Source organism: Chiloscyllium plagiosum, unplaced genomic scaffold (genome assembly GCF_037043375.1).
Source record: "Chiloscyllium plagiosum isolate Xiang-an unplaced genomic scaffold, Cpla_swu_hap1 HiC_scaffold_11, whole genome shotgun sequence".
NCBI classification, from domain to species: domain Eukaryota; kingdom Metazoa; phylum Chordata; class Chondrichthyes; order Orectolobiformes; family Hemiscylliidae; genus Chiloscyllium; species Chiloscyllium plagiosum.
In genome coordinates, this window is record NW_028270149.1 from 40490575 (window position 1) to 40620522 (window position 129948).

At 41.1% G+C, this 129948-nt stretch overlaps 1 protein-coding gene across 7 annotated transcripts; it reads left to right on the forward strand.

Moving 5' to 3' along the window:
* The first annotated feature begins 283 nt into the window (after window positions 1-283).
* Window positions 284-118384, forward strand: LOC122557280 (uncharacterized). 7 transcript variants are annotated; one of them, XM_087991992.1, is made up of 22 exons: window positions 338-431; window positions 33070-33246; window positions 35984-36475; window positions 47680-47831; window positions 60027-60117; window positions 62175-62262; window positions 66299-66380; window positions 71441-71719; window positions 75672-75941; window positions 79826-80071; window positions 80797-82467; window positions 83821-83916; window positions 87361-87408; window positions 102394-102485; window positions 104193-104294; window positions 105978-106147; window positions 106893-106995; window positions 108089-108250; window positions 109530-109608; window positions 111192-111291; window positions 113428-113633; window positions 115560-118384. In XM_087991992.1, exons 3-22 carry the CDS (start codon window positions 36354-36356, stop codon window positions 115703-115705), a joined length of 4305 nt encoding a protein of 1434 aa, XP_087848118.1. In that variant the 5' UTR covers window positions 338-431; window positions 33070-33246; window positions 35984-36353; the 3' UTR covers window positions 115706-118384. The 7 variants fall into 7 exon arrangements, with proteins under 7 accessions (XP_043560741.2, XP_043560746.2, XP_087848118.1 ...); XM_043704808.2 differs by lacking the exon at window positions 33070-33246 and adding an exon at window positions 548-670 and having other exon boundaries at window positions 353-431; XM_043704806.2 differs by lacking the exon at window positions 33070-33246 and having other exon boundaries at window positions 284-431.
* The last annotated feature ends 11564 nt before the right edge of the window (window positions 118385-129948 follow it).

Below are 129948 nucleotides of genomic sequence, written 5' to 3' on the forward strand. Positions count from 1 at the left end.
AATAAACCTGTTGGACTATAAACTGGTGTTGTGTGATTTTTTTTACTTTATAACAAAAATATACTTTGAAACATGCTAAACAATGTTTAAAAAGTTTGCAAAGCACTTTGCAATGCCATTGTTTACTTTAATTGTGAGCAAATTCTTCTATATATATTATTCAGATTGTTTAATTCCAATGGAAATATAACTATTTTGATCACCTGAGACTCAAACAGAAAGCTGTATCATGACGTGGATTTTGTTGTCAGAATCCATTCCAGGTTTTCCCTGTGTTGGTGACTGGTTATTGAGCAGGGTGTGCACAGCTACTTGTAAAGAGATCCTGTCAGGGTGGGTGTGAGGACAAATTGTACAGTTTTCCTGCTTAGACGAATACTGTTTTAGTTTGGTAACCTCCTCTTGACACCTGATGCAATTAATGATTGAAGGTAAATGTTTCTTTGTTTTTTATTTTGATGGCTGCTATACGTATTGCTGGATGTTTAAACTGAATTTTTCTAGTTATGGGAATCCATGTTCTGGAACTTTTGTTTTCACTTTAAAGGAAGCCAATAAGCCGCCTTACTCTAAAACCAAATACTTGGGTGTTAGCTGGAGTGGTTTTAGTTGCAGTAGCCGGTGAGGTTTCTTTAGAACACCTCTGATTGTTCTCAGTTTTCTTCATCAGGTGAGTGGTATATAGATTTCTGTACATTGTGACTCCGTGTACATTAGCTATCGTCAGCACTGATCGCCAAATCTATCTGCCTCTGGTTAAGTATCGTTATCTTCCCCAGCCCTTTGCCTGCGGTACTGTTTGCACATTTCTTTGCGTTGTTATCCTTTGAGTTTGAAGAGATAGTTTCGTTGATGAAATGTGAAGAAGTGGCGTTGGATTGGATGAGGTCAATCAGTCCCTGGAACCTGTGCATTCAGGTGGATCACGGCTGATCCGACTCTTCAGCTCCAGCATTCTTCCGCATCCAACTACCCACCTACACATCAAAAATATATAGCTATTTCTGATCTCAGCTTTCAATTTCAATTAACTGAGCATGTACAGCCTTTTAGGGGAGCGATTCCAGTTTTTCACGACACATTTGTTTGGGGATGGTGATGTGTTTTCTGATTCCATATCTGACTCTTAAGTTTAAGATTATGCTGTATTGTCCTGGATTCTTCAACCCGAGGAAGTCGCATATCTATATCCATTCCACAGAATCTCTTCATAATTTCAAATACCCTCATTAGACCATCCTGTAAATCTGAGAGAACAGAAACTGAGTTTTGTAAACTGTCCTGGTAATTTGATCCTTTGAAGATCTAGTATAAATCCCATGAAACTGCACTTCTTCCAAGATCATTATATCTTTCCTGAGGTTAGAAGGCCATAAACAAATGTAGCAGTTTGGGTGGGATTTGGCCAAGGCTCTTAGCATCAGCAATATAAAAATATTACTGTCCAGAAGGCATCAGTTGTAACTTGTTCCAACACGGAGATGGTTTGAATGAAAACCCAACATGTTCCCAAAAAGAAGAAAAATGGATGCCCAAAAATAGAGTTTCCGGAATGACAAAAGAACGAAAGATTAAAATGACACCAAAAAGAAGATTTATAATAAGCAGATTGGCATCACTCCTGATTCCCAACGACGGGCCTTTGCCTGAAATATCAACTCTCCTGCACCTCTGATACTGTCTGACCTGCTGTGCTTTTCCAGCACCACACTCTCAACTCTAATCTCCAGCACCTGCAGTCCTCACGTTCGCCTGGCATCACTCAATGTCAACAAGTAAATGCCAGATATGATAGTTTCTAAGGGACTGCTGAGGGAAGTTAGGCTGCATTTAGAAGCTTTGATGCTTCAATCCTTCATCAGTATTTGAATAGTGCCAGAGAACTAGAGGATTGTAAGTGTTATACCCTTGTTCAAAAAGGGGAGATAGCTAATCAGCCTAATGTCAGTAGCATGAAAATTGCAACTGATTACTTTTAAGAGAAAAAGTAACTTTCAAGTGCAGGTTAATAAGAGACACCCATTAAGGATTTGTTAAAGCCAAATTGTGCCTGTGAAATCTGATGAGTTCCTGTTGAAATAGCAGTGTTGATAAAGATTGCCATAGTTTTAGATGTTTAACATATTGGGTTTTGAAAGGTATTTGATAAAGTTCTTCATGCATTTTGGGAAAGCAAATCTTAGCAGGTCTTATACACTTAATGGGAAGGTCCTCGGGAGTGTTGCTGAACAAGGAGACCTTGTAGTGCAGGTTCATAGCTCCTTGAAAGTGGAGTCGCAGGTAGATAGGATAGTGAAGAAGGTAGTTTGGTATGCTTTCCTTTTTTGGTCAGAGTATTGAGTACAGGAGTTGGGAGGTCATGTTGCGGCTGTACAGGACATTGGTTAGGCCACTGTTGGAATATTGCACGCAATTCTGGTCTCCTTCCTATCAGAAAGATGTTGTGAAACTTCAAAAGGTTCAGAAAAGATTTACAAGGATGTTGCCTGGGTTGGAGAATTTAAGCTTTAGGGAGAAGATGAATAGGCTCGGGCTGTTTTCCCTGGAGCATCGGAGGCTGAGGGGTGACGTTATGGAGGTTTACAAAATCATGAGGGGCATGGATAGGATAAATAGACAAAGTCTTTTCCCTGTGGTGAGGGAGTCCAGAACTAGAGGGCATAGGTTTAGGGTGAGATGGGAAAGATATAAAAGAGACCTAAGGGGCAACTTTTTCACACAGAGGGTGGTACGTGTATGGAATGAGCTGCCAAAGGAAGTGGTGGAGGCTAGTACAATTGCAACAATTAAAAGGCATCTGGATGGGTATATGAATAGGAAGGGTTTGGAGGGATGTGGGCCAGGTGCTGGCAGGTGGGACTAGATTGGGTGGGATATCTGATCAGCATGGACGAGTTGGACCAAAGGGTCTGTTTCCATGCTGTACATCTCTATGACTCTATGACTATGACAGCAGACATATTCGGAAACACATATGCCATTAAAAGTACCCATAAGTCGACCAAAGAACTGGCAAAAGGATATGAGGCTTGACTTGAAAGAATCTAGGTAGGGTTTGCCGAGGAATCAGTATTAACATCTTTGCACTGACTAAACATCAAACAAATTCCACTGAGTCTCTGATTTATTGGGGATTAATTTATTTGATTTGGCAGATGACCGTTTGGATCATCATCCTGTTTCTGGGGAAATAACCTGGGCAATACACCCCTACCCCTTGCCATGTGATTCAAAATTCAGCCCCTTGGGCTTTGGGATAGGAAGTACAATTTTGAAGCTTCCTTACCAACCTCTGTTCAGGAGTTCCTCAGAGTAGTGTCTTAAACTTAGTCATCATTAACTATTTCATTAACCACCTTCCCTCCATCATAAGATCAGAAGTGGGGATGTTCACTAATTGCACAATGGTCAGCACCATTTGCAACATCTCAGATATTGAAGCAGTCCATGTCCAAATGCTTCTTGTCCTGGACAATATCCATGATTGAGCTTAAGAGTGGCAAGTAACATTCATGCCACACAATTGCCTGGCAATGACCTTATCCAATGAGAGAAAATCTAATTATTGTCCTTGACAATCAATCGTGTTATCGTCACTGAATCCCTACTATCAGGATCCTGGAGGTTAACTGAGGTGGACTAGCCACATGAATAGGAGGGTACAAGAGCAGGTCAGAGGCAAGGAATGCAGAGGCAAGTTCCTCACTTCTTGCATCCCCAAAATGTGTTGGCCATCTGCAAGGCACAAGTCATGAGTATGATGGAATACTCACTATTTGCCTGGATGGGTGCAGCTCCAGTAACACTCAAGAAGCTTGACAAATTGAGGACAAAGCAGCTCATTTGATTAGTACCATATGCACAAACATCCATGCGCTCCACCACCGACATTTAGTAGCAGCAGAGTATATCACCTGTAATGTGATCTGCATAATTCATTGAGATTCCTTAGACAGCATCTTTCAGACCCATGACAACTTCCATCTAGAAGGACAAGGGCAGCAGATACACGGAAACGCCAACAAGTTAGAGTTGTAGAGTTGTACAGCAGAGAAGAGACTCTTCGGCCTATCAAATCTGTGCCTTTTTATCTGCACTACCTACACCACTTCCAGCACTTGGCCCATGAATTTGAATGTTTTGACATTTCAAGTGCTCATCTGTTTACTTTTTAAAGGTTGTGAAGTTTCCCATTCCAACTACCCAACCAGGACATGTATCATGGATTCCCACCAGCCTCTGGGTGAAAAAGTTTTCCTCAAATCCCCTGTAAACCTCCCGCCTTCACCTTAAAATACCCTTCCCTTACTGACCCTTCAAAGAAGGGAAACAGTTGCAGCCTATTCACCCTGCCCATGCCCCTCATAATCTTATACACTGCAGTCAGGTCCCCCAAAACCTCTGCAAAACAACCCAAGCCCCTCTTCATAGCTAAAATGTCTCAACCTAGGGAACATCTTGGTGAATCTCCTCTGCACCACCTCCAGTGCAATAACATCCTACCTACAATGACCAGAACCCCACAAAGTACTCCAGCTGTGGCCTAATCAATGTTTTGCACAGCTCCCATGTTGTCTCCCTGCTCTTATAATCTGTTGATCTGTGAACAAAGTCGCACAAGCTGTTAGCAGTAGCACTTCTCCTTTTATTAGCTGTGGCTGACAGAATTCACTTTTCTGGAAACAGTAGGGTAGACTTTGAATTCTCTCTTTAAGAATCCACCACTTGTAGTGAAAAAACTTTCCAGTACGTTTTTCACTCACATCCTTTGATAAAAAGCATTTCAGTTCTAAAGAGAGAAAGGGAAAAAGGTGTTGCTCCAGTCATTTATCTGCCTGTTCAAATCCAATAGTTTTATTACACACAAATATTAGGTCATGTGACTTCTCTCTGACTGCAGTTGAGCAGCTTGTGCACTTTGCAAATGCAGCATTTTTCCTGCCACAGGCAATCTTCTTTGCTTTGCAAAGTGTTCTTTTTTGCAAAGTGTTCTTTCCAAAAAACAATGATGATATGTTTCCAGTAAATTGCATTCTGGTTCATATTTCAGACAATGCATCTTCACAAGTCTTAATGTCCCAAAATGTATGGTGACTGTCAGTAGACTATTTGAGCATAGAGAGGATCAGAGCTCAGCTTGATTTTGTTTAGCCATTGAACTTTACCAGTAGGGAGATATTGCAAGCAAAGAATAGCTGGAATTCTGGCTGATTTTTAATTGTGATTTGTATTCTCTCTGTTAGATGAGGGAAAGGTGTGTAACTTAGGCTAGTTGCAACATTTCCACATCTGCTAAGATCTAATAATTGAGCACAGGTCAAAGAGACAGAAGTTATTTGGACATTTATGATATGTGCCACGTTTGTGCTCTTTTGGATCATAACCTGAAAATTATTTCGTGCTGTAAGGGTTTAGAAAACTGTTTCAAAACAGTACGCTTAAAACAGCAAATAAGTCTCCACACAGAACATTTGAAACATGTTTTCATATTAGCAATGCCTTGTAATTTTATCCCCTGTCTATGTGTAAAAATGGTCATCAATCCAGCATCGAAAAGTACATTCAACACTAATTGGGTCACCATAGCATCCCAGAAGATTTTGGCTTCATTGCTTTCACTAGAAATCCATTCAAAACATACTTGATTCTTTATACAGAAACTGTTGATGTCAGTCCTAAATTTTCCATTCTCCATGTTCCAATCATCTAGCTTTAATTTGAAATACTGCTTAGGATCTGCCTTTGACTTCTCCCTTTAGACGTTTATTTGTAGTCATGAGGTGGAATTTCTTTCAGGCCTGTCATTAGCTCTGAATTAAACATTGCATGGGGAGTGTGGGCTGAAATGAGTGGCTCAATGCTGAAATTGGGCCTCAGGTCTCATTGACACTATTTGTATCCCTATAAAGATGAATATCATGCTATTCACCTCACTATCCCAGTTTAAATGTCAGAGTCAAGCTGGAGAGGAAGCAGAAGGTTTTATTATGAGTAGGGGCTGGAGCACTTCTGAAAATTTCTTAGATCTCTTTCAACTTCAGTCATAGCAATTTGGAATTATTCACAGAAATCATCCTTCTTTTTCTGTATATGTTATGTTTTACATTCATCTATCTCCTTTTATTCCACTCACTTAATTTGCTTATTTTATCTAGTTTTTAGCTTTGTTTTCTGGGCTGGATGCAAAATATGGCTATTGCACACTTTATGAAAGAACAGATGCACTGATGGATGGTGAATGAATTTGTTCAAATTCTATTTTTAACCGCACAACCATGTTTTGAAATACTATCAAATTATCGATGAGAACTGCAAATGATTGTTGATGTCCTAATGGAAATGTTCTATATGGAGTGCAGTGATGGTATTAGAAACTTTTTAGATACTGTGCTTGAGGAGAAACATTTGCAACAGTTATCCCTTCATTTAAGTTAAATAGTCACTCATTTTTTTACAAAGACATTTGATCAAGGAGGAAGACATTCTCAGAACATATATATTTCAAATTAAAGTTAAATACAAAAGACATTATCAATATTTGAAGAGAAGAAATAAGATTTCAATAAACAAAGTGACTAATGATTTGACTGATACCAACTTAAATTTTTAAACATCTGGAAATTGAGGGATAATAGTCTGAAGGAGGTAAGATGTTCATTAGAACTCCAAACAGGGCAGGGTAAACAAATTGTAGGATAATTAATCTCAGATTTGGAACAATGGCCCAAATCTTCCAGTGTCAGAGCACCTCCATCTGATTCCAACCAGACAAAAAGTTACTAATTTATCTTCTTCTGATTTTCTGACCAATCATATTCTTCAAAATTCCCTCAATGTAGGAATCTTCAGAAAGTATCTGCACAGTAGCCAGATCCCCCTTTTTTTTAATGGCATTAGCTATATTTGGTATCAACAGTATAAATATACCACTAATGTAAAGGTCACTGAATGGGTGAATATGTAGATGTACAAGTGGGTAGAATGAATGAGATAAGTGGTAAAGGGTGCAGGATGAGACAGATAAGTGAGGGACAGGTTAAATGGGTGAGATGTGAACAAAGGCTAAAGGCAATGAGGTACATAGGTAAAAGGAGGTAAGGTGGGTGAGGAAAGTCGGTTAGAGGTATGTGGGAGTACGGTGTGGGTCGGGCTTAGGGTGAGAGGAGTAAGTAGGTAAAGTAACATGTAGATCAGATGGTTGCTGGTTGATGTGGTAGATCAGTGCAGTGTAAGGTGTGTAGGGTGGCCACGTGGCAGGTGGGTATGGTGAAAGTGATCGGCCTTTAGGAGGCAGTATGGTAGGGTAGTGGAATGGCAGAGAGTATGATAACAAATGGGTAGAATGGCAGAGTGGTTGTAGGTGGATGGGATTGAGCTGGAGTTGGAGGTCAGATGGTCGGGTGGTTTGGGAGAAGGTGGGCTCAGAGGCTAGTCAAAGGCTAGTCAGAGGGAGAGTCTCTTGGGGCTAATTTATGCGTTGAGGGCAGTCACATCATATTAGGGAGCTAGCCAGAGCACAGCAGGAGTTGGATGGTTGGAGAATTTGGTGGGTGTTAATTGCATACTTATCCAGGAGTTAGACATGGTTTTCATCTTTCTTATATCCTAAATAACTATCCGAAGTGAGTAAGATTAAACTTCCTGCTCAATTCCTGCAGAATGAGTGCAGTGGCATTTCTGGAGGATCCTAAAGTGTATCAATGGGAGAATGTCATCTGGTCTTGAGTTATTCAGAGTAAAGTGTCATATAATAGACATTTTAAAGGCAATGGGATTAAACATGCTGCATTAGTTTGCAATTGGTTAAGGAACAGAATTCAGAGTTAATGGTGAACTGCTCTCTTTAAAGACTGGAGAGAAATATGCAATTGTCTCTCACAGACAATATTAGTACATAGGGTATAATTTTAAGCTTTCAGATGACACAAAACTTGGAAATATTATAAACAGGAAAATATTAACAGACTTTATGAAGACTCATACAGGCTGTTGGAATGGCGGGTGCCTGGGATAAGCAACTTCAGTTATAGAGATTTTAAAAAATGAAAGAAATTGGCAGTGTTCTCCTTACAGCAGGGAAGGTGAAAAGTGTTCATGAAGGATTTTGATGCTGCAAATAATGAGAAAATGATTCCAATGGCAGGAGAATCAGTAACCAAAGGACCCAATTTTGAGGTCATTGACAAGTTAACCGGAAGCACCAGAAGAAAGAAGTATTTTGTGTAGCGTATTGCTATGATCTGAAATGTATGGCATTAGTTGGTGTTGGAGACAAATTAAACAGTAACTTTCAAAAATAAATGTATAAATTAATGGATTGGAGAAATTTGCAAGGCTATGATAAAGAGGAGGGAAATGGGACTAATTGGTCAGCTTGTTTAAACAGCCATCATAGGGAAAATAACCTCTTTTTGTGTTGTATCATTCTGTAATTTTACATTATATAGAGATTACTAGGAACAAGAAAAAAAGTACAGAGAAGTAATGATGAACTATACTTCAATAAAAAAAGTGACTGGTGATTTGAGGGGCTCAGTTTGATCAAATTAAGGTGAACACATTGAAATGAACTCTACCTCTGCCGCTGAATGTGACTGCATGCCTGTGTAATGTGCATTAAATGTTTTTGGCTTGCAACCTGTTAACTATTATTCGGATATGATTTCTACCATTCTGTCTGCTGTCCAAAGGAATGGCTATCACATACTGTATAGAGACATGTTTGATTGTAGAATTATACACTGAAATGATTAGTTCAGTTTTGTGGGTTGGAGATTTACAAGGTCATGTTAAGATCAATGGTGGAATCATGAACTATAAAGGCTATGTTTATCACTTGGGTCCGTTATTGAATTGCTGAATTTAACTCATTCCAACATGTTGAACCTATAACCTGACAAAAGTTAAAAGCTCTTTAGCCCTAACGTCACTGTGGTAATTTTCTTTTCTGATCTGGACAGACATCAAGTATCGCATGTTTTACACTTCTGGGAAAACTGACTCTGTAATTTACCCTAAGAGCTAGATTTGTTTATGCAAACTCTCTAAAGACTGAAGAGAGATAAAAATCAAATGCCAACAATGTTTTTGAGGGACATTCTACACACCCTTGCTTTTCAGAGCTGCAGCTTTAAACCAAGAATAAGGTAATTGTGAAAGGCACAAGACTGCTGTTGTGAGATTACCTCAGCCTGAGAAAAAATTGAAGTGGGCTATTTTGTATACACTTTTCTGAGAATTGTTAAACTAGTTTGTCTTACTAATGTTATTAAAGATAGAAATATTAACTCCTTTCTCTGATTGTAAAACATGCTCACTCTTACTCTCGTTTAGGTCATAAAATGTTACTACATTTTGAAGACTTCCAAAAGGATTGAGAAAATTACTGTAACACTCAGCTGGATAAGATGGCTAGTTTACAATGTAAACATGAAATGTCTGCACAGGGGATTGGAAACCTAAATTGTCTTTTCAAGCTGCTAGTTCTAATTTGAATGATGGTTATAGTACACTGTACATAATCTCATCTCTAGTGCTAATCTCACATAAATATTTTTTGATCAACCTGTTCTGTAGTGTTATTACACAGATACGGAACAGATGGGGCTTGAACCTTGGCCAGCTCAGAGATAGAGACACTGCCATTGTGTTGCAAGAGCCCTGTACTGGGTATACCCATTTAATCTTTATCCAAACATGGCATTAGCATTTATACCTAAAGATCTATTTGTTTTTTCTTTGACTTTGTGAGTTGCCAATTTTATTTTGAATACAATTTGAATATTTTGGAGCTTAAATGTTTTGATTTAAATCTATTTTATATTGAAATTATTGAATATTCAACCAGAATCCGACTGGAGTAGTTGTAGTCTCTTTATTGGGTTATGGGTGAGGATCTGATTGGTTTCTCTTGTATTTTACTTTTAAGTTAGATTTTTATGTAGTTTTCCACAATCTTTGCATCATCTACTGATAACATTAACTTCTGCTAATGTGTGAACACCGAGTTCAAATGACCAACCTTTATGTATGAAGGTAGACAATAAGTGTTGGCACGATATTCAACAACAGACTGTTTCAGTTGAATTTGGCTCGAACTTGGAATATTATTTTCCATTCTGGTCTCTTCATTATAAGAAGAATGTGGAAGCTTTAGCAAGGGTGCAGAGGAGATTCACCAGGATGCTGCCTGACTGGAAGGCATGTCTTATGAAGAAAGTTTGGGGGAGCTAGGGCTTTTCTGATTGGATTGAAGAAGGATGAGAAGCGACTTCATAGCGATGTACAAGATGACGGATTGCTAGAGACTTTTTCCCACGGCAGAAATGGCTATCACAAGTGGGCATAATTTTAAGGTGATTAGAGGAAGGTTTAGTGGAGATGTCAGAGGTAGGTTCTGTACGGGTGTGTGGAATGCACTGCCAGCAGTGGTAATAGAATTAGATACATTAGGGACATTTATACAACTCTTGGATAGACACATGGATGATAGTAAAATGATGGGCATGTAGGTTAGTTTGATGTTAGAGTAGGATAAAACATTGGCACAACATCGAGAGCCAAACGGCCTATACTGTGCTATGCTGTTCTTTGTTCAATGTTCTCTGTTCTTGGTGTCATCCCATCTGAGAATCCTGTCTAAGGAAGTGCTATTCTTTTCCCAATGCCCAGCTTCGAATAGCATCTTCTCATTGTTCAATCTGGGACCATAATTTATTGGAGAGCCTTCAAATGGTTGGAGACAGTCACTTCTGTTCAGCAAAAGTGAAGAAAAAACAAACAAAAGTTGCATTTGCTTCTGGGAGCTGACAGGGACCACTTACCTTCTGAGCAACAGCAGATTTACAGTCAACAGCTGATCACTGCATCCAACTAATGTCTATTGGAAGCAGCCATCCATTTGTCAAATTGGGCCTGATACTGTGGTGCTCCATCATGGTGAAGGAGATGTTCCTTCTTATCAATGGTCATTTTGTAGAGCATTGCATGCAAGGAATATTTGGTACACCCTGTCTGGGGTGTACAGCAGGGTCCCTGCAGACTAACACAAGCATCAGAGCCACATCATTAGGAGGCCTGTCTTCTGCTCCATCATAGCTCTGTTCAAAGAATGAGCTGCATTATATCTACACTCAGCCTAAGTACAGAGATTGTTTAACAGAATCATCAGGAACTTGAGAGTTCTCAAGGATGTAGGCATCCCGGCAGCTCCCAGGCTACCTGGTGTAGACCTCTAGGATGTGGCACTGACGATCACAGGTAACTTGCACTTGATGGATTGGAATGCTTTTCTTTTGATAAAGACAGTTGCATTATGAAATGGCCCTCTCACTGCAATGTGTGTACAGTCAACAGTGCACTGCACCTGGGGAAACCAGCTATGTTGGCAAAGTTTACTGCTTGGCAGCAGCACTGATCTCATCACAAGGAGACAAGATGAACTGGTGTGATCTGGCACAAATTGCATCTGTCTTAAATGAATATTTCTCATCAGGCAATAACAAACCAGTTAGTCTGAAGTTAGTGATAGGGAAATTATTGGAAAAAATTCTGAGGAATAGTATTAATCAATGAGATTTTGGAGAGGATTTGTAGCTCAGGTTGTGGATCAGGTTGTAAATTTGTGAGCTGAACTGGGTAACACCTAGCATGGTGACCAAACGTCTAAGAACAAATCTACCAGCTCAGCGAGCAAATTTACAACTGGGATTAATCAATACTTAAAAAGGCAGGGATTAATCAGGGAAGGTAGGGATTAATGAGGGATCGTCAGCATGATTTGTTAGAAGGAGATCTGGTCTGACTAATTCAGTTGAGTTTTTGCAAAGGTGAATAAATATATTGATGAGGGTAGTGCAATTGACAGGCTTTAAATTAGATTAGATTAGATACTTTACAGTATGGAAACAGGCCCTTTGGCTCAACATGTCCAAACCGACCCTCCGAAGAGTAACCCACCCAGACCCATTCCCCTACATTTACCCTTGACTAATGTACCTATCACTATGGGCAATTTAGCATGGCCAATTCACCTGACCTGCACATATTTTGCATTGTGAGAGGAAACTAGAACACCCGGAGGAATACCGTTACCTCTAATTCTGTCTTTTCCCTCTCAAATTACATAGTAAATTCAATCATATTATGATCACTGCCTCCTAAGGCTTCCTTTACCTAAAGCTCCCTTATCAAGTCTGCCTCATTGCACATCATTAAATGCAGTATTGCTTGTTCCCTGGTGGGCCCCGCCACAAGCTGCTCCAAAATGCCATTTCGTAGACATTCCACAAATTTCTTTTCTTGCAATCCACTACCAACCTGATTTTCCTAGTCTATCTGCATATTGAAATCACCCATGATCACTGTAACTTTGCCTTTCCTACACATCTTTTCTATCTCCTGGTGTATCTTGCACTCCAGCTCCTGACTACTATTGGGAAACCTGTACATAATTCTGACTATGGTTTTTTCACCTTTGCAGTTCCTCAATTCTATCCACATAGATTCTGTACCATCTGACCCTACTTAGTTTCTTACTATTGATTTAATTTCATTTCTTACTAATAAGGCAACCCCACCCCATCTGCCTATCTTTTCGATAGGATGTCTCTCCTTGAATATTCACTCCCAATTCTGATCCCCTTTCAGCTGTGATTCCCACGATGTCATACCAGCTAATTTAGTTTAAAGCCCTGTCTACAGCCTTAGTTATGCGATTTGCTAGGACTCTGGTCCCAGCACGGTTCAGATGAAGATTGTCCCGTCAAAACAGGCCCGTTCTTCCCCAGTACTGGTGCCAATACCCCATGAATTCAGATCCATTTCTCCCACACCAATCTTTGAGTCACGCATTTACCTGCTTAATCTTATTGACCCTGTGCCAATTAGCTCGTGGCTTAGGTAGTGATCCAGAGATTATTACCTTTTTGGTTCTGCTTTTTAATTTAGCTCCTAGCTGTTCAACCTCTGCCCTAGTTTTATCTTTATTGTTATCTACACAACCACTGGATCTTTCCCCTCCCACTCCAAGTTCTCAGGCCTTTGACAAGGAGCCACGTGGAACATTAATCCAAAAGGTAAAGGCTCATGGAATCCAAAGCAGGTTGGCAAACTGGGTCTAAAATTGGCTTATGAATACGAGGCAAAGGATGATGGTAGAGGATTGTTTTTATGACTAAAAGCCTTTGACCAGCAATGTACCATAGGGTTCAATGCTGAGACCCTTGTGATTTATTATGTACATTAATGACTTAGATATGAAATATGGAAGGTATATTTATTAAATTTGCATACAACATGAACGTGGTGGTGTTGTTGACAATGAAGAAGATAATCTAAGGCTACAGTCTGATATTGATCAGCTGATAAATTGGGTGGGGTAGTGGTGGCTTTGTGGTTAGCACTGCTGTCTCACAGCGCCAGGGACCTGGGTTCAATTCCAGCTTTGGGTGACTTTGTGGAGTTTGCAAAGGTTTCCTCCAGGTGCGTTGTTTTCCTCCCACAGTCCAAAGATATGCGAGGTTGATGGATTGGCCATGCTAACTTGCTCCATACTGTCTAGGGATACACAGACTAGATTGGATGAGCCAAGGTAAATGTGGGGCTGTGGGAATAGAATAGGCAGCTGGGTCTGGGTGGGATGCTTTTCGGAGGGTCAGTATAGACTCAAAGACTGAATGGCCTCTTTCTACAGTGTGGGAATTTTGTGATTCTATGCAATGGCAGATGGAACTTATTCCTGAAAAGAGTGAGGTGCTTCCCTTCATTAGCTGGGGGATAGAATGTAGGAGCAAGATACAACTTTCTCAACTACAGGTTAGGCTGCAAATAGACTACAGTTTTGGTCACCACACTATCAGAAGGATGTGATTGCACTGGAGTGGGTGCAGAGGAGATTCACCAAGATGTTGCCGGGGATGGAAGGTCTCAGTTATGAGAAGAGACTGGATAGGCTGGGTTTGTTGCGGAGAAGGCTGAGGGGGATCTGATTGAGGTATACAAAATTATGGGAGGCGTAGATGTGGTAGATCGTGAGAATCTTTTCTCCATGGCAGGCGTGTCTAAGACCAGTGGGTCTAAGTTTGATGTGAGGAGTAAATGGGTTAGAAGAGATCTGAGGATTTTTTTTAATCCAGAGAAAGGTAACAATATTGAGGGTGCTGTCTGAGAGGGTAATGAATGCGGGTATTCTTGCAACGTTTACAAAGCGTCTGGATGAGTCATGGATATGCCAGGATATGGTAGCCTTTGAAAAAAGTACAGGTAAATGGGATTAATGTAGTTTGGTGTTTGTTGGTTGGCACAGACATGGTGGGCTGGAAGGCCTGTTTCTCTGCCATATGACTCTAATAGCATTAATGCATTTGTCGATCAAGGTTTGAGAGGTCCCACATTGGCATGCAGCCATTTCAAGATTCCATGCACAGTGATCAGCTAAGAGGATTTCACTCAATATAGACCAGAGAGTGAGATGTTAAGGGGTTAATTTGCTCTGATGACTTTGAAGAAATTGGATGCTCCAGAGGTAAGGTGGTATGTTTTTCTGTCTTGCAGATGTATCGTAAAAAAACTTACATTGCCATCTCCTACTATTCAGAATAAATTTACATTATCATCTCCTATTCAGAATCAATAAGAACATTGCACTTAAAATTCTGACTATACCCTGCAATTTAAAAAAACTATTTACACCAGGTCTTGCCATTAAGGAATGATCTAAATGATATTGTTTCTGGGGATAATCAGGTCACTATGTTGTGACTTGAGTGGCATGTGACTGTGGAGGAATGGCTGGGGGTTGTCTTATGGGCATTACTGACTGTGATGTAAAGAATTTGTATAAAGGAAGAACTGGTCCCTTTGATCAGAGAGATCTCTTTTCATGGCTCCGAAAACCTTGCAAAGAGTATTACGGATTCCTCCAAAGCTTGTACTTGCTTAATAAATTTTGGCTGTTCACAGAAGTTGGCATATTGCAGTTGCATCAAATGTGTAAGAATCTTAAGAAAAAGAACTTCTGCAATCATGGCTCAATATCAAAGCAGACCTTTGAGTCCAGAGGAACTTAGTTTTAAGAGGCATTCTTTGAGCAGAATTGGAATTGGCAAAAAGTGGAAGCAGTATGAAAACTATGATTTGTCTGGTTAGCACACAGTACGTTTGACAATAATAAATCAAATCAAATCAAGTCAAAAAGTAGATGTATGGCATTCTGCCACAAAAAAATTCACAATTTAAAACAAGCATTCATAACTTGTTCCAGCTATGAGAACATGATAGCAGCATCCGGAACCAAAAGTCAGTACTGCGATCGGTGTATGGTGTGCAGAATCTCACAGCGTGAGGAAACATTGGAGTATTGTACCACAAGGTGAGGTGATGACAGCTGAAATGCAGGATTTGTTCTTTATTTCTTCCCTGCTGCCATTCTGCATCATCATTAACGTGTTGTGTCTCAAAGCTTGATGGATAAATTGATTTTGTTTTGAACAATTGGTAGCAAGCTGCTCCCAATCATTAATGTCAATGTTGCTGCATGTCAAGGAGAGCTTCAGAATATCTTTGTTAAGTTTTCTTTATCATGTCTGGAACACATTTGCAAGTTGCAAAAACAGGACCAGGTGATTTTTAACCATTTGGGGAAATGTCTGGTCCATTGTAGTTGATTTTACAGGAGTGTTGCCTGAATGGCCATGGAGCTGGCTTCAGGAAGGATACTAATGTCTGTTTGATGGTTCTTCTTTTGAATCAATGGATTAGTTGGGTGGCTAGAGAGTGGCAAATGAAGTTCAGTTTGAATATGTGTGGGTTGTGCATTTGAGGAATTATGTTCTAAATATATTTTATGTTCCTCTCATTAAGTCCAAATTTGCTTCTGCAACAATGCCACTTTGGACCTTGACCTTGGGAACGTGCTGAATCCTTTATATTCACTGGCATTATCTCAAGGCTCTTGCTGGTCCAATTCTATCCTTGCTGGAATCATTAGCTATACCTTATAATGTTACCTGCATATTTGCACATCATTCATGTTATTCTGCTCTTCTAGGTGTTATTAGTGTGCTAGTTTTTTTTTAATTCTTACTGATAAACTCCTTGAGCTCTGTTTGAATTGTCTCAGGATTTACAGCGGTAATAATGGTGAAAATGTCACAGTCACTGTTCCACCGAAAAATGAGTGTAACTTTGGGAGTCTGCACATCTGCAGAACAATATGGAAATCCAATTATACTTTTGAGGTAGCATCATTGATAGGCAATCAATTGAAGAGATGACGACTTCTACTGTTACACAGAGTCTCACTGTAAAAGGCCTTGAGAAAATTACACCTTGTTGCGTGAGGTCCCAATGGGATTTTGTTGTACTTGCTACTAAATAATGGCACAGGTTCTGAAGGTGCAATTTCATAAAGCTTGATTGTTAAATTTCTCAATTTTTAAACAGTGACTATTTATTTTGTTATTTAAATATGCAGAGATTAGAAGTGTAGGAATTCAGTTCTTCAGTTTTACCACAGACCATAAAACTGGTGATATGATTCTGTGTTGGAGCAGAATTGCATGTTTCTTTAAATTGCTCAACGTTTATCATTCAAATTGTTTGATTAACAATTTCCTGGGTCTTCAGCCTGAAACATGCAAGTTCTCTCTCATAGCCAAATTAAATACAAAGTTGGGAGATCCTGGAGCAAATAATTATTGTTGTACAGAATAGCTTCCAAAGTGGAAACTAAGGCAGAATCTGAACAACTAAATGCACTTCTGTACATGTAGCAAATGCTGTTATTGCTTGCCAAGGAATAAGTGAAACATGGTGCCGGAAGACTAGAGGTTGCCAAATGTGGTGCCACTGTTTCAGAAGGGTGGTAAGGACAAGCCAGGGAACTATAGACCGATGAGCCTGACGTCGGTGGTGGGCAAGTTGTTGGAGGGAATCCTGAGGGACAGTATGTACATGTATTTGGAAAGACAAGGACTGATTAGAGATAGTCAACATGGCTTTGTGCATGGGAAATCATGTCTCACAAACTTGATTGAGTTTTTTGAAGAAGTAACAAAGAGGATTGATAAGGGCAGAGCAGTAGATGTGATCTATATGGACTTCAGTAAGGTGTTCGACAAGGTTCCCCATGGGAGACTGATTAGCAAGGTTAGATCTCATGGAATACAGGGAGAACTAGCCATTTGGATACAGAACTGGCTCAAAGGTAGAAGACAGGGGGTGGTGGTGGAGAGTTGTTTTTCAGACTGGAGGCCTGTGACCAGTGGAGTGCCACAAGGATCGGTGCTGGATCCTTTACTTTTTGTCATTTACATAAATGACTTGGATGCAAGCATAAAAGGTACAGTTAGTAAGTTTGCAGATGACACCAAAATTGGAGGTGTAGTGGACAGGAAGAGGGTTACCTCAGATTACAACAGGATCTTGACCAGATGGGCCAATGGGCAGAGAAGTGGCAGATGGAGTTTAATTCAGATAAATGCGAGGTGCTGCATTTTGGGAAAGCAAATCTTAGCAGGACTTATACACTTAATGGTAAGGTCCTAGAGAGTGTTGCTGAACAAAGAGACCTTGGAGTGCAGGTTCATAGCTCCTTGAAAGTGGAGTCACAGGTAGATAGGATAGTGAAGAAGGCGTTTGGTTTGCTTTCTTTTATTGGTCAGAGTATTGAGTACAGGAGTTGGGAGGTCATGTTGCGCTTGTACAGGACATTGGTTAGGCCACTGTTGGAATATTGTGTGCAATTCTGGTCTCCTTCCTATCAGAAAGATGTTGTGAAACTTGAAAGGGTTCAAAAAAGATTTACAAGAATGTTACCAAGGTTGAAGGATTTGAGCTATAGAGAGAGGCTGAACAGGCTGGGGCTGTTTTCCCTGGAGTGTCGGAGGCTGAGGGGTGACGTTATAGAGGTTTACAAAATTATGAGGGGCATGGATAGGATAAATAGGCAAAGTCTTTTCCCTGGGGTGAGGGAGTCCAGAACTGGAGGGCGTAGGTTTAGAGTGAGAGGAGAAAGATATAAAAGAGACCTAAGGGGCAACTGTTGCAGACAAAGAGTGGTACGGTTATGAAATGAGCTGCCAGAGGAAGTGGTGGAGGCTGATACAATTGCAACATTTAAGAGGCATTTGGATGTGTATATGAATAGGAAGGGTTTGGAGGGATATGGGCTGGGTGCTGGCAGGTGGGACTAGATTGGGTTGGGATATCTGGTCGGCATGGACGGATTGGACTGAAGGGTCTGTTTCCATGCTGTACATCTCTATGAAAAATTCAAAGCAGTATTAGAAGCTTATGACAATTACTACAACCTCAAAATTAATAAACTGTATGGGAGTCTAATGTAGATTCCACTAGCACCCCCGCAGAAGACAAAAGACTGAATGCATTGTGAATAAGAGGTAGAAGTTCTGGCATGTGAAGAATAAATTCACATTGACAACCTGCTGTGCTTTTCCAGCACCACACTCTTGACCCTCCTCTATACCATCCCATCTACCAAGGACCCACTGGTCCCTGTCCCCAAACCAGGGCTCTAATATTCTTTTGTTTTTCACATCTGAGAAAAATGTCAGGAACTATGCTGGGCAGCACTGGACTATCTTTTAAATATGGATCAGGTGCCAGGGGTCGCAGGGTATCCCTGTAGTAGTGAGTATTTCCATCAAGGATGAATGGGAAAATACAAAACAAGGGCATGTGCCTCAGTGTTGAGGTGAGTTTGGTAAGATAGCATGAGAAAATCTGTTTGGTCTAGTAGAGAGATACCTCCATGGAACTCACGAAATTTGTCACTTAAGATTCAGCCCTGAGACTATTCTCTCCTCCGTCCGCCTTTTCCCTGACACTGTCTTCAGGTTGGAAGACTCTTCAGCTTTCTCAATCCTGATCACTGAAACTCTTTTCTCTCTTTATCTTCAAACGTTTCCAAAACCTATTTTCATGCAGTGTCGATCTCCTAACTTTTAATGAGGAGATGTTACATAAGTAATACAAATTTGTTTTTAGATTAGATTCCCTACAGTGTGGGAACAGGTCCTTCGGCCCAACAAGTCCACACCAATGTTTTAAAGTTGTCTCAATCTTTTCAGTGTCATGCTAATATTTCTGCTTCTTCATCCAATTACGTTCAGTGGGAGATACTTGATACAAGTTAATCTTATTAGGTTCTTATTGAGTTGCCATCTGTTGTCTAAGTACATTATTTGTGAGGTTCCTTGAAATTCTTAATCATTGCTGGGTGACAACATTGTAAATATCTTCGCCCATTGTATAAGCAGAGTTTTCAAATACTTACCCGATATAATATATTTATAATGCAATAAATCTCTGTGAGGTGTATCCCTCTAACTAAAGCATTCATCAAACAAAGTAAGAATAGTTCTTTAATCTAGAACTCATTGTGATATTTTGAAAAATTGAGATGTTACTTCTCTAGTGCTTAAGTCAGAATGTTTTACACAATATATGTGTTCTTTACAGGAGCAGTTAACTGATGCACGGTTCTCTATTTGCTGACCATGCTCTAAGTGAATAAATGATGGAATCTGCAGGGAATTGAAAAGCAGCAAAGGCAGCCTTAAAAAAATTCTGCCTGAGATCTGCTGTAGGTTTAACCACACTGTTCCTCAAAAATGAATTCTACACAGATTCCACATGTTTGCAGCTTGAGTCTAGTGTTACAGTAGGGCCCAGCACCTGTTACTGAATGAAAAAGGAGCCAAGCACTGCGCAAAAATCATTCTTGGCCAGGAGAAAACAAAGGGCTTTCCTATGTGCAACAGATGGCAACTCAATATTCAGTGCAAGTGAGTTATGGTTTCTTCATTGCAAATCAATCCCAAACGTAATAATGTTCTAAAAATATCACCCATTGTTTTTAATCAAGGTTCCTTCTGTTTTATGTGAAGGTGCAAACCTATGAAAAAATAATAATGTTAGGACTCAGCTCAGAGTGATATTTGTAACATGTCTAGTTGTTAATTCTATTTGAAGAAACAATAGGATATGTGATACCAAGAAATATAGAAGAAAGGTTTTTCATATTCTAATGCTAAGGGTGCTGTTAAAGATCCCGAACTAATGTCTGGGAAGGTGCATTACAAATGTGTTGGCTGAACGTCCCCGCCTTTATGCATCATTGCAACTTATGTCTGTTGCTGAATGTGTGCAATGCTGTAAGGAAAAGAAGGTTGAAAGTAAATGCATTTATTCCTTGATTGTGCAATACTTCACCAGAAAAGTCAGTTGAAGATGAAGAAGAGAAATAAGAATATGTGTATTTATATTGTGTTTGTTTAATCAACATGTTAAATGGAAAATATTCCTTCGCACCTTCCTCCCTAGGCAGCACCTTCCAAACCTGTGTCTTTCACCACCTAAATAGAGTCATAGAGTATACCACGGAAACAGACAGTTAGGTCCAACTAGTCCGTGTTGAACAGATATCCTAACCTAATCTAGTCTCATTTGCCAGCAGTTGGCCCATTTCCCGCTAAACCCTTCCTATTCGTATACCCAGATACCTTTTAAATGCTGTAATTGTACCAGCCTCCACCATTTTCTCTGGCAGCTCATCCCATACATGCACCACCCTCTGTGTGAAAACGTTGCCCCTTAGGTCTCTTTTATATCTTTTCCCTCTCGCCCTAGACCTTTTCACTCTAGTTCTGGACTCCCTCACCTCAGGAAAAAGGTCTTGTCTATTCACCTTGTGATTTAATAAACCTCTATAAGGTTACCCCTCAGCCTCTGATGCGCCAGGGAAAAAAGCCCCAGCCTATTTAGCCTTTCCCAATAGCTCAAATCCTCCAACCATGGCAACATCCTTGTAAACCTTTCTGAACCTTTTCAAGTTTCACAACATCCTTCCAATAGGAAGGAGACCAGAATTACACACAATATTCCAAAAGTAGTCTAACCAATGTCCTGTACAGCTGCAACATGATCTCCCAATGCCTATACTCAATGCTCTGACCAATAAAGGAAAGCATACCAAATGCCTTCTCCACTGTCTGATCTACTTGCATCATTACTTTCAAGGAACTATGAAGCTACACTCCAGTAGATACACCACCTGCAATTTCTCCTCCAAACCACTCACCATCCTGACTTGGAAATATATCACTGTTCCTTCATTGTTACTGTGCCAAAATCCTGGAATTCCCTCCCTACCAGCATTATACCTACACCCCAAAGACTGCAGCAGTTCAATAGGCAGCTCACCACCACCTTCTCAATGTCAAACATGCATGGGTAATAAATGCCAGCATTGACTGAATAAATGAAATATTTAAGTACTTAATTAGCAAATGGAACGAGTGGCTGACTGGTAGCATTACAGGTATTGCCTGAATGTCACAGTGTGGAGGGGAGAGAGGTCAGATTCAAACTCTGGAGTTCCAGTTCTGAATTGTTTTGATATCCAGTGGGTTCCCTCGTTTCCAAGTGGCTTTAGTGAGGGAATTCTCAAGGATTAAAGACCACCTTCTGATTATTACACATTTTCATAAATTATATAATTACTTTGAAGTATATTTGTTATTGTATAGAAATCGGCTGAATTGCCTTTCAGCCCTACAACAGTCAAATTGAAGTGGTGCAAATAACTTTACAGAAGGGGATGACTTCCAGACAGGGGTAACTTCTATGCTCTAAAGAAATGCTGTCTATCGCTTGGATCTCAAAGGTCCTGCCAGAGTCTGAGGATCCACGCCTTTGCATTTGAGAGAGTCAACACTTTAATATATGGGATAAGTAGAGTCTATATGTCTGCTTTTGTAGAAAGTGCACTTACAATTTGACTTGTTGCAGCAATGGGAGTAAGAACTGTTAAGAAGTTACCCTGTACAGAGTTGATGTACACCGAGGTAATGATTTGACTGAGTGAAATTTATAGTTTCACCCCCAATCAAAAAAAGTCTGAGTGAGGTTAAAGAGACAGAACAGTCACAGGAACATGTTCCAGGTATTTCCATCTTTTTGGTGACCAGAGCAATGACTAAACAATGTCCATCACTAGAGATAAAATTAATACCACAGGCAGATGTTAGAGTTATCAAAACTTTCTTTCATGATGGGAGTAACTCGAAAGAAGTGTTTAATATGTCTTCTTTAATTGACATTCAGAAAGTGGATTTGGAAATAAGCAAAGATTTACAACGACGTTGCCAGGATTGAAGGTTTGAGCTGTAGTGAGAGGCTGAATTTGCTTGGGTTATTTTCCCTGGAACGTTGGAGGCTGAGGGGTGACATTATAGAGGTTTATAAAATCATGAGGGGCATGGATAGGCTAAATAGGCCAGGTCTTTTCCCTAGGATGGGGGAGTCCAAAACTTGAGGGCATAGGTTTAGGGTGAGAGGGGAAGGATATGAAAGGGACCTAAGGGACAATGTTCTCATGCAGAGGTGGAGCATGTATGGAATGAGCTGCCAGAGGAAATGGTGGCGGCTGACACAATTACAACATTTAAAAGTTAGAAATCATGCAACACCAGGTTATAGTCCAACAGGTTGATTTGGAAGCACTAGCTTTCAGAGCGCTGCTCCTTCATCAGGTGGTTGTGGAGAACAAGATTGTAAGACACAGAATTTGTAGCAAAATTTTACAGTGTGATGTAACTGAAATTATATATTGGCCTTTTTCAATATATCACACTGTAATCTTTTGCTATAAATTCTGTGTCTTATAATCTTATCCTCCACAACCACCTGATGAAGGAGCTGCGCTCTGAAAGCTAGTGCTTCCAAATAAACCTGTTGGACTATGACCTAGTGTTGTGTGATTTTTAACTTTGTCCACCCCAGTCCAACACTAGTGTCTCCAAATTGTAATGTTTAAAAGGCATCTGGATGGATATATGAATAGGAAGGGTTTAGAGAGATATGGGCCAAATGCTGGTAAATGGGACTGAATTTATATTTATTTTGAGAAGATTTAAATATAAAAGCAGGGATGTACTTCTGAGGCTCTGTAAGGCTGCGGTCTGACCCTGGATGTACTGGCCCTGGAGCGTGTTCAGAGGAGGTTTACGAGAATGGTCCCAGGAATGAAAAACGTAACATGTGAGAAACATTTGAGGACTCTGGGTTTATATTCGATGGAGTTTAGAAGGATGAGAGCGAATCTAATTGAAACCTACAGAATACTGAATAGCCTGGACAGGGTGGATGTTGGGAAGATGTTTCCATTGGTGGGAGAGACTAGGATCTGAGAGCATAGCCTTAGAATAAAGGGAATACCTTTTAGAATGGAGATAAAGAGAAGCTTTTTCAGTAAGAGAGTGGTGAATCTTTGGAATTCATTGCCGCATAAGGCCAGGTTATTAAGCATTTTTAAGACTGAGGTAGATAGGTTCTTGATTGTCAAGAGGATCAAGGGTTATGGGGAGAAAGCAGGAGCATATGGTTGAGAAACTGATCAGCCATGATTGAATGGTGGAGCAGACTCGATGGGCTGAATGGCCTAATATTTGCTCCTATGTCTTATGGTCTTATGCGGTCTGGTCGACATGGTCGAGTTGGACTGTTTCTGTGCTGTATATCTCTGACTCTATGACTCTAAGTTAACACACAATCAGCCCATATTGAATCTGAGGCTGACTGAGTTCTATAGTGTTATTATATGAAAAATGAAGTTCTGATGAGGAAGTGGAGACATTCTCACAGATCTGCAGACAAGTAATGGACAGTTGTTCATTAGATAATGTTCTGGGGCCCTGGGTTTGAATCCCACCACAGCAGATGATAGAATTTGAATTCAATAAATTCTGGAATTAAGAATCTAATGATCAGTGATTATCAGAAAAACCCATCTGGTTCACGAATGTGTTTTGGGGAAGGAAACTGCCATCCTTACCTGATCTGGCCTACAAGTGACTCAAGACCCACAGGAATGTGATTGACTCTTAACTGCCCCCCACGCAATTTGGGATGGGCAATAAATGTTGGCCTAGCCAGTGATGCCCTCATCCCATGAATGACCAAAAAATAGTTAGTGGTAATGCCAGATAGCTTAAGGAGATATTGCAGAGGAGCACATGAAATATCTGTGGTAGGACACCTAGGAAAATGGAGATCTTAAGTATCGATAAACAGGTATTTTACTTGTCAAGAGTGTGGTGCTGGAAAAGCACAGTGAGTCAGGCAGCATCCGAGGAGCAGGAGAATCGACGTTTTGGGCATAAGCCCTTTATCAGGAATTATGCCTGAAACGTCGATTTTCCTGCTCCTCGGATGCTGCCTGACCTGCTGTGCTTTCCAGCACCACACTCTTGACTCTGATCTCCAGTGTCTGCAGTCCTCACTTTCTCCAGGTGTTTTACTTGGGCAAGGCATAATAAGGATGTGCAGTTCTGTAAAATATGTCATTTCTGTTAGATAATAGCAAGCCTCTGCATGTAAATAACACCTGTAAGACCTACACCCATCTTTGAAGTGTCATTCAATGTGTTGCACCTTTGCTAAAAATGAAAACAGAACACCATTATGTCCTTCTAGTTAAGGAGAGGAAAAACCTATTTCCAGAAGCTATTCTTTTGAGGATCGATGCTGTTGAAGTAGTAGTGGAAAACCTAACTCAGTTTTTTATTCAGCATGGACTACCAAATGAAATTCAGACTCAAGTTCCAAAATTACATCTAATTTTTTTCACATTGTAAGTAATTTTGGTATGAATGAGTATGAGTGAAGGAATATGATATTTTGTGTGTTTTATTGTATACATGTAATGTTTGTCTTGGGATAAAATACATTTAAAAATGGCATTTAATCTTTCCAAGATTTGAGTTATATAAGAATGACGTGTTTTGTTTGAATTATAAACTTAAAAATAGAAGTTTGAAATGCTTGACTGCGATAGGGTTAGGGTAGAGAAATAACTCGTTTTTTTGATATTTGCAACTTGAAGGAATATTGGAATAATGGTTACTTACAAGTTACACAAAGACTTTTTTTTAAGAAGCTGGATGCGATAAATTTGAGAGCCATGCTGACATAAGATTTTTTTTTTGTTTTTGAGAAAAAAGAAGTTGACAAGCAACAGGAGTTGGATTGGTTTAAAGCTGCAGTTTGACTCAGAACTGAGAGCAGACAGAGCACTTAACTCACACCTTCACAAGTCTGCCACATTATGATCACTCTTTCCCCATCAGTGAGTGGAAAATAAATAGCCATCAAAAACTCTGCAAAGAAAGAATGTTTCTAACTCAAGCCAAGACTTAGTTCAACAGACCAGCTACCAAATGGAGGATCACCACAGCCAACAACATAATATGATCATGAAAAACCAAAAGAAATTGTGAAAGTCACCTCATTTTCCCTTGTGCTTTGGATTCTTGATCCACAGAATTTGTCATTTTTTGCCTAGATGTTTTCCACCTACCATATATCTGACAGACTGTCTCATCTGTCCTGTCCATCTTATTTGTGAACTAATGTGTGCTTCATTTAGATGGGCTATAATTTACGTTTAAAATCAGCTAGCTATAAACAATGACTGCAGATGCTGGAAACCAGATAAGCTCCTCTAGCTTATCTCTCCATGCTTCAGGCTCTCTGCCTTTATTCCTGATGAAGGGCTTTTGCCCGAAACGTCGATTTTGCTGCTCCTCGGATGCTGCCTGAATTGCTGTGCTCTTCCAGCACCACTAATCCAAAATATAATTTAAGTTTCCATATTATTAATTAATAATCAATTGTCCCATATATAAGAGCATGTTCATTATAGTAAACAGGTTTTTGGTTTTTTGCTCATTGCTGACACTTGATGTGAGTTTCTTTTATCCTAGATAGTGTTCACAGACAGAAATGAACTATCCCAATATTTAAGTTAATCACTTTTCACATTGGCGGTGACTCATGAAGTAGTGGGGCTTGATTTCCAGATCAATTTTCCCATCAGGGTCATGATGACAGTGAGGGAGTAGGAGGTACGGAGAGTAGGAAGCATTATTTGTTTGGGTGGAGAGTAAGAGTCATTCTATATCCAATTCTGAGAGTCGTCCATGAATCTGGATGACTTGCATGTGCAGTGACAAAGTTAGAGTGAGTGGTAGCCCTGTGAGCGTGAGGTAGCAGAGGGAAGATTCTGGTATTTACCCTTGCAGAGTACAGAAAGTCGTCGTCCTTCTTGCACTGCTATGCATTGCTTTTAACTCCAAACACAGGACTGACCTAATCCTCCACTCCACCATTCCTTCTGCAGCGCTTCCTACAGCAAAGTGGGGGTGTGAGCTCTCCTTACATTCTCAGTGATAATGGTTGAACACTGCAGAATGAGAGGCAGTTCCTGGCTTGTGGTGTCTGATTAGGTTTGCAGCTGGGCTTTAAATATGTCATCAGTAGAGTGCATCCCAGGCCGTGCCAGCAGTGGTGAGCATCTGTGTCTCTCTGCCAGTAGAAAGGCACCAAATAGCCCATATGCATAATTAGTGAGGGGAGGGGCAAAAGATTTCATGAGGAAAGCTGCTGAGAGCCATAGTGGACTGGGGACAATGAAATCTCACTCAGCAAAAGCCTTGAACTAAAAATGGGAAAATTCCACCCAGTGATTTAAATCAATGGTCCCAGAGGCTAGACTCAGAGGGAGAAATAGGCAAAAGTGAGGACTGCAGATGCTGGAAACCAGAGTTTAGATCAGAGTGGTGCTGGAAAAGCACAGCAGGTCAGGCAGCATCTGAGGAGCAGGAAAATCGACGTTTCGGGCAAAAGCCATTCATCAGGAATCAGGAATGCTCAGAGGGAGAAATGACTATGAAATACAATGGGGAATATTGAGGGAAGTAACATATCTTACTCTACCATGTTCTTTTTAACCTGACCCAGGCACCTAGTTTAATGCTTCCAATAAGCAGTATTTTGCAAGAACTTGGCCTTGAATGAACAAACACTTGGATCTTCACTGAAGATCAAGCACAGAAGATGGAACTAAATAAATTACATGATCTGTACATCTGTTACCTTGGAATCCAAACTTCAAGAATTATTTAGTAATTTAGAGTTATTCCATACATTTGTCCTTGTTTTGAGATAAGTGAGATGGTAATCTCGAATTGCTAAGATTTGTTGAATTACGAAAAGTCAAAACAGCAATTTTAAAAGGGAAAGGAACAAACAAAGTAAGCACATGGTGAGGTCAGTGCAGGAGAGAAACAGAGGAAAATAAACCCACACTGCAAACTGACACAGCAGTGAGCCTGCACAGTTACTGCCTTTGCTGTTTGAATTCATGTATCGCTGGACATTGGCGTGCGCCAGGGAAAATGAACAAGCAGTGAAATTCACAACTAATCTTGGAGGATCCTGTTTGGGAGAGATCACAGCACAGAAACAGATAAGTGAATACTTTTGCGTGGTCTTACAGTAAGTCTGCAGTAGTGAGTAGAGTGGGTTCTTTCTTGATTATATGTTTTATTGAGATAGGTCTCTTGATTAAACTTAAAAGTATAAACCGTAAGTATTAATTTAACCTGGAACAATGTTTTATAGAGGAATAAGATAGTGCTATCTTCTGGGTCTGTAGATTGAAAGAAGCAAAAATGGCCTTTAGTGGAGTGATATGCTGTTCTTGTCGGATGTGGGAGTTTAAGAAGAGTTTACATGTTACTGAGGATTATATCTGCAATAAATGCTGTTCGTTGCGAATCCTATCCGATTGAATGGATTGGTTGGAGAAACAGTTGGAGGCAATGAGGAATTTACAAGAGCAAGGGGATGTGATGAATGGCAGTTATTGGAAGGGAGAAAAGTCACAGATACAGTCATATAGATGAGTTAACTCCAGGAAAGGTAAGAGAGGGAGGCAGGTAGTGCAGGAGTCTTCTGTGGCTATCCCCATTTCAAACAAGTGTGCTGTTTTGGAAAATGTATGGGGTGATGGATTCTTAGGGGAACGTAGCACAAACAGTCAAGTTTCTGGTATTGAGACTGGCTTTAATGCAATGAGGGGTACATCGGGGTTCCAAGAGATCAATTGTGTCAGGGGACTCTCTAGTCAGAGGTACAGTCAGATGTTTCTGTGGCCAGCAGTGAAAAATCAGAATGGTGTGTTGCTTCCCTAGTGTCAGGATCAAGGATGTCTCTGCAAGGGTGCAGAATGTTCCCAAGGGAGAGAGGGGCCAGCAAGAGGTCATTGTATACATTGGAACTAACGACATAGGAAGGGAAAAGGTTGAGATTCTGAAGGGAGATTACAGAGAGTTAGGCAAGAATTTAAAAGGAGGTCCTTGAGTAATAATATATGGATTACTATAGTGCTACAAGCTAGCGAGGGCAGGAATAGGAGGTTAGAGCAGATGAATGCATGGCTGAGGAGCTGCTGTATGGGAGAAGGATTCACATTTTTGGATCATTGGAAGCTGTTTTGGGGTAGAAGTGACCTGTACAAGAAGGACAGATTGTACTTAAATAGGAAGAAGACTAATATACTGGCAGGGAGATTTGCTGGAGCAGCTCAGGAGAATTTAAACTAGTAAGGTGAGGGTGGGACCCAGGGAGATAGTGAGGAAAGATTTCAATCTGAGACTGGTACAGTTGAGAACAAAGACGAGTCAAGCAGTCAGGGCAGGCAGGGACAAAGCAGAGAACAAGGTAGGACTGATAAATTAAACTGCATTTATTTCAATGCAAGGGGCCTAACAGGGAAGGCAGATGAACTCGGCATGGTTAGGAACATGGGACTGGGATATCATAGCAATTAGAGTCATGGCTCAGGGATGGACAGGACTGGCAACTTAATGTTCCAGGATACAAATGCTACAGGAAGGACAGAAAGAGAGGCAAGAGAGGAGGGGGAGTGGCGTTTTTATGGGAGGATATTCCTGGAAATACATCCAGGGAAGTTATTTGGGTGGAACTGAGAAATAAGAAAGGGATGATCATCTCATTGGGATTGTATTATAGATCCCCAAATAGTCAGAGGGAAATTGAGAAACAAATTTGTAAGGAGATCTCCGTTATCTGTAAGAATAATAGGATGGTTATGGTAGGGGATTTTAACTTTCCAAACATAGACTAGGACTGCCGTAGTGTTAAGGGTTTGGATGGTGAGGAATTTAAGTGCATGCATCAAAATTCTCTGATTCAGTATATTGATGTACCTACTAAAGAAGTTGCAAAACTTGATCTACTCTTGGGAAATAAGGCGAGGCAGGTGACAGAGGTGTCAGTGGGAAAGCACTTTGGGGCCAGCGACCATAATTCTGTTCGTTTTAAAATAGTGTGGAATAAGATAGATCAGATCTAAAAGTTGAAGTTCTAAACTGGAGAAAGGCCAATTTTGACGCTATTAGGCAAGAACTTTCAAAAGCTGATTGGGTGCAGATATACGCAATAAAGGGACAGCTGGAAAATGGGAAGGCTTCAGAAATGCGATAACGATAGTCCAGAGACAGCATATTCCGGGTTAGGGTGAAAGGAAAGGCTGGTAGCTGTAGAGAATACTGGATGACTAAAGAAATTGAGGGTTTGGTTAAGAAAAAGAAGGAACATATGTCAGATATAGACAGGATAAATCGAGTGAATCCTTGGAAGAGTATAAAGGCAGTAGGAGTATATTTAGGGAAGGAAATCAGGAGGGCAAAAAGGGGACATGAGATAGCTCTGGCAAATAGAGTTAATGAGAGTCCAAAGGGTTTTTACAAATGCATTAAGAACAAAAGGGTAAGCAAGGAGAGAATAGGGCCCCTCAAAGATCAGCAAGGGGACCTTTGTGTGGAGCCGTAGGAGATGGAGGTGGTACTAAACGAGTATTTTGTATTAGTGTTTACTGTGAAAAAGGGCATGGAAGATATAGAATGTGGGGAAATAGATGGTGACATCTTAAAAAATGTCTATATTACAGAGGAGGAAGTGCTGAATGCCTTGAAACGCATAAAAGTGGATAAATCCCCACAACCTGATCGGGTGTACCCGAGGATTCTGTGGGAACCGAGGGAAGTGATTGCTGGGCCTCTTGCTGAGATATTTGTATCATCGATAGTCACAGGTGAGGTGCCGGAAGACTGGAGAATGGCTAATGTGGTGCCACTATTTAAGAAAGGTGGTAAGAAAAAGCCAGTGAACTATAGACCTGTGAACCTGATGTTGGTGCTAGGCAAGTTGTTGGAGAATCAAGAAGGACAGAATTTACATGTATTTGGAATGGAAGGGACTGATTAGTGGTAGTCATCGTGGCTTTGTGCATGGGAAATCATGTCTCACAAACTTGATTGCATTTTTTTTGAAGAAGTAACAGAAAGGATTGATGAAGGCAGAGTGGTAGATGTGATCTATATGGACTTCAGTAAGGCGTTTGACAAGGTTCCCCATGGAAGACTGGTTAGCAAGGTTTGATCTCATGGAATACAGGAGAATTAGCCATTTGGACATGGAACTGGCTCATAGAAGTCAGAGGGTGGTGGTGGAGGGTTGTTTTTCAGACTGGAGGCCTGTGACCAGTGGAGTACCACAAGGATCAGGACTGGGTCTACTACTTTTCATCATTTATATAAATGATTTGAATGTGAGCTTAAGAGGTTTAGTTAGTAAGCTTGCAGATGACACCAAAATTGGAGGTGTAGTGGGCATCAAAGAAGGCTACCTCAGATTACAACGGGATCTTGATCAGATGGGCCAATGGGCTGAGAAGTGGCAGATGGAGTTTAATTTAGATAAATGCTGCATTTTGAGAAAGCAAATCTTATCAGGTCTTATACATTTAATGGTAAGGTCTTAGGGAGTGTTGCTAAACAGGGAGACCTTGGAGTGCTGGTTCATAGCTTCCTGAAAGAGGAGTTGCAGGTAGATAGGACAATGAAGAAGGTGTTTGGTATGCTTTCCTTTATTGGTCAGCGTATTGAGTACAGGAGTTGGGAGGGCGTGTTGTGGCTGTACAGGACATTGGTTAGGCCACTGTTGGAATATTGCATGCAGTTCTGGTCTCCTTCCAATCGGAAAGATGTTGTGAAACTTGAAAGGGTTCAGAAAAGATTTACAAGGATGTTGCCAGGGTTGGAGGATTTAAACTATAGGGAGAGTTTGAATAGGCCAGGAGGCTGAGGGGTGACCTGATAGAGGTTTATAAAATCATGAGGGGCATGGATAGGATAAACAGACAAAGTCTTTTCCCTGGGGTTGGGGAGTCCAGAACTAGAGGGGATAGGTTTAGGGTGAAAGGGGCAATGTTTTCAAGCAGAGGGTGGTACATGTATGGAATGAGCTGCCAGAGGAAGTGGTGTAGGCTAATACCATTGCAACATTTAAAAAGCATCTGGATGGGTATATGAATAGGAAGGGTTTGGAGGGATATGGGCCGGGTGCTGGCAGGTGGGACTAGATTGGGTTGGGATATCTGGTCAGCATGGATAACATGGACCGAAGAGTCTTTTTAATGTGCTGTACATCTCTATGACTCTATGACTCTCTATAACATTGCTGCATTAAGCAGATCTGTTTTCAGGGGCCTTTCCTTCTCATGCATTTTTCTTTATTCACCCGTGAGACATTGGTGGCACTAGCTGGGTCAGCATTTATTACCCATCACTAGTTACCCTTGAGAAGGTGATGGTGAACTGCTTTGTTGAACTGCTGCAGTTGACATGTTGTAGATAGTCCCACAATGCCATTAGGGAGAGAATTCCTGGATTTTAACCCAACAACATAACAATGTATCTCCAAGTCAGGATAGTGAGTGGCGTGGGGGAACTTACAGATGGTAGTGTTCCCATGTACCTGCTACCCTGGTTCTTTCAGATGGGAGCAGCCATGAAATTTGGAAGGTGCTGTAAAGAATCGTTGAATTTTAATTTCCATCATTAAGTAAAAATATATTTCTTACTTCTAAATAGCTTTAGTGGAAGTGTCAGTTTAGATCTTAATCAAAGAATTTGTTGTAACTGCAATAGTAATATGAGTTTCAACATCTGTGATAACTATAGACACTTTGATGTACATTTGTCTAGCTTTACCTCTACTTTTATTAAGAATTGATGTGGTTCTTTCCTTCTAGTCTTAACAGTGAATAGGAGAATGAGAATCTAATTCTTTATTTCCTTAGCAGAAACTGAGATATACTTCCTCTGCACTGCCATCCTTTTAGAGCTTAAAATGATGAAATATGCAATCTGAAGATGGAGATAGTTGCTGAGCATATTCTGTAGATGGAGTATGACTTAATCATAAATGGCAGGGGAAGCAATACTTTCCTCTTACTGTGCAGTCTTGATCAGAGTTTAAAGAAAAAATTTTAGAACCAACACTTTGGTTTAAAATTGGTAACTTTGGTGGGGAAAAGTCTCTAAGTTAAGTTTAAAACTCCTTTCAAGGTGGATTTCACAGCTGACTAGTCTGTTACTTTGGGCTGGTTCAAACCCTATTGAACTATTTCATCTCAACGTAAAGAGAAAGGAAGGAATACAGAATCTCCTTAATCTTTGGACAACACAGGGATTCCTTCTGAAGGTGTGATAATTCAAGTTTCTGGGAGAACAAGAGACTGAAAAGGACTTCAATTAATATCTTTGCCTGGTGGAACATTGGCTGATTTCAACTTACCAAAACAGCCATTTTGCTTTGGTTGTGATAAAGACAGATTGCAAAAGTTATTTTTGCAGAACCCCCAGGAAGAACTCCAAGATACATCATCAGTTTTCAGTCAGAAGGGAGTACAAGACAGAAAATGTTCAGAAATAAACTACTGTTGTGCTAAAAGAGTCCAGGCAACCCCTATAATTGCACAGGATCAAGAAACCTCTCTTTGTCTTTCATATTTTCTTAACCTGCTGCGTCCACCTGTATAGGCAAACATTAACTATTTGACTACAGGTGCCATCACAAGCTACCAAATCTCCCTTCAAGTTTCAACCTCTTCCCTTCAAAAAGAGAAATCTAATAAGTAACAGGCCTGTAACAACCTTAGGGATTGATCTTGCTCACCCCCCAACCCAGACAGACAGACAGACACACACACACAAAGACCCACATGCACACATATACATATACGTTTGTGGGGTGAATTTGTACTTGCAGAGTTGCATTTTGCTTTGCTCAAAAACTGCATGAATTCATGTAAAACTCTGTTATCTCACTTTTTAGATTAGAATCAATCTAAACATCATGACATAGACAGAGAACACAGGGGGCTAACACCTTCAACTTATTGTCGAGCTAACACCAATTGTCACAGTTAAAAAAAAGTTTTGTGATTTACACATGAAAGAAGTGAAACTACCATGGTATTCAAACAGATGAAAGACTCAGCAGACAAACAAGGTATTTTTCAATGTATAATTTCAGTTACATCACACTGTAAACTTTTGCTATAAATTCTGTGCCTTACTATTGTGTCCTCCACAACCACCTGATGAAGGAGCGGTGCTCTGAAAGCTAGTGCTTCCAATTAAACCTGTTGGACTATAACCTGGTGTTGTGTGATTTTTAACTTTTGTAGTTAATTGCAGTCAGTTTGGAATGCATTTTAGGAGGGAGAATGCACACAGAATCAGGGAGGCAGTCTTGGAAAGGAGAGGTGGCTCAGAGGAATGAGGCCACAATTGTCTTTGGTTCCTTTTGGGCCTTTAGGTGTGACTCCTTCCATCCTCCCACTTTTTGGATAATGATAGCTTTGTTTGCTTAGTATGTTAACTGATGCCTACAGTCTTAAGAAAAATAACTTTCCATTAATAAAAACTACCTCAGAAAATACTCAACCTTGAAGTCATTTTTTAAAAAAACAATTACACAACATTTTAAAAATATTGTTTGGTTAGAAATTTTCTCATTTTCATATTATCAAGTTCAGGCATGCAGATGAAATTACAAAATGCAGAGCCAATCCCTCATGCGCATAGAGACATTTATTTGTGATGCAACACATGGATTTACCTACAACTGGTAAGGACAAGATTAACTTTTGTTTCAGGAACCAACCAAACTCTTTATGTCTGGAACTTTTCCTTAACAATTGTATTTGTTCTTGCATGCACACTGTCATCACAATGAGAAATTAATATTTCTTTCGAAAGGCTGGTTGAAAACAGAAAGCTGTTTTGTAAGCACTGTTTGCTGCTTTCTGGTCACCCTGCCCTACTTGGTTTACTAAAAGCTGCATTCAAACAAAGGAAAAGTGTAGAAATGATCAATCATGCTGATGTTTTCAACTTCAATTTGGGATCACATTAACATCGATCAGAATGCTGATTTATCATGTTTTAAAGGAATTACAGAAACTTATATACAGTGAAGTATTCCTCTGAATTTGTAATCTAAGCAGCTAATCATGAGCAACCTTGTCATAGAGAATTTGGTGTTTCAATAGCAAGTAATTAGTTTTAGGAACTGATTGGATATCAGATAAACTGAGGATTTTAAATAACATTGGCTGGAATTTTACCAGCCTCCTGGTATAGGGAAGGAGGTAGGAAGGTTGGCAAGATGGCATGGGGAGGTATACCTGGCATCTTCCTACCATCATGCCATTTTGATTAGTGACGGGAAAGAAGGCACACAGGAATGGGGAGGCCATCTAATGAAACCTTTCAGCAGTCTTCAGGGAGGGAGCCCTCCTTTTTTGGACAATTTGTGACCCATAAAGCTTTGACTATCCCTATGGCAATTCCCTGGGGAACCTATCTACCTAGTCCTGGAATCCATAAACCCCACTTATCTCTGAGGATTTTTTTTAAAATTCAAAAATATGCTTTATCCATGAAATATCTCTATATACATACATTGTCACTAGAGCAGTTTGATTCTCAGGATCATTCTACTGGCGGTGCCTTTGATCAGCTGCTGGTGTCCTGACTGGATCAATAGCTGTTGGATGTGGGCCACTGCCATAATAGACCCTGACAGCTTTGGGTGCAGCCACTTAACTGGTCAGGTCTGGATATATGTCTCCCTGAGAGCCACTGTGAGGTCGTCTTCCACTTTCAGATCTGGTGGCAGAACTTCAGTTTCCTTCATAAATGCAGCCTATTGTGTTAGTTTAAACTCAATTTGAAACTGAGTTCTAGAAATGGCTGAAGGGGCAAAATTTCCTGGATCAAGTAGACAATTCAGGAGTAGAATGGTCCTGTTACTGCTGTTGGTGTTCTAACATTGGAGTACCATGATCAGCTGTATTATATGTTGGGAGCAGGACATAGCTATTTTGTCAGCTGTAACCCCACTCTTTCTCTGCTCCTCCTCCATGATGGAGGGTGAACCTTGTGCAACAAAACTTTGTACCCAGTGGACTTTGCACAGCATCAGTATGACAAGAGGATTGATAGCTTGCCAATTTCGCAAGCAAAACAGATTCAGGTAGAGAATAAAAATTCAAATGAATCTTCAAACAAAAATCTAATAATTGTCTTGTACTCTCTGTGTATTTGAATAGCATGTATTTCAAATTTAATTTGATGTCTGAACATGTTTTCTGTATGTCCCCTCCCCCCAATGCATGTGTAAGCTCTTGTTTTCTTTGACAACCATGCTTGGAATTAAGTGCCTGTCACATTGTTTGTCTTCTTGTCTTCAGTGCCAACTAATTGGTAATCACGGTTGTGTTGCAGTTGAACCCTCATCTATTTCAACATATTATATAAACCCAGATAGTTTAAGATCATTGAGGTCTGATCGTATATTTTCAGCCTCTGAATTGTTATGTACCTGGAGTTTTTACTGGGTAATTTAACATTTTTTTATGAGCAGTGGGACTTCCATCTAGTCCAAAATATCATGCCTGATTTTAAATGTTGTAGACTTGTGAAATATTTCTCCATTCTGCTCATTATCCTACTGGGACGAAAGTTGATTTATTCAGGAAACCTAGCAGGAAATAACAAATGTGTCAAGCATTACTTGCTTTTAAATTCTGTTAGATTCTGTTGCCTGGTGAAAGTTATAATGTTTTATAACCCTAAAGCTGATATATAAATATAAACTGTTGTTGAGAAGATCTGTTGAGCACAATGTATGTTTTAATGTATAAATACTGAGACAGTAATCTGTATTTTCCTTGCTTTAGGTGCATTTGGATACTTGAAGCTGTGAATGAGCATTACCTTTTGTGCACAATTTAGCAATTCATACAGACTCATATGAAATTTGCTGAGGCTTTTATCAAAGTCCTTTAAAATTTGATCTCTCCTGGATGTGGACACATTGATACAATCTGCCAATCAAAAGGCCAAAAGCTATTAAGGAAACCTGATATTGACTGGAAAAGAATTGCTGGGATTAAGTACCTAACTGCATGTACAATTAAGTCTGATCATGCAGCATTGGTTTGAATATTAATATTCTCAGTGAATCCAGCAGTAGCATTAGGAATTCTGCACTGCTTTGTATTTACTATAACACCAACCCCACCTCACCCTGTGTTATGCAATAACGGAATGAAGGGAGTGATGGATAATCACTTGGACCTCAGTTTCTTGACAGAGGATGAGTATCAGGCACTCTTGAAAGTTATTCAGAGAGATTCCGAGCTCAAGAAAAAAGACAGTGAACGAATCAGGTGAGACCCTGTTTAAAAACCTTCAAAAAAGTTATAATCCAGTTTGTATTGATAATTGTTCTGTGTTGCAATGTAGCTTCCACACCTACATACATGTGTAGGCTTGCTGCTTTTGAGACATTACGAATGACTCCATGTGAATGTATATCTGAAAGTACTTCCTTTGAAGCATAGAATTGATGCAGACCAAAGTCTTTTCGTTAGTTGTCATCTTAATTCATAAACTTTCCTACATTTTTCATGCTCAGAAGTAATCTTAAATATAGAAGTCAAAAATGTTGACAGTGTTTTGAAATGCATCAAAAAATCTTTTGTAACTGAAACCTTTTATCTAATATTAGGTATGTGTGTTTCAGGGCCATTTGTTCAGTTTGGTCAGTATAGCCTCATGCAGTGACTTTCCTAATCTGTTACTGGGTTGTCATACTTTTTGGAAGCAGTCCAGCTCATAAACATTTCAGCACAGGAAAAAGTCATGTTGGCACATTGTACTAATTTTTCTGACAGGGACCACTCCCAAAAACAGCCTGATTTCAAAGCTCAATAACTTCATTTGATGGAGTGGCGAACTCTGTCCAAAATATCGGCCCCCAGGCAGACTTTTATTCTTGTTCTTTAAAGTATAAAACAATAGGTCATTGAGGCAATGATTAAAACTTTTTTTATAACTTAAGGCAAAATGGGAATTTAGATTTCTATGCTTATTGTTTCCCAGCGCTGAGCAATTACAATGCAAATGATTTGGGTATAAATAATTAAGATGAGTCTCTCATAGCTCAGTGCTGGGAAAGACAACCCTGGTCACCTTACAACTGGTCCCAAGAAAGTGTTATCTCTGTGTTCCAACTATGACCTAAGATGAATGTTCTTTTAAAAAGTTAATATGCCACAATGATGTTATATGTAATTTAAGGCACTTGCCATATTTGACTGAGCATAGAACACACATACTTGTTTCAAGTTTAGATTGGAACTGTTATATTCATAAACAGTACACAATACACACATTGCTCTCAGAGAAATCGCATATTGTTAGATTTCTTATAATTTGGCTTGCTGAAAAAACACAAATTTTGTTGAACGTTTTTATCTTGCACTCAGTGGGACAATTCACGAAAATAGCAATTGAGAATCTTACTTGTATCGCTGTTGCTGTGGAGAATATACTAATTGTTCATAGTTAATGTACACTTAACTGCTCAGACTTTGTTTAAATTTTAAACCAGGCAGGTTGACTTGAACTGATAAGGTTCTGGATCAGTGGTGCTGGAAGAGCACAGCAATTCAGGCAGCATCCGAGGACAGGTAAAATCGACGTTTCGGGCAAAAGCCCTTCATCAGGAATAAAGGCAGAGAGCCTGAAGCGTGGAGAGATAAGCTAGAGGAGGGTGGGGGTGGGGAGAGAGTGGCATAGAGTACAATAGGTCAGTGGGGAAGGAGATGAAGGTGATAGGTCAGGGAGGAGAGGGTGGACTGGATAGGTGGAAAAGGAGCTGGGCAGGTTGGACAAGTCCGGACAGGTCAGGGGATCGAGTTTCTGGAGGTTAGAAGCTAGGATGAGGTGGGGGAAGGGGAAATGAGGAAACTGTTGAAATCCACATTGATGCCCTGGGGTTGAAGTGTTCCGAGGCGGAAGATGAGGCGTTCTTCCTCCAGGCGTCTGGTGGTGAGGGAGCGGCGGTGGAGGAGGCCCAGCACCTCCATATCCTCGGCAGAGTGGGAGGGGGAGTTGAAATGTTGAGCCACTGGGCGATTTGGTTGATTGGTGCGGGTGTCTCGGAGATGTTCCCTAAAGCGCTCTGCTAGGAGGTGCCCAGTCTCCTCAATGTAGAGGAGACCGCATTGGGAGCAACGGATACAATAGATGGTATTGGTGGATGTGCAGGTAAAACTTTGATGGATGTGGAAAGCTCCTTTGGGGCCTTGGATAGAGGTGAGGGAGGAGGTGTGGGCACAGGTTTTACAGTTCCTGCGGTGGCAGGGGAAAGTGCCAGGATGGGAGGGTGGGTCGTAGGGAGGCGTGGACCTGACCAGGTAGTCACGGAGGGAACGGTCTTTGCGGAAGGCGGTGAGGGGTGGGGAGGGAAATATATCCCTGGTGGTGGGGTCTGTTTGGAGGTGGCGGAAATGTCTCTCTACAGTCTGCCCTGCCTCAGCTGAGGGCCACACTCTCTCAGAATTGCAAAGGACCCACTCTGTACTACATCCTCAGGAGAATTCATACTCTCAACAAACAGTATTTCAATTCCATCTCAAACATCAAAAACTGTAAGTACAACAAACTTTTATCTACCCAGCTCCATACCCAGCGCTCCTCGAACATTCCAGAAGATTCCCCTGGCCTCGGAAACACCATTAGCCATGCGGCTGATGCAGCTACCACCCCCACGCTGATTGATGATGTCACTTCTGCCCCCATCATGGCCACTCCCACAGCCACTTCCGGCCCTCACATCATCGCCGATGCCACACGCTCAGTGACTTCCGCCACCCCTACTGCCGTGTCTGCCACCACTTCCGACCCCACCAGCGCCACTCACCTGCATTCTGCTGACACGCCCCCCACAGACCCCACTGTCACTATCCCCACCCCCCAGAACCCCGAGGGGAACACTACCCCTGCTCATAACTCTACCCCCATTCCCCCCACCCTCACACCCACTCCAGGTACTGGCTCCGACCCCACTCCCAGCTCTACACCCACACCAGCTCCCAGCTCCCAGCCCTGCCGAGTTTTCACCATCCCCCCAAACCTCCCCCTCACTGAGGACGAACGATCAGTCCTCAGCAAAGGACTCACCTTCGTCCCCCTCCGTCCACGCATCAATGAATTTAATACACGCCATGACATCGAACAATTCTTCTGTCGCCTCCGAGCTTACTTTCATAATCAGGACTCCCGCCCACCTTCCGAGGACCCCTTCACCCACCTCCAACACACTGCATCCACCTGGACACCCCGCGCTGGCCTATTACCTGCCCTCGACCTCTTCATTTCCAACTGCCGCCGGGACATTAACCGCCTCAACCTGTCGACCCCCCTCCCCCACTCCAACCTCTCACCCTCACAACGCGCAGCCCTCCAATCCCTCTGCTCCAATCCTGACCTCACCATCAAGCCAGCAGACAAAGGGGGTGCAGTGGTAGTCTGGCGCACTGACCTCTACATCGCTGAAGCCAAACGCCAACTCGAGGACACCTCTTCCTACCGCCCCCTTGACCATGACCCCACCCCCCATCACCAAACCATCATCTCCCAGACCATACAGAACCTCATCACCTCAGGAGATCTCCCACCCACAGCTTCCAACCTCGTAGTCCGGGAACCCCGCACTGCCCGGTTCTACCTCCTTCCCAAGATCCACAAGCCTGACCACCCTGGCCGACCCATTGTCTCAGCATGCTCCTGCCCCACTGAACTCATCTCTACCTACCTCGACACTGTCCTATCCCCCCTAGTCCAGGAACTCCCCACATACGTTCGAGACACCACCCACGCCCTCCACCTCCTCCAAGACTTCCGTTTCCCCGGCCCCCAACGCCTCATCTTCACCATGGATATCCAATCCCTCTACACCTCCATCCGCCATGACCAGGGCCTCCAAGCCCTCCGTTTTTTCCTCTCCAGACGTTCCCAACAGTACCCCTCCACCGACACTCTCATTCGTTTGGCCGAACTGGTCCTCACCCTTAACATTTTCTCCTTTGAATCCTCCCACTTCCTCCAGACCAAAGGGGTAGCCATGGGCACACGTATGGGCCCCAGCTATGCCTGTCTCTTTGTTGGCTACGTAGAGCAGTTGATCTTCCGTAATTACACCGGCACCACTCCCCACCTCTTCCTCTGCTACATTGATGACTGCATTGGCGCCACCTCGTGCTCCCGCGAGGAGGTTGAGCAATTCATCAACTTCACCAACACATTCCACCCTGACCTTAAATTTACCTGGACCATCTCTGACACCTCCCTCCCCTTCCTGGACCTCTCCATCTCCATCAGTGACGACCGACTTGACACTGACATCTTCTACAAACCCACCGACTCCCACAGCTACCTGGATTACACCTCTTCCCACCCTACCTCTTGCAAAAATGCCATCCCGTATTCCCAATTCCTCCGCCTCCGCCGTATCTGCTCCCAGGAGGAGCGGTTCCACCATAGAACACACCAGATGGCTTCCTTCTTTAGAGACCGCAATTTCCCTTCCCACGTGGTTAAAGATGCCCTCCAACGCATCTCATCCACATCCCTCACCTCCGCCCTCAGACCCAACCCCTCCAACCGCAACAAGGACAGAACGCCCCTGGTGCTCACCTTCCACCCTACCAACCTTCGCATAAACGAAATCATCCGCCGACATTTCCGCCACCTCCAAACAGACCCCACCACCAGGGATATATTTCCCTCCCCACCCCTCTCCGCCTTCCGCAAAGACCGTTCCCTCCGTGACTACCTGGTCAGGTCCACGCCTCCCTACGACCCACCCTCCCATCCTGGCACTTTCCCCTGCCACCGCAGGAACTGTAAAACCTGCGCCCACACCTCCTCCCTCACCTCTATCCAAGGCCCCAAAGGAGCTTTCCACATCCATCAAAGTTTTACCTGCACATCCACCAATACCATCTATTGTATCCGTTGCTCCCGATGCGGTCTCCTCTACATTGGGGAGACTGGGCGCCTCCTAGCAGAGCGCTTTAGGGAACATCTCCGAGACACCCGCACCAATCAACCAAATCGCCCAGTGGCTCAACATTTCAACTCCCCCTCCCACTCTGCCGAGGATATGGAGGTGCTGGGCCTCCTCCACCGCCGCTCCCTCACCACCAGACGCCTGGAGGAAGAACGCCTCATCTTCCGCCTCGGAACACTTCAACCCCAGGGCATCAATGTGGATTTCAACAGTTTCCTCATTTCCCCTTCCCCCACCTCATCCTAGCTTCTAACCTCCAGAAACTCGATCCCCTGACCTGTCCGGACTTGTCCAACCTGCCCAGCTCCTTTTCCACCTATCCACTCCACCCTCTCCTCCCTGACCTATCACCTTCATCTCCTTCCCCACTGACCTATTGTACTCTATGCCACTCTCTCCCCACCCCCACCCTCCTCTAGCTTATCTCTCCACGCTTCAGGCTCTCTGCCTTTATTCCTGATGAAGGGCTTTTGCCCGAAACGTCGATTTTACCTGTCCTCGGATGCTGCCTGAATTGCTGTGCTCTTCCAGCACCACTGATCCAGAATCTGGTTTCCAGCATCTGCAGTCATTGTTTTTACCTCGTTGAACTGATAAGGGCATTGCTCTGAGAAATAAACCACTGAGTGGCTGTCATATTTTGTTGAGTTGAAACAGATGCAGTGCATGTTCTATGTATCTAAAAAATACATGACCCTGCTTTATTTTATATTCAGTCATGGTTGGGCCAGCATATATTGCTGAAACTTTATTGCTGGAACAGCACAGCAGGTCAGGCAGCATCCAGGGAACAGGAGATTCGACGTTTCGGGCACAGGCCCTTCTTCAGCCCGAAACGTCGAATCTCCTGTTCCCTGGATGCTGCCTGACCTGCTGTGCTGTTCCAGCAATAAAGTTTCAACTTTGATCTCCAGCATCTGCAGACTCACTTTCTCCTCCCAGCATATATTGCCCATACCTAGTTGCCCTTGAGAAAGTAGTGGTGAACTGTCTTCTTGAACTGTACAGTTCTCGTTCTGTAGGAACACCTACAACAATGCTAGAGAGGGAATTCCAAGGAACAGCGAAATATTTCAGAATAGTGAGTAGCTTGAAAAGGAACTTGTAGCTTGTGGTATTCCCATACGTTAGATGCCCTTGTGTTCTAGATGGTAACAGTTATTGGTTTAGAAGATACTGTGAAAGGGTCTTTGGGGAATTTCTGTAGTGCATCTTGTATTAGTACATATTGAGGCTACTAAGCATTAGTGGTGCAGTGACTGAAGATTTGTGGTTTTAGTGGCAATCAAGTAGCCTGCTTTGTCCTGGATGGTATCAAGCTTATTGAATGGTGTTGTACTGCATTTATCCAAGCAAGTAGCAGTATAACTGTTGGTTTTTCCCCTTTGATTTATATTCTTGTGAATTGTCCTGATGAGTGCAAAACAAAAGGACACAATGTGACTTTTTCATCAATAATCAAGTTCTGTGTCGCCAATCAATGATTTGTTAGAAACTATTAGGGTGATTGCAGATGCCACCCTATTAGAGGTGGAAGAAGGTCTTAATATATTAGTGCATCTGAACATGAATTTGACGAGCACATTGCTCCTGATCTCCTAGGCTCTAGGTTGTTGGAGATTGGACACATAAGTAAGGATGTGCTTTAGAATGCCACTAAAATCCTGACTTGCTGACCTCAAGTTTAACTTCCAGAGGCAATTTCCGTGCATCCTGGAGACCTGAGGTAGAGACAGAACCTTTAGACAGTTAATTACCTACATAGTAAGCCAGGAAATGTTGGGCATAAAACTCCCAGTCTAATGTCCATGTAACCATTCCACTAATCATCCTATCATTTACTCAGAACCTCTGAGATCCACAGACATTTCTGTGCAAAAAATGCTTTGACTAGCTCTGACATAGAGTCACAGGGTGATAGAGATGTACAACATGGAAATAGACCCTTCGGTCCAACCCGTCCATGCTGACCAGATATCCCAACCCAATCTAGTCCCACCTGCCAGCACCCGGCCCATATCCCTCCAAACCCTTCCTGTTCATATACCCATCCAAATGTCTCTTAAATGTTGCAGTTGTATCAGCTTCCACGATTTCCTCTGGCAGCTCATTTCATACCCGTACAGCCCTCTGTGTGAAAACGTTGTCCCTTAGATCTCTTTTATATCTTTCCCCTCTCACCCTAAACCTATGCCCTCTAGTTCTGGACTCCCTGACCCTAGGGAAAAGACTTTGCCTATTTATCCTATCCATGCCCCTCTCCCTATAGCTCAAATCCTCCAACCCTGGCAACATCCTTGTAAATCTTTTCTGAACCCTTTCAAATTTCACAACATCTTTCCGATAGGAAGGAGACCAGAATTGCATGCAATATTTCAACAGTGGCCTAACCAATGTCCTGTACAGTCGCAGCATGACCTCCCAACTCCTGTACTCAATACTCTGACCAATAAAGGAAAGCATACCAAACACCACCTTCACTATCCTATCTACCACTTTCAAGGAGCTATGAACCTTCACTCCAAGGTCCCTTTGTTCAGCAACATTCCCTAGGACCTTACCATTAAATGTATATGTCCTGCTAAGATTTGCTTTCCCTAAATACAGCACCTCGCATTTATCTGAATTAAACTCCACCTGCCACTTCTCTGCCCATCTGGTCAAGATCCTGTTGTAATCTGAGGTAACTCTCTTCGCTGTCCACTACACCTCCAATTTTGGTGTCATCTGCAAACTTACCAACTGTACCTCTTATGCTCGCATCCAAATCATTTATGTAAATGACAAAAAGTAGAGTACCCAGCACCGATCCTTGTGGCACTCCACTGGTCACAGGCCTCCAGTCTGAAAAAAAACCCTACACCACCACCCCCTGTCTTCTACCTTTGAGCCAGTTCTGTATCCAAATGGCTAGTTCTCCCTGTATTCCATGAGATCTAACCTTGCTAATCAGTCTCCCATGGGGAACCTTGTCGAACACTTACTGAAGTCCATATAGATCACATCTACTGCTCTGCCCTCATCAATCCTCTTTGTTACTTCTTCAAAAAACTCAATCAAGTTTATGAGACATGATTTCCCACGCACAAAGCCATGTTGACTATCCCTAATTAGTCCTTGCCTTTCCAAATACATGTACATCCTGTCCCTCAGGATTCCCTCCAACAACTTGCCCAGCACTGATGTCAGGCTCACCAGACTATAGTTCCCTGGCTTGTCCTTAGCACCCTTCTTAAACAGTGGCACCACATTTGCCAACCTCCAGTCTTTCGGCACCTCACCTGTGAATATCGATGATACAAATATCTCAGCAAGAGTCCCAGCAATCACTTCTCTAGCTTCCCACAGAGTTCTCAGGTATACCTGATCAGGTCCTGGCGATTTATCCACCTTTAACCGTTTCAAGACATCTATTTCCCTACAGTCTATATCTTCCATATCCTTTTCCACAGTAAAAACTGATGCAAAATACTCGTTTAGTATCTCTCCCATTTTCTGTGGCTCCACACAAAGGCCGCCTTGCTGATCTTTGAGGGGCTCTATTCTCTCCCTAGTCCTTAATGTATTTGTAAAAACCCTTTGGGTTCTCCTTAATTCTATTTGCCAGAGCTATCTCATGTCCCTTTTTTGCCCTCCTGATTTCCCTCTTAAGTGTACTCCTACTGCCTTTGTATTCTTCTAAGGATTCACATGATCTATCCTATCTATACCTTACATATGCTTCCTTCTTTTTGTTAACCAAACCCCCCCGACGTGGTTGACGGTGCCCTCCACCGCATCTCCTCCACTTCCCGCTCCTCCGCCCTTGAGCCCCGCCCCTCCAACCGCCACCAGGACAGAACCCCACTGGTCCTCACCTACCACCCCACCAATCTCCATGTACAGCGCATCATCCGCCGTCACTTCCGCCACCTCCAAACAGACCCCAGCACCAAGGATATATTTCCCTCCCCTCCCCTATCAGCTTTCCGTAGAGACCACTCCCTCCGCGACTCCCTTGTCAGATCCACACCCCCCACCGACCCAACCACCACTCCCGGCACCTTCCCTTGCAACCGCAGGAGGTGCAACACTTGCGCCCACACCTCCCCCCTCACTTCTCTCCAAGGCCCCAAAGGAAACTTCCATATCCGCCACAGATTCACCTGCACCTCCACCCACATCATCTACTGCATCCGCTGCAGCCGGTGTGGCCTCCTCTATATTGGGGAGACAGGCCGCCTACTTGCGGAGCGATTCAGGGAGCACCTCTGGGCCACCCGGACGAACCAACCCAACCAACCTGTGGCACAGCATTTCAACTCCCCCTCCCACTCCACCGAGGATATGCAGGTCATTGGACTCATCCACCGCCAAACCACAACAACCCGACGGTCGGAGGAGGAGCGTCTTATCTTCCGACTGGGAACCCTCCAACCGCAGGGGATGAACTTGGACTTCACCAGTTTCTTCATCCCCCCTCCCCCCACCTTGTCTCAGCCGGATCCTTCCAGCCCGGCACCGCCTTCCTGACCTGCAGTCTTCTTCTTGACCTCTCCGCCTCCACCCTACTCCGACCTATCACCCTCACCTTGACCTCTTTCCACCTATCACATTTCCAACTCCCCTCCTCCAAGTCCCTCCTCCCTACCTTTTATCTTCTCCTGCTGAACACTCTCTGCTCATTCCTGAAGAAGGGCCTGTGCCCGAAACGTCGAATCTCCTGTTCCCTGGATGCTGCCTGACCTGCTGTGCTGTTCCAGCAATAAAGTTTCAACCTCAATTTCTTTAGTCATCCAGCATTCCCTATACCTCCCAGCCTTTCCTTTCACCCTGACAGGAATATACTTTTTTCTGGATTCTCGTTATCTCATTTCTGAAAGCTTCCCATTTTCCAGCCATCCCTTTACCTGCGAACATCTGCCCCCAATCAGCTTTCGAAAGTTCTTGCCTAATACTGTCAAAATTGGCCTTTCTCCAATTTAGAACTTCAACTTTTAGATCTGGTCTATCCTTTTCCATCACTATTTTAAATGTAATAGAATTATGGTCACTGGCCCCAAAGTGTTCCCCCACTGACACCTCATTTGTAAAAACCCTGTGGATTCTCCTTAATCTTATTTGCCAAAGCTATCTCATGTCCCCTTTTTGCCCTCCTGACATCTTGAATACTGCGCTGACCTGACTTTATTCTTTCATGGTGGTGGTTGCTGGCAAGGCCAGTATTTGATAAATGGGTGTGGAGGCTAGTGCAAATTGATGAGTTTAAGTTGTCAATAAGGAAGAACTAAAGCAGCTTGCACAAGCTCAGGACTTCCCAGAATGGGATAATCGTCACTGAGGTCTGGTTGAAGCATCAATGCAAATGCTTTGACTCTTCAGAATAAGCAAGCTGCTTTAGTTCTTCCTTATTTGCAATTTTACATCAAAAATGGACCCCCACTTGTCACCATCCCTGACCATGCTACCCCTGCATCCACCAGCCCCCTTATTCAACTGCCACCCTACCAACCAACAGTCCAACGAAGCACCACTCTATTCTTCCTAACCACTTTATTCACGGACCCACTTAACTATCCACTTTACCATTCCATCCGTTTATTCATTTATCCAGTCACAAGCATTCATCCATCACTAACATTCACATTGGTAATTTAAAATAACTTATAGCAGCCAATGCTGTAAAAATGGGGCGTGTTCTGCACCTGATTCTCTTCACTGCTCTCTGCTTGGATCCCTGCACTGAGGGAAGCCTTCTGGCTATTGTACTGGAAGTCTAGCCTTTTGAAATATATCACATAATTGCTCAGTTTTCAGTCTGATCAGTGTTAGACGGTGGTTCCAATGCTGATCAGTAGATTCGAGCTATTATATTGCAGAAACCTTGCTGACCAAACTGATTTGGAGAAGCTTTGAGCCTATTTTGATGATTAGGTTTACAACTTCAGGCTAATCTACCTCATGAAAGACAATTTGAACATTGAAGCATAATAATATGATGCACTATGTTGTAATGATACACTGGTGGAAGTATTGTCCAATTTATTGTGTGCACTACAAAGTTAACATTAAATTTAACATATTAGTTCATAATTTGTTAAAATGGAGCAATGTTTTAACCACCAGTGAAGTTTTAATTGTGTGGTTGTGTCTCCCAATTAGCTGTCGCTTTCAATTGCATACTGGAATTTGAAGGAGCAGGCTCAAGATAATCCTGTTGCATGTGGCCCTGAAACATTCTCTTAATTAATAATGTGTGCATACCATGACATTGATCAACTAAATATATATGCTATTGACTCTTTTTCAAATCTTTAAATTCTGAAATCAAATTATGAAGATTCACTTGTGAATTTTGATTTGTGATTGACTATTGTACTGATTACGGCAACGCACTTTCAAACTTACAGAAGAGTTGTCCTGCTTCCTCCTCCACACTGGACTTCTTGTAAATCTCCCTGATTAACTGGGAGATTTTATGACACTGGAATGTAACCTTTGAATGTGAGGAAACTGAATCCTGTCTTGTTTCAGGACAGCACAAAAATCCATTCAAGATGAAAAGAGAAGGAAGCTGGTTACTGGAGTTTGGTTTGAGGAAGTTAAAGCAAAGCGTTACCGAAATTCTTTACTTGGAGTGGACCTGATCAAGGCCTCAATAGGGAAGAAAAAGCCCATAATACACGGTAACTTATTACAATGACATCAATCAAGTAAAACACTTTGTAGAATGCATGCAGATTCAAATGAATTATGTGGATGTTGGTGTAAGTTAGGTATTTTCTATAAGCCATATGAAGTTTTCCTTTATAGAACAATTATTTGAAAGTTAATATTAAAAATATATCTTTGTAACAAATCAAAGAAACAAAAGCATATAGTGTTTTTTATGACACTGGAAATCTCATGAAGTGCTGGATAAATAATTAGTCCATGAATTATAGTTGTGGTTCTGATCTTGGAAATACAGAAGCTAATTTGCATTCAACAAGATTCTACCATAAGCAATGAGCTATGACCAGACAATTTGTTTCAGCCTTGTTAGTTGAAGGATAAATGTTGGCTGGATGCCATGCTCCTCAAATAGTGCTGTGGGATCTTTCATAGCACAAATAGAAATAAATAAAGGTTGGAGGATTGGAGCTATAGGGAGAGATTGAATAGGCTGGGGCTGTTTTCCCTGGAGCATTGGAGGCTGAGGGGTGACTTTATAGAGGTTTATAAAATCATGAGGGGCATGGATAGGATAAATAGACAAAGTCTTTTCCCTGGGGTCGGGGAGTCCAGAACTAGAGGGCATAGGTTTAGGGGAAAGATATAAAAGAGACCTAAGGGACAACTTTTTCACACAGAGGGTGGTACGTGTATGGAATGAGCTGCCAGAGGAAGTGGTGGAGGCTAGTACAATTGCAACATTTAAAAAGCATCTGAATGGGTATATGAATAGGAAGGGTTTGGAGGGATATTGGCCAGGTGCTGGCAGATGGGACTAGATTGGGTTAGGATATTTGGTTGGCATGGACGGATCTGTTTCTGTGCTGCACATCTCTATGACTCTGTAACTCTAAGTTGATGATTATTTTCATAATTTTAAGCACTTCTTTCATTTTATCTGTAATCTCTTTTTTTAACAAGGGAAAATTCAATATGGTTTTTCAAGGTGATCTCCGTATTTGTAATTCCTCAAATAAAGCAATGTCCAAATGACTCTGCATTGAGATCTTTCTAAAGCTTAAACATCTTTCCTATGCTGTGGAGCACAGTACTGCATGCAATGCTCCAGTTTTGGTACAGCAAGCTTTTAGTAGGGTCAATATTATCTCTTGACTTTTAATTTTATGCCTGTTGTGGCAAATTCTGTGGACTGAATCTTATGTGTTTTGGCTAAGTAGAAGTTATGTCGAGTTGTGTAGATTGATTCTCACTGCGAGACTCAGTGAGTTTTCTTTTCATACCTTACAAACTTGCCTTATTAATTACCTATCGTCTCCCTGTAGCATCTGATCTCCACCTTATCTTACCATGTGCCACTCCTACAACAACTCGGCACTCAGCAATATCCTGGAATTCACTGACATCCTTTACATCTGTATCATCTATAAAAGCCCTTTGTGAACCCAGACAAGCGCTATCAGTTCAGAGCTGCCCTGCACAGTTCCTGACATGGTGAATGGGTGAAATTGTGCCCCCAGTTTAAGGCAAGGAACTGGAGGACCTGCTGGATGGGATGGTGCTGACATAGGACTTTTTCCTGCCCCCAGGACCAGCAATGGAGACCATGACAACAGATCATTGCCAGTCTAGTCTGAAGTTGCCAGTTGGGTTGAAGCCATCTCAGCCTTCTGCAGGAATGTCCAGCACTATAGGAAGAAGGTGAAAGTGAGGACTGCAGATGCTGGAGATCAGAGTCGGGAGTGTGGTGCTGGAAAAGCACAGCAGGTTGGGAAGCGTCCGAGGAGCAGGGGAATCAACGTTTCGGGCAAAAGCTCTTCAAATCATTAGTGGTGAAGGGCTTTTGCCTGAAACATTGATTCTCGTGCTCCTCAGATGCTTCCCGACCTGCTTTGCTTTTCCAGCACCACACTCTCGACTGTAGGAAGAAGGTCAATTCCTTTGGCACTCCATCTCTGTACCCACCTCCCACCAAGGCTCTTGCGCTACCATTCTCACTATTACCTGCAACATCTTCCCGACTTGCTCTCACTTGCCCCAAACCCTGACATCACTAACCCTGCATTCCCTCTGCACTGCCTACTCTTTCGATAAGAACACCTACCCACCTGAGCCAATAGTAATAGCACTGCCACCCAATTTCATCTCCTTTAATGTCTGCCTCTGTCTTGTTCCAGGAGGAAAACAGCATACACTAGGGCAGAAAGACTTAGGGTGGGTGATGTGCTGCCTGTCATTTGACTCCTCACCCCTTTGAGGAGAGCATCCTAAATCTGACTGCCCTAAATGTGCCTGAACTGATGTCAGAGGCTGTTGTTGAGTTACTACGCTGGAACCTCCTGACCTAAGGCAATCCCTAGCATCCTAGTTTTGTGCCTGTGCTAAATGGCATGATAAGACAGCAGTAATATTAGCCAGGACTCCCTGGCTGAGGGAGTAAATTGTGATGCAGTAGGGCAATGCAAGGCCGGGATACTGTGAGCATCCAGGTAGCCTCAGGGTGAGTGTGCACTATGATAGCACTCCGAGATGCAGTGTGGTCTGGTCCATGAGGTGGGTGTGTCCCCCTGAGCACACAATATCCTTGCTGCAACATTACAACGATTGTTGCTCGATTGTTGCAATCTGAGGTGCAGCATTGAAGGACAGAAATGACCTCTAGGAAAATCAGAAATGTGACATGAAGGTCTTAGTAGCTGGCACATATCAGAGGCCAATGTCCTTGGACGTGAGGTAAGTGTGACCAGTACTCCAGGAGCATGATATGAAATGTTCGTGCCTGTTGTCCAACATGGAAGCCATTTTGAGCAAGTGGCAACCTGAATCCTCCAGGCATGTGCTCTGATTTCTGTGTTGAGTTTTTCCAATGTCTAGTTTGTTGTATGAGTTGGATAAGTCTGGATCCTGAACATTTGTGAGGCACGCTGGGCCATCAACAAAGAGCTGAACAAATGTTAATCCCTGTTAATTGGCAACTGTCTGGTGAAAATCTCACATGGGCTTCACTGCCTCACGCAACTCACTAAAGCTCAAATTGCTCAGAACCCTCCAGAAACACCCTATAATTCCATAATCTTTCTTTTGTTTTACAGCTATTTCTGTCAATGGCCTGTGAACCTGTGGTTAGAACAAAGAACAAAGAACCTTACAGCATAGGAACAAGCCCTTCAGCCCTCTAAGCCTGTGCCAATTCAGATCCTCCATCTATTTTCAAAGGAACTGTATCCCTTTGCTCCCTGTCCATTCATGTATCTGTCCAGATATAACTTAAATGATGCTATCGTTCCCACCCCTACCACCTCCGCTGGCAACGTATTCCAGGCATCCACCACACTCTACGTGAAGAAATTTCCACGTATATCTCCCCTAAGCTTTTCCCATCTCACTTTGAGCTCGTAATCCCTAGTAATTGAGTGCTCCCCTCACCCATTTTCCACTCTGGGAAAAAATTTCTTGCTACCCACTCTGTCTACACCTCTCATGATTTTGTAGGCCTCAGTCAGATCCCCCCTCAACCTCCTTCTTTCCAATGAAAATAATCCTAATCTACTCAACCTCTCATCATAGCTAGCAGCTTCCATATCAGGCAACATCCTCTGCACTCTCTCCAAAGCATCCACATCCTTTTGGTAATGTGGTGACCAGAACTGTACACAGTATTCCAAATGTGGCTGAACCAAAGTCTTATACAACTGTAATATGACCTGTCAACTCTTGTACTAAATACCCCGTCCAGTGAAGGAAAACCTGCTGTATGCCTTCTTGACCACTCTACTGATCTGCATTGCCACCTTCAGAGAACAATTGACCTGAACACCCAGATCTCTCTATACATCAATTTTCCCCAGGACGTGATCAATTATCCACGCATATAAGTGGATAAATCCCCAGAACCTGATCAGATGTACCCTAGAACTCTGTGGGAAGCTAGGGAAGTGATTGCTGGGTCTCTTACTGAGATATTTGTAGCATCGATAGTCACAGGTGAGGTGCCGGAAGACTGGAAGTTAGCTAACGTGGTGCCACTGTTTAAGAAAAGTGGTAACAACAAGCCAGGGAACAATAGACCAGTGAGTCTGACGTCGGTAGTGGGCAAGTTGTTGGAGGGAATCCTGAGGGACAGCATGTACATGTATTTGGAAAGGCAAGGACTGTTTAGGGATAGTCAACATGGCTTTGTGCGTGGGAAATCATGTCTCACAAACTTGATTGAGTTTTTTGAAGAAGTAACAAAGAGGATTGATGAGGGCAGAGCGGTAGATGTGATCCATATGGACTTCAGTAAGGTGTTCGACAAAGTTCCCCATGGGAAACTGGTGAGCAAGGTTATATCTCATGGAATACAGGGAGAACTAGCCATTTGGATACAGAACTGGCTCAAAGGTAGAAGACAGAGGGTGGTAGTGGAGGGTTGTTTTTCAGACTGGAGGCCTGTGACCAGTGGAGTGCTGAAGGATCAGTTCTGGGTCCACTATTTTTCATCTTTTATATAAATGATTTGGATGTGAGCATAAGAGGTATAATTAGTAAGTTTGCAGATGACACCAAAATTGGAGGTGTAGTTGGACAGTGAAGAAGGTTACCTCAGATTTCAACGGGATCATGATCAGATGGGCCAATGGGCTGGGAAGCGGCAGATGGAGTTTAATTCAGATAAATGTGAGTTGCTGCATTTTGGGAAAGCAAATCTTAGCAGGATTTATACACTTAATGGTAAGATCCTAGGGAGTGTTGCTGAACAAAGAGATCTTGGAATCAGGTTCATAGCTCCTTGAAAGTGGAGTCGCAGGTAGATAGGATAGTGAAGGTATTTGGTATGCTCTCCTTTATTGGTCAAGAGTATTGAGTCCAGGAGATGGGAGGTCATGTTGCGGCTGTACAGGACATTCGTTGGAAAGATTATGTGAAACGTGAAACAGTTCAGAAAAGATTTACAAGGATGTTGTTAGGGTTGAAGGATTTGAGCTACAGGGAGAAGTTGAATAGGCTGGGGCTGTTTTCCCTGGAGCATCGGAGGCTGAAGGGTGACCTTATAGAGGTTTATAAAATCATGAGGGGCATGGATAGGATAAGTAGAAAAAATCCTTTCCCTGGGATGGAGAAGTCCAGAACTAGAAGGCATAGGTTTAAGGTGAGAAGGGAAAGATATAAAAGAGACCTAAGGGGCAACTTTTTCATACAGAGGGTGGTACGTGTATGGAATGAACTGCCAGAGGAAGTGGTGGAGGCTGGTACAATTGCAGCATTTAAAAGGCATTTGGATGGGTATATGAATAAGGAGGGTTTGGAGGGATATGGGCCGGGTGCTGGCAGGTAGGACTAGATTGGGTTGCGATATTTGGTCGGCATGGACGGGTTGGACCGAGGGGTCTGTTTCTGTGCTGTACATCTCTATGACTCTATGACTCCTTTATTCTGAGACTATGCCCTCTGATCCTATACTCTGCCAAGAAGGGAACCCTTCCAAGCCTCGTAAAAATCTTATGTTTCAGTGAGATCACCCTCATTCTTCTAAATTCCAATGAGTCGAGGCCCACCCTATTTAACGCTTGCTTATATGGCAATCTTTCCATACCAGGGACCATCCTAGTGAATCTTTTCTGAACTGCCTCCATTGAAATAATGTCTTTCCTTTAATAAGGGAACCAAAACTGCACACAGTACTCTAGACATGGTCTCACCAGCACCTTGTACAGTTGCTGTAAGGCTCCCCTATTCTTATGCTTTAAACCTCTTGAAATGAGGGCCAACATACCATTAGCCTTTCTGATTATCTGCTGCACGTGTGTGCCAGCTTTCTGTGTGTGTCAAGTACAAGTACTCCCAGGTTCCTTTGTGTTGCAGTTTTCTGCAGTTTTCTCCATTTAAATAATAATCTTATTTTAATCTGTCTTCCACATGAACAACTTCATATTTTCCCACATTAAACTCCATTGCCAACTTTTGCCCACATCTTAATCTATTAATATTTCTCTGTTAGCTGTTTGCATCACTCTTGCGACTTGCCTTTCCACCTGTTTTTGTGAAGTCTGCAGATTTGGCAACTATATTCACTTCCTTCCTCCAAGTTATTAATATATATTGTAAATAATTACGGTTCCAGCACTGATCCCTGCAGAACCCAATTGGTTACAGATTGTCAACCTTAAACAGAACCACTTATACCCACTTGCTGTTTACTGCCTCTTAACCATTTCTCTATCCATGCCTGTATCCTACCTCCAATACCATGGACTCATCTTATGATTTTGTGAGTTACCTTGTCAAATGCCTTCTGGAAATCCACAAACAACATATCTATTGGTTGCCCTCTATTCACTCTGATTGAGGCATCCTTGATAACCTCTAATCAGTTAGTCAGCTGCAATTTCCGTTTCATGAAGCCATGTGGTACTTTGATCAGATTATGATTTTCCAAATGTATAGCTGTTACTTTCTTAATAATTGATTCCAAAATTTTTTCTACAATTGATGTTAGGCTAATTGGCCTATAATTGCCCATATTTTGCTTCCTTTCCTTTTTGAGTAGGGATGTCACATTTAGCAATTTCCCAATCCTTTGGTTCTTCACCACAGTCCAAGGATTTTTGGACAATGCAGGGGCACAGTCCTGAATTCTTGAATTCTTCCTAACATCTAGGTTCTGGTAACATTTAGCCCATAATTTCCAGGGATCGGACTGCCTTCTTCATCTCTTTCAGGATCCAATCATGGAATCTTAATGCTTCATCATTTGTTAACTTAATTGGCAGCTAAATGTTTTCTCCATCAAAATATACCTCAGCTTGCTCTTAATCAATTCAGGATATGTTTTTTTTTCTGTGGTATCCTTTTTCTTCTTTAATACAAACCAGCACAGTGTAGTTATTAAATGGCTTTGCTATTTTTTGAGACTCATCTTGAAATAGGCAATCCTCTGAGGAGTTTCACCTCTGGTTGACCTGAAGTAATGAACACAATTATTTCAAATAATCAGCCTTCGAAGGGAGTGTGGGGAAGGTGGTCTTTAAACATATTTCCAGGGGATGTGATAAATTGCATGTAAAAGTAAAATGTATTGGATTAGTAGCAGAAAGAAGTCAGACATGGAGCTTTTAATTAATTATCAATCACATTTTGACAGAACTGCATAATTCCCCTCTGTTAGAGGATGCATAACAATGTGACAGGCCAAACCAGTTGGACGGCATTTTGCAAACAGGCAAAGCCACAGCATTGCTTCACTATAATTCCATGTGAGTCACAGCCTTTGGCAATCACAACTTTAATGGTTTAGGCACTTGTCTGAAGCCAGAGGACAGGAAATAAACCCATCACTGATCCCTACGTGCTCATTACTACAGGATATAAAATGTATGTAATCCCAGGATTGTTGAATGGGCACATATATTACAGAGAAGATCCTCAGCTCTGATATTTGGAATATACTGAATGGGTAAATTCTGAGCCAATATGTCCCAGATGGAAGTAGGGGGAGAAAAAAGATCGCAAGTTTAGTGCCTCTATTACAGTATGTCTGTTTTCCAGTGGAGCTCCATTTTAAAATTTGAAAATTACTGCAGTTCCAGATGTCAACAATAGCAAATCAGCATTACAGCAGCACAGTAGCATACATAATATAATTATTAAAGTTTGCATATAAGGTTAACATATAATGAATGCATCACATAAGAATGAAATCACCCTTGAAACACACACACACACAATTACCCAACCAGTTACCCAACATCCCACACACACACAATGTATTCAACCTGCTCAACTAATGTTAAACATAGACAGCTAATATTCAACTTCCATCAGCTGATTTTAGTACCTGAGACCTTCATAGACAAAAAAATGTTTTCTTTAAAAAATAAATGCTGACCTCAAATTGTTGCTGTAATCATCTGAGCATAGAATGAAGCACATCCATGGAACTCACATGGAAGAAAAGAAGCCTGTCTGCACTGAGATTTTCATGTTATCTAAAGACTGAGACCACCAACAGAACCAGTGTCAAGAAAATGTCAAGAGAATCTCCTGTTCAAATTATAGCAGTACGATTGCACATACTGGGCACCAGGAATTGCTACAACTATCAACTTGGAAGAACGATGGAGCTGACTCAGGAATGTACAGTACAAATAGACATATAACAACAAATGGTCTGAGCAACAAAAGAAAGAGAAAAGTATAAACTGATAACAGCAAGGACCTTGCAAGCCTCCCTCTCCCTATCTCTTTAACCTCAAAGCCAGTTCCTGGTGAGAAAGCTACTGTTTTCTCTACTGCTATTTCACTACTGCTGCAGAATATGAGACAACAATTAAACAACTTCCTTCACATTTAAAGTATAATACCTCAAAGACTTTAAGGACTTCAAAAAAAACTGTGCAGCCAATTCTTGCCATCCATAGCAAACACTTTATTTTTAAACCTATCATCTGTTTGTGTGTGTGTGTGTGTGTTGATGTGTTCTTTTTATTTTTCTCAGGGTTAAGGAGGTAATAATAGTCCTCTTTCTTATACACAAGAAAACCTTGTAATTTGCTCTCTTCATTTTGATATGTTTCATAAGTTTTAACTAAAGTGACATCTGTGTGCTAAGAAGTAAATTAAAATGTTTGTTAGACTGACAGAGAAGTTTAAAAAGAGGGAGCCAGTCATTCCTCTGTAACAAGTTCCTCTACAGCCCTCCACCCCCCCCCCCCCCCCCCCACACACACACACACACACACACACACAGTCATCTTCCCATCTCCCACCCCCACCTCCCCTTATCTTCATATAGGTCAGCCTGATGATAGCAGACAGCATGCAGGCTCAGCAGCTCTGACAAGCTGGGCCTGACCCTTGCTGCTGCTGTTCCAAAGGATGAATGGTTTTTGTCTACTATCCATTTATTTCACTCAAATAATGCATTAAACAGTACAAGTTATAAAGATATGACTCAGGGAGAGAAACCGAAAGATGAACAGAGCAAGGGCAGGGCCAGATATTATTTGGGACCTGGTGTCATTATGAGGTTTAGTCTCAGAGCAGGTGAAACTTGCAGCTCCCTTGCTGATTCTGTGACACTTAACAGGGGGCATCACCCACTGCTTGGGAAGCACTGCCCTGTTGCATTTTTCCTGGGTTACTTGCAACAGTGTCCAGGAGGTTAACCTGTAATTCCTGGAGTTCTGAGGAAACCTCTGGAACACTGGTAAACCTCTCCAGCATGAGTTCTCACTTTCAGAGAGAGTAAATCATATTTTATTCATTCATTTTCATTTTTATTTATGTTAGAACAGAGATAAGATCTAATGAATGTTTTCTTTAACTGTTGTATGGATTATACAATGAATAAAGGCACATGTCTCTCACTTCCAAACTGATAATTCTATCAATTTCCACAGTTTCACAGGATTCAAGAATGTGTAGCTTTCCTTCTTCTCTCCTTTCATTTCCTTTCACTTATCTCATTTCTTGTATCTCTTTTACCTCACTCATTTTCACTCGCTGTTACTATTATGTTTTCTCTTATTCTCTTATTCTTTCATTCACACTTGGTGTCATTGACTGGTTCTCACTCTCATTCTCACTCCTTCTTGCTCACTTCTTGTTTTCTCACTACCACTCTCTCACTGTCTTTCCCTTTTTCTCTTTCTTTCTCTCACTCTTTCATCACTTATTTTTCTGTGAAATTATGACTTTACACTCAAAGTTCTCTGCCCTGGAACAATTTTATCCAGTCCTAGTCAGCCTGATTGCTCAGAACAGTACTGATAAATGATCATTACATTCAGACCAGAAAAGGAAAATCACACTAAGTAGGAATGTCACGCTACTACTTAAGCGATTGTTATTCTGAAGTTTTACATCTGGTAGATTTGGCTGATATTTACATCTTTATTTTGATGTTCTGACCTGGGAGGCCTTCATTGATCCCTGTAGGTTTAGTTGATACCTAACACACTCCATGAAGTTACTTGGGTCGGATGCATATACCAGATATAATGGTATTCCATTTCCCCAGCAAAGAGCTCTTTGATATAGTTTACCCATTACAGCTAAAACTAACCTTTGCGTTAGTACAAGACATACCAAGGACATTTAGGAAGAATCTTTCAATTTGCTTAGGTGTATACTAGCAGGCTAAACAATAGGGATACTATTTTTATTTTCTCTCCTTGACGATCATCAACTGGAAAGTTTATTTGAGTTTGTAACCATGCCAACACAAATATTAACTAATTTCCCATAATTTGATTGGCCTATACCTCTGTGGGAATCAGATGACCTCTCCTAAATTGCAGTGGAGGAACTGAAATCCTGGGATGGAATTTTTCCACAGGATTGATTTTGAAAGAACACATGGTTCACAATTCAACCTTTGCTGTTATAACACTAATTAAACTTTCCATTGGAATTAAGTGAAGAAGGGGTGGAAATTAAAATATGATGGTAGATTCAAGAGGCTGTCCATGTTGTATTTCAGGAATCATATGCAAAATTAAACTAAATAAGATATTGCTAATTTAGGAGACTCAAAAAGAAGAAACTTAAATTAATAACATGAATTTGAACCTGACAGAAAACTTGATTTCATTAGCTGAATGGGAAGAAAACGTAAGAGGGAAAGGGTTAGGATGAGATCTAACTACACAATTTGTTCACAATTTCTAGGAATCAAATTGAGACCACTGGAAACTCATTTCATATACAACAATTGCATCTAGCGAGATGAGATGGTTTTTATCCATGATTAGACTAGATGTGAACTCAGAGTTGAAAAGAGTAGTATATTACCCCATGTCATATATAGTTCCAGTGGAGGTTTTAATTCAGGACTGGTTGACTTTAACTTAATCAACAAAGTTTTACCTTGTGAACACTATAAATATTTAGTGTTATGAATTATTTAAATTTAGTACACTGGATTAGTCTAGATATTAAATTTGTGGATTGAGAGAAGAATTAAATTTTATCAAAAGGAAAGGTGTGACAGATAGGTTGGCAGAGAGGAAATAGAGCTTAGGAATAAATGGATCTTCTGTGAATGTCAACCAGTGACTGGGATGGGTACTGCAGGCATCAGTGCTTGGATTCCAGCCACTAACAATGTAAATGATTTAGATGAGGGAACTAAATGTCAGTTTTCAAAGTTTGCAGATGGCACAAAGTTGGCTGGGAGGATGATGAGGGGGATGTACAGATACTTCAGTGTGATTAGGGCAAGTTGAATAGTTGGGCAAAGGCAGGACTGATGAAATATAATGTGGATAAATGTGAGGCTATCCACTTTAGTAGCAAAAACAGGAAGACAGATTATTAACTGCATGGTGATAGGTTGGAAAATGGGGAGGTGCAACAAGATCTGGGTGTCCTTATACACCAGTCTCTGAAAGTCAACCTCCAGGTGCAGCAGGCGGTGTAGGGTATGTTGGCCTTCATAGCAAGGGGATTCAAGTACAGGATCAGGGATGTCTTGCTGCAATTGTACAGAACATTGGTGAGAACATATCTGGAGTATTATATGCAGTTTTGATCTCCTTATCCATAGAAGGATGGTCTGATTATGGAGGGAGTGCAAAGGAAGTTTACTAGACTGATTCCTCATGAAATGAGGAGAAATCTTTCATCCAGAGATTGGTGACCCTGTGGAATTCTGTGCCATAGTAGGCGATTGAGGCCAAACCTTTGAATGTTTTCAGGAAGGAGTTAAATATAGATCTTAGGGCTAAAAAGAAAGCAGGAGCATGGGACGGAGTTAAATGATCGGCCATGATCATATTGAATGGCAGAGCAGGCTCAAAGGGCTGAATGGCCTATCTCCGCTCTTATTTTCTAAATGACTAGTTACCTTTCAGTTTAAATTGCTAAATGCACAATATTAGTATAATATGCAATAAAATGTGATTTATTGAAAATGTATATTTTTGGCTGTATTTAAAACTGCAATATTTGATATTTATAAAATAATCGCAATTATTGATATTTTGTGTAAGATTAAAGTGTTCATAGATTTACATTGCATGTTAGCAGATTATTTTGGTATTAGAACTGAGCCCAATCCCTTACTTCCTTACTCTGCAGCTATGACTAATGCATGATATTGCTCACTCACCCTTTTATTTTTCCAAAAAAGCAGGAGATGTAAAGTGTTATATGAAATCAGCAAGTAAATTTTTCGAGTCATACATCCTTTTGGACACTTGTGACCTTTAATTTTGTTCTGTTTACAGATGCTGCTCAGAAGACTGAATCACAACAAGCTCAGCTTTCATCATACCTCATCCCAACCTCATCTCAAACTGCCAGATATGAAGAATCAAGGTTACTACGTGCAAATTTGTCATTACAGCAAATTTTTCCAATCACTGTACCTGCTTCTGATAGAAGAGAAAATCACTGTGGGGCAGGGATTTACAAATTTCATAATAAGAAAAATTTTAAAAAATTTTTTAAAAAGGCTTTCTGCTAAAAGATATAATCCTGTTACACAAATACCAGAAAAAAGCTAAAAGATAAAGGGACAGATTCACAATTCAACATTTTAAAGCATTTTGCAAAAGATTTATTAACAAAAGATATTTTCTCACAAGCACAATATTAAATGAACTTTCTTTAAACAAAAACAGAACACACCATTAACAATATAATCGGTCTGATTGGTCAAGGTTCTAAGTTGCGCATGAATCCGTAAAGTGTAGTGTAGCTCCAGAGCCATAGATTGCAGACCCCTGCTTTAAGGAATGATGTGTAAGGTCAAGGAATGCGCTCAGTGGTTAGTGTAGATGTTTAATTTTATAACACTTGCTATCTGGACCATGAAGTGAAAATAGACATTTAACTGTGATACCGTGGTGCTGTTGTAGATAAAGCTCTACCCCCATGTTAATTAGGACTCTGGGAGAGGATATTGAAAACTGGATCTTTTTTATGTTTAAAACTATTTTGTCTCTGTGTTTCATGATTCTCTTTTATCACCAGCACCCAACCACCTTGTACCATCAAATTTTGAACTGTTTTCTTTGAGATTGTGAGCCATTTGCATTGACTTTCTTTCTAGTTCTCCCTCTTTGTTGTAGGATAGTGCTGCTCCCTTTCAATTGATCTATTGGCATCAGAACATTGTTAGATGGGGAACTGTAAGTTTGAATTTCTATCCTTTCGGCCTGTGGTGAATTAAGTGGTTTTGTTTTAACTTGTGCTGAGATTAATTTTTGCTCGTTATTTGTTATTAAGTGGTTTGTGTGATCTGCACACCAGATAATGTGTATACTTAGCCAAGACCTCAATTTTTTTGTCCTTCATGGGGAAACCATGTACTCTGATCATTATGTGCAATTTTATCTCAATCACATGTAATGTGTGAAAAATTAACATGATCATTAAATATCAATTAAGAACACTGCTATAATGAAATTTCATGTTAGCCAAGGAAATAACTGTAGCTGTGGCACTTTAAAACAGCATTGCATTGACAAGACTCGATTTTGTACAACAAAAGGTTCACTGTGCTACTGAGTAATTTCATAAAAATGCAACAATCTGCTTGCATAGTTAACTGCCCTGATAAGGATTGTGCCTAGCTATCCTGCTTTCGAAAATATTTTCAAAGTGGGATTGCCCCTGTATTGTTAGCGATTTGCTCGAATGTGACCGTTTTGGCTTATAGCCACATTGCTACACCCCTAAAACCATTAATTAGTCAGTAATTTCTGTATATTTTACTAGAATCTTCATTGTTAACTGTTTGCACAATGTACCTTCGCATTCATCACTTGAGTGGTTCAGTTTTGCCAAGGTAAATGGAACAAAGGTAATCAACCCACTACGGGCTGTTCATGGGACACGTTGATACAACTGCACACCCTTGTTAACACAGGCTTTTGTCAATATTTATGTATGGCTGTCACAAGATGTATTTTTATGATGTGTCCGCAGACAAGCTTAAATTATCCTTCAGCCAAGTGCCAGATATTTGACTTCACGCATGCATTGATCATTATATTGACCTTGTGCAGCAGCACTACTGGGGTTTCCATGACATTAATGAATTTTGAGTAATCATTTAATTTTTTTTTATAATAATGCCCTTCATTTAGAAAAGTAAAGATAGAGGGAGTATGGAACTCTGGAAAATGGCAGTTTTTCAGAATAAGAAAATTTCAAATTGTTAAGCATGCAGGGCATAGTAATGGAAATCAAAATAGTGTATAGAATTATAAATGAAGCAAACAACTAATACTGACTTTACTACAGAATATTACCTCTTACTAACTTTCACAACTTAATTAATTAATGACTTGGGAAGTGACACTTCAGTAACTTGGTTGACCCCCTGACCTCTCCATGTACATTTCGTGATCTTACTGTGTTTATTTTAGTGATTCAACTGATGGAGCCAGTGAAGAGTCTCCAGATGAGGATGAAGCAATCACAGCAAAGCGAAAGACTAAAGTGAAAGATATTCAGGTAGAAAAAAAAGTGTTGAATAGTGTAGATGGTGAACCAGTCAAATTTGAAAATGGTTTGCCTTCTTTATTGAAAACAGTCTTATACATTTCTCATTATTACTTACATTTATTTTTAAAAGGTTGATCTCCCCTAGTTTGTTTTTCAACTTCTAGCCTCCTCTTAAGTCATATACTAACTCTCTAGATGCTAGAAACGTTCTGGTATCTTGTCACAAAGGCTGCTTTCTATACAAACCGTGCTTTTAAATGATATGTGGGACTGAGGAAAGGGGAAGCATTCCAAGTACAATGATCCTATCCTGGCTCAGCAACATTTTTCTTTCACCACTGTGTAGGGTTGTTGTATACTGATGATTAGGAAACCATGGTTGGTTTCCTTAATTACTCTCCTCACCCACTGTCCCTGGTCAGACGTTCAAGATCAATTATTATTCCCAGAGCACTGGGGAAATAGGAGCTGTGTAGCAGGCCATTCAGCCCCTTACACCTGCTCAGCCATTCTATTGCATTGCAGTCAATTTTCTATCTCAACACAATATTTTCCTCCAGTATCACCTTGTGCCTTTATAGCTTCAATATCTAGAAATCTATTGATCACTCTTGAATATACTCACCTCCATTTGAGAGAAAAATGCCTCCTCATCTCATGAATGGTCTCCCCTTATTCGGAGACTGATTCAAGATGCCTCAGAAAGGGGAAGCATCCTTTCCGCAACAATCCTGTTGAACCATGTAAAATCATCTCACGTATGTGTAGAGAATAAAGACTCTTTCTCCTCATCTGTCTTTATAGGATAGTCCTACCGTCCCAGAGATAAACCTGGTAAACCTTCACTGCACTCCTTCTAAGGCAAGTGCATCCTTCCTTTGGTAAGAACATCAAAACTGTACACAAAATAGTCCAGAAATGGTCTAACCAAGGCTTTATGCTGTTTCAGCAATTCTTCTTTATTCCTGTCCTGAAATCCTTCTGCATTAAAGCACATTGGCATTAAGTGAGTAAGGAATAAGTCTCTTTGCGCAGAAACAATCTCACATTATTTAAGAAGCACACTGCATTTCTGTTTTTCCTACAAAGTGGAGAATCTCATATGCTTCTGCATTATACTCCATCTGCCATTTTCTTACCTACTTAGTTAGCCTGTCTAAATCCCATTGAAAGCCACTTTGCATTCTCGTCACAAATCATAGTCCCAAATAGTTTTGAATGATCAGAAAACTGGGAAATATTACATTTGGTCCCCAGATCCAAATAATTGATATAAATTATGAATGCTGGCGCCCAAGCACTAATCTTTGCAATACCCTAATAGGAGAAACCCAATGTAGACTCCTCTACATCAGGGAGACAGAAATCCTTCTTGTGGATCATTTCAGAGAACATCTCTGGGACACCTGCACCCCACCAACCCCACCACCTTGTGACTGAACTCTTCAACTTCCCCACCCACTCCATCAAGGACATGCAGGTCCTGGGCCTCTTCCACTGCCAAACTGTTATCACCTGACATCTGGAGGAAGAACGCCTCATATTCCACCTTGGGACCCCGCAACCACAACGGATAAATGTGGCTTTCAACAGTTTCCTCATTTCCCCTCCCCTCACATTATCCCGGTCCTAAGCTTCCAACTCGGCACTGCCCTCCTGATCTGCCGTCAACTTTCTCATCTATCTGCTCCACACCCCTCCCTCCTGACCTATCACCTTCTCCCTCATCTTCATCTACCTATCACTTTCTCAGTTACCTCCCCCCCCAATCCCACCGCCCTCCCATTTATCTGTCAGCCCTCTGGCCCTCAAGTCTCATTCCTGATGAAGGGCTTGTGCCTGAAATATCGTTTTTCTTTCTCCTTGGATGCTACCTAACCTGCTGTGCCTTCCCAGCACCACACTCTCAATACCCTACTCGTCAAGAATTTGAATCATTCATTTTTTTTCTACTGTCTGTTTCCTGTCATTAACCAGTTCTCAATTGTTCCTGTATATTATCTCCAATCTCATGTGCATTAAATGTTTGCTAACCTCATGTGTAGGACATATTGAAAGTCTTATGAAAATTGAAATACACCACATTCATTAGTTCCATTTATCTATTGTGCTAGATACATCTATAAAAACTCTAGCCTGTTTGTCAAACATGTTCTCCCTTTCATAAATCCGTGCTGACTCTGTGTAATCATATCATTAATTTGTAAGTGTCCAGTTATCATGTCCTTCATCAGATTCTAGCAATTCCCCAAAAGGCTAGCACGCCTGTATTCTCCCAGTTTCTCCTTCCCTCCCTCCTTCCTTAAACAATGGAGTTATATTTGCTACTTTCCAATCTAAAGGAATCATTGCAGAATCTGTAGACATTCCTCAGTGCGAACAGTTTCTCTCCACCTATTCTGTCCAACCTCCTCGTGATTTTGAATTTCTCTTTCAAATCTTCTCTCAATTTCTCTAAGCAGAGCAACCCTATCTTCTCAGACATATAGGTAATTGAAGGTCCTCATCCCTGGAACCATTTTCCTGAGTCTTCATGCCGTAACTGAGTTGTTCTGTCTTGAATTGGACACAATACTCCAGCTGAGGCAGAACCTTTATGTTTCATTTCCAGGGTCTAGGCCATCATTTATTGCCCAAAGGGCAGAATAAGAGTGGCAGATGGAGTTTAATTTAGCTAAATGTGGGCTGCTGCATTTTGGAAATGTAAATCAGAACAGGACTTAGACACTTAATGGTAAGGTCCTAGGGAATATAGGGTGGCACAGTGGCTTAGTAGTTAGCACTGCTGCCTCACAGCACCAGGGACCCAGGTTCGATTCCAGCCTTGGGCGACTGTCTGTGTGGAGTTTGCACATTCTCCCTGTGTCTGTGTGGGTTTCCTCCAAGTGCTCTGGTTTCCTCCCACAGTCCAAAGATGTGCGGGTCAGGTGAATTGGCCATGCTAAATTGCCCACAGTGTTATGTGCATTAGTCAGAGGGAAATGGGTCTGGGTGAGTTACTCTTCGGAGTGTCGGTGTGGACTTGTTGGACCGAAGGGCCTGTTTCCACACTGTAGGGAATCTAAAAAAAAGAGAACTTGGAGTGCAGGTTCATATTCCTTGAAAATAGGTTGCAGGTAGATAGGATAGTGAAGAAGGCATTTGGTATGCTTTCCTTTATTGGTAAGAGCATTGAGTATAGGAGTTGGGAGGTCATGTCACGGCTGTCTGGACATTGGTTAGGCCACTATTGGAATATTGCATGCAATTCTGGTCTCCTTCCTATCGAAAGGATGTTGCAAAACTTGAAAGAGTTCAGGAAAGATGTACAAGGATTTTGCCATGGTTGGAGAATTTGAGCTATAGGGAGAGGCTGAGTAGGCTGGGGCTATGTTCCCTGGAGCGTCGGAGGCTGAGGGGTGACATTTATAGAGATTTATAAAATCATGAGGGGTATGAATAGGGTAAAGATTCATGGTCTTTTCCCTGGGGTGGGGAATCCAGAACTAGAGGGCATAGGTTTAGGGTGAGAAGGGAAAGATATAAAAGGGATTTAAGGGGCAACTTTTTCATGCAGAGGGTAGTGCGTGTATGGAATGAGCTCCCAGAGGAAGTGGTGGAGGCGATTATAATTACCAAATTTAAAAGGCATTTGATTGAGCATATGAATAGGAATAGTTTAGAAGGATATGGGTCAGGTGCTGGCAAATGGAACTGGATCAGGTTAGGATATCTGGTCGGCATGGACGAGTCGGACCTATGGGTCTGTTTCCGTGCTGTACATCTCTATGACTCCATTTTCCAGCTATTGCTTTTTTGCTTTCTGCTTTAAAGGCATTAGTGGAGGAGGAGGTAAAGAAGGTTGCAAACAAGGCACTTGAATACTTTCCTTCATTTGGCAAGGTATTGAATGCTAAAGCAGGAATGGAAGGCTATGGGTTTTAACGGTAACGTTTTACAGTTGGTAAAACTGTTTTTGGCAGTTTTACAGTTGGTAATACCCGAGTGTGATGTTAAGTCATATTTAATGTGTAGATTTAACTCTGTTCCTCTTCCTGTACTACAGAAGAAGTCATTGTATGATCCTTGGCCAATCGGCAATGAAGAAGCAAGCTGTACCGGATTTGCTGTACAAACACAAGAAAAAGGTAACTGCTAATACCTGAACGAGATTGAGTTATACTTTGTCGTAATTATTGATCTGTTTTCATTGTCCCATTTACACAAGCTATCACATGAAATTGCACAGAATTTATAGCACAAAAATAGGCCAACTGATCCACAGCAGTTTTTATGCTCCACAACAACCTCCTTCCCTCCCCTTCTCCCCTTCTACCCTTCTACTCCTTTCTCCCTCAGCTTCCTATTTAATCCATTATTAATACAGAGAAAATTTGAATCCATTGGTTGGATTGCTTCACTTAGCATTGGGAGATGAGTATTGCACTACAAGAAAATTCTGGCTGCATTTAAATGTATTGTAATGCGCTTATCCAGGCTTTTGAGGATAAGATTCCTTTCAGAGCCAAGTTTTGTGGGGATTTATTTAATTTTTGCTTAACTGAAAACTTTGGCAATACGCTCTCAGGTGATTAATGGAACCATTTGTGTCACTGTCTTGATCCATATAATTATAGTCTTCATTGAAAGCACAAGTATTTTTTCATGGCAAGACTGCCTTCTCATGCACATGTGTTTGGTCAGCCAGTGATGTCAATCGGAGCTTTAACTTCAAGCTAGTGCTTTTCTCATCCACAGTTTTCAAGGAATTGCACTTTTCTACAAAGTTCAGGATCATGATTTTAAGCCCATTTCCAAAACCTGAGGCAAAACGTGGCCTCAGCGCTTCCACCAGGGTGTATTTATGTGAGGTGGCTTCCCTCTTGACTACCTCCACATTTGCCTTTAATTTAAGAGTGACGGGGTACCATGGAAACAGGAGGCTGAATAGGAGGGCCATGCAACCCCATTGAAAAGGTGGGGACTGTTGGAGAAGAGGGACCCCGAGGGGATGACTCAAATCAGTGGCATTCATGAAAGTCCCCATGTCAGTGGTGAAGATGGGAAAATACTATGAATGGCCTCAGAGTAGAGGTCCTACCTCTCTACTAGAGTATATATGACAATTCATAAATCTGTGAATATTACAGCCTCCTGATATCAATTCCCTTATTGCAAGTTGAAAATGCTTACTTATCTTTGAGTACATTCTTAGAATCTCTGTTCTTGAATTGGGGGTGGAATTTAATGCCCTTCCCAATGACAGGTTTATGGCAAGGGCATTTATTGGTGAGAGGAGTGGGGAACCCACTGCCTCTCCACCTCTGGTCTGATTACATTTGCAATGGGAAAGTCTGTGACAATCTTTCTGTGGCTGCGGCCACTGGAGCCTCTTAAAAGGCAATTAATGCCTCTACTGCTGATGTTCATCCAGCTGTGGGCTGGTAAGACACCGTGTGGGAAGCTTGAAAGACAATCCTTTAAGGTTGCTCTTGGACTTTGAGTAAAGAGCGAAGCTGTTAATTCCTTGTTCAAATTCCTAATTGAAGAACATGGAATTAAGAGGAATGAATTACCACTGAGAGGCAGCATCGTTTCCTTGCTGCTGACATCCCTCTCTCTTCATTCACAACCCTGCCCCACAAGTCCACTGCTGCTGCCGTCACTCACCTGTTCTTCAGGCTTGGTCAGTGTAATACTGCAGTGGTCACCAGTCTCTGGTGACGCTGCTGAGCAATAATGAGTCACTGGCCTCTGCTCAGCTGGCAGTTCTCAGCAGGCTGAGCCTTGACTGGAGAGAAGGCCTGCTGCTATGCAGTTACATGTCTGATTGACACTTAATTTGGTGGGCCTTCAGGTGAAGTGGCAACGTGGGACACTTAACAACTCTCCAGCCAGCAAGGAAGACACCTGTTTATCTGCAGGAAATATTCCCCTACATATGCAATCCTAAATTTCCATGGGCATGCCCATGAGGAATGCCCATGGAAATTTAGGATTGCATATGTAGGGGAATATTTCCTGCAGATAAACAGGTGTCTTCCTTGCTGGCTGGAGAGTTGTTAAGCGTCCCACGTTGCCGCTTCACCTGAAGGCCCACCAAATTAAGTGTCAATCAGACATGTAACTGCATAGCAGCAGGCCTTCTCTCCAGTCAAGGCTCAGCCTGCTGAGAACTGCCAGCTGAGCAGAGGCCAGTGACTCATTATTGCTCAGCAGCGTCACCAGAGACTGGTGACCACTGCAGTATTACACTGACCAAGCCTGAAGAACAGGTGAGTGACGGCAGCAGCAGTGGACTTGTGGGGCAGGGTTGTGAATGAAGAGAGAGGGATGTCAGCAGCAAGGAAACGATGCTGCCTCTCAATGGTAATTCATTCCTCTTAATTCCATGTTCTTCAATTAGGAATTTGAACAAGGAATTAACAGCTTCGCTCTTTACTCAAAGTCCAAGAGCAACCTTAAAGGATTGTCTTTCAAGCTTCCCACACGGTGTCTTACCAGCCCACAGCTGGATGAACATCAGCAGTAGAGGCATTAATTGCCTTTTAAGAGGCTCCAGTGGCCGCAGCCACAGAAAGATTGTCACAGACTTTCCCATTGCAAATGTAATCAGACCAGAGGTGGAGAGGCAGTGGGTTCCCCACTCCTCTCACCAATAAATGCCCTTGCCATAAACCTGTCATTGGGAAGGGCATTAAATTCCACCCCCAATTCAAGAACAGAGATTCTAAGAATGTACTCAAAGATAAGTAAGCATTTTCAACTTGCAATAAGGGAATTGATATCAGGAGGCTGTAATATTCACAGATTTATGAATTGTCATATATACTCTAGTAGAGAGGTAGGACCTCTACTCTGAGGCCATTCATAGTATTTTCCCATCTTCACCACTGACATGGGGACTTTCATGTATTTGAAGTTACCATGTGCTGCTAAGTTAGCAATAGAGATTGACAGCACAGGAAAAGGGCCTTTGGTCCATCCAACCCGCGCTGCCAAAAACAACCTCCTATTCTAATCCCATTTTCCAGCACTTGGCCTTGGCCTGACAAGTGCACATCTAAAAACCTTCTGGATATTATGAAGATTTCTGTCTCTACCACCTTTACGGACAGTGAGTTCCCGATTCTCACCACTTTCCACGTGAAACGTTTCTTCCTTATATCCTGTCTAAATGACATGGTGGCACAGTGGTTAGCACTGCTGCCTCACAGCGCCAGAGACCCGGGTTCAACTCCCACCTCAGGCGCCTGTCTGTGTGGAGTTTGCACATTCTCCTTGTGTCTACGTGGGTTTCTTCCGGGTGCTCCGGTTTCCTCCCACAGTCCAAAAAATGTGCAGGTTAGGTGAATTGGCCATGCTAAATTGCCGGTAGTGTTAGGTGAAGGGGTAAATGTAAGGGAATGGGTCTGGGTGGGTTGCGGGTTGGTATGGACTTGTTGGGCCGAAGGGCCTGTTTCCACACTGTAAGTAATCTAAACTCTGCCCCTTATGTTAAATGTATGCTCCCAGTCAATAATCCCTCCACCAAGGTGAAAAGTTTCTTTTTGTCTGCTCTATTTATGCCCCTCATAATTTTACACTTCTTGTCTCCTTTCAGTCTTGTCCACTCCAAGGAAAACAACCAAGCTTATCCAATCTCTCTTCATAATTTTATGAACTTAAATTCTTGTGATCATGGCTGTTCTGGTCTTACAGCTTAGAGATCAGGAGTTTTTTTTATAAATCCAGAAGTGCTATCACAAACAACTGAACAGCTTTTCTCACCACCAAATCACCCATTACAGAACATTTGTTTGGTCTGCTGACTTGCTGCTTTAATGACATTACCACATTGGTCCACCATCCCTTTACCTATCAGTAGATTTTAAATGCAAATGTCAAATGTAAAACATGAGATGTTAGAGATTTGTCTTGAAATGTGGAACATAAACTCAAGTTACTATCATAAAGCACCCTCTGGTGGCTGAACTAAATAATACAAGAACTACTTTCACCAAACAAAACTATTTGTACCAGAGAAGCTAGAAATTTTGAAATACTTGACACATCAGGCATTTCACATTGTACGCAATGTATTTTGAAAGAAAACAGAGTTACTTTGCAGATTAATAACCTTTCATTGTGTTCAGACAACATAGTACTCTGTAACGAATGGGATGAGCCAGTAATTACACCTGAACTTTCACTAGTACCACTTTAGGTACTGTACAATATGTAACAGTAGCTGAAAATGCCTTGATGATTTCTCCTCCTTTCCTCATTAAGGGCAAATATTTACCTTCTGTCTGGATTTTTCTTCAAAACAAAACACAAATGGTGAATCTGAAAGCCATGTTAAAATAGACATACAGCATAGTAGAGGGTCACTTGTTGACAGCATTTCCTTTCATCTCCTTCAGGCAATAGGCTGGAACTTGCTTCACTGGAATGTGGGAGGTTGAGGGGTAACCTTAGACAGGTTTATAAAATCATGAAGGACGTAGATCAGATGAATAGCATGCCTCTTTTCCCTAGAGTCTTACACAGAGAGTGAATTGTGTGTGGAATCAAGTGCCAGAGGAAGTGCTGGATGCAGATATATTTACAAGATGTGAAAGACATGAATAAGAAAGATTTGGAGGGATAAGGGCCAAATGCAGGTAACTGAGATTATTTTGGTTTGGGAACATCGTCAGCATGGACTGGTTGACTGAAGGGTCTATTTCTATGCTGTATGACTCTGTGACTGAATCTACCATATCTGAAAGATTAGGGTAGCTACAAAATTAGATCAAGTGACAATTTCACGGAGAGAATGATAATCTGTCAGTGTAGTTGCACTCAGATAGGAATGTTCCACGTGTATTTTGATTTTCTTTCATTTTTTCCCCCTCTAATTTCTCCCGTCTAATAAGATAAAAGTGATAAGGAGATGATAATGAAGAGATCAATTGAATTTTGTTAGTTTAGAATATTGAGCAATGTGGATCAAAGGTTGTGAAATCAGTTGAGGTGTAGAACAGTATGATTTGATTGAATTTTGGAATAGTCTTCGAGTCTATTATGTTTCTCTGTTCCTCCTCAATTGAATATTGTCTACAATGACCAGTTTGGAGAATGTCTGATAATGCAGATAAATTGAGTAACTTTTGTACTAATCTGAGCATGCTCTGTTTTAATTCTAAGACAACTCCTAAGTTTTCTTAATTGTTTAATGTTGCAGGGCAGCAAAACAATTCTGTAGGACCTAAAGTATCCACTCCAAAATCTGTGCCAATTGTGGATTGGCAGAAACGAGCCAAGAGTATAGATATTCACTACCCACAAACCTACCAGAGTCCCACAGGTTCTGACATATCAACTGAAATTCAGATGAAACACACTTACAGTGTTTCTCGAATTCCAAGAAGAATACATTCTATGGATATCTCAGGAGACTTGAGAGGAACTGGGGAGCCAAGAAACTCGAATGACATGACCTTAGAACAGGGTCACATAAGTGGTAAGTAGGTAACTGAGAAGTATTGAGATTTTCCATCATTTCTAAATAACAATGCTGTCTACTGATTATTTTGAGGTTGATAAAAAATGAATTGTTTAGCAATTTGAACTAATTAACGTAACTGCAATAAAAAGTAGATATGTCATGCTTAAAAAAAATCTGATGAATTGTGTGAGCTGCGTCTGTATACTTACATTCTATTGTAATGGAACAAGGCACCTACTCATCCTGGAACATTTTGTTTTGAGTAATGTTGATCTATGTCACTGAAGCTCAAATGATTTGAGCTGTGGCCTTTCATTAACATGTGACATTCCACATGTGAGATTCAATTACTGATCAGTTTTAGACTATGAAAATGATAACATGACTCAACTAAAAATCAGAATCAAAAAGGGTGGCGCTCAAAAAGCACAGCAGGTCGGGCTGCATCTGAGGAGCAGGAGAGTTGATATTTCAGGCATAAGCCCTTCGTCAGTCCTCACTTTCTCCTCAATTAAAAATCAGTAGGCAAACTGCAAACAACAACATTGGCTGCTTCAAGCATAGCATTTCCATCTCCCATCTTGGATTTTCTGAACAGGTGCCTCCGTTTTAAACCTTATCTTAGAATCTAAATTTCCCCCTACCTATCAGCTTATTACAGCACAAATTCAATTCTTGGTACAAAGAATTCATGTAGGCATTATCACAGACTAAGCTAAAGATGGGGTCATTATCTGTTTGATTTTTCTTTTTTTGAAAAAGAGGGAGTTTTATAGCCAGAGAATTATTTCTTCCATTTCATCCTTTTAAATAAACAGAAATCTAGCATGAAGTCATTGAGCTTAGATGCATGAATAAATCAAGTGCATGCGCAAGATTGTCTACTAAATGTGCCCAACCTAGTCTTCATTATTTAAACATTTAGAAGGGGACCATGTTTGTGGGCTGGGGAAGGGTGGAGTGTGCAAGTCCATAAAATACTGGGAAGAAAGACTTACTGTTTCATTTATTGGCTTGACCTAGTTATCATTTCACTCTCAATCCATCCGAACAGTATTGCAGTCTGGCTACTTGACAGGCAGTGGTAAACTGCCACAGTTCAAAGGACAGTGAGGCTAAGATGGGGGTCAGGGTGGGGAGCTGAAAATGTGTTGCTGGAAAAGCGCAGCAGGTCAGGCAGCATCCAGGGAACAGGAGAATCGACGTTTCGGGCATAAACCCTTCTTCAGGAATGATTCCTGAAGAAGGGCTTATGCCCGAAACATCGATTCTCCTGTTCCCTGGATGCTGCCTAACCTGCTGCGCTTTTCCAGCAACACATTTTCAGCTCTGATCTCCAGCATCGGCAGACCTCACTTTCTCGTCAGGGTGGGGATCAAATGGCCATCAACAGTGAGGCAAGGCCAGGACATATTTGGAGCGTGGTCAGCCGATTGTAGCTACTATTATTTTGAAGGGTCAGTGCAACAAAATGCACACTGATAATCAGACCTCATTACAGCCTTGATTCAAACATGAACAAAGGAGCTGAATTCCAGATGTGAGGTGGGAGTGACTGCTGTTTGACATCATAAGGTCAGAAGTAGGGATGTTCGCTGGTGATTGCACAATGTTCAACACCATTCACAACTCCTCAGGTACTGAGGCAGCATATGTTCAAATGCAGTAAGACCTGGACAATGATCAGGCTCAGGCTGAATGTGGTAAGTCACATTTGCATCACTAAAGAGCCAGACAATGAGCATCTCCAAACAGAGAGAATTGCTCCTTGACATTCAATAACATTACCATTACTGAATCCTTCAACATTAACATCCTGAGTTTACCATTGACTCGAAGCTGAACTGTACTAGTCAAATAAATACTGTGCTATAGGAAAAGATCAGAGACTAGGAATCCTGCAGCAAATTAGCCGCTTCTCCAAGCCTTGTCCACCATGTACAAGACACATGTTGGAAATGTGGTAGAATACTCCCAAACTTGCCTGGGTGAGTGTAGCGCCAAAACAGTTGAGAAACTTGGCAGGATCCAGGACAGGCAGTGTGCTTGGGTAGCATTATTTCCACAAAGGTTCCCTCCCTCCACCACTGATAACTGGTAGCAGCAATGTGTATCATCTACATGATGCAACTCACCAAGGATCCTTGTACAGCATCTTCCACACCCATGACCATTACTACCCACAAGGACAAGGGCAGCAGAGGCATAGGAACACAATCACTTGTAATTTACCCTCCAAGCCACTCATCATTCAGATTCGGAAATATATTGCTCAGTGAGGCACTGCTGCCTCACAGCGCCAGGGACCTGGGTTTGATTCTGGCCTCGAGTGACTGTCTGTGTGGAGTTTGCACATTCTCCCTGTGTCTGCATGGATTTCCTCTGGGTGCTCCGGTTTCCTTCCTCAATCCAAAGATGTGCGGGCCAGGTGAATTGGCCATGCTAAATTGCCCATAGTGTTAGTTGCATTAGTCAGGGGTAAATATAAGGTAGGGGAATGGGTCTGGGTGGGCTACTGTTCAGAGAACGGTGTGGACTTGTTGGGCTGAAGGGCCTGTTTCCACACTGTAGAGAATCTAATCTAATCTAATCATTCTATCACCAGGTGAATAACCTGGAACTCCCTTCATAATGGCATTGTAGATGCGTTTACAGCAAATAGACTGCAGCAGATCAACTCAGCACTTTAACGTCACCCTCTCAAGAGCAAAGGAATAGCAATAAATGCTAGCAATGGCCCTGTTAACAGTGCACACATCCCATGAATGAATAAAAAAATTATGCACTGCCATGTCTAAATATCAAAGCGGAGGTGATGGCCAAGTGGTATTATCGCTGGATTGTTAATCCAGAGGCCCAGATAATGGTCTGCGGACCTAGGTTTGAATCCTGCCATGGCAGATAGGGGAATTTAAATTCAATTAAAAGAATCTGGAATTAAGAACCTGATGATTACTATGAATCGTCTGTCAGAAAAACCCTTCTGCTTCACTAATACCCTTTGGGGAAGGAAACTGCTATTCTTGCCTGGTCTGGATGACATGTGACTCCAGACCCCCAGCAATGTGGTTGACCCTTAACTGCTGTCTGGGCAATTATGGATGGGTATCAAATACTGGCTGAGCCAATAACACCCACATCAATGCCCTCCCCTCCATTATAAGGTCAGAAATCAGGATGTTTGCTGGTGATTGCACAATGTTCACTTTTAAAAAGCCTGTTCTCTGGCTGGCTCCAGTATTGTTGCATACCCCCTCTTCTCTGCCATATTAGCTTCTTGATTTATATTCTCATCTTACACTGTATCTATTGTTAGGGGGGCAAAATGCTACTCCCACCTGGTGACTTTCCCTTGAGGTTGTTTATCTCCACACAAATCAATTTGATATTGTTATCTTCCAGGTCAAGACCATTTCTTTCTACTGGACTGAACTCATTCATTATTAACAAAGCTACTTGCCTCCCTTTCCTTTCTTCCTCTCCTTCTGAAATGTCAGCTATCCTCCAGTATTCAATAGCCAGCCTATATTACTTTGCTACTACTTCTCTGTAATGAGTCTGATAAAATAAACCGTATGAATAGAGGTTCTACATATTCCCAAAGGAGCTGAATTCTGATCTGACATTCTATATTGAAAATGGACCAAATATGATCCTAATATCTATCTAATCCTGCAGTGGTGTGGTTATATTATGAAGCAGATACTAGTTGGATTGAAGAAACATCTCTACTAGTTGGACTGAGCAAAAACACACTACACCCCAGAGAGTTGTGGCACCAACATCACTGAAAGTGTTTAAAACAGCGATATATAGATTTTTGAAGTATCACGGAGTTGGTGACTATGCTACATTGATATGAAAGAGGAGTTGAGGCTGGGAAAGTTCAGCCATGATTGTTATTGGATAGAGGGACAGGCATGAGGGACAAAACGGCCCACTCTATCTCCTATCTCTTATGTTTCAGACATGGTCTCTTTAACAGGTCCACAAAGGGCTCCTGCAGGTTTTAGTGCTGAGTCTCCTGTTTGTGAACAAGCTGAACATACGATGAAACAAGATAATGATGCAGACAGCTCCTGTGATACGAAGCAAACCAATCAGACATCTGCAATCAGAGGCCAAAGAACTGCTTCACCTGAGGGTAATACTCAGACTCCAAGACAGCACAGTCGTTTAGAATTTACAGGGGAAGCATGGAATGCTGCAAAAGAGTCTGAACACAGTAATGTGAATGGTGAGTGTGATTCTGAAATGAGCCAGTATGTACATATGAGCACAGAACATAAGAACTAGGAGCAGGAGTGGGCCATTCAGTCCCTCCTGCCTGCTCCACCATTCAATACAAACATGGTTAATCTCATCTCGGTTTCAACTCCACTTTCCTGCCACTCCTCATAACCCTTCAAACCATTACTAATTAAAAATCTGTCTGTCTCCTGCTTAAATTTATTCAATGTCCCAGCAACCACCATACTCTGGGCTAGTGAATTCCACAGACCTTTTGACCTTTTGAATGGAGTTATTTCTCCTTATCTCTGTTTTAAATCTGCTACCCCTTATCTTAAAAGTATGATCTTTCGATGTAGATTGGAAACATCCTCTCTAGACTACATTGTTAATCCCCTTGAGCATCAATGTAATGATTCAAGACATCATAGAAATCATAGAATCCCTACAGTGTGGAAACTTGACCATTTGGCCCAATAAGTCCACACTGAAACTCTGAAGAGTATCCTACCCAGACCCATTCCCCTACCTTATTACTCTACATTGACTAATGCACCTAACCTACACATTCCTGAACACTGGGCAGTTTAGTATGGCCAATTAACCTAACCTGCACATCTTTGGACTGTGGGAGGAAACCGGAGTACCCACACAAAGAATAATATACTTGAGAAATCTAACTCTACCATTTGGGAAAATATACCTTATGCCATAATTCATCATTGATTCTTGCTGGTAGAAAACTTATGTGAACAACAAAATAAAAACAATCAATACAAGGAAATAGACTTTAAGAAGCATTTTCAGAATGGTTAGATGAAATATTAGGAGAAAGTGAGGGCTGCAGATGCTAGGGATCAGTGTCATAATGTGTGGTGCTGGAAAAGCACAGCTGGTCAGGCAGCATCCGAGGAGCAGGAGAATCGACGTTTCGAGCCTAAGCTCTTCATCAGGAATATGGGGGGGGGAGGTCAAGGGGGCTGAGAGATAAATGGGAGGGGGTGAGGCTAGGGAAAGTAGCTAGGAATGCATTTGGTGGAAGACGTTTGGGGGTGATGGTGGTAGGTCAGAGTGGAGGATGGAGTGGATAGGTGGGAAGGAAGATAGATAGGACAGTTCAAGAGGGCAGTGCCAAGTTGGAGGGTTGGACCTGAGATAAGGTGGGCGAGAGGGGAGATGAGGAAACTGGAGAAATTGACATTGATTCCGTGTGGTTGAAGGATCCCAAGGCGGAAGATGAAGCATTCTTTTCCAGGTGTCGGGTGGCTAGAGTTTGGCGGTGGAGGAGTCCCAAGACTTCAACGGGAGGGGGAGTTGAAGTGATTGGCCACAGGGTGATGGGGTTGTATGTTGTGTGTGTCCCAGAGATGTTCTCTGAAACGTCCCACGAGTTGGTGTCCTGTCTCTCCCCCATCTTATCCCAGATCCAACCCTCCAACTCTGCACCATCCTTTTGAACTGTCCTACTTATCCATATTCCTTTCCAACTATCTGCTCCACCCTCCACTCCAACACTCCAACTATCACCGACACCCCCACCTTCATCCACCAATTGCATTCCAAGCTACCTTCTGCTCAGCCCGAACCCCTCCCATTTATCTTTAGGCCCCTTGCCCCCCCCACTTCCCCCCACATTCCTGATGAAGAGCTTATGCTTGAAAAGTCGACTCTCCTACTCCTCAGATGCTGCCTGACCAGGTGTGCTGTTCCAGTACCACACATTTAGATGAAATATTAACATGGTTTAAATTCGCCTAACACTTAATGTCACATGGTACTTCACATTTGAAAATGGGCATGACACTAATCAAGGCACAAATGAGAAGGGTGACCAAAGGTTTGGCCAAAGTGGATTTTATGGGGTAGAAAGGTGGCAGAGGCATTAGAAAGTGAAATTCCAGAGTGGGAATTCAGTAGCTGAACATAGCCTTCTGTGATGCTTTCAGGCAGTAGAGGTATGGCTTTAGTTTCTCCAGTTGTTCAGTTAGAGAAAGTTTAATTTGTTGAGTTAAGTACAGAGAATATTGTGTTGCTTCTTTACCAAAGAAATTGCATATTAGTGTGATGCTGATTTTTGTTTCCCCCCTGCACTTATTTCCACTCCTAGATCACGTTCTGTCAATTTCTGTCATTTGTTAAGATCAGCTGCATGCTGGAGACAGTTGACAAACCAGGAACCGAGTTATAGAGTCATACAGATGTACAGCATGGGAACAGACCCTTTGGTCCAATCCGTCCATGCCGACCAGATATCCCAACCCAATCTAGTCCCACCTGCCAGCACCCGGCCCATATCCCTCCAAATATTCCTATTCATACAACCATCCAAATGCCTCTTAAATGTTGCAATTGTACCAGCCACTTCCTCTGGCAGCTCATTCCATACACGTACCACCCTATGTGTGAAACGGTTGCCCCTTAGGTCTCTTTTATATCTTTCCCCTCTCACCCTAAACCTATGCCCTCTAGTTCTGGATTCCTCGACCCCAGGGAAAGACTTTGCCTATTTACCCTATCCATGCCCCTCATAATTTTGTAAACCTCTATAAGGTCAACCCTCAGCCTCCGATGCTCCAGAGAAACAGCCCTAGCCTGTTCAGCCCCTCCCTGTAGCTCAAATCCTCCAACCCTGGCAACATCCTTGTAAATCTCTTCTGAACCCTTTCAAGCTTCACAACATCTTTCCAAGGAAGGAGACCAGAATTGCACGCAATACTTCAGCAGTGGCCTAACCAATGTCTTGTACAGCCACAACATGACCTCCCAACTCCTGTACCCAATACTCTGACCAATAAAGGAAAGCATACCAAACGCCTTCTTCACTATCCTATCTACCTGTGACTCCACTTTCAAGGAGCTATGAACCTGCACTCCAAGGTCTCTTTGTTCAGCAACACTCCCTAGGACCTTACCATTAAGTGTATAAGTCCTGCTAAGATTTACTTTTCCAAAATGCAGCACCTCACATTTACCTGAAAGAAACTTCATCTGCCACTTCTCAGCCCATTGGCCCATCTGGTCAAGATCCTGTTGTAATCTGAGGTAACCGACTTCGCTGTCCACTACACCTCCAATTTAGGTGTCATCTGCAAACTTACTAACTCTACCTCTTATGCTCACATCCAAATCATTTATGTAAATGACAAAAAGTAGGGGACCCAGCACTGATACTTGTGGCAATCCATTGCTCACAGGCCTCCAGTCTGAAAAACAACCCTTCACCAACACCCTCTGTCTTCTACCTTTGAGCCAATTCTGTATCCAAATGGCTAGTTCCCCCTGTATTCCATGAGATCTAACCTTGCTAATCAGTCTCCCATGGGGAACCTTGTCAAACGCCTTACTGAAGTCCATATAGATCACATCTACCACTCTGCCCTCATCAATCCTCTTTGCCACAATCAAGTTTGTGAGACACAATTTCCCACGCACAAAGCCATGTTGACTATCCCTAATCAATCCTTTACTTTCCAAATACATGTATATCCTGTCCCTCAGGATTCCCTCCAACAACTTGCCCACCACCGAAGTCAGGCTCACCGCTCTATAGTTCCCTGGCTTGTCTTTACCGCCCTTCTTAAACAGTGGCACCATGTTTGCCAACCTCCAGTCTTCCGGCACCTCACCTGTGACTATCAATGATACAAATATCTCAGCAAGAGGCCCAGCAATCACTTCTCTAGTTAGCCACACAGTTGCTAGAGTTGAAAAATCATTCTGAACTTGGTTCAGTTCATAAATAGCTTGATTCAGCACTTTCATCATTTAAATCAGACAATTTGTTTATACTTCAGTACAGAAAGTGAAATTACAACTAATGTTTTGTACATTATGTGACCTGAGAAGTTTATGATAGAAAACAGTTGCCTGTATCATTTTGTTTTATTTCAGGTCAAGGATTAACCACAGTCTCTACAATAGCATCACCAGTGAGTGAAAAGCCCCTGGATGTGCCAAAATCCAGGAAGAGCCTGGCCACTCACTGTAAAGGGGCATCCACTTACCAGGTTCCAGAGATAAGTGACAAAGAGAAAATGCATATTTCTAACATTACCCAGTTTCCAAAATGGGACAGCACATCCAGAGAAAGTGAAACTCAGACAAGCAAGAAGCCAGAAAGCTTTGCCTCTGAGTCAGGTGATTTATAATTCCTACAAATATTATTTTAGTAAACCTTTCCTTCCTAGATTAATTTAGGATATCTAGTTGGCATGGAGGAGTTGGATCAAAGCGTCCGTTTCCGAGCTGTACATCTTTATGACTCGATGACTGTGACCCTATCAAATGAAGGAAAGAAGTTCAAACACTTATTGACTCCTGAGAAATATCTGACAACTATTCTTTTCTTAAAATAAAAGTGTTAACATATTTTTCAGCATTGCATTATATCAGTTACATATGAAAACTTGATGACTAAGATGTGATACTCTTCCTTCCTTTTCAATGATGCCTTTTGAAGATAGCCTAATGCTTCTGGTTCACAAAAAAAATATTGCCTTGGTGTCATTTAAAACTTGTCACAAATGTTTAAAGAGAGTTGCTAACTACACACTTATCTGACTTAATCTCACATATTTGTTGAATGGTGTGGCTTGATTCTGTCTTTAAGTGAACTGCACAGAGGTAGCTAAACAATCCTTGAAACTTGTTATTGATTTTGCGCAGAGAAATGATTTCTGAGAGTACACTAGTTTTAAATTGTGTATCATGATTGATCTAAAGAGTCAGTACCAATTCACTGTTGGACAAATGTTTCATTTTTATCATGGGAGGTTTTAATGATTTAATATCTGCCATTCACTTTAACTTTACATCTGTTGCTTAAGTTGGTTATTAACTGAATGGTATTGTCTAAACTGTAGGTCCACGAGGACTACCATTCGCCAAAACTAATGAAGACCAACAAGCTTACAATACACTTGAGAAATTGAACCTCTCACCAACATCTCAAATTCCAAGATTAAAAATTGCTTTAGAAACAGCAGGGGAAACTCGAAAAATACCTGCTGAGGATCTGAAGCCATTGAGTAGACAGTTGGCAGGTAAGAATGAGACTACTGAGGTGTCTGACCAAGCAAAGGCTGCCTTTCATCCTACTTCCAGAATAGCTAAATATCAGTCATCCTCTTCTGATGATGAGAGAGAGAAAGACCATAAACAAGGTGCTGTGTTCACCATAAATGCCTTAGGTAATAAGCACCTTGAAGGTGAAGCTCTCACTGACCCCAACCATTTCAAAAGCCTGAAGCACTTTTGGGAAAGAGGAATTGAATCCAATAAAGCAAACAATGAGCTTCCAAGCAATGTTTCCAAACGTCCATTTAGAAGACTCAGATCACCAGACTACAAAAGCTGCCCCACTGAAGTAAAGCAATCCACAGTGCCTGAGTCCAAGTCCAATTTGGCAACCAGGGAAATTCCTTCTACAAATAGCTATCCTAACTCTGAACTTCAAGGGAACCAATCAATAAGTCATTCGTCTGAGGAAGGAGAAATTGACCAGTTAACTAGGACTAGCAAGTTACCACCCGTTCCTGCTCCAAGAGTCAGAGCAGCTGTCAAAATTGAAAAGCCTGATGCATTGATGACCAAGTGGGACCAATATGCAGAAGCAACTCCTTCTATGGTTGATGAAGTATCTAAAATTAATATTCAGCAATCTCATAGTGATGATGATCAACCAAAAGACTCCATTGCACTGGAATCCATTGAACATGGCAGACCCATAACATTGATACATTCCAAAAGCTTGAGTTTGGATGAATCTTTGTCAGTCATGAAAAGCAGTCAAACTCCTCCTGATTACATTGTGGAGGAACCTATAAAAAAGGAGATTCTTCCACCTAAGGAGATTGAAAGAAAGGAGATGTACAAAAAGATAAAGAAAATGGCAATTGAATCTGCTGCAGATAACCCACCATCAACAGAGGAGCTCACAGTGGTTAAGGTTGATGATAAAGTCTGTAATGAAAGTCCAGTATTACTTTACAATGATCATAAATCAGAGGTGAGGACACCAGTAGACAATTACGTAATAAGACTTAATGGAGAATTTCAACTTTGTCCAAAGGGAAGGGATGAGGAAAGCACACTATGCTCTTCCCAGTCTGATACTCCTACTTTGGAACAGGATGTAGATCCAGGAAAAAATGATTGCACCAACATTTCATTGAAGAGCCAAGCAGAAGCCCTGGTGGAAAAGTCATCTGAAGATGATCCTGCTGAACCTCAAATCATCCTGCAATACAATAAACACTTACTGTCAAGAAGTGCAAGCGAAGAATCACGCACAAAGGCACCTTCTGGAGATGCTAATGCGGGAACATCATCTACAGATGAACTCCATCATTCAGTTAATCTGAACTCTGTAACTGTTAGAAAACCTTTAACTGTTGTCAGTACAGAAGGTGGTGAAGCTGACCTTCTGGCTCGTGCATTAACCAGTAATTCCAGTGTGCAGGAGGAGGAAGCATCAAACGTTCTCCTTCATATGGCTGATTCAGAAAATGATGATTTTCACAGGATGAAGTCAGGTTTGAGTTTTCATATTCTGTAATTTACCTTTTTAGATTATTGAATGTAAAAACTCCTGAAATTTAACTCCTACTAATTCATTCCATTTGCTGCCAGTGCTAACAAAATTGTGCTGTCTCCTTCTATCAGTGTTTGACTCCACTTGCACCCCTCAATTTCATGTGACCTAAGTTTGCATACTTGTTTCTATATTGTACAATGATCCCAATTACCTACTGAGATTCCATGATATATTAAAGAAATGCAGTTATAAACTCAATAGTTAACTCAAACTTGAGAAGTTTCAGGTTGAACAACTTCATTGAGTCGAAGTATAAAAATTGGGAGCAGAGTTTAAGAAGGATATTCTACTTTAGAGAAGAGATCTCAAGGTCCTTTATTTGAAGTTTAAGATCCTGTGAGGAATTGATAGTTCCCAACTACAATTGGTTCATCATGGTAGGTATTCAAGTATCAGCAGAAGTGAGTTATAAAAATTGAAAAGTTAGGACTTTACAGGTAACTTGAACTTTTATATACAGAGACCAATAGTTCTGGAATATTAATGTGGAAAGTCATTGAATTAAGAAATATGAATAAGTTCAACAAACAACAGAAAGGGTGAAGTGATTGACAATATTGTTAAAAGGGGAATAAATCAAATTAATTACATCAACAGGGAAGATTGTAATGCTCTGCAACATATGTTCGAATCCCATGCCACAGCTGCTAGAGATTAAATTATTTTTTTTGTAAAATGTTAACTAAATGGTAACTTTAAAACTGCCATGTTTTAAAACCACTAATGTCTTTTTGGGAAGGATATGTACCATTCTGGTCAGGCTCTCTTGTGACTCCTGACCCACAGCAATGTGGTTGTCTCTTCGTTGCTGTCTGAAATGGCCTGACAAGCCATTCAGTTCGAGGGCAATTGGAAATGGGCAACAAATGCTGGCCTTTCCTGCCTTGAAAGAATAAAGATAAAAAGAGTCAAATTTGTTGGACCAAATGCCTGTTTCGAAAATTGAAATTTCTGTTCACATTATGACACCAAGACTACAATGTTCAAATGTTTAGAACAAGAAGTACTTTGTAACTAGAATTGTGGCAAGAAACTGCAGTCAGCAATGAAAAAAAACAGGTTAATTTTAACATATTGCTTATTCCTATTTCATGCTCCTACTGAGAGGACCTTTCAGCCCCTACCTCACAGGATTCTACGACTGCTTCAAATTTTCTTTCCCTAAAGAAGCTTCCTTAGTTCAAAGATAGAAGATCCATGTCCCAGCTATTTGGATATATTTTGCTGTGATTAATGCTGTTTAATAATGCAACTAGTACTGTTTGAAAAGTTTCTTGTAATTTTAATTTAGGTACCACTTATGGATTGTCCCCAGTAATGAAGGCTTTAGCCAGAGCTAAGAGGAATAATGCTAAGAGTATGGACAATTTAAACTCTACTGTAGACCGTAAGTATGACATTCCCTGTAAATTTAACAATTCATGTTTGGTATTTTGAAATTTCAATAGAGTGACAAATGTTTTAAAAAGAGGTAAAGTTGTTCATTCCTGCCACTGAAACATTTTGCATTTATGTATCAGCTTTAGATGCACAGGATGTCCCAAAGTTTTTATAGGCAATGAATTGATTTATGCATGTCACTGTTATGGAGACTAATGCTCAGTAAATTTGCCAACTAAGGTCTGACAAGCAACAATGAAATGGAAGAGCAGCTAATCTTTGTTTTTGTGTCAGTTTACATAGTAGTGTTGCCCGGTAGTAAGTGTGTTCAAGTGTTGTGTATCAATTAAGAACTAACCCCTGTTCATTTATGTACTACTTCAGCAGTCCCTCAGGATTGAGGATAAATTATTTTCCCTCAGTTTCAATGGGTTTTGAGATGGCTGATAAGACTAACAAGCTGTCTTCAGGCTCTACCACCTGCAGGTGGGTGTTTCTTGCATGGTCAAATTCTTCCGTTGTTTGGAGGCTTATGTGCTCCATCTGATACCTCATCTTCATCTCTGTACATTCCCAACAGAGTGTCTCCTTCTGGTTGAAGCCTTCCTGAATTAACGTTTTCTATTTTGCTGGATTATGAACCCAGGGTTCTCATTAATTGGTGGAAATGGTGATTTCTTCATGGATGGTTTGAGGACATTTTTAAAACATTTTCACTATCCTCCTCTTCTCTTGCTACAATAGTGCTCCAAATAAAACAGTTGTCTTGTAGTCTGGTGTCAAGCATTTCAGACAGCTTATGGAGCTGTTTTTGAGTGATTACTACCTCAAAGCGAGGCACGTCAACTTAGAAAAGGAAGCTGTTTGTGAACCATCTTTCTTGCCACCAACTTCAGAAGATCTTGTGAAGACATCAATGGTTTGAACTCTCCAGTGCCTTCAGGCTCCTGCTGTAAGATGTTCACGTGTCTGAAGCACATAGGAGCACAGGGATCAGTGTTGCCTAGTAAACTGCGACCTTAGAATCAAGTTTGAGATCCTCCTCCTTAAATTCAGCTTACTTTCGTCAGCCAAAGGCTGAATTAGTTCATTTGAGGAGATGATTGTACATACAGTGCTTATAATTATGTCTGTGATGTGCATATAATCATCCATGTGGAGCAGTCTGAGTCAGGGATTGTCGTAGTTGAAGGTGCATGGCATGCAATTGTTAATAAGAGCTTTCAAGTAAACTAATACTACCATGTCCAATAGTCTATCCTTCACCAAGCCACATCATTGAAATTAGCAGGCAGCACAAAGTTTGTATGCTGTCAGCATTGCAGTAAATATACATGAATTCATCAGCATTACATTCCCTTCATCTCCACATTTTCCAACTTCATCCAAACTTTCCTTGTATCTTTCTTAGCTGGTTCTCCCTGATCTGCAGAGTGTTTATAGCATTTCTTTTATTGTTTCAGAGTTTTAGCATCCACAGTATTTTGCTTATCTTCCTAATTTGCTCTTCTTCTTAGGTGTTCCTGCAGGATCAAGTATAGCTTCCTTCCACTTCAGTGGGTGCTAAGGAACTAAATTGTCTGGATCTGTCAACCCTGCCACCACAGGGCCAGTGGTGTTTGCTGAAGTGGATGGGCATGATGCTCAGGATTTAATACACTACTGCTGTTTGTGTTTGGCCTGCATCTGGGCCTGTCTGAGATATTCCAAATTATTGACATCTTTGGAAGCTTCATCTCCATTTCAGGCAGTCTTGGGTTGGAGATTCCCATGAGCCAATGAGGATATTTCATTTTTCTGGGAGGCTTTAAGATTGTCTATGATTTGTTACCTCAGCCCTCCTGATAACCGCTGTGATGAAGCTCGGAGTAGACTGCGAGCTTGTTTGGGAAGTTATGTGAAAGGAGATGCAGATGTGTGGCTTGACCAATACATCTGCCTTAATATTAGCAATATTGGCTTGAGAGAGGACATGGATATTGCAGCACTTTTACTGTCAGTGTATTTGCAGGATTTTGCTGCAGCATTGTTGGTGGCATTTCTCAAGGGATTTGAAATGTCTGCTGTCCATGTCTCCAATATATACAGCAGGGCAGGTATCACTGCTCCTTTGTAGACCATGAGCTTGACACTGGGTTTGACATCAAACACTCAGTTTCTTAGATAGTCAATGATCATTCTGGTACGCTGGAGATAATGTTGAATTTCATTGTTGATGTCTGTCCTCACTGAGAGGAGGTACCTAAGATATGGGAATTAATTCTCATTATCAATGGCTGGGATGGTTGGGAGACAGTGTTATGCAGTGAGACCAGGCTGACAGAGGACCTTTGTCTTCCAGAAGTGAAGCCTAAGGCTCATTCCCTCAAATGACTCCACAAATGTATCCACATTAGTATGGAGCTTGGCCTCTGCATATGCCCACACGCAAGCATCATCTGCATACTGCAGCTCAAAGGCAGTAATTGGGGTGGTCTTGGTATGGACTGGAGGTGACCTGATTGAACAGTTTTCTGTTTATCCTGTAGTTCCACCCTACCAGGAAATCTCAGGGAGACGACATGGCTTATTGGCCAAGGAAGATAGCGAAGAGCTCTGGTGCAAGGAACCAGCTTTGCTAAATACCAGTTTGCACATGTTTATGGTCAGTGGGTGATCCATTGGTGACAGTCATTCATGGCTTGCAGACTGTTGTGCAGCAGGTAGAGAACGGTGGTAAATTTGTCTTGTTGTGAAGATTCTAGGGCATGCTAACCATCTGCTCTGCCTGTTGACGGACAGAATTCACATTGTGACTTTGAGAGGAATTCTTCAGTCACTAGGAGAAGATCATTCAAGAGGGTTTTTGCGATGACCTTCCCTCCAGTGGACATCAAGGAATATTCCTGTGTAGCAACCATGATTGATCATTTCTTTCTTGAAGATGGCCATATTTATAACATCTCAGAGATCCCCTAGCATGCTGTGGAATCTGATCAAGGACATTCATGTCAAGGACTGAGTCTTAGTTGAGGAGATCCTGGAAATGTTCCTTCTAAGGAGCATTCTCTATCTTTTAGTCCTTTACGGGTGCCACTCTGTCTGAACTCTAAGTGGGGTAGCTCCTTGGATGCTTGGACCATAGATTGACTTGACTGTGCTGAAGAATCCACACAAGACTTGCTTGGAGGTAAATGTATTTCCTATGCTCTTTCTACCATATGTTCTTCAGGGCATGCATTATTTTGTTGGACTTTGGCCTTTATTTTTCAGCGAATGAGTATTTCCAGCATTTTCATTTATTATTTCAGATATTTAGTATTTGCAGTATTTTGTTTTATCTCCCTAATCTGCTCACTCAGCCCTTCATAAGCAGATGGGAGCAAGAGTCTATTGGCTAGTGTTAATCCAGTTTGTGAATGTGCTCATTCTTTTTATAACAACAAGAACTCAGTTTTGCTTTCTGTTACAGGAGAAACCATCACTACTTCAGTGAATGAGAATGATGTAAAAAGAGATGGTGAGGGATTAATCCTAAAAATTTTACTTTTGTAGTAATGTTCTGTTTTCAAAACTTTACCCAAATTTTGGCTAAATTAGTAAAATTGTATAGATTAGATTAGATTAGATTAGATTAGATTACAGTGTGGAAACAGGCCCTTCGGCCCAACAAATCCACACTGACCCGCCGAAGTGCAACCCAGCCATACCCCTACATTTACCTCATACCTAACACTACAGGCAATTTAGCAAGACCAATTCACCTGACCTGCACATCTTTGGACTGTGGGAGGAAACCGGAGCACCCGGAGGAAACCCACGCAGACACGGGGAGAACGTGCAAACTCCACACAGTCAGTCGCCTGAGTCGGGAATTGAACCCGGGTCTCTGGCGCTGCGAGGCAGCAGTGCTAACCACTGTGCCACCGTGCCGCCCACATATAATTTCTGAATATTTTGGATTCAGTTATTCTTTGTGTGTGGAAGTGATGTGTCATGTACATAACATATCCTTCCTTTTTATGACATCATCCAAAGAAATGCAGCATAAATAAAACTTAGAAATATTTAGGATAAGATTTTTAGGATGGCTTTCCACTTAAGAAAATGGTAGGTGGGCCAATCTAGGACTTGCATGTCCACTGTAAAACCATTGTGAATGTGGGTGAGTGGGAGCCTGGTGGGAAGACCATCTGAGGAATTTTATGAAATGTCCCCCACCTACAAATCCACCAGCAAGTACATGTAAAAATTTGCACTTAATTTCCAAAATAAATCAAACTCAAATCAACTAATTTGACTTTTTCCTTCTCCAACATCCAAAACCAGTTTTTTTTAGTTAAGTTCATGAATCAGCAATCTTATCAACTATTCTATGTCCCGTTTGTTTTTTATGACAGCATCAAGAAATTTTCTAGAGCTTAGAGGCTTTGTAAAGTTAGTGAAATGACAGGGTCTCTCTTGAAATACTTTATCATGTGTTTGTTTATATTTTGCTCACAATGGATAACAGTGAAGAAGTAAGTATTAATGTCACAAGTTATTATAGCAGTGATAGATTCAAAATTACCAAACAATGAGATGAATGAAAATGTGTGTGTGCATTGGCTGGAAAGGTTTTAAATTAAGTGGTTTCAAGTTGGTCCCAACTCACTTCATCATGGATAAGGACCAGTGTAAAAACTGACTCTTGTTTAATACAGTGCTGATCTAAAGTTGAGATCTTTTCTCTATGTTAAAAATGTGCCTAATTTAGGAATGGCTACTGTTAGTCAGATGACTAGTTACACTCCCTCAGCTGAAGGAACAAAGTCATTATGAAAAGTTGATTTCAATCTTATGTATTTCCAAATTTTTGATGATGACCTTGACCCCATCACTACCTTTGTTCCTGATGTCAGTATAAGGAAATTAATGCAGCTTTCAATCATATTCTCTTTCATGTGAATAACACCTTTAATATGTAGATCACCTAAACTAAATTGATTTATTTCATGATGCTTTCATGGAATGAAAGCACTGTTGGCTAGACCAGCATTTGCCCTTGAGAAGGTGGTGGTGAACCACATTCTTGAATAATGACATTCCATCTATTGTAGGTATGTCTACAGTGTTGTTAAAAAGAGAGTTTGAGGTCTTCAAGTAAGTCATTTAATTGGAGCATTTTGTTATACAAGAAGCAAGGCCAATGTTTGACTATGTTAGTTATATTGCAGCCCTTGTTATGGTAGTTGAGAATGTTACCTCATTAGTAATGTAACAGATTCCAATGTTCTTTACTGGCATTGTTGGCATGGATCGGTCATCTTGGTGACAAACAGTCAATCAAATTATGGAAATCCTGGACACCCAACCAAGAAATTAAAGCAACAAAATAAATCATTTTAAATTCTTTGATTAATTTAAATTGTGATTTGCTTGAAGTGAAAGCAGAATCTCAAATACTCTTGCAAACACTTTTGTAAATTTTGGCTTAAAAACTTACTAATTAACCATTTAAAGGCTCTCCACATTCTTTCAAAGTCAGTTCTGTTGTTCAATGTTTTATTAAATACATGATTTGGAGATGCCGGTGTTGGATTGGGGTGTACAAAGTTAAAAATCACACAACACCAGGTTATAGTCCAACAAGTTTAATTGGAAGCACACTAGCTTTCGGAGCGCCACTCCTTCATCAGGTGATAGTGGAGGACACAATTCTAAGGCACAGAATTTATAGCAAAAGTTAACAGTGTGACGTAACTGAAATTATACATTGAAAAATACCTTGATTGTCAGTTGAGTCTTTCATCTGTTCGAATACCATGGTAGTTTCATTTCTTTCATGTGTAAATCACAAAACCTTTTTTTAAAAATGTTTCATTCTCAGGTTAGCTATAACAATGGGTGTTAGCTAGACAATACATTGGAGGTGTTAGCCCCCTGTGTTCTCTGTCTATGCCATAATGTTTAGATTGATTCTAATCTAAAAAGTGAGATAACAGAGTTTTACATGAATTCATGCAGTTTTTGAGCAAAGTACAATGTAACTCTGCAAGTACAAATTCACCCCACAGAGACTTAGACCACTCTACACTCATGCACACACACATACACTCTCTCTCACAGACACTCACAACCCCCAACCCCAGACACGCACACACACTCCCAACTCACACATGCACCCCCTCACAGACTTAAGACACTCTACACTCACTACACACACACATGTACACTCTCTTTCACACTCCCAACCCAGACTGACACACACAAACACCCACATGCACACATATATTTTGTGGGGTGAATTTGTACTTGCAGAGTTCCATTGTACTTTGCTCAAAAACTGCATGAATTCATGTAAAACTCTGATTCTAATCTAAAAAGTGAGATAAAAGAGTTTTACATGAATTCATGCAGTTTTTGAGCAAAGTACAATGGAACTCTGCAAGTACAAATTCACCCCACAAAATATATGTGTGCATGTGGGTCTTTGTGTGTGTCAGTTTGGGTTGGGAATGTGAAAGAGAGTGTACGTATGTGTGTGTGTAGTGAGTGTAGATGTCTTAAGTCTGTGAGGGGGTGCATGTGTGAGTTGGGAGTGTGTGTGCGTGTCTGGGGTTGGGGGTTGTGAGTGTCTGTGAGAGAGAGTGTATATGTGTGCATGAGTGTAGAGTAGTCTAAGTCTCTGTGGGGTGAATTTGTACTTGCAGAGTTACATTGTACTTTGCTCAAAAACTGCATGAATTCATGTAAAACTCTGTTATCTCACTTTTTAGATTAGAATCAATCTAAACATTATGGCATAGACAGAGAACACAGGGGGCTAACACATCCAACATATTCTGGATCAGTGGGGCTGGAAGAGCACAGCAATTCAGGCAGCATCCGACGAGCAGCAAAATCGACGTTTCGGGCAAAAGCCCTTCATCCTTTATTCCTGATGAAAGGCTTTTGCCCGAAACGTCGATTTTGCTGCTCGTCGGATGCTGCCTGAATTGCTGTGCTCTTCCAGCACCACTAATCCAGAATCTGGTTTCCAGCATCTGCAGTCATTGTTTTTACCTCCAACATATTGTCTAGCTAACACCCATTGTTACAGCTAATCTGAAAATGCAGCTATTTTCAAAAAACGTTTTGTGATTTACACATGAAAGAAATGAAACTATCATGGTATTCGAACAGATGAGAGACTCAACAGACAATCAAGGTATTTTTCAATGTATAATTTCAGTTACGTCACACTGTAAACTTTTGCTATAAATTCTGTGCCTTAGAATTGTGTCCTCCACTATCACCTGATGAAGGAGCGGCGCTCCGAAAGGTAGTGTGCTTCCAATTAAACCTGTTGGACTATAACCTGGTGTGTGATTTTTAACTTTATTAAATTCATACTGGACTGAACAAGTAGTCACATTTAAGGTGATTCTAAAGCAATGTGTGAACAGGAAAGTTGAAATTCTCATGGATCTCAGTGATTGTGGATTGTGGGATAGTTCAAAATGAGTCACAAGATGCAACTTAAGAATTTATATCCTGATCCATGCATGCCTTACACCCAGAGGTTGTGGTCAATTTCAGAGGAGCAATGACAGTGAGCGCTGACCACTGTATCCATCATCCCCAACAAATCCAGCCATTGTGTCCTCTATAGGCATCCAGTGATTATTTGTGACATAGTTGATGAAGATATTCCTTACTCTTCATCAATTTAGATTGAATAGATTCTCGCTAACATGACTCCTTTTAAAGTGCTTAATGTTTTTGTTTTAGTTCATTGTACTTTACTGGACAAGGAACAATGGAAAGTTTCTGAGTTCATTAATGGAAGAAAAATATACAAACAGTAGCAGAGGCTGGGATTTTCCTTCTTTTAGTTAATGAGACTAAAAGACATAGAAACAGAAATTGGGCCATTTGTCCCATTGAGTCTGCTCTGCCATTCAATCATGGCTGATACATTTCTCAACCCTATTCTCCATTTTTCTCCCCATAACCTTTGATCCTCTTGACAACCAAGAACCTATCTATCGCTGTCGTAAATATACTCAATGACCCGGCCTCCACAGCCTTCTGTGGCAATGAATTCCATCGATTCACCACTCTCTGGTTGAAGAGGTCCCTCCCAATCTCTGTTCTGCCACAGAAGGCTGTGGAGGCCGGGTCATTGAGTATATTTACGACAGCGATAGATAGGTTCTTGGTTGTCAAGAGGATCAAAGGTTATGGGGAGAAAAATGGAGAATAGGGTTGAGAAATGTATCAGCCATGATTGAATGGCAGAGCAGACTCAATGGGACAAATGGCCCAATTTCTGTTTCTATGTCTTTTAGTCTCATTAACTAAAAGAAGGAAAATCCCAGCCTCTGCTACTGTTTGTATATTTTTCTTCCATTAATGAACTCAGAAACTTTCCATTGTTCCTTGTCCAGTAAAGTACAATGAACTAAAACAAAAACATTAAGCACTTTAAAAGGAGTCATGTTAGCGAGAATCTATTCAATCTAAATTGATGAAGAGTAAGGAATATCTTCATCAACTATGTCACAAATAATCACTGGATGCCTATAGAGGACACAATGGCTGGATTTGTTGGGGATGATGGATACAGTGGTCAGCGCTCACTGTCATTGCTCCTCTGAAATTGACCACAACCTCTGGGTGTAAGGCATGCATGGATCAGGATATAAATTCTTAAGTTGCAGCTTGTGACTCATTTTGAACTATCCCACAATCCACAATCACTGAGATCCATGAGAATTTCAACTTTCCTGTTCACACATTGCTTTAGAATCACCTTAAATGTGACTACTTGTTCAGTCCAGTATGAATTTAATAAAGTTAAAAATCACACACCAGGTTATAGTCCAACAGGTTTAATTGGAAGCACACTACCTTTCGGAGCGCCGCTCCTTCATCAGGTGATAGTGGAGGACACAATTCTAAGGCACAGAATTTATAGCAAAAGTTTACAGTGTGACGTAACTGAAATTATACATTGAAAAATACCTTGATTGTCTGTTGAGTCTCTCATCTGTTCGAATACCATGATAGTTTCATTTCTTTCATGTGTAAATCACAAAACGTTTTTTGAAAATAGCTGCATTTTCAGGTTAGCTGTAACAATGGGTGTTAGCTAGACAATATGTTGGAGGTAAAAACAATGACTGCAGATGCTGGAAACCAGATTCTGGATTAGTGGTGCTGGAAGAGCACAGCAATTCAGGCAGCATCCGACGAGCAGCAAAATCGACGTTTCGGGCAAAAGCCTTTCATCAGGAATAAAGGATGAAGGGCTTTTGCCCGAAACGTCGATTTTGCTGCTCGTCGGATGCTGCCTGAATTGCTGTGCTCTTCCAGCCCCACTGATCCAGAATATGTTGGATGTGTTAGCCCCCTGTGTTCTCTGTCTATGCCATAATGTTTAGATTGATTCTAATCTAAAAAGTGAGATAACAGAGTTTTACATGAATTCATGCAGTTTTTGAGCAAAGTACAATGTAACTCTGCAAGTACAAATTCACCCCACAGAGACTTAGACTACTCTACACTCATGCACACATATACACTCTCTCTCACAGACACTCACAACCCCCCACCCCAGACACGCACACACACTCCTAACTCACACATGCACCCCCTCACAGACTTAAGACATCTACACTCACTACACACACACATACGTACACTCTCTTTCACATTCCCAACCCAGACTGACACACACAAAGACCCACATGCACACATATATTTTGTGGGGTGAATTTGTACTTGCAGAGTTCCATTGTACTTTGCTCAAAAACTGCATGAATTCATGTAAAACTCTTTTATCTCACTTTTTAGATTAGAATCAGAGTTTTACATGAATTCATGCAGTTTTTGAGCAAAGTACAATGGAACTCTGCAAGTACAAATTCACCCCACAAAATATATGTGTGCATGTGGGTGTTTGTGTGTGTCAGTCTGGGTTGGGAGTGTGAAAGAGAGTGTACATGTGTGTGTGTAGTGAGTGTAGAGTGTCTTAAGTCTGTGAGGGGGTGCATGTGTGAGTTGGGAGTGTGTGTGCGTGTCTGGGGTTGGGGGTTGTGAGTGTCTGTGAGAGAGAGTGTATGTGTGTGTGCATGAGTGTAGAGTGGTCTAAGTCTCTGTGGGGTGAATTTGTACTTGCAGAGTTACATTGTACTTTGCTCAAAAACTGCATGAATTCATGTAAAACTCTGTTATCTCACTTTTTAGATTAGAATCAATCTAAACATTATGGCATAGACAGAGAACACAGGGGGCTAACACCTCCAATGTATTGTCTAGCTAACACCCATTGTTATAGCTAACCTGAGAATGAAACATTTTTAAAAAAAGGTTTTGTGATTTACACATGAAAGAAATGAAACTACCATGGTATTCGAACAGATGAAAGACTCAACTGAAATTAAGGTATTTTTCAATGTATAATTTCAGTTACGTCACACTGTAAACTTTTGCTATAAATTCTGTGTCTTAGAATTGTGTCCTCCACTATCACCTGATGAAGGAGTGGCGCTCCGAAAGCTAGTGTGCTTCCAATTAAACTTGTTGGACTATAACCTGGTGTTGTGTGATTTTTAACTTTGTACACCCCAGTCCAACACCGGCATCTCCAAATCATGAATTTAATAAAACATTGAACAACAGAACTGACTTTGAAAGAATGTGGAGAGCCTTTAAATGGTTAATTAGTAAGTTTTTAAGCCAAAATTTACAAAAGTGTTTGCAAGAGTATTTGAGATTCTGCTTTCACTTCAAGCAAATCACAATTTAAATTAATCAAAGAATTTTAAATGATTTATTTTGTTGCTTTAATTTCTTGGTTGGGTGTCCAGGATTTCCATAATTTGATTGACTGTTTGTCACCAAGATGACCGATCCATGCCAACAATGCCAGTAAAGAACATTGGAATCTGTTACATTACTAATGAGGTAACATTCTCAACTACCATAACAAGGGCTGCAATATAACTAACATAGTCAAACATTGGCCTTGCTTCTTGTATAACAAAATGCTCCAATTAAATGACTTACTTGAAGACCTCAAACTCTCTTTTTAACAGCACTGTAGACATACCTACAATAGATGGAATGTCATTATTCAAGAATGTGGTTCACCACCACCTTCTCAAGGGCAAATGCTGGTCTAGCCAACAGTGCTTTCATTCCATGAAAGCATCATGAAATAAATCAATTTAGTTTAGGTGATCTACATATTAAAGGTGTTATTCACATGAAAGAGAATATGATTGAAAGCTGCATTAATTTCCTTATACTGACATCAGGAACAAAGGTAGTGATGGGGTCAAGGTCATCATCAAAAATTTGGAAATACATAAGATTGAAATCAACTTTTCATAATGACTTTGTTCCTTCAGCTGTCCACTCTGTCCAGGCCATTCAGAATTCTATAAGTTTCAATTATATACCCCCTCATCCTTCTAAATTCCATCAGGTATAGACCCGGAGTCCTTAAACGCTCCTCATATATTAAGGCTTTCATTCCTGGGATCATTCTTGTGAGCCTCCTCTGGACCTGCCCCAGGGCCAGTACATCCTTCCTGAGGTATGGGGTCCAATATTGCTCACAATACTCCAAATGTGATCTGACCAGAGCTTTATAAAGCCTCAGAAGAACATACCTGCTTTTATGTTCTAGTTCTCTCAAAATAAATGCCAACATTGTATTTGCCTTCCTAACCACCAACTCAACCTGCAAGTTTACCTTAAGAGAATCCTGGACTGAGACTCCCAAGTTCCTTTGCACTTCAGACTTCTGAATTTTCTCCCCATTTAGAAAATGATCTTTGCCTCTATTCTTCCTACAAAACTACATGACCTCACATTTTCCCAAAATTGTATTCCATCTGCCACTTTTTTGCCCACACTCCTAAACTGTCTAAATCTTTCTGCAGCCTCCCTGCCTCCTCAATACTGTCTGTCCCTCCACCTATCTTTATATCATCTGCAAACTTAGCCAGAATGCCCTCAGTTCCTTCATCTAATATATAAAATGAAATATTGTGGTCCCAACACTGACCCTTGCACAACACCACCAGTCTCTGGCAGCCATATTAAGAAGGACCCTTTTATCACCACTTTCTGCTTTCTGCCAGACAGCCAAGCTTCTATCCATGCTAGTACTTGCCTCTAATACCGTGGGCCTTTATCCTACTCAGCAGCTTTCTGGAGGGTACCTTGTCAAAGGCCTTCTCCAAGTCCAGATAGATAACATCCATTGGGCTCTCCTTGGTCTAACCTGCTTGTTACCTCCTCAAAGAATTCTAACAGATTTATCAAACAAGACCTTCCCTTGATGAAAACATGCTGATCTTGCCCTGTACTTCCAAGTATTCAGAAATCTTGTCTTTCACAATGGATTCCATAATCTTACCAAGGACTGAGGTACGGCTAATCGGCCTGTAATTTCCTGTCCTTTGCTTCACTCCCTTTTTGAACGGGGGGGTTACATTAGTGATTTTGCAGTCCTCTGGGACCCTCCCTGACTCTAATGATTGCTGAAAGATCAACACTAATGCCTACACTATCTAATCAGCTATCTCCTTCAGAGCTCTGGGGTGTAGTCATGTGATTTATCTACCTTCAGACATTTCAGTTTGTCTAGCACCTTCTCCTTGGCGATGGCCACCATACTTACGTCTGCCCCCTCTGACTCTCTTGAAGTTTTGGGATATTACTCGTGTCTTTTATCATGAAGACTGACACAAAGTACTTATTGAGTTCTTCAGTCATTTCTTTGTTTCCCATTACTACTTCTCCATCATTATTTTCCAGCAGCCCAATGTCCGCTTTTGCCTCTCTTTTGCCCTCTATATTTCTAAAGAAACTCTTGCAATCTTCTTTTGTATTACTGGCTAGCTTACCCTCATATTTAATTTTCTCCCTCCTTACTTATTTTCTCGTTATTCTGTGTTGGTCTTTGCAGGCTTCCCAATCCTCTGCCCATCACCATATTATATGCTTTCTCTTTTGCTTTGATGTTGTCCCTAACTTCTCTTGCCAGCCATGGTTGCCTCATTCTTCCTGTATCATGCTTCTTTCTCCTTGGGATGAATCTCTGCTGTGTCTTGCGAATTACTCCCAGAAACTCCTGCCATTGCTGTTCCACTGTCTTTCCTGCTCTTCTCCCAGTCAATTCTACCCAGTTCCTCCCTCATACCTCTGTATTTGTCTTTATTCAGCTGTAATACCGTTACATCTGATTCCACCTTCTCCCTCTCAAATTGCAGAGTAAATTCAATCATATTATGGTCACTGTCTCCTAAGGGTTCCTTTACCTTAGGCTCCCTCATTTGCCCACCTGTCTGTCTTTTTGATTGGATACATATCATTGGATATTTAGCTCCCACTCCTCCTGACCCTCTTGCAGCCATGTCTCCATGATGCCCACCACATCATACCTGCCAATTTCGATCTGCCCCACAAGATCATTTATCTTATTTCATGTATTATGTGCATTCAGATACAACACCTTCAGTCCTGTATTGCTGTTGCTCTTCTAATTGTCATCCCTTTATCCAGTGTGCTTGAAGTTTGATTCTGAACCCTTTCCAAACACTCTGTCCTATTTTATATTCTGGAGACTTTAATAAATGCTCCTGAGTTCTCCTTTTTTTTCATTTCTTTTTCATATTTTTCCATGCAGTTGAATCTACCCCCACAGATGTTAACCTGCTGCTTTGTTTCCCATAGGCTCCCTCATTTGCCCACCTGTCTGTCTTTTTGATTGGATACATATCATTGGATATTTAGCTCTCACTCCTGACCCTCTTGCAACCATGTCTCCATGATGACCCCCCACCCCACTTCCTAGTTAAAGTCCTGTTGACCACCCTATTTACCCTTTTCGCTATTTACCCTTTTCGCTAGAACACTGGCCTGGCTTGGTTCAGGTGGAGACCTTCCCTGCGGTACAGATTCCTCCTGTTCCAATAGTAATGCCGGTGCCCCATGAAAAGGAACCCCTCTTTCACATTCCACTCTTTTAGCTACATGTTTACTTCCCTTATTCTCATGTCCCTATATCAATTTGCACTTGGCTCAGGTGATAATACGGAGATTATAACCCTTGAGGACCTATTCTTTAATTTAGTTCCTAGTTCCTGATAATCCCTAAACAGATTCACCCATCTCTGGACTCATAGCAGAAGCTGTAATGAAAAGATTAGAACAAACAGTCTTACTGCAAATTCAACCCAAACTCTGGGTCAGATATGTGTGACACCTTTGTAATAATTAAAAACACAGAAATAGAAAACACACACCGGATCATCAACGCCACACTCACAGGAATCTGATTCACTAGAGAGGAAGAAAAGGACAACCAGCTCCTATTCCTAGACGTGATGGTACAGAGAACACCAAATGGAGAATTCACCACAAAGGTATACAGGAAAACCACACACACAGACCAAGTCCTGAACTACGAAAGCAACCACCCCAACACTCACAAAAGAAGTTGCATCAAGACACTGTTCAAAAGGGCCACAACACATTGCAGCACACCAGAACTGCGAAAAGAGGAAGAAAAACACCTCTACAATGTATTCGCCAAAAACGGATACTCCTGCAATTTCATCAACAGATGCCTAAGGGAAAGACAACGGAATGATGACATGCCACAACCCAAAGAACTAGCCATGTTACCATACATCAAGAACATTTCTGAACTGACTGCCAGACTACCAAGACCACTAGGACTCATAACAGCACACAAACCAACAGCCCCACTCTCAGACAACAACTCACCAGGACAAAGGACCCGATACCCAGCATGAGCAAAACCAACATAGTGTACAAAATCTCATGCAAGGACTGCACAAAACACTACATAGGACAATCAGGAAGACAGCTAACGATCTGTACCCATGAACACCAACTAGCCACGAAACGACACGACCAGCTATCCTTAGTAGCCACACACACAGATGACAAGCAGCATGAGTTCGACTGAGACAGAACTACTATTATAGGATAAGCCAAACAGATAACAGCCAGGGAATTCCTAGAGGCATGGCACTCATCCACAAACACATCGACCTGGACCCAATATACCGGCCACTTCAGCGGACAGCTGGAACTGACAACCGGAAGCAGCAGAGACAAACCACTATAAATGCCGGAGGAAGCATCACAGAAGCGCTTCACAGGAGGCTCCCAAGCACTGAGGATGTCACCTAGACAGGGGACGAAATGTCTGCAACACAAATTCCCAGCTCGGCAAACAGAACCACAACAATGAGCAACCGAGCTACAAATCTTCTCACAAACTTTGAACAGGTCACCTTTCTTGAACTTTCCTACATTGTTCGTCCTGATGTGGACCACAACAACTGGATCCTCCCCCCTGTTTAATGAGTATCTTTACCAGGAGATCCCCCATGCTCACTGAGAAAGGCCATCTGGTCAAAGCTTGCCATATGAGCCCCTTCATTGGTCATCTGCAGGCTACTTAAAGTCATCGAGTCATACAGCACAGAAACACACCCTTCCGTCCAACCAATCTATTCCAATCATTGTCCCAAACTAAACTAGTCCCTCCTGCCTGCTCTTGGCCCATATCCCTCCAAACCTTTCGTATTCATATACCTATCCAAATGCCTTGTAAACTTTGTAACTGTACCCGCATTTACCACTTTCTCAGAGTTTATCCCACACGTGAATCACTACCTGTGTAAAAACCTTGCCTCTTATGCCAGCTTTTAAATTTCCCTCCTCTCATCTTTAAAATGTGCCCCCGAGTCTTGAAAACCCCCTCCTCGGGAAAGACAACTACCATTAACTCTATCTATACTTGTCATTATTTTATAAACTTATATTAGATCGCCCCTCAACCTCTTATGCACCAGCTTATTCAGCCTTTCTTTATAATTCAAACCGTCCATACCCGGCAACATCCTGATAAATTTCTTCTGAACCCTCTGGAGCTTGATAATATCCTTCCTATAACTGGGTGACCAGAACAGGACACAGTATTTCAGAAGAGGCCTCACCAATGTCCTGTACAACCTCAACATGTCTTTCCAACTCTTATACTCAAAGGACTGTGCAATGAAGGCAAGTGTTCCAAACACCATTTTAACTACACTGTATATACATGAGGCAAACTTCAAAGAATTATGTACCTGCACTCCTCTGTTCTACAACACTACCCAAGGCCCTACCATTAATTGTATAAGCTGAAAATGTGTTATTGGAAAAGCGCAGCATCCAAGGAACAGGAGAATCGATGTTTCGGGCATAAGCCCTTCTTCCTGAAGAAGGGCTTATGCCCGAAACGTCGATTCTCCTGTCCCTTGGATGCTGCCTGACCTGCTGCGCTGTTCCAGCAACACATTTTCAGCTCTGATCTCCAGCATCTGCAGCCCTCACTTTCTCTCATTAATTGTATAAGCCCTACCTTTGTTGTTGTACCAAAATGCAATGCCTCGCATTTATCCAGATTGATCTCCATCTGCCATTTTTCAGCCCATTGATCCACTTCATCAAGATCCATTTGTAATCTTAAAAAACCTTCCTCACTGTCTACTATGCCAACAATTTTGGTGCCATCTGCAAACTTCCTAACCATGCCTTCTATAATGTCATCCAAACCATTTATATGAATGATAAACAAAAGAAGACCGAAGGGCCTGTTTCCACACTGTAAGTAATCTAATCTAATCTAAAAAAAAGACCCAGAACCAATTCTGTGGACCACTGCTGGTCACAGGCCTCCAGTCCAAAAAGCAACCTCACACCATATTCTCTGTCTCCTGCAGTTAAGTCAGCTACATATCCAGTTTGCAAGCTCACCCTGAATCCCATGTGACATTACTAATTAGTCTACCATGCAGAACCTTGTCAAAGGTTTTACTAAAATCCAAAAAAAATGTCTAGCTTAGAGTGGTGCTGGAAAAGCACAGCCGGTCAGGCAGCATCCGAGGAGCAGGAAAATTGACATTTCAGGCAAAAGGCCTTCATCAGGACGGTCCTGATGAAGGGCTTTTGCCCGAAATGTCGATTTTCCTGCTCCTCGGATGCTGCCTGACCAGCTGTGCTTTTCCAGCACCACTGTTACCTAGACTCTGATTTCCAGCATCTGCAGTCCTCACTTTTGCCTAGTCCAAAAAAACAATGTCTACTGCTCTGCCATCATCAATCTTTTTGGTAACTTCCTCAAAAAACTTAATCAAGTTTATGAGACACAAGTTACTTCACCCAATCCGTGCTGACTATCCCTAATTAATTTTTGCCTCTCTAAATGTCCATAAGTCCTGTCTTTTATAATCACCTCCAACAATTTACCCACAACCGAAGTCAGACTCATAGGTCTATGTAGTTCCCTGGTTTCTCCTTGCAACTTTTCTTAAACAAAGGTACAACATTAGCCATCTTCCAGCCATCAGGCACCTCACCTGTAGTTATAGATGATGCAAATATTTCTGCAAGGGTTGTCGTAATTTCCTCTTTTACTTCCCACAACGTTACGGGATACATTAAATCAGGTCCGGGAGATTTATCCACCTTTATGTTCTCTAAGCCACCCTGAATTTTCTCTTCTGTAATGTGAACTGTTTGTAAAACATCAAAATTTATTTGGTCAATCATTTCCAGGGACACAATGTCTCACCCTGCATGAAGCTGCCAGCCAATTAGATGGCGGCAGCCACTATATGGAGGCCATGGCAATTGGCAGCTCAGCAGTGCTAAACAACAGGAGCAATGGGAATGGGGTGCATTCATAGGGTGTTGCTCACTGGGAGAGAAGTGTTAGAAAGTTGGATATAGAGACAGAAGTGGGGATTTCAGCAGCCACATCCTGCTTCCCACTTGTGTCCTCAATCCCAGATTGGAATAAATCCAGCTCCCCCCGCCCCCTAACCACCTCAAATCAGATACCTGTACCCCACTGTAGTAATTAGGAATGCTGCCACATATCTTGCCTGCTGGGCACTCAGTTATTTTGCTGGTGACAGAAAGAGGACCTTAAGTGGTTGTTAATTGACCACTTGATTGCCTTAATTGGCAGTGAGTCAGAAGCCCTTCCCACCCAGAGATTAATTTTTGAGATGGTGTGAAGAAGCTGGTATCATCTAATGCCAAACCAACTGATTATTTGTCTTTTCTCCCACCTTCCCCACCACGTTTATCACTAACATCTGTCATAATGGGAATTTTGACACAAGTGGGGCTGCATTCAGTACTCCTTTGCTTGTGATTTCAACCAATCAGCTCTTCCCTCCTCCTACACTTTCAATTTCAGTCTTGTGTTTTAAATGAAATATCTGTAGCTCAGGCATTACCATCATTCTAAATCATGTTGAGTGAATTAAACCTCTATTCAAAAATGGATATTTTGGTGAGTATTTTTTGAGCTATATATGAGGTTACATTTAAAGATGATTTTGAAGTATGGTGGAATTTCTTGTGTCATTGCAGCAAAGTGATTCTTGCTTGATGTCTATCACACTGTCATATTTTAATACCAAATCTGTTTCTTCAGCTGATGACAAGCCCCCTGCAGTAAATATTCCAACTTTGGAGCATTCAAGGGTGAAGGAGCTGAGCAAGTCTGTTCCTATGCTCATGACTGAGGTAATGGAATCTAATTATGAGCAGGAACCATTGATAGTGAAGGCTGGCCATATGCATTATTGATGAAGGGCTTTTGCCCGAAATGTTGATTTTCCTGCTCCTCAGATGCTGTCTGACCTGCTGTGCTTTTCCAGCACCACTCTAATCCACACTCTGACTTCCAGCATCTGCAGTCCTCACTTTTGCCATATGCATTAGATGAATGGTACTAATTGCCCCCAAAAATGTTGAGCTGTCGAGCCGTAATGAGACTTTGGCATTTGAAAAAAAAATCTCCTGAGCCCAAACCTTAAATGAAGTCACTAGTTACATTTATCTGAGTTAATTAAATGACAGTAAAGTAATATGTTCAGAAAGCCTGCCTTATTCAAAGTTTAATACACCAAATAAGATGAATTATTTAGACAATAGTGAAGCAGATTCAGGGAGGTGGGATCAATTGTCTTGAGTCAAGTCCACTATAGAATCCGTGGGAAATATTGTAATGTTGATTAACATAGGCAAAAATGATTTCATACTTTTATTCAAGGTCATGGATGAACTTTGTTTAAATCCTGCATATGATCAAATGCTAGGATATGTAGGGTAATTGCAAAGCTTGGAATCTGGTAAGCAGGCAGGTGCATACCATGTACTGGGGAGACTGACTGTATCACTGCAGTGAAGAAGACAAAACGCAAAATCTGTAGATTAATCACTACTGCTCTGTAAGGTATTTACTAAACTTTTCTAAATCATTCAATATTCACCCTACTATAGTTTTTGTTGATCATTAGAATTTACTGTATATAACCTTCATTGCTGACACTACGTTTGCAACCTTCCTTCAAGGTAAAATGTGTTTTTGCTCTCAACAAGTAACTTTAAAATCTATCTTTCCAAGACTTGAATATTTCTTCCATTGCTGAAGCAGGTCTTCAGAAAACATTACAAACAAGACACTAAACCAAAATTTTCATCCGCCTTTTCACGTGGATGGCATTATTTGAGTAGGAGAAAGTGAGGACTGCAGATGCTGGTGAGCAGATTTAAGAGTCTGGTGTTGGAAAAACACAATAGGTCAGGCAGCATCCGAGGAGCAGGCTTATGTTGATTCTCCTGCTCCTCGGATGCTGCCTGACTGGCTGTGTTCTTCCAGCACCGCACTCTTGGCATTATTTAAGTATCAAGTTTTAGTGCTCTACTGGTTAATATTCCATCCTCAATCAAACCATTAAAAAGTATTTCAACGGTCATTCACTCTGTGACCTTTCAGAGGTATTGCTGGTGTAGAATGACTGATGTATTTCCTTATATAACAATAAATCAATCGCTTGAAGTATTTTGATTTGCAAACTTTGAACTACTTTTATAATGTTGAGTAATAAGGTGGCATGGTTTCTTCATGCAAGCCTAATGCATTTGGCTTCAACTCAAAAGCAAGGCCTATATTCCCCTGTCCCTTCCAACCAGTGGTCAGCCAAAGTGAATCCAGGTAACCTTTAAACTGACCAACTAACTGTGTTGTCTGTCAGTGATACCACTGTAAGCAATAAGTGGGGCAACAAGAATTTTACAAAATAAATAATTTTTGGATGGTAAGGAAGGCTCAAATAAATTTGTTAGTTTATTTTGCCTCAGATTTATGATTCAAGGTCTTGTGCATTTTCTGTAATTCTAAGCTGAAAGATATTGAATTACATTATTCCATTGATCTTGTTTTGACAGAGTGAATCAGACTCTGCTTCAGAGGTCAGCTTCAACATTGGATGGCACAGGAAGACTCCCAGCGATGCCAGCCATTCCTCAGATATGGCATCTGTGTCTTCAGTATGAATTTATTTGTTTATTGTCTATGCAGAAAGCCAGATCTTTGAATACACAGATGTTTGAAATAGAGGGCTTGACAACTGTAGCTGCCCCTCTCTGCTGGTTTGGCTAATTTTCTAAGTTGGAATATAAATAAATCCGCTTGTAAATTTCAGTCTGTGAGTGCCGTGGGAGGCAAGAGATATGCAATTGACAATCAATGAACTCCAAGGTCTTCCTGAGCCATAGGCTACTGAATACTTCTACCACACCATCTAGAAAATGTCAATTCACAATATTCAATAATATTTATTGCCATAAACAACAAACGGTAGATCTCGGGGAATATAACTGTACAGTTTGGAGTACCACGAGGCAGAATAAGGCAAAGGGTCAGGGCTAACATCTTTGTAGATAGGAACTTTGGAACCCCATGCAAAGTGGGTGATTGATAGGTTTCTCACTCTGTGTAACAGGTGACATAGTGGTATGCAGTGCCTGCCAGAGCTGATTTTGATTGAATTTCAAATTTCATGAGCGAGGAACTCCCTTGTATGTTATTGGGGAGTAACCTGAGTTGTGTCTTGCTATCGGCCATTGCTAACTTTTAGAAGAATTTATGTCACCATTCTTCCACTCATCAGTAATTCCTCAGTATGAGCATTGATTGCTACATAATTTAATGAGTGGTGCAGTTTCCCGTAGTTGTAATTACTGACCAGTCAAATCTTTTTAAATGGCAAACTGCATGTTACAAACTGCAAGAATTCCATGCTAAATTGACCGATGGACTATTGTGCATACATGACAGACAGCAACGGTAGGTAGTGTCATAAAGACTCAGCTCATAATCAACCTAACATTCCTCTCCCTGAACTCACCACCTATCTGCTCCTGCTATCCAACCTACCAAAGTTCACTGGTAAATTACCAGACTAATCCTTCTTACACTTCATGTGTAATAATTCGGAAAAGTGCTCTTGCATAATGGAGAAGAGGAGTGGATGTACCTTAAATTTCTTCTAGGTGTTTCTTGACAATATTTCAATGCAAAACAATTGGAATTATTCTCTGGAGCATTTGACTTGCATCTCTTTCTCCAATCCACTCCTCCATCTTTCCTGCTCTCAGAAATGCATTGACCATTTCATATCTTCAGTTCATGGATCTCCCCATTGAGGTTGATAAGTTTAGTTATTTCCCTTTGGGTACCAGTGAAAGAACTCTGCATGTACCTTCCTTATGAAATAGACATGTAACTAGTTGTTCTTAGATGTAAGCCCTGCTTTTGAATGATCATTTTCATGTGTCCTGTCAACTTGTGTTTTTTTTCTAGTATGTATGGCACTGCATGGCAAAGTAGAACAAATATCCGAAGTTTATCTTGGATTCAAGATCACTAGAAACATTGTGATGCCCTTATTGTTAGTTAAGCAAGCAATAATTCACTAAATATTTTGTTAGACCATAAGGAATGTTTTTGATATTTTATGCTAATGATTTTGCTTATAAATCTGAGTTATACTTCCTGAGGAGAAATTTCACCATTTCATGGAATTATCATACTTCGATATCAACATTACCTTTGTAGGAATTCAGTGTAATAGTGATGACTTGCATATTTCCTCTGCAGATAAATCTGCCAATCTGAGTGAGGCCATAATGGTTGAAGTAGTAATAAGTGTCTATCAATGCCACCTTCAGGTGAGTGGAAGCATCATGAGTGTCTACAGTGGTGATTTCGGAAGCATTGATGCTCAGGGGTCAGTCCAGTTTGCTTTGGATTACAATGAGAAGAACAAAGAGTTCCAGATTTATGTGAGTCAGTGTAAGGATCTGGCTGTAGTGGATGAGAAGAAGGGTCGAACTGATGCGTAAGTAGATAACAGTTTTCAAGCTTCTTTTTAGAAACCAATATTTTCTCTACTGTTTCTTTTCCTTTACATTATTTTTATTTATGTGTTGGCATTCATGACACTGAGAGGAAACTAATCTACACTCTGACAACTTTCTTTCCCCTATTTAATTCTACTCCTGTTTCTGCTTTCCCCCCTTCACTTTCACACTCTTGTGCCCACTTTCCACCACACCCCAAAACCAGGCAGATAGCATTGTTCAGATCAGTTGCTGTCAGATGAATGGCACAGTACACAGCACCTTCTCATTTTGCTACTTTGCTGCACCCTGCTCCTATTAGACACTCTGATAAGTTAATTTTCGTGCCTGCTACTTTCTGAACACCTGCATTCATATTGAACCTTTTAAGATTAAATAAGTTGTTGCTGTGCTGTTTTACATGTGAAATTCAATTTAGTAATCCTATCCCTGCCTGATGTCTCCACACATGCAAGAGTCACTGAATACTGATCAGCAATGGGACCCGTGCTACTGACATTATTGTCTCCTATCCTAACACAGAAGCATTCCTCGTTTAGCTCATCTTTACCTAGAGACAACTGAGAAACCTTTCTTATATCAATGGGTCATTAGTGCTCTTGAGTAACTACTTCTAACCAAAGAAGAGCAAAGAAAGTTAGATTTAACATTCTTTTACTGTTTGAAATGCAATGCTGCATTATAATTCAAACAGCTAAAGCAGGTTGTTTTGGGTAATTGCAGGTATGTTAAGACCTACTTGCTTCCAGACAAGGCACGTATGGGCAAGAGGAAGACCTCTGTCAAAAGACGAAACATTAATCCACTCTACAATGAAGTATTGAAGGTACGATGGGCGATGTTTGCAGTTTTTTGCATTGATTGGAAGACAGTAGATAGTTTTTAAGACCAAAACATTAAGTAGTTAAAAACTTCATTTGGATGTGCTTCTGTGATAGACTAGATACTAGAAAAGAATTCCTCACAAGCCAAAATCATATCATTCAAAGAGGTCATGTAGGTAGCATAGGTGCCACTTCAATGTAAATAGAATCTCGCATTCATAATTATACTTTTACTTTCCATCATCATCTTCATCTGTCAGATCGACTATTATTTTAGCTGCCACTACAGGAATGAAGCTAGAGACGTTACCCTTCATTACGGCCATACAGTGTTAGAACCCATCTAAAGAAATGCTACATCTTCCCTAATGCCTATTGTAGTATTACATCCTTTCATGTTTGAATGTGGGAGGATCAGATGTTGTGAAGTTTTCCAACAGTTGTTTGTGTTAACTTTATTGCACAACAGGAAAAATGAAGAAAGAAAAAGGCAAAACACTGCATTTGTATTTGGGAATAAACAGGGGCTGCTTACTTTTCCTGCATCACCACATTAACAGGCAATGAATGGTGATGTCATCCAATTCAGTTCATCTGGAAGAGAATGTCAAAATAAGTCCTGTCTGTATTGTTATGCCTAAGGCTTCTGCACTCAATCATAGTGATGTACTTCCTGTAAGAGTTTGTTGCATTGCATCTTCACTCAGCCTCAGTCAGGATCTTCTATAACAGAGTCAAGTTTGGGTAGGGTAGCACTTGGAATGAAGAGGAACCTGAGAGTTATCAAGGATATGGGCACCCTTGAAACTTCAAGGATATCTGGCACAGACTTCTAGGATATGGTCATGATGTTGTGGTCATAATGTAGTTAGTCATGTGATGATATGGCAATCTTAATGCAACATGTGCACAGTCCATAGCACTGGAATGGAATGGAATTAATAACTAACTCATTTGGTTTCTAGTATTATTGGTTGAGGGATTCGTACTGTTGAAGCTTTGAAAAATATCAGTGCTTTATTTAATTACAACTGCAGTCTACTAGAAAATAATGTAATTTTTAAACAACAATATCTCCTTCCTTCCCCCCCACAGTACAAAATTGAGAAGAGTGTTCTCCTAATCCAAAAACTCAATCTGTCCGTCTGGCACAATGACACATTGGGCAGGAATAGCTTTCTGGGAGAGGTGAATGTGGATTTGGCCAGCTGGGACTGGAGTAATCGAGAACTTAACTGGTATCTCCTAAAGTCAAGGGTAAGTAACTTACTAAATGCCACCAACCTGACTGTAATCTTGTTGCAGATCTATCTTGTGGCCTTTTAGAAAAATGGTACTTTGGGGCAACACGTAGCAATGATAGAGAAAATTGCTAGGATTTTGAAAAAAGAAAGTACAAAACCTACCATATTGAAAATCAAGATTCCACATTGCATTCCATTTCCCCATGTCCATTCCCAAGTAGATCACCCTTCAGTTCTAACCCTGAATTGATTTGAGCTTGCATTTAATTGCTTTTTTAATGACATTCCCATTTTGAAAAATTCTGTTTCCCCAAAGTATAGCAAATCAAAATCACTCAAAAAGTGGCTTTCAGGTATTTCGTTCACATTGCTGGTTTTCTTCACAAAATAGTCGAAAAGTGTAGTGCTGGAAAAGCACAACAGGTCAGGCAGCATCTGAGGAGCAGGAGAGCAACCTTTTGGACATAAGCCCTTCAACAGAAATGTCAACTTTCCTGCTTCTCAGATGCTGCCTGACCTGTTGTGCGTTTCCAGCGCCACACTTTGCAACTCTGATACTTCAGCATATGCAGTCCTCGCTTTTTCTCACTCTTCTCAACAAAATAGTCGAGGTCTGATGGGAGAGATGGTTTGGCAGCAGAATTGGAGACAGTAAGGATACGTGCAGATTGGGATGGTCAGTTTTGTGTGGAATGAGATTCTTCCTGAACTGTAGAAATCAATGATATTTAGTTGCAAGAAAGGCAACTGACCAAGGGTGTGAAATGTAGGGTGTTGTGTTAAGTATTGTGGAACTTCTCTTGATTTACCTTGTATTGTTCAGTGGGTGGGCAGGTTTAAGGGGAAAGCTTTTTCTGAATCTTTTTTTTTGGATTAGAGACTCTATGATGGAATAGATTACACATTTTCTGTGGAAAGAACAGCCTTGATGTTTTAAATTGCTGTCTGTTCGTTTCATTGGGCAGTCATTACTCAAGGCATTTGTCATTCCTTATGTACAGAGATGAAGGGTCACATGCATTGTTGAAATGAAATATCTAGAAATTCTGGTCAGAGTTGCGATACTCAACCATTAACTTCACAAAATGACATCTCCCCTTCACCATTGATAATGCATTGAGTGACATGAAGTTCCAAGTATCCATGCTGTAGAAATAATATAAACCAACCTCAGAAAGTTAGTCTTTTCCAGTCTACATGCCCTTTTAGCAAAGGGCATATGTTAGTCACCACTAACTGAACAGAAGATGATGTTTTGCACAACTTTCAATTGTTTTTGACTTTATTTGCAGTGTCCAGCGATGGGAGTTGGAGTGGATCACAGAGGAGAAATAAACCTTGCTATCAAATATATACCACCCGGCACTTTGGGTAAAAATTGATCTGTCTTTCATTTGGTGTTTTTATGGTCTAGATTCCAGTTATATTCTCTCTGAGTTTCAATTTGGTTGAGATTTATCAATGATCTTTGAAAACTCCAGTCGGTATATCTTATTCTCCATCTCCTGCTGGCTAATTGGTGAACAGAATGTGCAGTGTCTGCTCAGTGCTGCTTCAGTTTTTCAGCTGGTTAGTGTAGTCGAGGCAAAAATCTAAACTTGTGTTCCAGCAATGTGTGGCAGCAATCCACCAATATTCAACTAACCTGATTTTGTTCATTCTTAAATCATTTGTAAAATGAAAAATGTTGTGAGCATTTGAGCAATTGTCGACTTTTACCTCAATTTTGTGGAAGATTTATTGAAATTTACAGTTCCTTTACTTGCAACAGTGCTGGACAAGAACCTTCCTATCTCCACCTTACCACTTTACCATTAAGCAAGAAATCTTCTTACCAAAAAGTTACTCTTGGCTCACTAATGTTGTACAAAGACACTTTATTGTTTTTGTTGAAGAACCACAAATCATTATTGGATGCCAGTATATACTCAGGGAATTTTAGTTCCTTTGGTGAATTTATAATTCACTTGAGGAATGATGTCAAGAAGATAACAGATAATGGCTACGTAGTAAACTTTGACTGAATATTTGCACTATTGGATCCAGTTGCAGAACAAGTTAATTGGAAAAGTCATTGACATAAAAGACGGTGTAGTGAGGATGTTTGCCTAGGGATCTTTTGAGAAGGTGAATGGTATAAGAGTTACCTGCATATAACAGATCAGATCAACCAAAAAGATCGAGTCCAGATTGATCAATTATTGACCCAAGTGACATTTTTACATTTCAATAAAAACATTGTTTTTCAAAATTAGCTTGAACATTTGTGATCCCAAATCCCATTGTTAGATTGGCCATTTTCCTTTGCTTAGTATCACTCTGTATAGTTACATTGTGTATTTCAACCTGAGTGGGACATAGACATTGCTGTTTTTTAACTACTGCTAAATAATGAATGATCAAATGAACATCCAAGCGAAATGCACAGATTTGAGTGACTAATAATGCAGAGGTTCTTTTATTACCCCTCTGTACAGTTTATCTAGCTACCACACTGAGATTTTATCATTTTCAGGTTTGCAATGAACAGTGCAAATAATTCTGGAATAACTGTAGGGCAAGTTTTTAAAGTTATCTGATCATTAAGCTACTATATATACTGGTAGTTATTGACTCCTTCTGCCTGTGTTACGTACTTCACATATAGTTTGGGTCTGTAATATTCATCATTGTAGAAGAGCAATCAGGCCTATTAATTCTGGAGCCTACTTTGTTTTCTTGTAAATAGCAGGATGTCTGATGGCAGCATGGTGATCATGAGAGGAATCTTCTTTTTTTAGGGCTCTGTTATGATTGCTTGGGACAGTTTAGTTCTGATCAACCATCAGAAAGTAGAAAACCTTGATACATTTCTTCAATACCACATTGTCATTTTAATTTACTGCATTTTTGTTTTGGAAGTTGAAATATTTGCTTTTGAAAGGACTAATTTGCACTTTAAATAATTTATTAAGGTGCTGGAGATCCTCCCACTGGAGAGGTACATATTTGGATGAAAAATGCCAAGGATTTGCCCCAACTTCGATCATCTGGAGTGGACTCATTTGTGAAATGGTATTTTAATAGTTGTCTCTAATTGTTCACTGAATTCACAGATTTATTTCAATTTCAAATCCACAAAGGGGTTTGGAGCAAAAGGGGGATTTTTCATTTCATTGTCCCACGTATTTATTGTCATTCATAAACAAGATATTGGCCTGGATTTTGTCAGGACACAGAGTTGAAAACAAATGGGGTAGAGTAGGCCTGACAAGTTCAGATGCCCTTCAGGTACACAAGTGGTCAACATTGAACCTTCCCCAGGATTGAAGTTCCCACTGGTGGAGATATCATCCATTGAGAGCTGTCACCCAATCAGAATGTGGCAGCTTCTCATATTTCCAGCAGCAATAAAAGTATGGGTTTTGGTTGCACTGTATCCACCAGAGACCCAAGATTGTTCTGGGGCCCCAGACTAAAGGTGAGTATTATAATGGGAAGAGGAGTATAGGAACTGTGGCCACAGAAGTCAGATACAAGGGCCTGGGAGCTGCACCCCATTCCCAACATCAGGTCAATGAGTGCACACACAGTACAGAGAGGATAAAAGCACCTTGTTTCTGGCCTACTTAGGCAGGTGATATCTGTGGAACTGTTTAAGCTTTTAGTGGTCTGGAGTCATGCTTTGCACATATCATTGAAGCTCCACCACTAAAGGGACCTGAATGAGATAGAAGATACTGAAAAGTTTAACCCTCCAAAAATAGGTGGGGAGGTTTTTTCTAAATGAGGGGATGGGTCTGAGTGGGATTCTTTTTGGAGGGTTAGTGTGGACCCAGTGGGCTGATTGGCCTGCTCCCATGCTGTAGGGATTCAATGATTTCAAAAAAGAATGAAGATTTCTCAAGCTTAGACTGTGATCTCCCCTCAGGACCACAATCTGTCCCTCCCCAGAGGATAATCTGCCTCCACAGAGACCGAGATGTCTCTCCACTGGCTAGGGCCTCAATTTCTCCTCAGTCGGGTCTCTAAAGCCAAACCAGGATCATTCCCAATTGACTGTGTTCTCTTTTTCCTAACCCTCCTCAGGCCAGGATCTCTCTCTGCATCTGACTATAATCTCACCCCACCGTACCCCAAGAATTGTGATCTCTCCTTGGGTCTGATCTTCATCCCCTGACAAGGATTATTTCTGCCCAGACTTCAACCTCCGCGATACCCTGTTATGTGCCCCATGCCTAATGACACCTGAACCATTGCAAACTCCCAGTCCACCCTGATCTCTCCTTGTGGAATCTGTAATTTTTCCATCAAAACTGTGATCTCTGTCCCTTAAGACCACCATCTCTCCACACAGATATACTCACTTACTCTCACACACAGACAGACAGACAGACACACACACACTTGTTTATAGTTAAAAATCACACAACACCAGGTTATAGTCCAACAGGCTTAATTGGAAGCACACTAGCTTTCGGAGCGATGCTCCTTCATCAGGTGATTGTGAAGGAGCGTCGTTCTGAAAGCTAGTGTGCTTCCAATTAAACCTGTTGGACTATAACCTGGTGTTGTGTGATTTTTAACTTTGTACACCCCAGTCCAACACCGACATCTCCGAATTAACACTTGTATATGGATCTGAAAGCGCTCATACTTTATTGAATACAGTAAGCATCACCTATTTCATCAGAGTAAAGAAAGAGCTATACAAGACAGAGCTGACGTCAATTTGCTCAGAACAGTCCTATCATAATGTCGAGTATAGTCGTGGAATCTGTAAATTGTTGCAGTAATACAATAAACTTCCTATTGTTTATCAACAAGACTCACCCATTCAACCAAAACGGTAGCTATCCTTACTCACGCTGTACCACTTAGGGGTTGAAGGGACCAAGACCCTTAATAGCCACACACCCTTTCCCCTCTAGCCCCACCCTTGACTACAATGTTTCTTTTCTTCCTCACCACCATCCTTTGCTCACCCACCCCTGCCGACATATACAATCTCAACTGCATCAGGAAATAAATCAGTTATGATACCAGGCTAATTTTATGAAATAAATTGGAATTTTAGAAGTCTTAAACCATTTTTCTTCCCATTGCCTGAATCAAGCTTTACTCCACTTACTTGTCATGTCCTCTGCAATACCTAATTTATTCCTCCATCTATTCTGTTCGGTTTAACTTGCCTCACTATTTATCCCTCAGTTATGTGCTTCCTGACACAAGTAAGAAGAGCTACCAGAAGACTCGGATTGTGAAGAAGGATACCAACCCTATTTATAATCATACTATTGTATACGATGGCTTCAGAACAGAGGATCTGAAAGAAGCCTGTGTTGAACTGACAGTATGGGATCATGAAAAACTGACTAATCATTTTCTGGGTGGACTCAGGCTGGGGTTTGGCACAGGTAAACATATCATTTCTCTTTGTGCTTGTTGTGGGTGGAACTTGATGTCCTCCATGGAAAGATTGTAGACCTGGCTATAGACCCCCAGCATGAACAGCTGCACAGTTTAGTTGAGTGGGGAATGATTGTCTCCTGTCAGTGATTCCTACAAAAGGACATGAGATAAATGATGGTCAAACACGTAATGTATAAAGGACTGGAGGAAACGGTTAGAGGTGATTGGGTGGGACAAGTCCATGAACAGATTTGGAAATAAGGACAATGATATATTAGTTCATGCAATCATATTGGAATCAGAGAAACCATTACAAACTGCCTTGTGCAGAAAGAAACATTGAAATTTGTGTCTTAAATGGCCTAGTTGTTTTTGGACATGGGATGGGCAGTAAGGACAGTTTTCCAGAAATTTACTGGAAAGAAGCAAGAAAGGTTGTGGACAATATTTTGTACATGAAGAGCAAAAAGAAATAGCCTTTAACTGATTCACATGTGTAAATAGTGGGTTGGGGGGTTCAGCTAAGTACCAAGCATTAGCTAAAGGATGCTGATTCTGAGACAACAGCCAAAGGGATTATCAGAATTGAGATTACAGGCATACAAAACAGGGAACAGAAAAACTGCAATCTTTCCACCATCCCAAACTTTCAGGAAAAACCAACATATGCAGGCTTACATCCTGAATAGGCAGTTGAAAAGGATTAGGCTGTGATCGTGGAAAATGCTATATTGTCAATGCAGTCAGACTCACATTGCATGTGACACTTGTTACATTGGTTAACTTGCTATATTTCGTAGTGACATGTTTATAATTCCCTATCCTGTTTATCGTCACAATGCATGTTCATAAAAAATGATACATATCTCTATTATTGTTTCTGCGCTTTCTACTGCTGATGGAGTTGAGAATTATTGTGCCTGAATGCAACATAATTAATAACCTGATGCCATCTAGTGACATAGGATAAATAGGCAACTACATATGCATGAGCATAGCTTAACTTTTTCAGCTACCCTTCAGGATTCAGCAGCACATGTGTGAAATACTAATTTGTTGGAACTGCAGATACAGAAAACTGAGATCCAGTTTTCTCATTATGATACAATAGGCCACATTTACGAACCACTATTGTTGATTCTTGTTGATCTTTCACTACCGACTACTCACTTCATCAAGAGATTTCCCATATATCAATGCTTAATTTAATATTGCATTTTAGTAGTTGTTTGGATAGACAGCTTCTCTTCCTTTCCAATATACTGAACTGGATTTACTGTGGGCTTCTGGAGTCTGAGTCAGGATCAAATGAGGATCTTGAACTCACATGTGCCAGAAGTGCACTAGCCTTGTAATTAGCTGCATTATCCTTTGCTGTCCTTTTATAGATGGTAAGTGGAATGTCAATGCTGCCGGTCCAGAGTGAGAATGTTTCTAGAGTTAAGCAGAACCAGTTGGAAAGGTGTACCTTGCAAGGAGTAATGCTGATAGAGGCATTATCTGAACAATGAGCTGTTACTTATGTGGCCACTATCAGGGAGCTATGGACCTGAAGCCCAAGAACTCTCTGTACATCAATGCTGTTCAGGGTGCTGCCACTAACTATACTTTTCTGTAACATTTGCACCTCGGACTTACCCAGATTAATCTCCATCTGCCATTTCTCGCTCCTGCCTGAAACTGACCTGTGTCCCGCTGGATCCTTTCATGACCTTCTACACTATCCACAGCTCCATCGATCTTTGTATCATCTTCAAACTCACTAAACCACCCAAATACATTTTCATCCAAGTCATTTATATATATCACAAACAGCAGCAGACCCAGCACCTCAGCTGAAGGAGTCATATAAATTTCATTTGTGTATGTGTGAGGTCAGTGGAGTTAACAAATTTTCATACCGTTAATGCTTTAGGTCTTATGTTTTACAGGATATAGTTATGGAATCCCAGTAGAATGGATGGACTCTACAGAAGAAGAGATAGCTCTCTGGCAAGACATGGTGTCAAATCCTAATGAATGGATACCAGGCTCCCTGCTACTTCGGTCTCAACTGGGAGGCAAGAAGCTTAAGTGAAATAGCACTTTGTGCACAAAGACTTAATCTTGACCTTTACTGCCAAAATATTATTTGTCAATCAGCAACTGAATTGATAGTGCACTTAGAAGACTTGATAACATGAATCAAGCCTTTTTGTCTGTTTCAAATATTTTCACCTTGTAAAATGACTGAATGTATGCCTTTACAGATTTGAATCTTAAATTCTTTTTAAAGAAGCCATTTCAAATCTTTGTACAAAATCTATTTTCTTAAAATTCTTGTATCCCAACTTTCATTTGGCCCTCTACATTTCTATGGTAGTTTTCTGTGTCCCATCTGTAGTCTATTCCTGCTTGAAGTTTCTCAACAACACTGGACATGTAATTTCAATGTTATTTCTCTTCCATCCTGAATAATGTTTTGCTGAAATATGAAAAAAAATTAAAAGGATTCAGCAAGTCTTGCAGAATCTGTGAAATGGGAAACGAGTTAATGTTTTGGAACTGTAGGTTACAACTGAAAAGCCATTGGCCTGAACTGTTAACACAGTTTCTCTCTTCAAAGATGCTGCCTGAGCTATAGAGAATTTCCAGCATTTTCTGTTAATCTAGACTTTCAGCATCCATAGCATACTGTTTCACATAATTATTTTGTTGAAGAGATTCTCAGGAACACTCCAATGTTTTATACCAAAGAATGATGGAATAGCTCTCTGTACCCATAATTTTCCTTTACAGTGAGCTTCTGGTTTCAAAAATGATGTGGAGATGCCATTGTTGAACTGGAGTGGACAAAGTCAGAATATCACAACATCAAGTTATAGTTCAACAGATTTATTTAAAATCCCAAGCTTTTGAAGCACTACTCCTTCATCAGGTGATAGGTTTCATCTGATGAAGGAGCAGCACTTCAAAAGCTTATGATCTTACCTATTGTGAGACTTCTGACTTGTTTTCAAAATGCCACCTAGGAAGTTTCTGAGTAGAGGCCAGTTAAATAAATAAGAACCCTTTCACCTAATTTTTGCATATCTTTTAAAATAGTTCCTGTTTTTTTCCTGACTACACAATAAGTCAAACTGAATTCCTACATTTGAATATTACCAGTTGAATGTGCTGTGAACAGGCCTGAAGAAATACTGGTCAGAGATCTGACATAGGAACAATAGTTCTAGATAGCTCCTGAGATATATTGAGACTTGCTAACCCTAGCAGTTAGTAATATGGAGGATGGTCTTTACATCCATTTTGCTTTAAAGGACTCTTTAAATTTAATGTGTAGGTGATTCCCCCTCCCTCCACATTAATTAGCAGGTGTAAAAAATTCAGTTGCAAGGGGTTTCAATTAAGAGCTTGCCAGTTCTCATGCTTAAACTGACACTAATGTATGGAGCACTTTGAGGAAATTAGGTTTTGCTCAGAATCTAAGTGCTGCATTTACTTCCCTTAAGAAATGCCATAACTGAGGTCGTTCAGAAAATAAGTACCATATGAAAGGATCTTAAATAGAGCCATAACATCCATCTGGCTAAAGTTGGTTAGAGACTCGTCTGCACCTGTAGGATTGGAATATTATTGCCATAGTAGAAATGTATCTGTCAAATTGTTCAGTTAGGTAATTGCTGTTTCATTATCAATAGAGGAATTATTTTTTGTAGATTCCTTTTTAGGTTGTTTGTCTCACGTTTCAAATATTTGGATTGTTGTATGCAGTACATACCCCACATTCCAAATGCGCTTGTTTTATTGCTGTAGTATTAACAAGTAGGAGGCAAACGATGTTTTAGATAAATGTTGAAGCTTCCCTCAAGTCATATCATAACTTCTTGTGTTTAACCACCTGCTGCTGTGTTGTGCACCAACAATGTATTTGTTGTACATATTAAGTACCCCTCAGTTAATGACAGTAATTTAAACTTTAGGCATTACCTACTAACTACAAACAGTAAATTGCATTGGTGTGCTTTAAATATGCTGATGCTGCTTCAAGGATTGCGTCATCTAGCCACCTGACATGGTTGGAAACTTTATGTAATTTTTTAAAAGTTGAAGTTCTAATTGAAATGGGTGAAATATCAGTGAAGTTTGTCTATTACAATGTGAGACCATTTATGAATTCATTCCTCACTTTCATTTACCTGCTATATTTAGCAGCCTGATAAAGGGCTAACTGAACATTGTGATCAGAGAAGAATATATTTTGACATCAATATTAGGCTTAACCCTTTGTTATTCTGAGTGATGGACAAGATAGCTATTGATCACTCCATTTCTAACTGGACCACATTTCAGTTGTGCATAACATCTTCTCCCTGTAATTTTCTCACTGGAAACAATTGATCTGTTGAGCAAAAAGGCATGAATAAACCTTAAAAATTTGAGGTGTGGTTGTATGCCTTCACCTCATTCATAATATTTTTAAATCTCTACAACCTTCTACCATTACTTAATGGTTTTGTCGCTGCTATTTTCTGACACAATTTGCATTTCAATGTTTACATGTTGTAATATATTTCAGTGTTTGATTAGCTGGTATTTAATTTTTATTAAGATGTCATAAAGCTTTTTGGTGCAAAATCAATGGATCTCAATATTGTTGAATTCAACTTGCATGATGCCATTATTGTTTTTTTCGAACTGAACTTAAGAAACGAGAAGTGGAAATTTGAGCTATGATTTCATTTTTGGACAGATAATAAAAGAAATAATAAGTATGTCAGGTTCTTTTGTTGACCTAAATTTTTTTTAAGGTTAATCTAACTTGAAAAAATATAACATCAAGTAGACGAAGAATCTATGGTAATATGTGGGTATAATAATATAATAAATTGAAATTACATTTGAAGGTGTTCTGTTTTCTATTTTGCACTGGTCATCAGTACTTTTCTTTAAATAACATTTTTCTCCTTTCTCTCTTCTTTCTCTTTCTTCACTACTCTCTCCCACCTGACCAAGTTCCAAGTCCTGACTAAATAAGCATCGTTGCACTGTAACATTGACATTAACATGTGACATTGCATCCAGCATTGCTACCATTTCAACTGATCCTGATTCTCACTGTTCACATACATACTGAGTTCCATCCTGATTTTATTCTATCTGTTCCCCTACTTCAAGGATGTTAACATTTTGTTTGTAGTCCTCAAATGAGAGTGGGCCAGGCCAAGCTGGTCTCTCTTGTTAGAAATTGTGGCTATTGCAGTAATTCAACAAGAAAGATAGAGAGCACGTAGATTAATCAGTTAAAGTATCTATGTCTTTGAGTAGGAACTGTTCTATCTTGTGCTTTAAATCAGGACTACTGCCTGCACACTGAGATACCAGGCTGGAATATAACTTAAGCTGCAGATGGCTTCAAAGACTGTTTGCTTCTTATCTCTACATAAGGTTCTTCCAACTCCTTAAGTAACGCTCCTTTATTTACAATTGTTCATAGTAGGTTATTAAATACAGTCTCTAAGTCTACAGTCTAAGACCTTTCTCAATGCTTGTACCAGACTGGTGGCTTCTGTCTTACTTGGCCTCCTCCATTGCCACAATGAACCAAATTTAAACTGGAGGAACAACACCTCATCTTCCACCTGGGCGGCACGGTGGCACAGTGGTTAGCACTGCTGCCTCGCAGCGCCAGAGACCCGGGTTCAATTCCCGCCTCAGGCGACTGACTGTGTGGAGTTTGCACATTCTCCCCGTGTCTGCGTGGGTTTCCTCCGGGTGCTCCGGTTTCCTCCCACACTCCAAAGATGTGCAAGTCAGGTGAATTGGCCATGCTAAATTGCCCGTAGTGTTAGGTAAAGGGGTAAATGTAGGGGTATGGGTGGGTTACGCTTCGGCGGGTCGGTGTGGACTTGTTGGGCCGGAGGGCCTGTTTCCACACTGTAAGTAATCTAATGTAAGTAATCTAATCATACAGCCCAGATGACTCAACATTGAATTCTCTAATTTTAGATAACCTCCCTTCCCTTTCCCCCAAATCCCTTCCCAGCCCCTGCCCCTCCCTTCAACTCCTCCCAGCCACCTACCGGATTCATTCCTCCCACTGACCAATCAAGTTGTATCCTTTGCCTGTCTTCACCTATCCCCACTTCACCACCCTGTCCCGCCACCCCCTTTATCTGCACCTCTCCATATCCCCACCCTCGGTCCTGAAGAAGGGTTACACCTGAAGAAGGGTTACACCTGAAACGTCAACTCCTCCACCTCCTGATGCTGCCCGGCCTACTGTGTTCTTCCAAATTCCTGTTTGCCTACCTCTGTCTTACTAATGTCAGAGTCATGTGCTTAGTTACATTATCATAACAGACATGAATTTCGTTATATCACAAGAATCAAACTTAAATGTAAAACTGATGGTGATACTGAACTCCATACTGAAGTCAGTAACGTGGCTTCAGAAAAGAAATGAGAAGTTTAGCATTTTGTATTCAGTATGCTTCAAAAATCTTGACTATCTGGAAGCTCAAGTGTTGAGTATAGTATTTAGGACTTTTCACTTCTACATTGTCTCCCTCTGCTTTTCCCTTGATGCTGCTCCTGCATCAATATTGTGCCCTGTTAACATCTCAGGACACTATCTCATACAAATGAACCTATGACTTCCTTCTATGCCTTCCTTTGTATTCTCCACAGCACACATTTTGGCAACTATTGGTGGTTCTCACTGAGTAGCCAATCCCCAACAGACTACATTCTTGGCTACCCTTACCAACTCCTCTTCACTACATACTGCCCCTTAAAGACTACACCTGAAGACATGAAGAAAAGTTTAATGTTGATGGCATGTAGCTCCATCTCTATCAACGAACTACTCCACCTTGCCTTGCTGCCAGAACGGCCAACATTGGGACCCCAGGGGCCCATATAGTCCTCCTGTTAACTGTAAGAAAGACCAAAGTCTTCATCTCCATACTTCATTTTAAATGAATCTATCCCCTTCATAGTCACTTTTTTAGATTGATTAAAATTGTACTGACTTAAGCTTAAAAGCAAAGTCTGTATTGGGCAAATGTGGAATTGACAAGAGACTTATGACTAGCACAAAGATTGCACAAAGTTTTAGGAGAGTGAATACACATCTCCAGAAAAGTCCAGTGGCCTGCACTCTAACAATGAAACTCAACAAAACACAATGTAATTGTGTCATCCAAAGTTTAATAATGTTCTGTGATTTCATACAAAGCCATGATTTACCAGCATATTCTTCAGGGTAACAAGATTTGCAGTTGCCCACCTGAGTGCAGGCATGTTAGTGAGTGGGAGTTAGGGGCAAGTAGTAGTATGGAGTTTGCTGCTTTTGAATAGGGATCTCATGAATTGTTTGGGCTAGAACAAGTGGTGATCAGCTGCACCCACAGCATCAGCACCAACAATTCAAAGTTTGATGAAAATGCAATGCTGTACTAATGCAGTTCCTGGCTTTTCTTAATCATGTGATCTATGCTATGAAACACACTTGCTATGGGCAGCCATCTTAAAGAAGTTCTAAGAAAGAGAGTATACAAGCAACATTGTACGAATTGAGCATGTAACATAGTGCACAGAAGTGGAACTGTAATTAGTGCTGAAGATCTGCACAGAAGCACACCTACAAAAAGAACACAAATATTTAGGGCTGCTGAAAGTTGCTAAAAGCTGTTGGACATGAAAAATAAGCAACCATGCAATCTGTAGCTGAATCACTGGGTTTGCCACATAATTGTTGCAAACTTTCCACTTCTGGCTTTGGTTGAAATGAAAGGTAATATGACTCAGAACTTACCAAGCTCTGAGACTGCTATAAATTTAACTGACAAGCCAGAATATCTTTAAGTAACTATGCTTTCAACACTATTGGAGAGAGACTGTTACAAAGTGTATTTCACACTAAGTCTCTCTGAAGAACAGATAAAAACAGACTGCATAAATTTTTAAAGCCTTAAAGGTACACTTTGAACCTTAATTGATTACAATATATGAATGGTATGTGTTGAATATTATAAAGATCAAATTTAAAAGAGAATATTTATAGATATTTACCAAGCACTAAAAAAATTGGATTAGAACAGTTGGGTGCTTGTTCTTGACAAGTGCAGACTGAATGCACAGCAGGGCATGTTCTGTGTTGTAGACATCTATGACTCTGTTTGTGACTACATTAACACAGCTTGCAGAATCCTGTTAATTCAGGCATGTGAAATATGATCTCATTAAAGAAAGAATCTTTATTGGCTTTAGAGATCTTAGCCATGCGAAGGAAAGATAATCTGACTATTGAAGAAGTTATAAACATGTGCAGAAGTTCTGAGTTTGTAACTCAATAGTTACATGGGAGAGCAGATGACTTTGTCCACAACATGGAGAAGCAGCCCAGACCTGTGCACAATTCTGATAAGCACCTCTGATTGACCCACTATGTTGAGAAGAAGCCTTACTATAACCTGGTGTTGTGTGATTTTTAACTTAGACTTTTCAAGTGCAACAATGTTAACAAGAGCAACAAGTATGCACAGCAGGGCAAACAGAAAGATCAAGGCGGAAGGACAAATTTGCAAATATTGTGGAGATCGTCATATGAAACAAAAGAAATCATGTCCGGTGTGGGAAAAAGTGTTTTATTTGCAAGATACTAATTAACTTTGTATACAATTGATTAGGACAAAGTCAAGCCAATAATGTCTATAGAAATGATTGTGTCAGAGGCATAAGGATTACAATTTAGGCAAATTAAGTATGGGTACTAGAGAGATGATGGATGAAGATTTAGATGACAGTAGCATCTACGCCTTAGAGTATGTTAGAATGTGAAATCTAAAATAGTTTGTAAGTGTTATAATGAAGAAAATAAATCAAAAGCACCAAATGAATGTGAAGTTGCAGAAAGACACGGGTGCTTCCTGCAATATTATGAACTTTGCAGACCTGTGTAAAGTTTTACGAGATGGCAATCAAAAAATGAGACTCTGCAATGGAATGATGCTCACTCTGAGAAGGCAAATTAATCTGCGAGCATAATGCTACAGCAAGGCTGAGGATCTGAAATTCATTGAATTGAATTGATTTGAATTGAATTTATTGTCACTTGTACCGAGACAAAGTGAAAAGCTTTGTGTTGCGAGCAATACAGGTAGATCACATTGTTAAGTAGCATAGATAAGTAAATAATAGGTAAACAGCAGCAAAATCAAAAACACAGGTACAGGCAAATGTTCAGAGTTTGTGAGTCTATTCAGTATTCTAACAACCGTAGCGTAGAAATGGTTTCAAAACCGGCTGGTGCGTGTGTTCAGGCTTCTGTACCGTCTCCCCAATGGTAGAGGTTGTAGAAAAACATCGCCAGAGTGGGATGGATCTTTGCAAATGCTGGCAGCCTTTCCTTGACAGCAGGCCTGTTAGATGGATTCTATAGATGGGAGGTTGGCCTTTGTGATTGTCCGGGCTGAGTTCACCAATCTCTGTAACCTTACGATCTCGAATGGGACAGTTGCCATACCTGGTAGTGATACATCTAGACAGAATGCTCTTGATGGCGCACCCATAAAAGTTGGCAAAGGTATTCGCTGTCATGCCAAATTTCCTCAACTGCCTGAGGAAGAAGAGACGTTGTTGGGCCTTTGTAACCAGTGAGTCCACGTGAAGAGTCCAAGAAATCTTGTTGTGGATGACCACTCCCAGGAGCTTGACACTCTCCACACATTCCATTTCTGTGCTGTTAATGTGTAAGCGGGCATGAGTAACATCCTGAAGAAGGGCTTATGCCCGAAACGTCGATTCTCCTGCTCCTTGGATGCTGCCTGACCTGCTGCGCTTTTCCAGCAACACATTTTCAGCTCTGATCTCCAGCATCTGCAGCCCTCACTTTCTCCATGAGTAACATCCCGCCAAAAGTCAATAATGAGTTCCTAGGTTTTGGCGGCATTGAGAGCTAGGTTGTTCTCAGTGCATCATTTTTCCAGGTCTTCCACCTCCTGTAGTCTGTTTCGTTGCCATCTGAGATTCGACTGACTATGGTGGTGTCATCAGTGAACTTATAAATGGCATTAGTCTGGTATTTGGCAACACAGTCATGGGTATACAATGAGTACAGTAGGGAGCTGAGTACGCACCCCTGGGCGGCTCCAGTGTTGAGTTTAAGGATGAAATATTATCCCCAATCTTCACTGATTGTGGCCTGTAGGTCAGGAAACTGTGGATCCAGTTGCAGAGTGTGGGGCTTAGTCCAAGATCACTAAGTTTAGTAATCAGTCTCGAGGGGATAATAGTGTTGAAGGCTGAACTGTAGTCAATGAGTAGGATTCTTATGTAGCTGTTCTTGGTATTAAGATGTTCTAGGAAGGAGTGAAGGGCAAGTGATATGGCATCTGACATGGATCTGTTGGTTTGATCGTTAAATTGGAGTGGGTCAAGAGTAGTGGGGAGGCTGGAGTTGATTAATGCCATGACCAGGCTTTCAAAGCACTTCATGACCACTGAATTTAGGGCCGAAAGTGAGGGCTGCAGATGCTGGAGATCAGAGCTGAAAATGTGTTGCTGGAAAAGCGCAGCAGGTCAGGCAGCATCCAAGGAACATGAGAATCGACGTTTCGGGCATAAGCCCTTCTTCAGGGATGATGTTGGCCCTCTTGAAACAGGCAGGAACAGTGGCCTGCTGCAGCGAGAGGTTGATGATGTCCGAGAAGACCTCTGCCAGTTGATCTGTGCATGCTCTGAGTGCACAACCTGGTACTCTGGTCCCATCGCTTTCCTTGGATTCACATGAAGGAAAACTGATCTGACCTCTGATGCAGTGACTGTTGGGCTAGGTTCGTCAGGACTTGTCAGAATAGGTGTTACCTCTCTGCCAAAATTCTGCTCAAAGTGAGCATAGAAGGCATTGAGACAATCTGGGAGGGATGTGTCATAATTCCAGATACAGTATTAGACACAATGCTGGAGCCACTCATCTCAGCAAAAGCAAGTTTAAAGCTTGGATTGATACCCCAAACCTGCTAGCAGAGATTTATAGAGTTTTTCAGGCCCCATTGACTGACAAACAGAGTGACACAGAGACTAAAGGATAAACATGTCTTAGGTAACAGTGGGAATCAGTAGAGTCTGCTGAGAAAATTTTGAAACAGAACCAGAGAACACATCGCTGCAACCAGCAGACAGCGGAGGCAAAGCTGAAAAATTGCACGAATGCCATGCCTGTAAAGAGACTGACAAAAGAGAGGACTAACCAGAATAACAAAGAGTTTTGCTTACGAATGAGAACAATTGTGTTCAGAGTGGGAAACTTAGGTAACTCAATGTAAATGAGAATGCATGGAAGTTTCATTTCTTGAATGAAAGGGGACATGTTTGGATGGAAATACAGTACTGTACTAATGACCTCCCTGGCTTGTCATAGTCATGTGACTTAGAACAGGGATGCAAGGTACATTCACTGCAGGCAGCCATATTACATGCAGTTCTAATAATGGGAAAGTGTAAGTATTATTGAACAAGTAATAGATACAAAAACAGAAATAGCTGGAGAAAGGCAGCATCTGTGGAGATAGCAGAGTTAGCGGTTTGAGTCCAGTGACCCATCTTCAGAAATGAAGGACATTAATTCTGTTTTCTCCCCACAGCTCCACAGAAAAGAGCCCCAGTCAGTTCAACCTCTCCCTATAGCTCAAATCCTCCAATCCTGGCAATATCTTTGTTCAGCAACACTCCTTACCATTAAGTGTATATGTCCTGCTAAGATTTGCTTTCCCAAAATGCAGCACCTCGCATTTATCTGAATTAAACTCCATCGGCCACTTCTCAGCCCATTGGCCCATCTGATCAAGATCCTGTTGTAATCTGAGGTAACCTTCTTCGCTGTCCACTACACCTCCAATTTTGGTGTCATCTGCAAACTTACCAACTATACCTCTTATGCTCGCATCCAAATCATTTATGTAAATGACAAAAAGTAGAGGACCCAGCACCAATCCTTGTGGCACTCCACTGGTGACAGGCCTCCAGTCTGAAAAACAATCCACCACCACCCTCTGTCTTCTACCTTTGAGCCAGTTCTGTATCCAAATGGCTAGTTCTCTCTGTATTCCGTGAGATCGAACCTTGCTAACCAGTCTCCCATGGGGAACCTTGTCGAATGCCTTACTGAAGTCCGTACAGATCACATCTACCGCTCTGCCCTCATCAATCCTGTTTGTTACTTCTTCAAAAAACTCAATCAAGTTTGTGAACATGATTTCCCACACATAAAGCCATGTGGTCTATCCCTAATCAATCCTTGCCTTTCCAAATATATATACATCCTGTCCCTCAAGATTCCATCCAACAACTTGCCCACCACCGACGTCAGGCTCACTGGTCTATAGTTCCCTGGCTTGTCCTTACCACCCTTCTTAAACAGTGGCACCACGTTAGCCAACCTCCAGCCTTCCGGCACCTCACCTGTGACTATTGATGATACAAATATCTCAGCAAGAGGCCCAGCAATCACTTCTCCAGCTTCCCAGAGATTTCTCGGGTACACCTGATCAGGTCCTGGGGATTTATCCACCTTTAACTGTTTCAAGACATCCAGCACTTCCTCCTCTGTAATATAGACATTTTGCAAAGTGTCACCATCTATTTCCCTACATCCTATATCTTCCATATCCTTTTCCACAGTAAATATTGATGCAAAATATTCATTTAGTATCTCCCCCATTTTCTGCAGCTCCACACAAAGGCCGCCTTGCTGATCTTTGAGGGGCTCTATTCTCTCCCTAGTTACCCTTTTGCCCTTAATGTATTTGTAAAAACACTTTGGATTCTCCTTAGTTCTAATTGCTAAAGCTCTCTCATGTCCCCTTTTTGCATTCCTGACTTCCCTCTTATGTATACTCCTACTTCCTTTATACTCTTCTAAGGATTCACTCAATCTATCCTGTCTATACCTGACATATGCTTCCTTCTTTTTCTTAACCAAACCCTCAATTTATTTAGTCATCCAGCATTCCCTATACCTACCAGCCTTTCCTTTCACCCTAACAGGAATATACTTTCTCTGGATTCTCGTTATCTCATTTCTGAAGGCTCCCCATTTTCCAGCCGCCCCTTTACCTGCGAACGTTTGCTCCCAATCAGCTTTGGAAAGTTCTTGCCTAATACCATCAAAATTTGTCTTTCTCAAAATTAGAACTTCAACTATTAGATCTGGTCTATCCTTTTCCATCACTATTTTAAATCTAATAGAAGTATGGTCACTGGCCCCAAAGTGCTCCCCCACTGACACCTCAGTCACTTGCCTCGTCTTATTTCCCAAGAGTAGGTCAAGTTTTTCTCTAGTAGGTACATCCACATTCTGAATCAGAAAATTTTCTTGTGCATATTTAACAAATTCCTCTCCATCTAAACCCTTAACACTATGGCAGTCCCAGTCTGTGATTGGAAAGTTAAAATCCCCTACCATAACCACCCTATTATTCTTACAGGTAGCTGAGATCTCCTTACAAATTTATTTCTCAATTTCCCTCTGACTATTAGGGGGTCTATAATACAATTCCAATAAGGTGATCATCCCTTTCTTATTTCTCAGTTCCACCCAAATATCTTCCCTGGATGTATTTCCAGGAATATCCTCCCTCAGTACAGCTGTAATGCTATACCTGCTCAAAAACACCACTCTCCCTCCTCTCTTGCCTCCCTTTCTATCCTTCCTGTAGCATTTGTATCCTGGAATATTAAGCTACCAGTCCTGTCCATCCCTGAGCCATATTTCTGTAATTGCTATGATATCCACGTCCCATGTTCCTAACCATGCACTGAGTTCATCTGTCTTCCCTGTTAGGCCCCTTGCATTGAAATAAATGGAGTTTAATTTATTAGTCCTACCTAGTCTCTGCCTGCCCTGACTGTTTGACTCGTTTCTGTTCTCAACTGTACTAGTCTCAGATTGATCTCTTTCCTCACTGTCTCCCTGGGTCCCACCCCCCACCACCTTACTAGTTTAAATCCTCCCAAGCAGCTCTAGCAAATCCCCCTGCCAGTAGTGTTCCCCTGAGAATCCATCACCCCCTACATTTTCCAAAACAGCACATTTGTTTGAAATGGGGATAGCCACAGAAAACTCCTGCACTAGCTGCCTACCTTTCTCACCTTTCCTGGTGTTAACCCGTCCATGTGACTGTATCTGAGACTTTCCCCCCTTCCAATAACTGCCATCCATCACATACTGTTACTGTTGCAAATTCCTCATTGCCTCTAACTGTCTCTCCAACCGATCCATTCGATCTGATAGGATTCGCAAACAATAGCATTTATTGCACATGTAATCTACAGTAACCCTTAAACTCTCTTTTAAACTCCCATATCTGGCAAGAAGCACATATCACTTTACTAAAGGCCATTTTTGTTCCTTCACAGTCTACTTACCCAGAAAATAACACTATCTCCTTCCTCTACAAAACACTGCCCCAGGTTAAATTAATAGTTACAGCTTATAATTTAAGTTTAATCAAGAGACATATCTCAAAAAAACATATAATCAAGAAACAACCCACTCTACTCATTACTGCAGACTTTCTGAAAGCAATTCACATATCTGTTTCTGTGCTGTAAACTTCGCCCAAACAGTTCCTCCAAGCTCAGTTGTGAATTTCACTGTTTGCTAATTTTCCTAGATGCACTCCGATGTCCAGCGATACATGAATTCAGACAGCAAAGGCAGTAACTGTGCGGGTACACTGTGGTGTCAGTTTCTTTCTCTCTCTTTCTCTCTCTCCTGCACTGACCTCACCATGTGCTTCCTTTGTCTGTTCTTCTCCCTTTTAAAACTGCTGCTGTTTGATGTTTTTTTCCAAAGTTCCAAAACAATGCAACAGCATATAAAAAAGTAATTACTGCTCCTGGAATTTGAGGAAATCACCTCCAACACCTAAAATACTTCAAAAAAGGAGCAGCTCTTACAGCCAGAAATTTTTCCCATCCTCCATCTTGGATTGGCTGAGGGGTGTGACCTTATAGAGGTTTACAAAATTATGAGGGGCATGGATTGGATAAATAGACAAAGTCTTTTCCTGGGGTGGGGGAGTCCAGAACTAGAGGGCATAGGTTTAGGGTGAGAGGGGAAAGATATAAAAGAGACCTAAGGGGCAATTTTTTCACACAGCGGGTGGTACGTGTATGGAATGAGCTGCCAGAGGAAGTGGTGGAGGCTGGTACAATTGCAACATTTAAAAGGCATCTGGATGGATATATGAATAGGAAAGGTTTGGAGGGATATGGGCCGGGTGCTGGCAGGTGGGACTAGATTGGGTTGGGATATCTGGTTGGCATGGACGGGTTGGACCAAAGGGTTTGTTTCCATGCTGTACATCTCTATGACTCTAAGATACTGCCAGACCTGCTGTCTTTCTCTTGCAATTTCTGCCTTTGTTTCAGGTCTTTAGCATCTGCAGGTCTTTGTTTTAGGTAAAGTAATAAACACAGCCCAGCATGAACCTTGCTGTCCTTCAGCAATTATCCCAGCATATCTCTGAACTTTAATTCTACGAACTCTGTCTTGTTGCTTGAACTGGGTTTGGGCTTTCAGTGGATGTTACATATTTAATAAAGGGAATTTTTTTTATAATTTGTGCTCTTTCATATAGGGGCTTTGAGAATAACTGTCAAGCAAATGATTTGACACTGGATCAGAAATTGGTGAGTACCTGAGTTGGGTGATGGCTAGAGTGTCATGAATTTCCAGTAGGTGATACATGGGTTTTGTATAACAAAGTATGTGATTGTAATCTTCCAGATGCAAATAATTAAAGCAGAGTAGGGAACAAACAGCTCACTGACATACAAGAAAATAATCACAGTACTATGTTCGTCTTCAGAATAAAATTGTCCTGGCACTATTTGCAGCTGCCTATTACAGCCATGTAGCCTCCTTCCAAATCATCTGACATTGAAATTTCAACACAAAATAAGGCATTTGTTCTGGTCCTAGTGATAATTCTATACTATCCATTTTAAACCTGTTTCCCTGATATACTGTTGGATTTTTTTTCTTTTTGTCTATATAATTGCCTCTTAGATTTGTGATTGACTCAGTTTCACTACTTGTGGTAATAAATTCCAAATTCTAAAGGTCCTTCGCATGAAAATATTCCTTGTAATCTGCCTCTTAAACTTTCCTTAATTCTAAAATTATACTAACTTAGTTTAAATGTATAAAATAATTAAATGCATTTTAATGTTTACTCTTTCAAATCATTCAAAAAAAAGTTTGCATTTTCTAATAATACAATCACGTAATCTTGTACAAAACACATGCATCACCTACTGGAAATTCATTAC

What these genes read in the sequence shown, in the direction of transcription:
- LOC122557280 (XM_043704806.2), top strand. Translation starts at nt 36,354, where the DNA reads ATGAAGGGAGTGATGGATAATCACTTGGACCTCAGTTTCTTGACAGAG. An exon ending in CTAAAGTGAAAGATATTCAG is followed by an intron (nt 62,263 to 66,298) that starts GTAGAAAAAAAA and finishes CCTGTACTACAG; the next exon opens with AAGAAGTCATTGTATGATCC. An exon ending in TTTAAACTCTACTGTAGACC is followed by an intron (nt 83,917 to 87,360) that starts GTAAGTATGACA and finishes TTTCTGTTACAG; the next exon opens with GAGAAACCATCACTACTTCA.